We start from the raw sequence: 144179 nt of genomic DNA, 5'->3' as shown, positions 1-144179 counted from the left end.
GATCATCTCTTCTGTGTTACGTCTTGACAGATCAATTAAAAAGCCCTCATTTTAACTGGGGTCCATCAATAAGTCAGTCTGACCTTTTTAAGGTGTTTTCAGTAACTGGTTTGTTTTTCCTCTTTGACTGGAAACGCGACTATCAACATCATTTCTTTCACGTATTTGCTGTGGATGTAGTTTCCAAACCCTCATTTGGTACACTTTGACAGTTTTTGAATTATAAACATTTAGTTTATCTAAATTGGGTCTTTTTTTATACACTTATCCCTCAAGAAGGTCATTTGGCTGTGTTTATATCTGACATAATCACATGTCTTATTTTAATTTCTGTTTGATCAAAATTACTCCAGATGGAGGGAAGTCAGTACTCAAGTATTCAATAGAAAAACTTTGGGTCTCTCATGTAGTGTAGTCACAGAAGTAAGCATCCGTTTTTCTGAAAACTACTCTAAATACCATCTTTCAAGAGTTTTAAAAGTGTTCCCAGAAACATCAAAGTCTGGATGAAAACAATATTCGATCAGCAGCACAGTAAAAGACATTCGTAGCATTTTTTCGGATCCAGGTGGCTAGAAATAATCGCTCCTGCAAATATTACATCATTTTTTGTTTTCTAAAGATCCTCTATTCTGTCTTATGTAGCAGTCAGCAAATTGATTTATTTGTCTTTCTGTGATCTCTTTGACACATTTTTAGTTAATTCTTAGGAAATGTTATACAAACACGACTAGAGGAACATGATAAAATTACAAGATAATAATTTAATTAAATGGGTTTATAGATTTACGGTAGCACTGCGTTGCCACTGCGTTTGTGTGACAGCTGCGCAGAATATCTATCTTTTAGATCTGAGTTAGACAACGCAAATGTTTCCATTCACAATGGATTCACAGAATTTAAGCAGACAATGATGGTGGAAAAGAGAAAAGAGAAATCCAAAATAACAGAAATTAACATTAATATAACTGATAATGAAACTTTAATTTTGTCATACAATTCAGGTAAATGCATGAGTCATTTCCTTCTTTGTTTAGAACAGAGTCGCACGTTGAGAAAAGTTTTTCTTTGTGTTCATCAGATTGAACCTTTAAGGATTCTTGAAATACCACAGTATGTGTTTTTGACAAGTATTTTCTTAGAAAATCTGATGGGACTCCGGTATGTGTTTAAAGGGAAGGTCAACCAAGACACAGGGGCAGCATTACTTAAGTCATCTGGGTTCAGCTGCTTTATAAAACCCCAGAAATTCCCCTTAATGGTGGAAATCCCTTGCATGAACTGAGCTGTTGAGAAGAAAACCCAGCCAGGTTTCAGAATAGACCAGTGTATAAAACCTGTATCTCATATCTCAGCAGCTGCAGTCCCTTGGACCATTTCACAAAACCAAATCCAGACTTGTGACTTACATGAGTGTGGAGAGGAGCTCAGAAGATTCAGTCTGGAAACTTTGAATGAAAAAACATTGAAAAAGGAAATGAAATATTCTATGATAACCTCTTTTTGCATCCATCGAGTGTTTCTGTATTTCTATCTTTGACTTCTATTGTTTCAGCGTTTTCTCCTGGTGGACCTTTCTGTTGATTTAACATGAACATGAATTTCTTTCAAATTTCACATGTACAGTTATGGAAATTCTTCATTATGAAATCTATTTCTGTATTTTTTTCATGTCAAACCATTAGAGTGTGTGCCTGTGTGAGATTAATGATGATAAAAAAAATCCCCCCCTCTCTCCCTCTACGTGTGTGTTGTGTGTTGGCTCCAGAGGAACAGGTCCTCCCTGCCTGATACAGTATCTACTTAAATAAAACATCTCATTAGGCCTGCTGACTAATGAGGTGATTAGCCCCGGCTACCAATAACTAGCGCTAGCCTAGCGTAGCGTTAGTGGCTCTCTCGAAGGGTTTAAGCACAGTGATTCAGATGGAACGGCTAATATGGCTGCTGGTTCGGGCTTTTAATTGCCTGAAAGCTATTAGAACTAATGTGCAGATATGTGAGGGACAAATTACTTTAATTAGCCCCTGTTAATGTGTTTGCTCGCAGAAATATTAGCACATAACGTCAGCGGGTAGAGGCGCAGAGTAGCAAAGAAAGGCTGGGTGCCCTGCTTTGGATTAGGGCTGGAGAGCCTCAGAGGGTGTGAATGTGAGTGTGTGTGTGAGCAGCTCTTTGCGAAGGGCAGGGGGGCCTCAGCAGCAATGAAGTGTGCCACAGCTATTTATAGGCCCAGTTGATTGCAGATTTATTCTCCCGGGAGTAACCCTTTGCAGTGTGCGTGTGTGTGTGTGCGTGTGTGTGTGTGTGTGTGTGTGTGTGTGTGTGTCGTGTGGAGGTGCAGGTTATGAAGAAGACCCACTGTGGGAGGAACAGCTGTCTGTCAGGAGGAATCCGTCGGTTAATTTCCTTTGGGGAAGAAGCAGAATTGACGGCTGAGACTTCTCCGGCTACAAAAGCTGAATGTTTTGTCTCCTTTTTGTTGAATAGAATCAAATATATTTTCCTTTGGGTTTTAAAAATAATTTTGTCATTAGTTACTGCTTAATCCAGCTTTCATCTACAAATTCCAGTGTTACTTTTTTAATTGATGACTGCAATTTCAAAATATTATCAGATCGGAGAATTGTGAATCACCAACAACCGTATAAATCGCCATGTGAACCTCCCATTAAAAAAAACCTCTTTCTTCAACTGATATCCAACTGTACTGTACCAAACTTGACTGTAAAAAATAGAGGCCTTTCATTCTCAAGAAAAGGAGAGATGGTAAAGAGGCTAAAGTGAACTCATTACTGTCGAGAAAGGAAATGAGAGAAATCTTTCAGACAAACATTATTCTAAAAGAGGTTCGCCTCAGTATTTAGAAGGTGGTGTTACTATTTTGTACACAGTGTTCCTACACAGATTTGTGTTTGTTTTCGCTGTGGTCTGGCCTGCATGTGTATGTAGAAGAGGAAGAATAAAGCAGCAGAGTAAACAAGGAGGTGCACGAGGCTGGATACGGCTTCTGACAGGGGGATGGGAAATACTGCGGCTGGTGCTGTGAATTAGATGAATTCCTGACTGCTGGCATTTATGGCTCAGACAGGAGTGGGCAGGGCAGCGAGGGAGGGGAAGTAAAGCTGATGTTGACACGGTAAATAAAAAGCAAAGAATTCACCAACAGGCGCATGAACGTTCCTGTTTGTCAGTGACACGTTCATGGTGATGTGATTATTGCTCGTCTGTTTTTAAGTGTCCTCTCACTTCACAGCTGCATCTCTTTCTGATCCTTAAAAAGTCGATCTAACGGAGACAAAGAGCCGACAGCGGCTTCAGAATTGGTTGGCTGCTTTCAGAGTGGCTGGATGACAGAAATGTTTCTGGCCCAGTCTCTTCCTGAACCCTGCGGACAGAGTGGCAGACAGACGGTGCCAAAAAATGTGAGCAACGCCAGTGAGCTCAGCGCTGGTTGGAGGAAGTTCAAATTAAAAGGTCTTATTCACAGTGTGATGAGACACAATAAAACTCTTGTGTATTGTTTAACAGGAATGATTAGGGTTTTGTTACAGGTTGTAAATATGTTTGAAATATCTGCTAAACTGTAGAAAATTCAGTTACATTTTTGGTTGCGACTGGTTGAGAAATCTCTGAAAACTTATTGAAGAAAACATTTAAAGTTGCAACAGTTTTGAGAACATACTGGCCTCTTAAAACACACACGCTGTGGCTTGTGGGAGAACAAAAAGAGTGCTGTTTACAGTGACAATGAGATGACTAACAAACAGGGTTACAGAGCGCCACACACACACACGCACACACTCTACACCCCCCGATGCAGTCCCAGAGGTCCAGGCCTGTGCCTGGATTCACGATCATGTGTGTGGAGGCCCCGCCTGGCATCGATGCTGGTGATGGATGGTGCGAGTTTGGAGAGGCTGGCAGAGGCTCGTCAGGGTGAAGCTATATGCCAGCCGACCCGCTGCCAACAGAGGCAGCGTTACAAATACCTCACATTAAGGGAATTATGTCTTTATGCACCATCCAGACGGGCGAGACAATGGTGTGAGGGAAGTGTTGTTTCCGTTACAATTAGCTGCATTTTAATCTGTTTGTCCCTATCTCCTTCTTTGTGCCTTACAGGCATTAGTGCACAAAAAACAACAACAGTACGGGACAGTGTAACCACAAAGAACAAGAACTAGGCAATGATCTGAGAAACCAAAAGGCCCTGTACAATAACATAAGTCTGTTTTTACTGAATGACTTCAGGGGAGAGATGAGCAGATACTGAACAGAGTATCTGTGACATCCCCTCAGTATTAGAAATGTCTGGCGATGTTATCTTTTCAAATATCTGAAACTCGCTCTTTCATAAGCTTTAAAAAAAAAAAAAAAAAAACCTAGGTTGTACTGTAATAACATACATGTATACAGACACACAGGATATTCCCAAACAAACAAGTGTAGGTGAAGGTTTTTTTCTGCCCCTCACTTGAGTGCAAAAAAGACCTGCTGCCCTTTAAAACGCAATTTCCTGAAACAAGACACATGGACCAAATTGGGCCGTGTTTTTTCCCCTCCTCTGCTCGCCTATTACTGCTCGTAGAGCTCTGTGAAAGCCCCGGCCAGGCTTTTCCGCAGGCACTTTGGCAAGCATGAGCATCCAGTCTATTTTTCCTCGGATAAGAGGGGAGAGGGGGGAGAGGAGAGGAGGTGTTGGCGGGGAGTTTTTGTCTGCCCATGTGAGAGGGAAGGAGGAGGAGGAGGAGGAGAGAAAGAGGGAGGTATGTTAGGGGGAAAAGAAGACGATGCAGCAATGTGGGAGTTGGGGGGGGGGTTTGAAGGAGAGAGAGAAGTAAACAGCTAATCAATCAGCATAGCAAAGAGATGGAGACGCAGACAGCGGAGCAGAGCTGTGGAGAAGCACAGATTCTGACAGATGGGGACGGAGAGGAAGGGCCTCCTCCTCTTTCTCCTCCCTCTGCACAGCTGGATGTGGCTGGCAAGACGCCTGCTGTCCCGTGAGCACCGCTGTCCTCCCCCTCTGGGCATCTTATCCACCCATCCCAGGGCCTGTCTGGTCCTTGGCGGGGGACCTAGGTGGTGCTGGGACATGAGCTCCAACATACTCTGTGTGGTCAGACTACCACCTATCCCTCCTCCTCCTTATCCTGCAATTTGAACTCCCTCTGGAGTCTAAATGTGGTTATGCTTTTTTTTTTTAGGCTGGGGGTCTCAGAGGAGAGAAAGTAAGGTCAAGGGAGAAGAAATGAACTCAGGTGCTCCACACTGGCAGAAAAAACACTCCTACATTTGCCTTTTTATTATTATTATTATTATTAATTTGGAGATTCTTATAAATAAAACATTATATATATGACCTCTTCCAAATAAATCCTGATCCATGACCTTTAACATGTCTGCATCCTCTCCTGCTGCTCTCAGAGAACTCAGACTGAAAGCCCAGTGGACATTTTTTTTAGCCTGAAGAGTTTCTATTTTTGCAAGTTAAATTAGGAAGCCCAAAATGGCACGAGGGGCTGTATTATTGTCCCACTTTTCCTATGATGATTATTTCTTCTCTGTCCTTTGAAATTGTCCTTTATCCATTCATTGATCTCTAAGTGTAGTCCTGTTTTTCTGGCGTGACATGAGTCAGAATGCACCTGCCATTTCACAACAGGACAATTACTTCACTTGAGGAGAGAAACAATTGTGACCCGGAAGAGGCCAGACACATTCGCTGTGTACACGGTACACAGTGTACCAGTTTAGCCGACACCTCACGTGGTGCCACGTTCCAGTGACTCAGCAGATATTATTGTTGTGCTCCAAGTTTGACTTATTTACATAGATGTGATGGAAATCAGCTCAACCTTGTGAGAGAACACAACTATAAAAAAGTCTGCCACAAGCTGCTGCAGACAAATTCAAGAAATGATAATGAAAGTTATTTGCTGATAACTAGATGATTCTTTATGCCAACAACTTAACACAGTCCAATTTCTTACATCCTAGCCTTCATTCAGAGATACATTTGCTACTGTAATTGGACTCTTAGGTCAAATAAGCAAAGAACTTCGTTAAAGTACTTAAATATATGTAAAAAGTATGCTACCCTGCACATATTTGTGGTTTTCTTTATCACTTGATAAATTGTTACTTTAAAACCCTATAATGAATAAATGTTTGAATTTTTTTTAAGGTGAGGCACCTGTCATTCAAGGTCATTTGATACGGTTTCTCCAAATACTCTAATAAGATATAAATTAATTTCATAGGTGCCATTCATTTCAAATCATCTATAGTTGTAGGACGGCTACAATAAAAATGTTTTACAACAGGCAAATATCTTGGGCAGGTTCAAGTCTCCTTAAATACAACAGAAAAGCAACCTGAACAAAACCAGGAGATCCACGCTTTGGTCCTCTTTAAATATGTTGTCAGAGGAAATTGTAAGGTTTAGATGGAAATTGTAATATAACTGGAAAGGCCACATGGGTGATGTAATTTAATAAGCTTCCTATCTCCTTTAAAGCCTTGAGTGGACTTCAATCTAAAATCAACCTGAACTCTATAAAGCTGGAGGGGCATTAATCCCTTCTGGAAACGTCCTGTGAGAAAAGCTTGAATAGATGTAAAGTCATGGACGAGAACCTTTTCTTTTTTTTGTGAGCACCAAATGAAGTCTGAGGTTGTGGGGAAATGAATAGCAAAAAGCTTCAAGTGCCTGAATCTGTCAGGAGGAAACTATTATTCTGAATATCAAACTGACAAAGATACTGGAAATGAATTCAGTTAATCCATATTGAAGGGTAAAACCACCTTCACCCAGTTTACCCACAGAGATAATCTATTCTCTGGCTGACGTTAGGGGAATGTCTTTGTCATCTAGTGCTTCATAATGTGGGCGCTCTGAAGCCTTTTGAGACCGTAACTGTGAATACAAGCTATTGAAATACAACATGACTTTATTCCAAGTCTCAAGGACCTTGATATACAAAAGCATACAATCTAAATGTAACTGTCTGTTGTGTCTTTAGGCCTTGGTTCAGTCTGCCAAGCTTCCACACTGGAGGTCAGGGTTCACCCACCTCTTTATCTGCCACTGTATTGCTGCATAAATAAGCAGATTTACAACAGGTGGAGCGGCTTGTCTGGGCTTGGCACGGCACCCGGTCAGGTTGACGGCACACGTGACAAAGCCGAGAGCGGCTGACTCTCGGTCACGTTTCCTACACCCACGTTTCAATTTGCACCGATAGGCAAAACAAACTTCTTCATGTCTGCTCATTACTTCTGGGATGGTGTCACCCTGATAATGTGCCTCTACATGAAAATGAGCCATCACGCTGCCCTGTAGCTGTTATAGCCTTTTTCTAATTCAGTAATTTACTTGTATGCTGGTGCAGAGGCCACGCTTATTTCTGTTTATTTTTCACATTTCCCCTCCAGGAGACATTTAATGTGTCTCGTCTCCTAAAAGAGAAAAAAAATAGGATGTGATTGCCGGCTGCATTTTAGGAGCAGCTCTCATCCGTCATGCAGTGAGAGGACAAAGGGAAGCCCTCGCTATCTGTCCCGTCGTGCTTTACACTGCTGCTGTGATGGCATTTACATGTCAGCCAAATAAACAGGCTATTTACATGTGAGCGCTGCCAACATAATATCCTGTGGCATTTCTTTATAGGCACAGTGATTTATTGACTACATCTTAGAGAGGCGGCACATTAGAATCTTTATTTCTTGTAGGATAATTCAAACACTCTTATTTTTTAACAGCTTCAACATCAAAACAAATGCAGCTGAGTTTTTCTATGCAGCTTGTTATAAAGATTGGAGACTTAACCTCAAATCGCTGGTGTTCTCTCAGATAACTTAATTACTGTCACTCTTATTATGAATAAGACATTTAGAAGCTGGAGTATCTTGGATGGACTGCCCAACAGTTTCATTAAGAGCTCCCTTTAATTTAGGCAGAAAACAAACGGACATCCACTGACATACTGCACTTTGAATGCAGAGCCAATATTGAAGCCTGCTAATACATTAAATCCCAAATAATGGATGTATTTCACAATAAACTCTAAATTCATATAGGTTTCTTTGTGTTTCAGATTTAGAGATTTCAAATGTATATTTGAATATTTTTTCCATCTTTGCACCAATTATATTACAGCAGTGGAACTATAGCCACAAAAGAAAGAGCACAGCAACAACAACAAAAAGATGTGAAATATTCAGAGTAATGATATGCTGTGAAAGAACGGGCACACTTTCAAATGGATTAGCTGACAGCTTCAAAGATGACCCTCTCAGTAAATACAGACAGTGTTTTTTCTGTGAGACTGCAGTCCCTTGTGAGTGTGTTTGAATGTGTGTGTTGAGTACATTATGTCTATAGGGGTGGTTGTGGCCAACGTGCTTGTTTGAAAGCGTGGGATGCAAAGTGAACAGAAAAATACATCATACAGAAGGAAAAAAAGGAAAGACGATGAGGGGATCAAGATGGGATGGAGAGAGAAAAGGAGAGGGAGAGATGGTGGCTTTTCTTTTGTCTTGAGCTGCAGCCTGTTTCATTAGCACAGCAGCCAGCAGCCAGCAGCCAGCTCCCCCCCCTCCTCCTCCTCCTCCTCGCTGGATCCCCAGCCCCAGACAGAGAGCCGGTTACTGTCCTAATGGCAGCTCTGTATTCATTATCACCTCCGCATACGCCTCCACCCCCCTACTCTGCCGGGTTGGGGGGGCTGCTGTAATTGATAATTAAAGAGCAATAACACAGCGGTCAATGCAATCTCACCACAGGAGCGCCTGAGACCCCCACCTCTCACACACCCTCACACACCCACACACACACACACACAAGAAAGAGGTTGCACTGATCCTTGCGGTTAACCCACAGAAGTACTGTATCCACTCAAAGAAACAGAAATATGTATATTTCTGTGTATGAAGGAACACAACAAAATGTGTTTGCATGTCAACACGCCCACACACACACACACACACACACACACACACACACACACACACCCCTGGTAGCAATATCCAAACCCATGATCACACACAGAAGAGGAGAAACAAGAAGGGGAGCAGAGCCTTAGGACAAAAAAACAAAAAAAACAAAGAGACACATATGTTAATTTAGCAGCGCAGGCAGATCAATACATAGACGTCGAAGCGAGGCCACAGCCCTATTGATTATGAATGGGGACTATTCTCCTCCATTGGCAGTGCCAGCGCCTGTGAAGAGCTAATTAGCATCTCGTTAGTCAGCATATTTCATGAGCACACAAATACCTCCAACAACTGCAGCTAATTAAAGCGCTGCTCACTTTCATTCAGGACACAACAAAACACTGAAACTGGATTTTTGTCAAAGGTAATAAAAACACACAAGCAACAATGCTGTGATCAAACGCACCGTGTACATTGTGTGTGAGTGTGGTGTGTGTGTTTGTTTGATCAAGCCGTCATATAGGAACCCCATTCTGTCACACAGACAGTGACAGAGAGAAGACGGCGATGAGAGACAGACAGAATTCATTAAAGAGGATGAGGTCCCTCTCTCTCTCCATCTCACCCTCAATCTCTCCTCTTGAAACTCGTTTAGCGCGGCGATGAGGATTCAATCTGCCGCTTGATGCGGTACGTGGGATGTAATTACAGAAGGAGAGAACGAGGCAGAGCTTCGACTGATTAGAGAGAGAGAGAGAGCTAATGATTATGTATGTACTGTATGTGTCTGTGTGGGAGAGAAACAGGTGATTCTTCCTCCACACTATGAACAGTTTCTGGTCTCATGCTAGATGAAACATATTTCACATCACCTTATATTTTTGATTCTGTGCTTCTAAAGGCTTGTTTTAGGAATCTCTTATTATTGTGGATATTTTTTGTTAAGAACCAATATTAAGAAAAACCTCTTGTCAGGAAAATCAACTGGGAGCTTTTATCTGGCACCACAAAAGACAGAAAAAAATGAGATTTTGAGCAAATGGTTATGATCCAAGCTTTTAGATAAGGTGCAGGAAAATGAAATGTTTTGACAAAAAGCTCATCATCATCATCATCATCAGAGTAGGAAGAAGATGGACAGAAGATGCTAATACACAGAATGTTATAAAAAATAAACCATTATTAGACAAAACAAGATGAATTCATATTAAGTCCACATGGTTGAGTTGCGTGCAGCGTATATTTAGTATCCATTCACTTTCCCTGAGACCTTTTTAAGAATATTGCAAAAGGACAAAGGTTCACTTCTATACCTCAGAATATGAGGACGGAGGCAGATCCATGATTTGCATTAATATAATGATGGGCCTTTATATTTTCCAGTTTCCTGGTGTGAACAGCTGTCTAAGAAGTGAGGGGCTAAGTAGTTTATACTGTACACCGTATTCTTATCACACCTCCAGCTGTTAATTCTCTATAATTTCTTACTATTAGCATTTATTGTACTCACACCTGCACTACTACTACTACTACTTATAAATGTACTGCCTACTAGATTGCTGCACATCTTTCATACCGTTCATACTGTATTTTGGTGTATTCATGTCTTTTACTGATGATTCTACATTATATATCTATCCTACTGTTCATTCTGTATAAACTGCACTTTATTGTGCACTTTATTGCTTTTTGCACATTGTTGTCTAAATTCCTGCGATGTTGAATCTAATCTAATGAAGAATATATATGCTGTCCGGATTGTACTGTAAATTGTCGGTAGTTTAAAAAGGTACATTGCGATTTCTTCTACTTGCATGGGTGCATGAAAACTTTAAAAAAATATAAGCTGTTTGTCAAAACATTACAGTACTTAGTGAACCCAATTATTTTTTTTAATTTATAACTGTGAGCTCTAAATGTCGTCCCTCCAGGTCTTATTTTATGAATCCTTCTTTTTTCTGGACTGAAACATCAATAATCCTATTCAGTTGAGAAAAAAGACCACAATTATCCTTTGCCTACACATTTAACCTTAATATATTCAGTAATAACTGAGGCCTGAGACACGTAGTCAGTTTGGGTTGACTGCAGGCACAACTTTTAACTGTCCATGTGATGTTGGATCACATGGACACGTTTCAAATTATAAAATACGCACATCAGCTCCTTTGTGAGCAAACATACATGCAGCTACATGTTACCTTCAGCATGTGTTAGCCCTGACACAATGACCTGCTTCACACACAATGGTTACTCACATTCAAACACGGCCAGTGAAACCAGTGTTTCATAAAACCACTCTGCTGGAACGCGTGAAGGTTGGATGACCAAACAGTAGCAGGGCCCGTATCTGAATGTTCCACGTGTTTGAGACAAAAGTAGGCTGAGAAAGTGGACACATTAAATCAAATCAAATCCTGTGTGGTGACGTGGCTGACGGCCATTTCAGCCAATAGAAAGGTCAGTGTAAACATGGAAATGACAGGGATGAAAATCCTTGTTACCGTTTCATAATGAGCTTATTTAAATGCAGATGACTTGGCTAGGTGCTACTTTAATAAAAGACACATATGGGAGGAAGATGAGCTAATAAATAGGAGAAGAGAGGTGCATGTGAGGGTGTATGAGCAAATGCATATGGCAGTGAATGTGTGAGCACTTGTGTGGGAGAGCCATATGCTGCAAAATGGCAGCCCAGAGGGGGTGAGAGACTGATAAAGATAGAGTGAGAACTGGAAAGAGAGGCAGTGAGACAGCGGAGTGTGATCATGAAAAGAGAAAGAGAGGAAAACAAGGGGAGAGACAAAGTGTGTGTGAGCACAAGAGAGAGAGAGATAGTTTTGAGACTAGATGGAGTGAAGCCGAGCTGTCAGAGCGCTGTGTGTCACACGGGGCAGATGAAACCTGACATACTCCGGCTATCGCCCACTCCTCCCTCCCATCAGTCCATCAGCTCTGCGGCGGTGAGCATCCCTCTCAGCCCTTTTCTGGAGAGTGGTATTGACTGTGTCCGTTCGATGCTGGCTATTTCCATTTTCTCTTGCGGGGAAAGAGGAGACAAAGCAACAGCAATTGGATTTCACTGCAACCAAGGATGAATTTAAAAAAAAAACTCACTGTGACACCTTCTGTCTTTCCACTTTCCCCATTTTCCCTCGCTCTTGCAGAGAGAGAGCCTTTTTTTTTTATACACACTTGAAACAGCTTCCAACACACACAGACACACACACAAACACACCTCAAAAAGAGGCCCAAAGCACTGCAGTGCTCTCTGCAGTTCATTCCCAGGAGGAGCTGAGATTGGAAGAGGGAATAAACAAAGCCAGGTACAGCAGTCCATCCTTACCACACACACTCCAACATACATGCACATACGCACACACATATGCACACACAGATGTACACACTCAACCATGACGCGTGTGCACACATTCAAACACATTTACATATGTACATTTACATGTGACAGATATATACTGACGGATAAACACAAAGGTTTACAGAGGAAGAACACACACACACACACACACACACACACACACACACACACACACACACACACACACACACACACACACACACACACACACACACACACACACACACACACACACACACACACACACACACACACACACACACACACACGCACACACACGCTTCTGAGCTCAGCTGTGTGGAATGAGGCCACTTTGAAGTGCTTAAAAAAACCGTCCTCCCTCCATCTTCACCACTATCTGCTCCCTGCGGGATGTCTGCTATGGCAACAAACAACAAACACACACACACACACACACACACACACACACACATTCACACACAAACAAACATAACACACACACACCTCACTTTAAGTCCTCACACACATATACACATGAATGTAGTCATGCATCAACTCGAAAAAACAGCGTTAGCGTGACCACGGCTCTGACATCACCTCGTTCTGATCCTACATCTGAAGGGAAAACACACTCACAAAAATCAAACCTCATTTTCAGCCTCGACTACATGATATCGAACATGTGCACTGAAATTACTTTGGGCTCTTTTCTACAAATAAAGTGAAGCACATAAAAGAACGGAGGGAGAGAGACAAAGAGAATACACAAAAGTCTAAAGACAGACATTTTGTCCACTCACTGCAATCGAAATTACTAAAGTGTTTTTAAATGGTTCCTTCACTCAAATAACAAAAAGACACTTTCATTTAGCTTCAGTTGAGTGTTGCCATGCTTAGGTTTATTCAATTTGTTTTGAGGTATCCGTCTCCGTCCTCCACATCACTGTTACTACAGAAAATCCCAACAGGCTGTCAACATTGTTCATAGGGACGATGAACCTATACAGATGCAACCTAAACTATCGACAAGGACAGCTACTACTAAAGCTAAATGAAAATAGATGTTTTTGTAATTTGGTTGAGCAGACACTTAAATTCAAAACCCAGTGGCTTATTCTGTAATTCAATTATTATGCTTTAAATACTCTAAACTGCTAATAAACAGCAGTGTTTCCATTCAATTGTCAAGCGACATTTAAGCAAACTTTGTAGTAGAGAGAAGAAGATGTAGAGGTTGGAAAAATGGAAAATGAATTTGTTATAATTGAACATGTTTAAATTTTTCTTTCATGTCCGCTACTATTTGCCATGTCTGAGTCAAGCATTCCTGCATTTTGGGAATATCCAGGAACAGCTGATTAGTCATGTGAGTTAAATTCTTTACTTTTTGATACTTAAATCAGAAGCTCAGCTGTCATCTCTAAAAAAAGTTTTTTCTGTCCATGTTAAGATTATTTTTTATGTTATCTTTCTCTCTATTTAAGCCACCTACTCCTTCTAAATTAGTTAATTTAATAAATGCTGTCTGTTTCCGTTTTATTTTTAGAATGGTGCTTCCTTTCATGGAAATGAATAACACACATCAGGCTTACCGTCATAAAGAAATGTCAGAAATAACCGCCAGAAATAACCGCCTACTTTTTTGCACAGTATGTTTACATATTTGGCTTTTAGCTGATTTGATCCATCAGGACACATGGCCGCCGATGGAAACATTGACTCCAACATGTGACATTCAGAGTACAGGACTTCACTCACCACCTGACAAATCTGCAGCTCTAGTTCAGCTTTCAGGATCTCACTTTTTAAAAGTCTCACAGCACCGCCCTGATTTTGATCTCTGCCATTTGCACTGTGATCAGCCCTCATGCCCTCATACACACATTCCTTCCTAACAAGCACGCAGAGGTCGATACTACATCCTCTTATTCTAGCCCACAGGCACACGCCACGCCCGACCCCAAATCTAATTTTGCCCCAGGCTTATTATTTGGGGGGCCAGGTCTGTCAGAGCAGGCAGCTAGTCGCCTCTATTTCACAGGTAATCTCTTCTCTATTGACTTAATGGGTTCAGGCTCTGTAATAGAGGTCATTTAGTGCCATGGTTTAGTGCTGTGGAAGATTATGGGCGAGAGTGGGGCTTACCTTTTCCTAATGTTACATTTTAGCGGCAATTTGGGGATATTTACCCCTTTCCTTCAATCCCCGAACCCCCGTGGTCACCCCCTCCCAAAAACCCCTGGAGTAGCACTCAAACAGCCCCTCGAGACCACAGATTTACAGGATCATCTTCCTGTGTGTGTGTATGTGTGAGAGTAGAGCGGTTTGTGGGGGGCTGAGGGGTTCAGATTGATTTGGTTTTGTGAGGCAGAGGGGATTTGCACCGCAGCGAAGCTTTAGCTCCCGCTCTCTCTCTCGTGATTTCTCTCTCGCTCTCTCTCTCTCTCTTTTCAGTAGGGACGGGGAAGTAATTAACAGCTGCTTAAATTCCCTTGATGGATTTTGTGGACAGAGGAGAGAGGGGAAGGGGGCAGCGTGGTGAGAGACGCTCTCTATCCTCTTTATGCCGCCATTTGCAGAGAGGAACTCTGTCCTAGAGATTTTTTTTTTTTTAATGGTTAGAAAAAAAAGAAATCTCTTTCCTGATGAAGCATCATTCAGTAATGAAGCAGAATAATACAAGAAGCTGCTAATGCATTATGAAAACCTCTTTGCATTTATGCGTGCTGCCATTGATTGCATCAAAATTTCAAACTCCCTCTTCTATCTGGTTGTGGTTCAGCATATCCCTGCCATGTCTCACATAAGACAATCTCCTCCCAGCATATTCTGTAAGACAAACTCCATTTCCTGTTGTTTACTCTCTAACCTGCTGCCCAAAAAGGCCTAAGTGATGCCTCTCCTCCTGTTACGAAGTCAAATCAATCTCCAACACGCTGATGACTTACACCATAAGCGTAAATCAACTTCCTGTCCCCACCTGTCAACATGACGCCAATTAAGTCTTCATTACTGTCCCCCACTTTTCTAAAGTAAGGTCGATCACAGGCGCACTATACCCTCCTCCGATCAAACACAAGTACCAAGATGGAAACGGCAGCGCAGCTTGTCAACACGGTTCAGCTTCCTCTCCGCTACCCTACCCCCCCTCCCCCCCGCTAACGTCTGAGTCATGTGTGCCAGGCCTGCCAGATCAGATGTCCCGTGTCCTGCGCGGATATCAAACCAGACAATGGACCTCCTGCTGCAGGCAGAGAGAACGCCGTCTACCCAGAAAGCATTCATTTCCCTTCTCGGGCTAATCCTCCATCCCAGGAGAGACGAGCTGTAGGCTAATGAATACAGGAGGAGGAAATGTGAGTCTGCGAGGCGCTGCTTGCTCCACGCCATCTAACGCACACCGTCTTTATACACACATTCACATTGTGTGGATAGATGCATGGATGCATTATCACATACACTCTCCCTCTCTTACTGTCTTTCTCACACAGTATTTTGTTCCGCTCAACTGTTGGTTGGCAGTATAAATATTCAATGCAATGTAAGGGGAAACGCTTGTATGAGCAGAGCCACACACACACACACACACACACACACACACACACACACACACACACACACACACACACACACACACACACACACACACACACACACACACACACACACACACACACACACACACACACACACTTTATCTGCTTTATATAAAACTACCCAAGACAGAATCAGCTGTTAGATAAGTCTCATTATGAAAGAGTGTGATTATGGAACTAACATGGCCTACTTACCACACAGGTATGTGTTTTTGTGTGTGTGTGTGTGTGTGTGTGTGTGTGTGTGTGTGTGTATGTGTGTGTGTGTGTGTGTGTGTGTGTGTGTGTGTGTGTGTGTGTGTGTGTGTGTGTGTGTGTGTGTTGCATAACTGTGCTAATGAAACATTCACTGACCCCCCAACCTCAGCTAACCCTCATGCTGTTATGCAGGCAGGACCTCAAACACATTGATCTTCAGTTTTTTACAAAAGATGTATTCAAAGCTTCTAATTACGTAAATCGTACAAACAAAGCAAACTACCTTAACATTTATACTTTTTTCTTCCAGGACAGACAGGTAGAACATGGGCTTATTGGATAAAAACTGACAATAATATATTTATAAACAAAACACATTTACATATACAGCTAAAACCTAATTTAATTATCATGAGTAAATAACTGCAGACATGTATAAGTCTATAAAAAATCTCCGTGAATGAGACACACACACATATTTTCTTTTAATTAAATAAGTGTTAATAATGTCATTGTTCCCCTTTTGCATGTCTAAGTTTTCACAAATCTTCATCTCCATTCCGTGTAAAAAATTCTCCCTGAGTGTGACACCAATTGTTTCTGTGATTTCCCATCTCTCTGAGCCTGCCTTTAACACAACACACTGTATTGATTTCATTTTATCTCTTACCCTCGCACCTCGCTCGAGATATCATGGTGTTAGCTGTAATGGGAGGTGGCAGAAAAAGGAAAGGGTCTTAAATCTGTAAAAGTGAGGCTGTCACCTCTACGGCTACCTGTCCAGTCGCAAGCCTGTAATCTGCCTCCATCAGGTGTCTGATAGCTCTACTTATAAATACCCACCATTAACTGGAGCCCGGCAGGAGAGCGATCGAACACACTGGAGCTGTGGCCCTCCTTTCAACGCACGCACGCACGCACGCACGCACGCACGCACACACACACACACACACACACACACACACACACACACACACACACACACACACACACACACACACACACACACACACACACCCTCTCAATCACAAGCAAATGTTCTCAAAATAGAAGTGATAACTTCTACTCAAAGCCAATATATAGATCTAGTGACGTGTAAAAGGCCTTGGTAATGCTTTTAGGCCCTAACTGAGGAGGTGTGTGCGTGTTTGTGTGTGTCGGTTGGGGAGGGGGTGGTGCCAGGGCCGCGTCAAGCTGAGGGACAGATGCCTCCCTACTGCCCTTCCTCTGGATCAATAGCCCTCGCTCTAGGTTTTAATTAGCTAATCAGTAGAACATGGGCTTTTAAGCGTGCTGGGAGAACACGGCTAAAACCTGCCGTCAATATCTATTAAAATGGCCACCTCGGCTGAGGCTGCTCGGGCAAGGCCATTGACTCACAGCCGTTGTCTTTTATGGCATTCGAACCAGCTTAATGTTGTAATGAAACACAATGAATGGCTGGAAGGGCAGTGAGTTAAACAGCAGAGAATGGACACAAAACTGTACAGAGGTATCTAATCATCGGTGTGTCATAAACTAAGCATTAGTCTTGTTACCGTCATTACGGTTATGGAGCCGGAATAATTTGATCCTGTTATTCTGCAGGACACACACTGAGAAATAAAATAATTTATGATTTGCATGTAGATAAGATTCTGCTGTTATTAATGATGCCACTAGTCCTCCACTGATTCCTCCATATTTTACACGAGAGTCAATCCGAGCATCATTTTGTAGCCCTTCAGCTTTCTGTTGACATTCATTTCCATCAGGTTGACACAGTTATGTTGACACTTGTGTAGCGACAACTGGTGGACCAACAATAACAGTGTCAATCACAAAAATCAGTAATGCAACCGTACACAAGGGGGATGTCGCTGGCTCAGAAAAACAAAAAGAAAAAGGAGAAACCACGCCCTGTGAATCGTGGCTGAACGGACTGTGACTGGCGGCTGTGTGCACTTGTCACATGCTGGAAATACCAGAGGGATTAAGATAGAGTGACACACCGCCAAGACACAGGCCGAGTATTCAGCAGCGACTATAAACTGTTTTGCTTCTGCGTGTGAGTGTACGTGTCAGAGGTCATGTTTCGGATGAGTTTATGTGTGTGTTGAAACATTTGGATGACATGTTTGCTTTATGGCCATATGCACACGTCTGTGCGTGTCAATGCATGTGAACGCCTGCGTCAGAAGCCTAAATGCATGAGCTTAACGGGCATATCTGCAGACCAACTGTGTGCTATTGTGTGCCAAGTATTTGAACATGCATGCATGGGTTTTTTGTGTTCTGGCCACATCTGTGTTTACCTTGAGCTCAAGCCTGGAGGTGGTGTCTGAATTTAGGTGACAACATAGTGGTGGTTTCTCAGAGCGGTGGCATCACCTGTGGTCACCGGTCAACTTCCTGGAGAGAACAGGGGCCTCTGGATAAAAACACACTGGCTGGAGGGCGAGAGAAAGAGACTGTAAAGCAGGAACTGATACCTGCAAATGATGCATAAAAATGAAACTAAACACAAGCAGAGATCAACAAGTTCCAGGGCTGAACAAACAACCAGGCTTCTTCACCTGAGTGACACTTTCGGTTTCCTCTCCGTTTCCACACTAACCACTGACTACCTCTGGGACAACTCCCTCGTAGCCATCGGTGGCCTGTAATTAGGACTTAAGTTTGATTTAGCTCCACTGTGATGATACGGCGCAGAGTTGGAAAAACACAACTGATGCAACTCAGAGCAACTGTTTAGTCTGTCACAGTTACACAGAGGCACTTTTCTGGTTCCTCTTCTGGAGAGGAAGAGTCCACACGAAGCATAAGATAACTGGCCTTTGACAGCCTTTAGAAAAGATTTGTGAATCGTCATTTAAATAAAAACTACACTGCATAAACATAGTCTCATGTACACTGACTCTTTTTATTAAGTCCACTGATGAGGTGAGTCAAGTTTCAAGCCATTCTTCCTTATTGATTTTCATTTATAACCACCGCAAAAGAAGAGAAGCAGATAAGAAAAGAGGCAGCCAAGTGTAAAATATAGTGTTAAGGCTTTGAGACATTTATATTCAATGCACATCCTTTATTTAATTGCTAAGATTTCACATTTGAGGTTATTCCCAGACACGTACGTAAACAAACTGGTCTTCTGTTAATATTCAAATGTTTCCTCATCGCAGGGTGTTACTATGTGATTACAACATCAGTTTAAGGCCATCAGTCTATCAGCTGCCAAAGAGTTTATCCTGTGTGTCGTCATTGCTGTCAAAAGCACAAAGTACATCATATTCACTATGGAAATCCCAGTTTTATGACAAGCTTCCAAACAAACGGGGCACTTTCCCTGAGACTTGACTAAAAAAATGAAACCTTTGGACTTTGTCAGCTGTCACAAAACATTGCTGTGCTGGCTGGACTTGAGTAATGTTTGACTGCCCACCGAGGTAGAGTCCAGCACTTTGCACATTTGAAGGTTGCTTGGTTAGCAGAAATATTTTCAGATACATTTGAAGGTCTTGTCTTACCAGGCTAATTACAATGTTCTTGTTGGATTAATTCCTTTCCCCCAAAGCAGCAACAGCTTAAGCGATTTAAGGAGGTTTTGCTAATAGACAAAATGTTTCTCATCTGACAAACCCACTTTCCTGTCATAAAGACAACTGACCTTCAAAAGGTTATGATTTTAATCGCTTTCAGATAAGAGCTACTTTTAGATAAGATTCTACTAGTCCATGGGGACAGTTTGCCAAAAGTTCCAACAGCTCTTTGTTAAAGGGAATATTCTATAAACACAGCATGTCATTATCTTAATTATGATTAAATTTAAATTTAAAAGACTTAAACCTTTTGTCTTTGTCATAATACCATACTTGAGACATAAGCATGCACAAATAATGATCACACTAAACAGAAAATAAATTACTTATTATCTTGACTCATTTTCTATGTATTGAAAAACTAGCCCTCACTTACAGTACAGCTTTTTTCGCATTAAGTAAAATAATAAAAACAAATACTATATTTAATACTATACTGTGCAGGCGTAGACACTGTTCGCTCTGCCACATCATCCACCTGCCACAGTGCATGAGATCACCAGAACATTACCGCTTTACAAATCCACAGCTGCTTTTATGAGGTGCGATTCAATATTTTTTCAAAGGTATAATACACACCGGTATCGAGCAATAAAAGAAAGAACAACAAAAGTGTCCATTTTCCCTAGAAAAAGAGCAAAGCAGGAAGAATATGAGGGAATTGGTCAGAGAGGGAGGAGTGTGTGTGGGATCGTTCTGTGCTTTAATATAATGACACCAGACCGACCAGGGCCATTATCAGCCTTGTAGACTGCTCCGAACACAGGCAGAGACAGAAAGAAAGAGCACCCCCACTTTAATAAAAGGGGCCCTTTGCTGTTGTCTGATTAGAAATATCATTTCCTGATGCCCGTCTTTTTCCCTTCCATTAAATTGGTCGGAGCTGAGCAGGAATAGACTGTATATAATAAGCTGCAGGGAAGGAGGACTGTAAAATAACTGAGGTGATGGACAGGGAATGGCTGCAGTGCAACACACACACACATATCACATACACATATGACACGTGCATACACAATAACACACCGCCACGCACTTGCTAAACCTGGCGAGGTGCAGGCGCTTTAATCTAAATCGTCTGCTCCTGCTTTGATTTGCTTCCATGAGTTTAATCTGCTGCCTCTTCAGCCTGTCCCTCAAAGAAAACACAGGCATAAATAAACCAGCAGCTTTCAGCGGGACGACACACACACACACACACACACACACACACACCACACACACACACACACACACACACACACACACACACACACACACACACACACACACACACACACACACACACACACACACACAAACACACAAACACAACAAACACACACCAGGTGACCTACATAACAATCCTGATCACCATCATTAACTGGAGTATCTTCTGATTTTGTGCTTCAGTGTAAATCACATCATTCTTCACACTGTTACTGACACAATCGTCATCTGTTCCAGTGTGACATCAAGCAGTTTTCTTTCATTTCCATTAGTGTGATTAAAACTATCTATTAGGATCATCATTATTATTATTATTATCAAGATTATTCACAAGGCTAATTATCATGTCATTTTTTCACATGTGTATGTGAGCATGACTGCCACAGCAAATAGATAACGATTACTATTATTAAACGGTTCGTCTCCGTATACGTGTGTGTGTGTGTGTGTGTGTGTGTGTGTGTGTGTGTGTGTGTGTGTGTGTGTGTGTGTGTGTGTGTGTGTGTGTCTTTGCCTGATTACATTATCATCACGAGGAGAAACGGTCGTTTTGGAATGAAACAGACACTCCTACCCAGCTGAGTGGGGGAGATGGCCTGGTAAGTGGGGAGGTAATAAATAGCCCGATCCTGCCGAGAACAGCATGCAGACCGCACACACACACACTTTCTCCCTCTCTCTCGCGCTCTCTCTCGCTCGCTCTCGCTCTTGCTCTGTTCGGCCCCTGTGGCCAAAAAGGCATCTGCTGCTCATGCTGATGTCATCTGGAGATAATAACCAGGCCCAGTGTGGCACCGGGCCACAGCCAGCATCTCAGAGCCCCTCCACGCCGCATGGGCTTACTACGATCTGGCAACCTGCATCTGGGGGGGGCCGGAGGACCTGGCAACCCACATCCAGGGAGGGGGTTGTGAGGGTGGGGTTGATGAGCTGCTGGGCTGGAGGGCACTCTGAGTTACTCCGGTTGTGTTTGGAGTCACAACTGGAGCAGGCATGGAGTTTTGTCTCCCGCTATGAGCCCGACAGCCTCGGTGACCGTACAGCTGAGCGAACAGCACCGCCTGCAGCTGAGGGGAGATCCTTTACAAACAACGACTGTAAACCGCCGACAAAGCCAACGTGGAAACAAAGTGCTCCAATGAACATATTGATTGTTGCTTGAGGGAGCAGAGTGTCTGCCATGTAGTGGAAGCATGTTGAGGTGTTGTGTAGGGCGGCACAGCAGAGGTGACTGTGTGTATATTGTGTGTTTTGTTTGGTTTTTCAATTTTCAAATGCTTTATTGGCATGATGCGGTAATTTTATAAACTGCCAACAATAAAAAAAATCAATCACAATCAATGTGGAATATCAAAATATTAACAGGCTAAAAATTAAGTGCTGCAGGAATGATATAACTAAGTTATACAACTAAATGATCTGCACTTCCAGTTTCCTTGTCAATCGTTTTTGGCGCCTGAAATAGGCTCAAGAGATTTTTTCTACGATATAAAATACGTCAGTAGAATATCCCCTGGTGTATTCTGAAGCTTTAATGCGTTTTATATTCATTACTCATTAGATGTAAATTTTCTTTAAGGTGTGACAACTGTATATTTTGTCACTGATAATATTGTACAAATATATTTTTAATACAAGTACATATTGAAAAATGTCTTATCCAGGTAAAAAATCTCACCTATTTAGGGTGCATCGTGCTTTCCTTTTAAAAATGTATCCTAATAACTGATTAGATAAGGAAGATAAGGAAGTCATATTCAGTCATATTCAGATTGTTCCTTATTGACAAAAATATTGTATTTTCATATTGTGTGTTAGAAGGGATTCAAGAAGCTGTAAATAGAAAGGACTCAGTGAATGGTAAATAACACAGTAGGTCGATGTTCATGCAAAAGTCAGGCTATCAAATATAATCACCCTTAAATACTATAAACAATATTATTTAAAAAAGCGTGCCGCATTTAAATTTGATTTGGAATTCCATTGTCCATGTAATAAGAAGCCCCGACCTGTATATTACAGCCCGCTTTTTAACGCCGGATGACGTAACCCAATGGTGATTCAGCCCATGGCCGACTGATGAAAGCCCTTGCATTCGCAGTATTACACACTGTGTAACATGAGCGTTCTGTTTTTGGTCTCAGGTTGGCTGACCTGATCTGTCTTTATCAACACGGCGCCATGGAAAAAGGCATTACACAGACAACCGGATCAGGGCGACATCTCTTCTGACTAACAGAGAGAATCTGTATAACAAAGCCTGGTGCCTTGGAAGGCGGCTCCCAGCTCCTATCAGTAAATCGATGCTCACACTGAAGCTAAGATAAAAGCGGTTAGTGCGTCTTTTATAACTCTTAACCACAACATTACACTGGCATGTGTACACAATGTGGTTTCAAGAATAAATTATCTCACACTAACCAGGTTGTTTTGGTTCAGAAAACCAACCAAACTTTGACCAAAGCAATGTCACAACATGAAACTGATTTATTATTCAGTGATTTCTCTTTGGGAGCAACAAACAATATTATGTAATCCCACAAATAATTTCAGATCAGAAAACTATGTGTCCTTCTTTTACCCCAAGAAAACAAATTCATCCATCTCCAAATGGAAATGTTTTGTAAATGATTTTATAACAATTTTTCCCAAATTCTTCTGAAACATTTGGATTTTCATTAGAATTTAAAAGAAAGTTCTGTGGGTTTAATAATAATAATAATAATTAAGCCTTTATTAGTCCCACAATGGGGAAATTACAATTCTCTGCATTTGACCCATCCCGGAGGAGCAGTGGGCTGCGCCCGGGGAGCAACTTGGGGTTAGGTGTCTTGCTCAAGGACACCTCGGCATGTCCTTTGAATGATGTTTGGCTGCAGAGCACCTGTTTGTCATGATGGCGGTATACTATAAATAAGGCTGCTGGCAGTATGAGTAGCCTCATAAAGATTCCCAACCTTAATACTATACAAGGTTTTTCCTGCATGGAGGATTATTAGTCCCATATTCCAATGTTTCAATATAATTTAATTTATGTGTGTGTCGGATTACACCGTTGAAATGCAAGGAATTTAAATGTATCTTTAAATTTTCAACTTTGTCTCCACTTTATCAAATAGAAAAAGTTAAAACATCTGTAGATCATGATTTTAGTTACAGAACATTACATCTCACAACATGACTGCCACAAATAGGCCTAGTAAAAAAAGTAGCTGACAAAAAGTAAATAGGCCTAATTAAAATTTGTAGATAAAATAATCAAAATAATTTATTAAATGCTTCAAATTTATTTAAAAAACATTTCATTTCAATTTCACAAATTGTTTTACAAGATATTTAGTAAATACATATTTGTGGTCGTATTATATATAGAATCAAATATTACTGGAGCCACTACAGATGAACATTTTATATCCAGGGATTCACATTATAGACACCACTGACTATCCCTGTAACAATTTATCCACATTGCAGCACACTGACCATACAAAGTCCTCAATAGTACACACGTGTGTGTACATAACCACGATGGAACCACCTCCGACTCAGTTAGTTATAGCTCAACCAGCATTTCTCTCCACACTTTATTATTCCCCTGTAGCAAAGCAAAGCACCCACACACACTGATGGACCCACAGCATCATGTGTACACTGTACACACTCACACATGGACCTTCACAAAGGCAGACATGCACAAAGCCACATAAACACACACACACAAACACACAAAAAGACACATCTCCAGTATGTGGTCGTCATGCACATAATGTACGAGACCCACAGACACGCACACAACTCAAACTGGCATTACGCTACTCCAAGGTCGGCCACTCTCGCCATAATTCACCTTGCCGGAGTCCTCTGTGGGTTAGTAAATCTATCTGTGTGTACATGATCACAGCGAGGTGAGAGCACAGGATCCGTTCTCCGCCCCTATGTGCTGAAAGAGGCTGAAACAAGAGAACAGAACCGAGCACCTAAACTGTGGTCCATTATGGGAGCTCTTAAAAGGAGCTAACAGGCGTCAATCTGCCCATTTGGACAGCAGCGAGTGGGAGGACTATTAAGTGGCTGCCTGGATGGCCTCTCCCATTGTCTCCTTCCGTTTCTCTCCCACTGACACACTCAACCTTTCCCCTGCTGAGCTTTTTTTCCCCCTCTCTGGTTCCTTCTTTTCATTGTTATTTATTTTTCCTGTCAATCTTAATTACCTTAATTACCCTTCATTTCTTTAGTTTCAAACTGCCCTCTTTAATTCTCCCTCCGTCTTGCACCTCCGATTCCGTTCTGTCTTTATCACTCTTTACCTTCATCTGCTTCGCTCTCTGTCTGTTTCTATCTATGTCTCCCTCTCCTCTCAGACTTGCTTGTCTGCTATCTGCGAGCATCAAACCCTCTGTGCTGCCTGTGTTCTGTGGACGAGTGGGAAGCCTTGAAGACGAAGAAATCAAATTGTCTGCCAGCGTCTAATTCCCCCCGACATCCACTTCAGCGCGGCTGTCTTTACCCCCATCCTGGAGGAGAGGAAAGGAGAGGAGGAGAAGGGGTGGATGGATGGAGGAAGCAGGAGGAGGCTGTGGATGTTTAGTAAACCAGGGAGCAGGGGTGAATGTGTGTGCGTGTAAAAAAGAAAGTGTGTGTGGGGGGCGGTAAGCTGGAGGCAGATTCTGACCGCCTGTGCTTCTTGTCAGATCGACCGTGGATCAACCTGAGGCTCAGAACTCACCTCAGCATGAATTTACAACACTCTCTCACACTCACACTCACACTCACACACACACACACACACACACACACACACACACACACACACACACACACACACACACACACACACACACACACACACACACACTTCCTCATGACTCGGTCTGGACAGCCTTATAAACAAGCTCTAAAAGTAAAACCTACTGGATCCTTCTCTTACAGCTGCAAATGGATAGGTGGATGTTACATATTGTTATATTTGGACCTAGACCAGGGCTGAGCAATTATTCAATATGTTAATCTATAATCTTTCAATAGAATCATACAGTATATGATGAAATCATATATCAAGATATCATGACACACAATCCCGATGTCTATACTGATATAAACAAGCAAATACTAACTCAAATTTCTCAGAAAATCTTTTGTGAAATAGTTTGAGGGAATATCATTTGAAGATTGCAGTTTTGTTTTTACATCACCCTTCACATTACCAGTCAGATGGAGGGCACAGATTAATTATGTGTATATATTTAGAAATATTTATTAATTATTTCTTTTATAAATTCTCTTGAAATTGTGATGCTCATTCTGCACAAAAAGCCCTTAGCTAGACTGATATATTAGCGGGTAGGGATGCACCGGTACTGGTATCGACCTATACTGTGCTGATGTACTCATACTTATACTCTTAAAAACGAATCACATACAATTGCCCCTAATAGGACTTTATTGCAACATGACGACTTGTCAGTTGAGTCTAATAAGGCTCCCAGTGAATCAGCAAGTGAATCCCCAGTTCCCTTTTCCGGGAGAGTTAGCAGCCACAATGTTGCGTCCACTTTCCTTGTAAGTATCCAGTGCATCAATTAGTTTAACTGCAAGGTTGTGTGTCTGCCTGGCATACTCTGTCAGGGTTTGCACTAATGTTTTGAAGTGTTTTTGGTGCATCCCAATTGATTTCAAAAATATTAGCGTGACTTAGACAAGATTCAAAATGATGGTTGATTTGGTTGAGTTTATAAAAAACAACATATACTAAGATAAATCTCAAAATATTAATCCAAAGCAACAAGTAATATAAATGTCATAAAATAAAAGTCTTAAATCAGTTCAGCTAAAAAGTGTTGATAGACAGTACTTATAAACCGAGAAGAATACAATGTTTAAAAGGAACAAAAGGAAAAACTTTTGCTACATTATTTAAAAGACATGTTTTGAGTGTCCCGGCAGCTCACCTGTTAGAGCAGCACCCCGTGTACAAAGGCTGAGTTCTTACCTCAGCGGACCAGCCGATACCGAGCATAGATCTGATACCGGTGTTTAATTAATAATCTGTATGCCTCACAGTGTGGAAGTGGACGGATCATTCTTTCATGAGTAAGGAAACATCAGGCCTAACATAAACATTGCTTTCCTAACTTTGCAATGGACGGGAAATCTCCGTAGGCCTTTCTACAACTCACTTCTTTAATGATTTAAATCATAACAATAGTGTGTTTCCCCAAAATGTGTACTTGTGTGTAGATATATCAATGATTAATGTGTTTGTTTAAAGGCACCACATCCCCCTTCATTTATTTTTTGTTATTCTTTCAAATTTCTCCCCTTATTTTTATTGAATTTGGCATTTGTTACATATATTTACTTACCACATAATTATTATTAATGTAAAAAAAATCCAGCATTTAATGTATATAGTACAGAAACATAGAATTGAATTGAATAGATAAGCACAGATTTCCAATTCAGCTATTTCAGTCAGCATCGGCCCAATATCGGTGCATCCCTAATCCCAATGAGCTTTACCTTGCTGTTCTTAGATCATTGAATTTATCAACACTCGTCAATTAGATGCTTCCACCTGCTACACACACACACACACACACACACACACACACACACACACACACACACACACACACACACACACACACACACACACACACACACACACACACACACACACACACACACACACACACACACGTCTTTGTCTGAAAGGTTCCTCCTCTCCAGACTCCTCGAGACGTCCATGAGAGGTTTTGTGTAGCGGTTGATCCCAACATCGAGACAAGCCCCGTGAAATGAGGTAATAACAGGAGACCTCCAGTCTCGTCATTATCTGAGGTTTACCGTGAATAAATGACATCATTATCAGAGGGTATTGATTGTCTGCTGGCTGGGCGACAGCGGGTCAGCTAATAGATGGTGGTTATTCCAGCCCAGGTTACGTTTATAGACTGGAAGGAGCTCAACACCAACACATGAGCTCTTCAGTGGAGGTGAGCCGTAAACTACACGATGTGCTTATTGAACGCAACACTGTGTCTCATATTTATGAAAAGAAGAAATTAAAACATCCCTGGCTGCATCACAGAGCTCAATACAACTGAGCTCTTTCTGGAACAGCTACAGCTCGCATGTGCTCACAAACAAAGACACACTTGTCCTCATGCACACGCTGACTCTGCACACACGGACATATTCTACATAGCGTACACACACACACACACACACACACACACACACACACACACACACACACACACACACACACACACACACACACACACACACACACACACACACACACACACACACACACACACACACACACACACACACATATATTTAAACGTGGGCCTTCTCTACCAAACACCAGGCTGCTCTGACACAATTTGCCTTCCTGTGGCTCCGGCTTGGTGTTAAATTGCATGTAAACAAAAAATCTCAAAATAAATGACATAAATTACCAAAAAAATGTAACGTCCTGAAAGTCTCCATGAAACGTGTGTACACATGAAATTTGTTTGGATTTTATTTAATCAAAATCAACATTTTCTAAGCACACAGCCATTTTTATATTCCATGAATTTTGCATGTGTAGCATGACCAGCAGATGCATTTCTTCTCAACTGTCCCTCTATTATAATATTCCACCTACTGCCACCACCTCCTTCTGTCTTTCCCTGAATACTTCTTTTCCCAGACTGTGGTTTATCTGGCTGAGTAGGACAGTGCTGCCAAGTGGTCGTCCCGTCACCGCAGTAACTCTCTGACCCGTCATTGTGTATCTCTGACTCTCTCTGACCTCTGGGCACAATGGCTCCACTCACTGCCTTCCAGCCAGCCTCAACCCTCACTGTCAGCCGGAGAATGGAGGCGGAGAACAGAGCGGGTGATGGAGGGGGGAGGAGGGGGGAGAGGGACGGAGAGTATGTGCGTGTGCGTTGTGGGAACATTTACGATAAGTCAACGAGGTTTCTCCACTGAAGCTGAATCACGATTACTGAAAATCCCAGACAGCACTTTCTATTGATTCACCTTTTAAAACTACTTCATACTTTGAACTTTTGCAACTGTCATTATAAACCTGAAATATTTTCCAGTAATTTGACCACCTTTTTAAAAAGGACATTATTTCAATATATTTATATTCTTGACTTTTGCACAACTTGATTTTATTTTCTCCTACTATGTTTATTGTTCTGCACCGACATACCAAGACAAATTCCTTGTATTTGAAAACCTATTGCAAAAGACAAAAGAAGCTGATTCTGAGTAAGGAAAACAAAAAAAACATGCGTGTGCAGAATGCAGTTTGTGGTGAATCATCTGGCGGTAAACTATACGTGGTGTTGAAACAAGACACCAAACAATCTTCTATCTGCCTGTTCTCATTCATTTTCTCTTTCTATTTTATTGACCTTTGATTCTAAAACACGAATTTGATTTATGAGCATTTTGTTCCTTCCAAACACACCCATACAATAAAAACTTTTTTTTGTAACAAAGATGGCATGTCCGAGGTGAAGGTTCCTATAAATTATTAACCGCAGGAGCAACACCAACCTGCTGTCTTTGCTGTCAACTTCTCAATACAGTTTTAATGTACTCAAATATGTATTCTTGGTTGTTTGATGATATATTATTCCTATAGGTGCTTTACCAGCAGTCTTTGTGTACCAGTTAGTTGAAACACTGTGTATTGGCTCTGTGTTTCAGTTTAAGGTTATAAAAAAAAAAAAAAATCTATTGTGCATATTTCTAGTTGAGGATGCACTTGCCACGCTTTGAATGCTGCCATTGGAGTAAATTCAACCTGAAACACTGGCTATATTTACACAAATGATACAATAAAAACATTACTACACAAAATGAACCGAAGTTTGCAGCACGTTTATGCTTTCATGTGTTTTGACCATAGATGCCACTTTACCAAATAAGTGTGAGATGTATTCATGTTTTACGTACATGTTACTGGTCTCCTTATACAATAACTATATTTATTAGTTTATAAACGATCTGCAGTCCGCTAACTTGTTTCTCTCGCTACCAATATTAGCTGCTCTGTTTCATCAACGCTGGGAAAAATATTAGATTCAGCTTTTTATATCATATGTGACCATTTGTTTAAATTGATGAAAAAGTAGCCATGTGCATTTATATAGAAAATTGAGGATGCGATACATTGAGATGCATCAAGAACAGTTGGGCATTCAAATCATCGACAGGTGAATCTTAATCAAATTTAAATCTCGAGGCCAGTGATGATTTACACTGGAGGCAATCATGTTTTTGGAGTCAGTTATTAGTCACTGTAATATTACATTTTACTTTCTGATCATATATTACAAATTACAAATAACATTTTTCTACTGTGAGGATAGGCTACGTGCATGTCCTCAGGGTAGATAGCTGTTGAATCTGCAGTCGTACCATCAGAACTGTTAAACTGTTGACGTAGCAGAGTTTTAATCCATGCTGGTACCTGGAGAGGCAGGGCTGCCCTAAAGGTGAGCTCTGAGTCTGAGTGTGTGTGTGGGAGACACATGATTGCCTGGACAGACTCACAGATGGGTTTTGCAGCTTCTCCTATGTGGTGTGTTCATAACATGCTGGGTCATCAGAGGGTCATCACTCTGCAAGGGTGGAGACAGAGAGAGAGAGAGAGAGAGAGAGAGAGAGAGAGAAAGACATTTATGTTTACATTTTTAATATCATCTTCAAAACATCAACCCCAAAAATTCAACAAAGAGTTTTATGTATAATTTGCGTTAGTTGCCACTAAATCAGAACATATGAAATCACAGAAACTATCAGTTGTAGTTTGACCTTTTTTTCAGTCAGCAGTGTCACAAATGGCCTTCTGGGTGAAATTGCTTCAACAAAAACTTTAAAGCTGCTTCAATTCATACTTTTCAACAATTGATCAAATTACTTTGTGTAAAGGTGTCTCTCTTAGAGACAAAAAAACCTGTAGTCCCACTCATATCAATTATTTTTTTCCCTCCTTTGAATCATCACTTTGGTTCTCCAGCTTATGACCGTTTCTGCACTCAGCTGTTTTCAATGTAACATCTCAAATAGACCTACTGTACATAACATGCCCAGCATCCAAGACAAATGGACAAAGTAAGTAAATAGCTGTTAAAGAAAGAGACAGATATTTAGCGGAGACCGAAACAGAGCCAATAGGAGAGTGAATAGCCTTCTGATCTTTTGTCAAGTAGACAGAAACATAACATTGTTCTTTGTCGGCTGGGTGTGCAAACAGGCAACCATTTAAAAGGTTATAAAATGACAACAGGTATTCTCATAGCTTTAAAAAATGACCCGGTAGAGGAGAGGGGTTTGGCCATTTTCAACCATGAAATGTCGATTTCTATAAATTTGGTAAGAAATGTTGACTTCTACACCACTAGCATTGATGTGCTTCATTGTGGCTGATAAGACCTCTGCTCAGGTTGATGTTGCATGGGGCTATGTTTGTACAGGGAATTATATCACCTCAATTTACCAATAAGAATGAAAGAAGATGCTTTGGCTGAAATCACTCCGTCTCTAATCACTACTCCGTATACAATAGACACACTATATTTTACTCGATATAAAAGCGGTAAATTGAGATTTCAGGCACTTATAAATCATCATTTTATGTCATCATTCCCCCCGGTGTAGACTTGCACATCTGTAATTTTCGCATTCATAAATTGCACTGCATTGAGAGATTGTCAGAAGAAACAGATGTACATGTTATAGACACTATGTTATTTGTTCCATTGTGGGGATTTTTGAGAACTCGGGAGTGACATGAACGAAGCCAGGGGCACGTCTCTAAAGCTCAGTCTGCACATAATTAGGCTTAATAAGTGAAAATACCTGCGTAGGTTGACTTTGGCTGCAAGTGGATGAAAGCCATTGTGTTCATTGTTTACCAGTGAAAACAGGGAGGGGAAAATAATCATATATACTAATTACGATAAATTAAACCAAAAGATTGCATTTTAGTTTAAATGCTTGATAAGAGCCTACTGAGTGGGTGTGTGTTTGATTAGCCTGCACTTTGTTCATTTAATTGCAGCACATTCACTCACCTGCAGGTTTATTAAGGTTACAAAGTTCCGTTTTTGATTTAAAAGTTTTAGACGGTGTCATTTTTCAGGCTCTAGTAGGAACTGTATTGTTTTATTTTGAGAAGTGTTTCGAATATTCAGTCCACCCTCATTGATATTAATGGGATGTACAACATCTCTTAGTATAGGGAATTATGGCATAAGCATTTTTTAATGATACAGCACATGAACACAAGAAAACTCAATTTCACATAATAAAACCCACAGTTTTTTTCTCAAATGTTCAATACTCCCCCCCCCCCCCCCCCCCAAAAAAAATATGAGCAGTGCACTGTAGAGCAGAGCCCTATTGTTTTTAATTAATGTGACAGTTTTTCTCTCACATCAAGGAGAGAGGAATTTGGCAGCGAAAGGCGTTTCTGACCGTGGTATGAAATCGTTCACACTTACAGCACACAAAGACACGGCTCCCGACTGCAAATCTCACACAGACAGACACGTACCACAAAAGCACACACCCACACACACACACACACACACACACACACACACACACACACACACACACACACACACACACACACACACACACACACACACACACACACACATACAGTGATTTAGGGTAATTGCAAATAACAAGCCTTCTGCTCTGACATCCAACCTCTATCAATTAAACATCAAAATATTCTCCCCAACAGTTTTGCTGCCAAACACATTCTTCATTCCTTTCATCCCAAAAGCTGAAACTCAACCCGGTTAAAATGCCAGTGGAGAGTGAACAAGAGAGAGGGAGAGAGAGAGAGCGAGAGAGAGCGAGAGACAGGGGAATCAAAGCATGTTAATCAAGCCCTAGAGTGCAGTATGCTGTCTGTATGTATGTATGTATGTATGTATGTATGTATGTATGTATGTATGTTTTGAGAGAGACAGTACAAGGAAGCAAAAGAGAGCCGGCGTATTTGTGCATGTGATCATTTTTATTCTTGAACCCCCCCGCCGCCTCTTTATTTCCCCTTTCTCTGGCCAAGGTTTCTCCCTCTCCATGTCAGTGTCTATAATGCACTCTGACAACACACAAATCACTGGAGAGGTTTCCCAGCAACAGGAGGGAGGGGTTTGGGGTTTTGGACCCTGATGGAGCCAAAAACGTCTTCCAGGAGAGGAAATTGATTCAGTCAAAGTCTTAAAAAGATAAAAAAAAATCCTTCAGATCCAGTCAATAATCACCACAAGATAGTAAGGGGGAAACAGGGTGTGGGGGGCGGGAGAGCTTTGATTATCCTTGTTTTCTGCTGGCCAGTGCGCACAGGCAGTAAAATCAAGAGCTGATAAACGGCCAACAAAACAGCACGACAGTCGGATAAAAGACAGTGGTGCTTTGGGTTTGTGGTCAGAAATCAAATTGTCCCCTCTCATCTCCCCCTTCTTCTCCCACTCTCCCAGTAGGAACCATGTTTTCCTCCCCCAACCACTCCCTCCATCCCTCATTCATTTCTCTCTAGCTCCCCCCTGTGGTCGCTAATAGCCATGGCAGCTCATATAGCTATAAAATAATCCTTAAATCAGTAAATGTGAACCATAACAGTCTACAAGGACTATTTATTTCCACCAAGAGGTACCACTCTACAATAAGACATACTTAGAGGGTTAATATATTGAACTAATTACTTGCTGTTAGTTAGTATTCATCATTTGCAGACTTGTAATAATCATTTGATGGTGTAAAAATGCTGTTATGTGTCTCATAAACTGGCATCATAACATCTTTTAATTGATTCAATCTTTACTATACCTCACTGTAAACTGGTTGGCCTCCTCCAAATGGAAATATAGCTTGATTTTACATAGTGTAAAAATAGTGTTGCATATACAAAACTATTCAAATAATAATATGAACAGGGTTTCATATCAAACAGTACTGTTCCAAGACTACATTCAACCCGTCCTGACATTTAACTACACACACATGTAAATACAGTAGGTGGAAATTCAAAAATGCTTCTGCTTGACATTCAATGTTGATATTAAAATCTACATTTTAAGTTTGTTATGAGCAAACTCAGTGTGAGCCTGTAGATACTTACACGTTTACATACATGAGAACCACATGTCTCTCCTGTTGTGAAGCTGAGAGATGTTTGCTGACTAGGCCTGAGGACAAAATGTCAATCACCCGTACAGCTGGAGGCTAAACTAAAGGTGTGGGACCGAAAACAGCATCCATTAATCCATGTCAGTCGACACAATCCATGTAACTCCTTCCACAAATTCACTTGAAACACGTTTGGCCAGCTGACAGAACAAACGCACCTTTGAAGCCAGCAGCAGTGGACATACCTTTGATCTGAAGCTCCCGCCGGGTGAAGTGTCACTGTGTTTGTATTGACTTAATAATATTGTGAATGAACAAACAGACCCCCCGGGTTAGAGATATTGGAGATGGCCTTGTACCTGGTAATGGGACCAGTCACCTAAACTCTCGCGAGACAGGAGCTGCGCCTCAAACGATTGTCGCGCGAGTTTCATCATTAAATGATTCCACCTGAAAACATTCCAGAAAATACGTATCAGTGTAAAATACTAAAACATTTGGACCCTTTTCAGCATACTAAGCAATGACAGGCGTCACATTATTCAGCACAAACATATGAACATGTTTTTCTCATTAGAATTCTACTATAATAATTGCTGCTGTTATTATAAGTAGTCTTCATTTTTTCCTTCATTACTCTGCTTACTACTCTTATTATATGTCATATACATTGAATGTGTTGTAACTCTGTTATGCTGTTCATTCTGTACACATGACATCTATTGCATTCTGTCCATCCTGGGAGAAGGATCCCTCCTCTGTCGTTCTCCCAGAGGTTTCTTCCTTTTTTCTCCCCGTTAAAGGGGTTTTTAGGGGAGTTTTTCCTGTGCAAGGGTTCCGGGACAGAGGATGTCGCATGTGTACAGATTGTAAAGCCCTCTGAGGTAAATTTGTGATTCTGGGCTATACAAAATAAACTGAATTGAATTGAATGTCCTGTTAAGAATCCTTCTTAAATCTTAATTCAAACTCTAAACCCCAACAGGAACATGTGGGAATATACATAATTCACACAAAGCTGGGTATTTCTACAGGCTTGCTTTGAATGCCTCTTGAAGTTTACAACAAGCAAAAAAAAACATGTTTTTCTTCAAATTTTCATATTTGCATTTGTCAGATTTTTCCTTATTCTCCCCTGTACTTATATTGATAATTAATTAATCAAATCTTGTGGTGATGCACCTGATATTACAGAAACTCTTAATTTGTACATGAAGTGTCCTTAAAACTTTATACTTTTGGATTTGTCAAAATTAACCTTTCCAACTTCCACTGCTTTAAAATTCATGCTCTCGTTTTTGAAAGTGCATATTGTACAACATCTTATTTTACATAACATACGTTTTCTTGAATAATTATTTTACATGTATCTCATGAGATTTGGAGACGTAAAATCCATTTTTGGTTCATTGAACTTGTTCATTGAAAGAAAAAAAAAAGTATTATAGACTTATATATTATATATATACATATTTCTTAAGATTAATTTACAATTGATCACTGTTATTTATTACACAGCTTCGTTAAATACCTGTTTCTGATTGGTCAATTACAGCATTCTATGGTACGTTCATTCTATCTAGCAGACCACTGCTATGAATAGCAAACCGTTATTATGGACACAGTTCTGATCTCCATACACAGCGAGAGGACTATTTTTTAAGCAGAAGCCATTAAATCAATACTGTGTGCCAAATCATTGACAACTAAATCTATCCTGTCCTTCTCACCCTGTTGTCGTTCATTCTGCAATAATGATTGGCTTACTGCACATTATCCCTCACAGGTTGAAGCCAGATTTGCTTTACAATCACATTTTCTGTTGAAGAGTTACTTCTTCATTTGACATAAATGCCGTCTGTTAGAATCCCTTTCCTGAACGATATTCAGTAAAAAGACAACATATGAGGCTGCTTCCAATGAATTTGATCAATTACCATATGTATATGGGGCTAGTGATTAAATTTGATAACAACTAAAACTTCATAGTAGTTAGTATTGTTTTCAGTATTAACTCAAAAGACTATGCCAGACAAAGTTATGTTTTTACGTTCCTACATTTTTTAAAATAAAGAAATTGAAATTTCAAGTTGAATCAACGCTAGAATGAAGATAAATTCCTATTTTTTTTATTGTGTACAGTGAGAAACAAAAAAAACCATTACAAAATATAAAAAAAACATTACATAAACTGTCAACAAAACTTGAAAGTTTGGCAGCATCATAAAGAACAAAATGAGGTAAAGATGAACGCAATACAAATCTCTAGATACTTAACTGACTAAAATCAAAAGCCCTGCAGTTGAGTTAAAGTCTCTACTGGTGCAAACTGTTGTGCAAGAAAATATATGGTGAATAATGATTACTGAACAGTGTGTTACAATACAGCTTATTTTCCTCCTCATAAGAATCCAGTCTTATATTAAATAAAATTAAATAAAAGCATTCTGATTAAGCAGAAGAGATGACAGATCTAGAGCATTACAAGAAAGTCTCTCATAGTGGGAAACTACCTACAACAAATTGTAGATATGTAGTACAGACAAGTCATTACAGTTTGTTTGAACAATAAATGCTTGTGTTTTTAGTGGACACCTCACACCAGTGTTTGCTTTAAACAAATGCCTCAAAAAGGGAGGCAACACAGAGAAAAACATGTTTTCATGTCAGGTCACAGTAAATAATGCTACAGCTTCATACACTTTAAAAGTACCTTATATATATATATAGCACTTTATACGAATCCTATCACCCAGTTACTTATAAGTATCATAGATACATACTCATGTTTACAAAAATATGAATTGTAAAGCTAAATTCTTTCTCAAGATCATGTTATCAAATAGCCCTTAATGCAATTCCTATTATTTAAATATTTTATGTGTTTCCTTTCTGTTCTATCCTCTGCTCTACCACAGGTCGGGCTCCACCCAGACGATTTTCTTCTGCTCTTCCCAGATGACGGTGCGTAGGTTGGTCAGCAGGGAGGTCTGGTCGCACCAGGAGTCCGGAGCCACGCTGTGATACAGACAGGGCAGCTTGTCCAGCAGCGGCTCCTCGCTCCTCGAACACGCCAACAGCTGCTCCTCCGACTGGCTGTGGCGCTGCAGCTTTGACCTGGGAGCGTAGGAGGAATGACAGAAATACATAGATAAGATGAAGATCATTTCTCATCTGTTTGTTTGTTGTTGTTGTTGTTGTTTGTTGGTGGTTTGGACGTGGATTTTTTGTTCCTAACTGTCCAAATATAAAAAATGTGACATCATATCAATATATATTTCTTTATGGCTACAGTTGAGTTAAGTTATTCCGTTCTCTAAAACATCAACATTGAACATCAGGTTATGACGTCAGTCACTCAGAGTCAGAGGGAACAGGTTTTACTGTCCACATAGTTTGTGTGTCAACAAAGGTAAATCTTAATTATAGGGGTAGAGCTACCAGTTCTTCCAGAGACAGAACACATTGCAGCCACAGCAGGACACATGAATTTTCTGCTTCAGCGGAAAAACTAAAGGCTGGTCACAAGAAATGTTAAGCCTGTTTGTTCAGGGAGTTAAACATCATCAGGGAAACGTAGGATTGAAGTTAATGACGATACAACTACTGGAAGACCCTGATGATATCTCTAATATAATATAACAGTGCATTCCAAGGCTATGGCAAATGTCAGTGAGGTCATCGAGTTTCACCCAAGTAAACATTTTTGTGCTAACAGTGATTATCTGGATGTGATTAAAGAGTCATGAGCAACGAGGTGAGCTTTGTCAGCATTTGTATGAAGAAGAAGGACGGTTTACCTCAGTTTCCGTGCACTACGTGCAGACTGGCCAATAAAGATGATGATCGGGTAGATCTCGGCCCGGTGCAGCCGACGCACACAGTCCAGCCCCAACGGCAGCACACAGTGAATCCCCTGAAGGATGAGGACAGAAATACCATTTTAAAATGAGATAGATACAGTAGTGTTATTATGGAAATTATGTCAGAATGCATGACCTTTGGAGATGTTTAAGATTGGTCTTTACTTTTTAACTCCTGTGCCTCACTTAAAAAAAAGTTGCTCTAAAGTCCTTACAGGACAAAATGTCTACGTGATATTATACATTAATAATATAATTTTCCACTTTCACTGAGTAAACCAACTTCAGTCCTTATTACAAGCAGCAAATATTTCTTAATTTTCAGACTTTTAACCCTTTAAATTCTAATTTGTTTACATAATACCACTGCTGATTTTTATGGGAAAAATACTAAATGCAAAGGGGATTTTATTCCCAGTCTGGGATATGTCCATGATTAGAAACAACATTGATGATGATGAAATGCATCCACAGATATATAAAAGTGGATGTAGTCAGAGTGATGCCCCCAATTGGTATGTGGACTACCATTTTGATTAACATTGTAATACATCTAAGGTTCATGGGAGCATTATCTAGTGTTTGAACTACACTGTGTTTGAACTCTTTTCCGTCATTAACATGCTTTTCTGTTCAGCTCCTAGTATTTAACATCTGGATGTGCTTTCCTGTGGATACTTTTCTACCGTTTTAAAGCCTCGAGGTTGGCATTTTGGCCGTCGCAATCTTTTTTGGCTGCTATGGGACGTGACACAGGAGGGTGGAGCTAAGTACAACCAGACACTGAATGAGACATTTTTAATTGACCAAAATGTTCCAATTAGTGATGAACTTAAAACACTCTGTTAAAGGGTTAAAATTCCAGATGAGAACACGGACAAAGCTGTAGTGGCAACTGCTTTTTACAAGGTAGCCAGCAATTGTCTATTTTACTCTAAATAGGAGCTTAATTTACTCTAAATTAACAACATGGGGTCTTGCAGAAGATGATCGTGCCTTGCGATGAGTTTGTTGCTGCAGATTTATGAAAGTCATGAATTACAGTCTGGACTAAATTGGTGAAACAATCAACCAGCTGTCATCCCTTGATTCCTAACACCAGTGTGGCAAAACATTTATATATTTTTTCTAATTTAACTTAAAATGACTTGAAAGTAACCTCACCTTCAACCCCATTCTTCACTTTTCATATCAAAATATAAATCAATTGTGTGTGTTGAATGTTCTGACCTTTTTCATGACTTTCTCTACACTCTGCAGGGTGTAGCTGCAGCTTCGTCCCTGCTCACACTCCTCCAGGATCTCGGACCTCTGAAGCCGGGCTGCATGCTCGCTGGAGCTCAGCACCTCTGTAGAGCAGAGAGGGGAGGGAGGGAGGGAGAGGGGGAATCAAAGAGGTAAGGCATGAAGTGATGATATACGTCTTATAATAAAATCATGACAGAATATATTTCATCAATATATATCAAACTTTACATGAAGACATGGCATCTTTACCTTACATTATCTTTAATTCATATGGTACATTATCTGAAACCTTTATCATTTTCTTCTGCATGTCGTGTCTTCTTGTTGTCTTTAATACACTAGTCCTTGTGAATCTTCCTACAAAGATCAATGAACTTTCATCTAACCTTGTCATTTCAGGGAATATTGGCAAACATTTGCCAGACTGTCTTTATAGCCTCTGTCATTTTTATTACTATTTATTCACAGTTTATTTCCTTCCTAGTTTGCAGCAACAGACAAACATGTGATCTGTCAAATCAAACAGAGCTATCTGTCAGCACAGGAAGGTGCTTCCCTCCTCTGTTTATAAAGTCTTTAATGACAACTGCTCCAGCAGGAACAGATTATGAAATATAAATGCAGGTTAAGGCATACAACAACACTGTATTTTATTACCAGGCTCACAGAGCTGGAAGCCCTGCCAGTCTGCTATCTTTTTGTTCAGGATTTGTCCCAGGATGGTGGGTAGCAGCAGGACAGGCCTGCAGACGGGTGGGAAGTGTGGGGTGACCAGGCTGTAGGGCATGAGGGTAAGACAACTTCTGGGTGCAGATGTATCACCTATATAGGAAAGAATATAAAGAAAAAGGTGAAATGTTTTCATTAAAAAAAAAATCTAAAATGTTCAGCAAACAGCAGATTCAAGAAGCAATAAAGCATGATATTGTACTTTTATGTCTTTACTGCTGCTGCAGGCTGTTCTACCTGATTCTGCGCTCTTGGTATTTTGGTCCTCCACACTGACCCACAGGGGGTTCCTGACCTGACGCCCCGTGCCGACAATCCTCACTGCCTTCTTTTTATTCCGGGCCACAAAACGCCAAGCCTGGTGAGGGAGAGGAATATTCTCAGAAGTATTCACACTGAAATTTTTGATGGGACCACTGGTTGTCAGTATTTTAGAGAATTCTTACCTTTTGAGACTTCTTTGTTTGAAAGCTCATCTCTTCAATTGCTCGAATCAGAAGTCGCTGTGCCCTGTGCCATCAAAAAATCATTAAAACTTCTTGTTTAAAGCACTGTGAGTGGTAAGTACTCTGATTACTCTGACTCGCTACCTCCTGTATGTTGACTGACAAAAAACTGATCTGATACCGCACCCCTTATTCCTTTATTCCACATCAAAATACTAACCTGTAATAGTTGGGTACGCTTCCACTCTTAAGGTCCAGTAGCTTAAAGGGGTGAACCTGGCTGGCGTGCCATGAGTCCTCGGTGCCAGCGGGGCGCGTGTTGGTTACATGAATGATGTCGTTGCAGGACACAGCCAGGTTCCAGTTGGGGCCAGCAGGGAGAGACAAGTTGACACGTACGTAGAAGGAGTCCCCAGATGACGTCTCACTGCTCTGCAGCTGCTGCAGCAGCGCCTCATAGTCTGAACAGGCAGAGGAAGACACTTTAACTAAAGCCACTAGATATTTTGAATACATGTTTTACTTATTCTGTACGTATAAAGTCTTCACTTGCTGTACAGCGTGGCTTTGCATGTGGTGATACTAGCTCCACTGTCCAATTCAGGTTTAACAATTTACCATTCTGTAACTACCGGACGAAAAGGTAAAGGAAGATCTGACTTTTTTATTTTCCTGTAATGATTTAATCCAAGCGACAGGAAAGGTCAATGATTAGCAACAATATTGATTTGGATGCATTGCATCAAACAACTAGGAAGGAAGTAGTAACCCTAGTGGAAACCAAGGAACCTATGAAAGAAGGAAGGATCATTATGTCATTGTGACACCGGTGATTAGCGGCATCTCCTGCCAATAATAGGAAACATAATGAAGAGAGCTTGCAAACATTATCCCCCCTCAATATTATGAAATGTCATTAATAGTTTCATAGTTGGTTAGTTTTTGATAATAAAGATGCTGATTACAATCAAATTATTGTAGAATACTTCCTGTTTGGTACCAATGTGAGTTCAGTGACCTAATGACACGTTCTTCCTTTATAGGTTCCTTGATGGAAACCAGGAAAATAGCAAGTATTTACTCCACGGTGCAAACAAGAGAAAATGTTTCAATCTGGTTGAAAATACACTAACTATAATTATGAAGCCAGGGCTCTAGATTAAAAGCCTGATATAATGGAATACATTATTTGACACTGTAATGGCTATGGGATCCATAAATGGTGTTTTAAATGGGTTTCAATGGGGACATTTTTGTCCTTTAGTGTCTTTATTTTGGCTGCACAGTGTATTATAGACTTATTAAAGTAGCTGAAGTTGACCTTTCAAAATTTGAAAAAACAAATCACAGCCTTAACTAAGTTTACGTCCAATGCATTAACAACCAAAATGATTAAGATTTTAATGATCAAGAGATTAAAAGCCAAAAAATATCCTTAATGAGGCACAATGTTTAGTGCTTTATTCACTGGTTTATACTGTGTCTTCATTTGATGCCCTTGGATACATAAAACTGTTTTATGAAGCTATCAAATTGTTCTTTGTATCAGTAACTAGTTTTGTGTACTTCAAAATTTTTGGAATTATTTGAATAATGCAAAACAAAATCACCCTCATAAATACAGCAGGTTGATCAACAATACATGCTGTTGCTATTTCAACAAGTCACAGTTACATGAGCTACCTCATGTGGCAGCTGGCCATCTCTTTAATCCCAAGAGAAACAATCTACTTCCTGAGAGGGCCTCATAACAGCTGAAGCCATAAAATGTAATATCCAGCTGAGTCCCTGTGATTTGTTATAAAACAGTCCTGCCTTATCATTTTTCTCTTATATGTGTGTGTAAGTTTACATATGTTTGTGTGTGTATGTGTGTGAGTGTGTGTTTACATATGTTTGTGTGTGAGTGTGTGTGTATGTGTGTGTGTGTGTGTGTGTGTGTGTGTGTGTGTGTGTGTGTGTGTGTTACATGTGTGTGTGTGTGTGTGTGTGTGTGTGTATGTGTGTGTGTGTTTGTGTGTGTGTGTGTGCAAAAGCTAATTTTCTTATTGAAAATGAAAAGGTTAAAGTGAAGAAATGCATTCTTTTGTTTCTGTTTTTCTTTTCCATCATTATGAAATTCCACAATCCTTGAATCACAGCATGAACACTAATTGTCGCAATGCAAAATGCCAATTTGCCAAGAGGAAAGTCTTGGGTCATGTTATGTCATGGGAAATGTAGTCTGATATGAATTATTTTATGATAAAAAAGTACTATTTTGACTTCAAGAATGGAGATCTTAAGTAAACTATATAGAAATAACTAATGATTATACATACAATTGTGTTTACAAGGGGCTAAAAGTATTTTATGAACATGCTGTGGGACATACCATCTTGCCTAGGCCGGAGGGAGAGGTGACAGAGGCCTGTGACCTGGCCGAGAGCCCACATAGCTTCCTCTAAAGTGGAGTCTTCCAGCACCATTCTCAGAGCCTTCTGGTTCTGCTCGTACTTCACCTGCAGAACAACAATATTATGAGAAAAAACCTTCACAGTAGGCAGAATGATTAGAACTAGTGTTCAGAAACACACTTCAACACACCTCCACTATCTGTGACCCGGGGCTGATGCCGACAGTATGGGCTGCGGTCCCTTCTGTCACCTGGTGCACAAACACTCCGGTCTTATTGCCTCCCACCACTGCCAGCTGTCCGAGCAGTGCCTCCCCCTGAAAGGAGATGCTGAGAACTCGGCCGTTTACACGAATTGCTTTCTGACGAGATCGCATCAGGAACGGAGGGACTGAGGTTCTTGACAGTCTGGTGAGAGAGAGATGAGGAGAGGAGGAAAGGATAGAACGCTTGATTAAACATTTTGATTAAAAGGATCAAAGTTTCCTTTAATGGAACAGAAAGCTTCCTTTAATCGACAGAGGAAATCCTTTCATGAGAAGTGTGTCTATGATAAGTGTGACGCTGTGTGAAATTAAGCACGAGGCTCGGCAGCGTAATGTTATTATCTTAATCATGTATTTACAAAACACACATGTAGGGGAGCTTCATTCACTTATTTTTCATGAGATGTCACTGCATTATATCAGTGACTGCATCCCACTATAGATGAGTTTGAGCGGACACTGCTTATAAATGTGGTGTGTAATACTTTTGTGAATTTGCCCCTGATTGTATAGAAGTTTATGAGAAAATGATTCTACTTCTCACTTGATTTAACCTCAGTAAACTATGTAAACATGAGTTTATGGTCCGGATCGCTAGTTTCAAGTCATCTTCAATACAGCATGGTGTTCATTTAGTAAATCAGGTCCCACTTAAAATAAAATAGACGATAAAGCCGGGTATGCTTTAAGGTGTGGCTACATTGTGATTGACACACCAATGGGTGATGTCACGATGACTACATTTAATTATTTTATACAGTCTATGTTTCAAACCAAGGGTGCTGGATTAGACTAATAAACAAGCGAAAAGTCACTTCCCCCTAAAAATGCACTAGATTAGCTTTTAGAGCATATCTCATATAATAATTGACTATTAAAACTATAAATTAACCAGTGATGATTAATGATTATTTATCTCAAATATCTATCTATCCAATACCCTCTGTTAAATCTGCTACTACCTTAACGGTGTGCAAGGGCTTCAATTTACAGAATATTAATCATATTCAGGTAGACTAACTTCCGTTCTACACAAAAAAGCTTCGTCATATGTAATATTTATAGCTGTGTTGTGGATCATCTCACCCATCAATGCTGGCGTCGTTAGAAGAGGAAAGTCTGGACTTGTGCTTGTCTTCACTCTCCACTGAACAAAAGAGAGGCTGTTTAATGATTTGGCATCAGGGTTGTGTGTGTGTGAGTTAATGTGTCACCTTACAGCCCTGGCAAAGGTTCAACATTGAACAATAGCTAATGAAAGTGCAGCCAAACCACAGTACACCACCAACCCCTCCACCCAAACACACAGACACTGTATCTTTTCTATACACACCACTGGGGATAAACACAAAGTCATCCAATAGAAAATCAGTCTCCACTGCTTCCGTGCTGCAAGAGACAAAAAAAGACAAAAGATGCATGAACACCACTATCAGATTTGTCACATTGTTTCACATACAAACATGAACACTTACACTGATAATGCTGATGTATGTACTGCATTCTGAGCTTATTTTAATGCTAATGTGAGACACTCATCTTCCATGTTTCGACCCAGAGCCTGTGTTGATTGTTTGGTAGGAATAATTAGGAATATTGATGACAAAGCTGAATCTTTTGTCAGCACTTTGAACATGGAAATACCAAAGTTCCCTTGAGCACAAATACAATAATTGAGTCTCTACAAAAAACAAAAATCGATTCACAGTGTGCTCTCACTGTGCTCCCTACACCCTCTGCTCGGAGCTTTCGTAATCTGTAATTTACTCTCGATCACGTTTTTCTTGGTATCATAAGAGCCTAGTTAAGACCCACTTTTTCCTGTAAATTGATAATCCACACGATGCTGGATGCCTTGACGTTAACAGAAAGGAATGCAGAGGTCAATAACACCTGAGAAACATCCTCCCTGGTGGGTGTCCGGCCAACAGCCTCGACAGTTGGAACTAATGGTGTACAAAGCATGAACAGAAACCCATAGTGACATATACTGTGGTGAACGTCGAAATACACACCTGCTGTCTTCATACAGAGTCTCCTCCCTTCTACGGAGAGACTCTGGACTGGGGGGCTCCACGTTTCGGGATCGGACACTACTTGTCAGAGCATCTTCACACTGAACACACACACACCGAGATTGATACACATGGCATAGGGTTAGGGTAAAACAATGTACTGAATAGGCTGGCTTAATTCCATATTTTTCTAATTGTCAACACATCTCACAAATAGACCAAATACAAAGATGTGTTTGTACCCTCAACAGTTTCTAACCTATGTACCCTGCCTTTCGCACTCAGCCCCAAGCCCATTGGTTCCTACTGCAAATGTTAATCTTTAAAAAGAGGTAAAAATATATTAACAGAAAAAGATTAATTAGATTTGGTAAAACAGGATGGCATTGTAACAATTGTCACTCAAACAGGAGAAACTAGTGTACTTGTTGGGGAACTTTTGTAATTTATAATAAATTACATCATAAATGACAGTTCACATGTTCATCATAATGGAGGAACATGTCACACAGTGCAAAAGTGTGGAAAAGATGCCACAGAGGACTAAGATAAATCAGAATTAGGCTGTTTACAATTAGAAAAATATGCACTATTACCAGCCGTATTCTTTAATTAAAGCACCTGTACAAGAACTTTAACTAAGTAGTACATTAAACATTGACCAAAAAGACCTGTTCAATAACCAGCCCTAATAAAATAATTGTGGCTGATCTCATTTACACACACACACACACACACACACACACACACACACACACACACACACACACACACACACACACACACACACACACACACACACACACACACACACACACACACACACACACACACACACACACACACACACCTCAGAATTGCAGGAGATGAGTGACATGGGATTGACTGCATCCATGCGGCAAAGTCTTCGTCTATTGGGGATTTTGGGTGGGGTTGGTGGGGATACTTTAAAGCTGGATCTCATGCTCTCCCAGTCCACCTCCGTCTCCTTTGACAAAACCACAAAATAACATTATTATTTCTGAACGTGTTGTGTTTATGTGTATGCTGATATGTGCTTGTGTGACTCACCACATCAGAACTCTGCCATTGTTGTTCTCTCGGGCTGCGATTTGCCTGCACGCTGCAGATCTGCTCTTGGAGCTCCACCAGCTGACACCTCAGGGTGTCCTTCTCAGCCAAAATACGGGCGATCATAGCCTGGGCCTCGTCTCTTGACAGGTATGCCTAGAAGCATAGGAATGGTTCATATTTACTTTACATAACTATTTGACACAAAAAGAACTTTGCACAGGCACGCCTTGTTTCTCATTCTTGCAGATAAACAAAATCAGGCCGAGATTATGCGTAATTTAGAAATCATAACATCATGATAAACACAATAGCTTAACTCGACACGCGTTGCCTGTAACTCAAAACGTGGATATGCACATGTCTCATAAATAAGTATTGTACTTCGCTGCCACAAAGGCATGTGGTATGCAGGATGTTGTCAACGTGAAGTCTGTGGCCAGTCCCTTTCTATCTTTTCATACATTCTTGTGAAGAATAAAATTGAGTAACAATACATGATAGAAACCATGAAGCAGCAACCATGCATGCCTCTCATTGTCTTGTGTTGTTGGTTACTGAAAAGGGATCAAGTGTGTGCTAAAATACTCAGGTGCAACACAAAAAGTACTTAACTGCAGGGCACAAAGGAGGTCTGATTACTGGTATGCTCTAAAAAAATAAATCGGTGTGTAGCAGAAAAATGTTATTTCTTATATAGAGGCAGTAATTAACTTAAATCACCTGCAGGCCAGCAAACAGCAGGAAAAACATAACCACATAAGATGGCAATCACAGTAAAATATAAAATCATCCATCAGGGAAAAAAAGTATATATATTAAAAAAAAGTACCAAATCTACAGTGATTGGTCAAACCTGATTGCTCATTTATAGTTTAAAAACATAGTAGTCATTAAACTCAATCAATCACAAGAAAGGTTGCAAATCAAACACCAAGTGTCAAGAGTATGAATGTAAAAACCCTCTGTCCTAAAATGAATACTGTCACTGTCACTGACTCATCTAGGTGAAGAAACATGTTGTTGTTGGTTACTGCACAGCTCCAGTGGAGCAGGTGGTAGCTATGTAACCACCTGACAGTTGTCAGGGTGTGGGTGGATTGTTTATTTAATTCCTCTCAGAGGAAAACCATCAACGATGTTTAGAAGAGACAGGTACAAAACCTGCTTTAAGATGACTCATTGCTACCGGTATCACCAACAAGTGAAATGTAGCAAACCACTACATAAATGTCAGTGTAAAAGTTGTTTACCTTTACTTCAATACTGTTCAATGACAGGGAGAATACCAATTTGAGTAAAAGGAGAGCTTAATCAATGTCTCATAAGAGACAGAAAATACCTCCACACCCACACACATGGAGTTACAGACAGTAATAGTCAAGAGAGCTGGTTGATATTTGACAATCTCCACAACAACACTGAACAACTGACTGCTAGACATTTCAACAGGAAAACAAAGAGCATTATGTGATGGAATATCTGTTACAAATAAGCCATTAAATAGAATCTTAAACAGAAAATGCTGCTCTGTATGAATGAATGTTTTATGGAAGACAGGATGGTTTGAGTGGCAAGATTGTTCCTTACTTGATCTCTCTCTGCCTGCAGCTCTTTCATCTGGTTATGGATCACGGTGCTCTTCTGCTGGTGCATGTTACAGTCCAGGGTCAGCTGCTGCACCTGGAGGCCCAGGCACTCCTTCTGATCCAAGAGCTGAACGCAGAATACACACAAGTTACACAAATGTGGCCTCAAGTGTTTTAGGGATATATAATAGATGTACACGGAAACATCTGTGTTGTCGGAAATAGATAATGGTGCCATATAGTATTACAATTTTACAATTTCTCATCATGTTTACTGTATTACTGTTTATTTCCTTTTTTTAAACAATGCGTACTTAATAAGTACTACACAGACTCAGAAAATGTAATTTAAATAGAGGTCCTCCTCTTGCCAAAAGGTTTTGAGCGTCATTTGTAGCAGTGGGGAAAATCAAAATGTCACTTTTCTTCATCAGGTAAATGTTACCTGAATTTGCATGACGTTTCCTGATCCATGATGACACAGAAAAAAAAACCATTCACATGCACAAACACACACACGCACCGCTTGCTTCTCTCTCAGTAGCTTTTCATTATCCTCTCTGTAACACCTGAGCTGCTCTGCAAGCTCCACCTGACTGTCAATGGCCTCAGCCAGGTCCTGGGCCAGGATGTCCTGACGAGCCTGGCAGAGACACAACAGAGACAGCAGATTAGACACAAACAGGAAGACACAAGTGTCTATTGACTCTTTTACTCGTTATGTGTGTTTATGCGTTAAAGCGGTTTCTATCAGAGAATAACACAGAATGATTAAGTGATTATTCTCACTGGGTCCAGTTTTTCCATCTTCACCAGCTGGCAGCGCAGACTCCTGACTTCTTCCTGCAGCTTCGGAGTCTCAGCAGGATACGAACACCTGAGCGAGCGTCGCTTCTGGAACTCATTCTCCGATTGTGCTTTCTGCAGGTCAGTCTGCAGCTGGTACATCTGCCACCACACAAGAGCAACAATGTCGATGGGGCTGCAATTATAATCATTTCAAATATACTCTTGTTTTCTGAATTTATCGGTTGATGAATACAGTTTTGTCCATAAAACGTCAAATAATTGTGACCAGAACCCAAGATAATGGACTAAAATATTGTGTACCTCACACCAACAAACGCCGAAGGTATTAGTTTTACAATTTCATATATGTTTCTCTCTCTCTATACATATATATATATATATATATATATATATATATATAGAGAGAGAGAGAGAGAGAGAGAGAGAGAGAGAGAGAGAGAGAGAAGCAAATCCAAGAACCAAGAAGTTGGAACTAACTAATCTTTGGTATTTTTGTACCCAGCTACCACCCCATTATACTCAACTATAAGTAGATATCTGCCCAATCAGAGATGGGACCTTAGTTCAAACCAGCTGTTTGATCCAGCTGTTTGTTTAGAGATGTATTTCGGTCTTAAAACCAAAGTATGGTAAATAAATCAATTGTCACTTTCTCAGGCAAAGCTCCCCCAGAGACCCGAAACACATCAGACTGTCTTCACAGGCTGTGTTCACAGTAGCTTCAATAAGCTTCTAAATTTACAGCAAGCTTTGATGCTCACATTTCAGTTCTTTAAGGCTGACATTCCCATGAGATCACAGCTTTGTGTTTCAGGAAATCGACACTCATTCTATGTATTTCATTTTTACTGTAGTATTTGAGTGAGAAGGATCACTGACCTGCAGGTTGAGGTCATGGAGGCGCATGTTCACAGCCGATTTCTCCTCGATGGCTGCTGTGTAGCGCATATACAAGTCACACTTCTCATCCTTTAGCTTGGTGACATCATGTTGCAGAGAACTCAAGTGTCTACGTATGCATTCATTTTGAGACTGAAGACATCTGGACTTCTCCGCCAGCTCCATTATCTGCCTGATCTCCAACTCCAGGGAGGCACAGCGGGCACTCTTCCTGCTGGCTTCGCAACGCGCCTCCTGGAGCTCTTTCTGCATTCCTGTTACTGCTCTGACCAGATACTCCGTCAGCTCGGAGTACTTGATCAGGCCTGCAAGGAGAGAAACATAAGTTAGACATAAAGTAAGTAACTTACTACACTTAAAATACATTATTAATGCCACTGACCACTGAATCTTGAAGGCTCAGTGCTGGGTTTGCGTCCAGTGACCTGGGTGTACAGGGTGGGATAGTGGATCATCAGGCTCTCCAGCAAGGCCACCGCACCATTCCTCTCCTGGGTCCTCAGCAGATCCAGCATATAGCCTGTGAATGGAAGATGATAATGTAATGTTGTCATTAACTCCGACCCTAACAGCTGTATCATCCAAAGAATTCATCTTGAAATGTCTTGTTTCAGAAGTGAAATTATTTCATTTCCTCACAGAGAGAAAGCAAGCTGAGAATAGTTCCATACAATAAATACAATATTTACAGTAGTTAAAAATAATAATAATTTGAAAATAATTAATAATATATATATTATTTATTTATTCAAAAAAAGATATATACAAATATATATACATACATATACACATACATATATATATATATATACACATATATATACACCCATATATACATACACATATATATACACCCATACATATATATGTACACATATACACAAATATACACATATATGTGCACACATATATATATATAGCAGGCCAATACACTCTCAAACTTTTTTAATGGTAGCATAACATATTGGTTTTACTAATAAATATTAGTACTGCATTGTGACTGGAATTTTCATCTGTTTCTTGTCAGAGTAAACAAATCAGGTGCAGTAGAAGAGGAGGCAAACTACGTCCTCCACAACATTATGGAAATCCAAGAAGCAACAAGTCAAGTCAGGAATCTCACTAGTTCTCATGCTGCGGTTGGTCAGGTTGTGGCAAGAGAGGATCTCATCCTCGTCCATCTCGGTGAGCACCCTGGCCTGCCTCAGGTACGGGATCAAGATGCATGGCCGCACCCCCAAGGAGATCCTGTGGCGGTTGTCGTTTATCAGCTCCCACAATTCCTCCTCACCCATCTCTCCAAGGTCCCGGCTCTCAGGAACACACTCCCCGGCCATCCCGAGTGGGTTCTGTTGGTTGGGAAGAGAAATTGGTGTCCAGCTAGAGCAAACTGAGGGAGCAAACACGCTTTGCTGCTAAGACACTTGTCACTGACTCATCCCTGGAAGCACACAGAACAGCAGTCTGACTGGAAACGCATTAGAGCACTATTAAAGGGCCAGGCTTTCCCCGCCCATTTGTTGTGTCAAAAATGGTGTGGGTGTGTAGGAAAACCTGCAAGACAAGAGCTCTGTGATGCATCACAACAAGGGACTGACTCTATGAGTGTTGGAACAAACACACGATGGTTCAAACAGAGCTGAAACACAGGCTCTCACACACATTCACAATTCAGACATAAACACTAAAAAAACAATAGTCAAGTGAGCCACATATATGTCTCTTCCATTCACACTCATGGTGGCTTTCTCAGGTTTGTTTGCTTTCAACAGCTTATTCAATATCTAATCACATCATAAACCTCTGCCTCTTTTGATCAATGAGCGAAGCCAGATTTGTTTGTTGAATGCAGTGAAGCCACATCCTATGGCATAAATGAACAAAGCCTCTCGCTTCCACAGAAACATTAGATGACATGCGAGTTTTCCTTAATAATTCCTAATCATAGTAAAGTAAACACACATACCTCACCGCTGACAGGAACAGTGTGCTATGAAGTGCAAAGTCCTCCGTTCAAGAAGGAAATGAGGTTCGAGGCGTAGCTGGCATGGGTTGTCAGCGCAAGGTCAAAGGGTTTTTTTCATACTGTTAGCTAACTTACAGCTAACTGTTTACTGGACTGTAAAGGGTTTGTGCAAACAAATGGAAGCTATTAAGGCAACCTACTATAAAAGATATAACGTTACTGGCACAAAGGATGTTTGTTGGAGGATATAGGTTATCTAATAGCTCCAGGAAATATTGAAATTTACAGAAATTGCTTAAAAGAATATGTTTCAACTATAGAAATGAAAGAAAAGAATACATTCTAAACATTAACACTGTGTAAAGCTTGTGCAATCAAAGGACACAAAGAATGTGTCTCACAGTCACACAGCTATTCCTGTGTTTCCAACTAATAATGTGGTTCAAGATCAAAGGAAGTTATTAAAAGGGATTAAGATGCATGTGCCAGTGAACTGCAATAGTGAAAAGTGTGACTCAGAAAATTATTACGAATAATGTCTGAGCGCACTGAAACTTGACAAATGACGGATTGTCAATGATGAAACTTACAAACAGCATGACTCTACTACTCTTGTTATCAACAACAAAGAGGATTAACAGAATATGATCCTCTAGCCCAAATTACCTTTAGGTGTTCCGAAGAATGGTAAGGAGAGACGTACGTACTGGGGCCGCTCCCTCTAAGTGGAATAGTAAATGGTAGTTTTTTGGTCTTGGTTGAAAATTATTTCTTTAGTGGTTAGTCATTTTTTATGCTTTTTCATGCTAAATGACTTATTTCCAAGAAACTGATGAGCACATCTCTGGACAGTCATATTAGACAGTTGTCAACTCGTTACTCGAACTCGGTGGAGTTCTATTCTAAAAAAAATGTAACACATATTTTGCAATAAGTCAGAATATAAATATAATTACACCGAAAGGTTATGCTTCACAAAAAATAACTATACAGATGCACTTAGCAGAGTACAGATCTTTGCCAGGTGTGTCTGCAACGACCCGTATGATTGAATGAAATGGGGTATTTGGGGTTGGCACATAAGAGGATGCAACATTTATTGTTATATTCTCCATAGACAAGCAGAACTTAAAGGAAGTGCCTGTTATCTATGATCATCTTTGTAACTATTTATGTGAGGCCTATTTCTTGAGTAATTTCGTCTTATGACATCGCACATTTTGTTTCTTTTCACATGTACACTGTAGAGCAAGTGCTCCAGTACGCAGGTGACGCAATATCAAGAGCCAGAAAGTCCCCTTAGGAAAGTGCAATTGATTGATGGATGAGTCACACATGAGTTTTACCCAGAAGATAGCTGTTTGTTCCAAACTCTGACCTATTTACATTGACTACTCCACTTACTTATAGGAAAATTAATTTCTGTGACAAAAGTCCTGACCCAAACAATTATATTTTCCTAAACTTAACCAATTAGCTTTGTTTGAAGCTGTGCAATTAAAGACACTTCCTGCTTTCAACATAAGTCATCTGCCTTATCCCACTGAGTAAGAATGGGATGGGTGTGTCAGAGCTGAGATTTAGGTCAGAAATTCAGGAGAGAGGAGTGTGAAAAAGAGTTTTTAGTAAGCGGAGACTGAGTGCTTTGTATTTGCTTCTTCTTTAGCCATACTTCAAGTCCTGTGCGCCCACAATGCCAGTTCTAGTGACAGTCTGTAGGGAGCCTGCAGGTGCTGCGGAAATTCCTACCAGACAAAAAACAAGATGGCGCTCATGGAGAGCATGCAATCTAAGGAGCCGGTTCCTCAGCATTGCACAGATAAGGCTCGGAGGCAAGCCTTTCAAGCACATTTGTAAGCGTTAAAATCACTTGTTAACGTCACGTAGAGCAGATGTGCTGATTTCAAGCGCGGCCTGCAGCTATTTAGCACGTCACCAGTTATTGTCCGCTGCTACCACAACAACAAGCCGTGGATCAGCAAAGAGTTGAAGGGCCTTCTCAACAGGAAGAAGAGGGCCTTCATGGCTAAGGACAGAGGGGAACTTCGGGCTGTTCAGAAGGAGCTGAAGAGAAAGCTGAGAGAGGCTAAGAACAGCTACAGGGAGAAGATTGAGGCTAAGATGGGACAGAACAACACTAAAGAGGTGTGGAATGGGATGAAAATGATGACAGGCTGCAGTCTGCCTTCATCTGGAGTACAGGGTGACCTAGCACTCGCATCGGAGCTCAACCTATTCTTCAATAGGTTCGACACTACCCCCACCCCGGTGTGCTCCGATAGTGAGGCTAGGTCTCCACCTAACACCTCTCCCCCCATTCACACCTCTGCTGGGGTCTCTGCTCCCCCTTCCATCTACACCTCTGCCACCTCCCCCTCTCCCAGCAGACTGTTAGGACCAGAGGATGCCCCCCCCCTCACCCACTAGCCCTCTTCAGACCAACATCTCCACAGATGTGGACCAGGACAGCCCATCACTCCCCCCATCCCCCCCTACAACTGTTCACCCACGGCCAGGAGCTCACAGCTCCCTTCAAACCCCCTCACCACCCAGCCCCCACCTTCACCACCATCCAGGTACAGCATCAGCTCTCCAGGCTTCAGATGAGTAAAGCCAGTGGACCTGATGACATCAGCCCTAGGTTGCTGAAAGTGTGTGCTGGACAGCTGACAGCTCCTCTCAGGCACCTCTTCAATCTCTCCCTGAGGTTGAAGAAGGTGCCCACAATCTGGAAGACGTCCTGCATTGTCCCGGTGCCGAAGAAGAGTCGTCCCAGCGGTCTTAACGACTACAGACCTGTGGCCCTGACATCACATGTCATGAAGACCCTGGAGAGACTGGTTCTGCGGCACCTGAGGACCCAGCTTACAGCTTTCCTGGACCCACTACAGTTCGCCTATCTGCCACACATCGGGGTGGAGGACTCCATCATCTACCTGACACACAAGGCCCTCTCTCACCTGGAGAAGCTGGGAAGCACTGTGAGAGTCATGTTCTTTGACTTCTCCAGTGCTTTCAACACCATCCAGCCCTCCCTACTGAGAGAGAAGCTGCTGGAGATGAACCTGCACCCCGACACCACTTCCTGGATCACTGACTACCTCACAGGCCGGCCACAGTACGTCAGGGTGGATGGCTGTGTCTCTGAGTCTGTGATCAGCAACACCGGCGCACCCCAAGGAACTGTACTGGCACCGTTCCTCTTCACTCTCTACACCTCGGACTTCCGCTTCAACTCTGGTTCCTGCCACCTCCAAAAGTTTTCCGATGACTCCTCCATTGTTGGATGTATCACCAGGGACAACGAGGAGGAGTACAGAGGACTGATTGAGAGCTTCATCACATGGTGCAGCAACAACCACCTGAAGCTCAACATCAGCAAGACCAAGGAGCTTGTGGTGGACTACCAGAGGAACAGAAGCCCCCCTGTCCCTGTTTTCATTCAGGGAGGGGAAGTGGAGAGGGTTGAGTCCTACAAGTACCTTGGGGTGCAGATAAACAATAAACTGGACTGGACACACAACACTGACGCCCTATACAGGAAAGGACAGAGCAGGCTGTTCTTCCTGAGGAGGCTGAGGTCCTTCAATGTGTGCAATAAACTGCTCAAGGCATTCTACCAGTCTGTGGTAGCCAGCGCCCTCTTCTTCGCTGTAGCGTGCTGGGGTGGTGGCATCAGGACTGGAGATGCCAACAAGCTCAACAAGCTGGTGAGGAAAGCCAGCTCTGTGGTGGGTCTGGAGCTGGACAGTCTGGAGTCAGTGGGTGAGAGGAGGATGAAGGCCAAACTCGGAGCCATCCTGGACAATCCCTCTCACCCTCTCCATGAGGAACTGTGGCAGCTGGGCAGCTCTTTCAGCCATCGGCTGATTCTACCAAAGAGCAGGACGGAGCGCTTCAGGCGCTCATTTGTGCCCACTGCCATCAGACTGTACAACAACAGCGGAGACCACAGTCTGTCATCATGCTGACCAGCCCCCCCCAATCATTGCTTCCCAATCATTAATAATATTGCCCTACCTAGTCAGGCTAAGCTCCCTGTGTGCTCAAAGCTAAATCTTTAGGTGCAGCAAAACTTTGTTTTAGCTCTGGCATAAAATGACACAGAGATAGATACAATTGAGCCTTGACACAATGCAGACAGGCTGCACCCATTTCTTTATGTATGTTACAGTAACAGGATACTGTACCTGTTGCTTCCACAGGAGCACAATCACATTTTTCAATGGGTGTCACTTCAACACTCTGTCAGGTGAGACAACTTGCAGATGGTGTTGGCCCTGGTTTGCAAAATGCTTAATAGTGCACAAAGGAAAGAAAACAATAGCATCAACGTTGTTTAGCTGGGTCCCAATTTTATACAATATATTAACTGTCACCTGCTCTGAATGTTTGACGATATTATAATGATATCTATAGAAAATTAAATTACAAAAGAAAAACAGAAATGATATCAGTCAAATTCATCTACATCTGTCTTTATTGTGAGCTTTGTCTTTGTTTTTGTGTTTTATCGGCAAATTAATTACAGACAAAATCCGAGTGTAGGATATTAACAAATACACAAAATAATGTAATCAAACTTAATAAACTTAACAAGAGAAAGCACAACATATTTCCAAGTATTTTATTTTTTTGTTTGTAAGATCTAGCTGGAGCTGTCACACAACAATGCTCCTTTTATTTTAATGTTTTGCAGCTGTTTCCTTTGTGTTTTACATTTAGGGACATTGGTGTATATCACCACAAATACACTCAAACATTGTTTTTAGCATGGATACTAATCCTTTGAGTAAACGTGCTTAGAATTTGTGTGGTAAGGAATAAGATGCAGCAAATTGTACTTTTTTTAACATAACAAATTGTATATAGTGTTTGTATAATTTATGTTGTAAATTTTATAAAGCAAGAGTGCATTTTCCGTAATTTTGTGTTGAATGTTTGCACATATGAGAAGCTGTAGCTTGAAAAATAACAAAGTAGAAGCAAAGAAAAAAGGTAATTATGTGATAGAGATCACACATTGTTTGGCTAAAATATATTGTAGAGAAAGAGGTTGTTTCAGCAACCATGGCTGTTTAAGAAACTATGAAGGCTACATGCTTTAAGGACTTAAATGGGAGTGTAACTTCCAAAATCACAAAATGAGGCAGTGGTAAGGGACCTGACACAAGATTGAAATAGCTCAAATGTACTGCTGTCTGGCCTTTTTTCAGTAATTGAACAAATAAAAGGTGGAGTTAAATACATCATTATACTGAATGATTAAGAAATTAAGTTTTGTAGTCATTGCTGCCTTAATTGTTGGGACATTTTCACTAGAAACAACCTTTATGTATGTTACTAACCTTTCATCATTCAAATGATTAAGTACCAAAGAACCACAAATCAATTGGTTTTACATACTTGCATTATGGATAGAAAAAAGCCAAACACTATAAAGGATTTAGTAATTTGTATTACTGTTTCATGAGTCTTTATTTTATTACATTGTTCCACACTCCATTATTATTTGTATTTCATTCAAAGCATAAAAGAATGCAATCAGCAAAATAAAAGGACCTCTCATGCTTCTCCAGTTGTCACTTATCTAATCTTTCTCTCTTATCTTTTACTCCCTTCACATCCTCTGCACTTGTTCCTCTTTACTCACTGTCAAGTCTATATCCTCCCCTCGCTCTCAGGACGTCTCCTGATCTGGGGCTTGTGTGTGAGCTTCCAGTGCCAGCGACAGCCTGTGCAGCGCCCCCTGGTGCTGTGGGAGCTCCTCACACACGCGGTGCAGGATGGTGCTGGTGGCGTGCACACGCTCCTTCTGGCTCTGCAGAGCGGTGCCAACGGATTCACTGGTGGACAAGGCTTTGTAGCTGCCCTGACACACGCCCTGCAGCTTCTTGGTGCGGCTCTGTAGAGCAACAAGGTGGGCTAGGTTCTGGAGGGAGGATATATTATAAAAGTGAGTGTGGATTTGCTTTTGTGCTTTCACTTGTTAGAACATTTACAACACTGACCACAGAAGGTGGAAAACCCACGAGCAGTTATTTCAGGTATTCTTGTTGTGTGGGAGTGGCTTCTGTAAGTGGAAACTGTGATGCTCTAATGAGTACTTCCCAGGCCATGTCTATAGGGCCGAGAAAAATGATTCAATGAACATTCTCACCACGCCTCTCTCAGAGCTGTTCAACAATTACTGGCAGACGAGTGATATTTTTGTGCATGTGTCACTTCTGAATCGAGACACGTACCAGCAATTATTTACTACTTAACTAAACTTACTTGGCTTAAACAATGTACTTTAATTAGATTTCAAGACAGTGAAGAGCCAGTCACACACACCATGTAGGTACAGAACACACCAGTGTAATGTGCAAATATTAGGACATTTTTCAAACTTCAAAGCACAATTATAATATATTCACATAGTAGCATGTATTCATGTGTTATAAAGGCAGTACACCGTACAGTATGAGCCCCTTACCCTGTCTTTTGTGTCCTGGAGATTTCCAAAGTCAGGATCAAGGGCGTAACTGGTCCCGCAGAGTTCTATGAGCTGCTGCTTCTGCTGTGCGAGCCTGTCGCTCAGACTCTCCTGGCTCTTCTGTAGCTCCCTGATCACCTGCTCACACTCTACCACATGCTGCAGACGTACATACTTCATATAAGACAATTGTGCAACGTGCTTCAGGTATGTATGCATAAATGGACAAATCCACGTCCCCTACCTTGTGTGTGTCCTGGATCTTGCGGTGCAGGCCCTGTGTGACGCGGTTCACCTCGCCCTTAGTGTTTTGTTTGTGGGAGCTGTGGACAATGGCCTCCCTGCGCAGGACGATGGTCTCCCTTCTCTCCACGGTTGCTTCACTCTCCCTCAACAGTCGCTCCTGCTGCTTCATCAGCTGGTTAAGTCGCACCTGCACAGACACGCACGTTTAATGAATTGAGTCCACAGGTATTAAAACAAGCTGTAAAAACATTAAATACAGGAATACAAATCATTAACGAGGCGGTTTTCAATCTGTAACTATGCTACTTTCTCTGTGTGTGCTGTGTTCCTATTGTTGTTGCAACTAACTAGCAAAGATACATATTTGGGGGGAAAAACCATTAAGATTTTGAGAGAGCTTGAGAGTATTTTTTGTATGAAAGGTGTAGCATGTGTGGTATAATATCCAAATGTCTAACCTCTAGCATAGAGCCTTTTTCTTTCCGTCAAGAAAACCCCCTCTGTAATTTTACTGCCTTTACGTATGTACAGTACGCGTATGTACACACAAAGGCAAACAGCAGATGATAACTCAATATTTCTGTTTACATTTTCTTTGTATAATCATACTGTGTGCAATGTAATTACCTCCATACGGTGTATCTCAGCCTTCATCATCTGAATGTCTCCCTGGCCCACCTCAAAGTCCACAGCTGAACGGGTCTCTTTTATAAGCTGGGTCTTCTTCTCCCATAGCATTATCTGCCGCCTGACACACAAACACACACATAGTTAAGAAAATGCACACAACAAAGGACGGATGTAAAAAACAGTACCCCAAATGTGTGTTATATTCAGTTATAGGGATAGTTCAGATTTTTTTAAGTTGCATGAGGTACTTATCTGTACTCTGTGTATTACCTACAGTACATGGCACTTGGCACGTCTCTAGTTAGAATAAGCAGGAAAGCTAAACAAAGCAATGTACTGCTGTGGACACGGTCAGTAGCAAAGCATATTTTGGACAGTAAGAAGAAAGGCACAACTACAAAGGTTAATAGCAGTTTCAAGTGTATGCTACATTTAGAAAATGTTACTGCTTTCCTTGCAAAGGGACAGCCCTTTCCAACAGTAAACTGAAGCGATTATATCCAACCATGTTCTCCTCAAAGCCACAGGACTCCATTGACAAAAACACTTCTTTTACCTTGCAGAACAAATGAGTTGCTGGTCTACCGCTGCCTCAATCAGTAAGTTTGTTTGTGTTATTGTGTAACTTTAGTGAGGCTGAACTAACCCTTATAAACACCAAACTGAAATAGATTATTGAGGTGGGCCTCTCTTTTAGGTTTCAAAGATACTTTTTGCTGCTGACCCAGGACACAGCAGTACATTCCTTTGCTCCTCTGCCAGTACGTCTGTCTGCTTCTCAAGTACATCATACAACCCTACTTAAAAAAATACGATCCCTTTAATATAGAGTGAAAAAAATTACAAAACCAGACTCATGTGAGCTGTCATCAACTGAGTGATTTCATTCCAATACATTTAGGTATTAAATATTGGAAAACAATTGTCTTGATATTTATGAATATACTCAAATACCCTAGAGGTTACTGTTTTCTAAGCGGTAATTTAAAATTAGCTGCTATATATTTTTGTGAAATAAAACAAAAGGGAATACAATTTTATCATGCTGTTTGCAGTAGGACATAAAAATATAAACACATCTTAAACAAACACAAAATGAATACGTGACTGACTCAGCCTCCACCAGACTGTTGAGGAGTCTCTCTTTTTCCTCCCGGGTCTTCTCGTGTTTCATATGCATCTGGATAGCCTCTCGCTCTGCCTCCTAAACACATGATATCGCATTAAATTATCATTTACTCATAGAAATGTATGAAAAGAACAAAAAAAAAGATAAATGAAACAATCAAAGCCGTGCCTTAAGTCTGTGGAGGAAATCTGTCTCCATCAATGCATGCTCCTGCTCCAGTGCCTGGCTGAGCTGTCCGTTCTTGCTCAGCAGGGTATTGAGCTTCAGCAGGTCTCCTCTCAGTATCTTCACATTCTTGTCCAGCTCCCTCTCCTCACGGTGCTCTACTTCAATCTGACCTGGTGGGTTTGGAGTTGGTTTAATAGCAGCTCATGTACTAGTGCACGGGGAAGGTTACAGCACACACTGTGGATTGTTTTACTATAAAAAAGGTTTAGTTAGAGATGTCAGACTGATGTTGTTAGACACAGACAACTTTACAAATAGTTACATTCTCAGACAAGTTGTTTAGCAGCTCATGATCACTAGTAGCCTACATATTATTTCCTGACAACTGACTTTGACTGACTGATATGGACCTGTGTACCTATTTGTTCATGTAAGTGCTTCTTTATAACTATATTACATACTCTCCAAGCATATTTTCTTCTGCTGCATGCCAGTGTACTCCGTCTGCAGTTTGAGCATGTCCTTGCTGTTGGCCTCTATCTCTTGGGTCAGTCCTACTAGAGTCCCCTGCCGTCTCATCCAGCGCTGCTGGTCACTCTTGATATTCGCTGCCAGCTTGTCAATCTGAGCCATTAGTGCCTCTATCTCGATTTGCAAAGGACTCAGGTCCTCAGTCTGGGAATGGAGACACACAAATCACAAAGGCAGCATGTGATTTTATGTCTGATTGTTGGGATAGAAACTGATGAATTATATCCCACAGAAAAAAACCGACGACAAGAAAACCGACAACCCCCAAAACATCTCACCCCAGTTCTGGCTGCAATTTGCTGGATCTTTCTGTGATAGTTGCCGATGGTAGCCTGCTTCTTCCCAATGAGTGTACCAAAGGAAGAAATCTTAGTCTGCTGGCATGTCAGTAACTTGCTGTTCTTTGCAATCTCCTCATCGAGGGCCTCCTGGGTGAGTGTCAGGCTGTCCAGATGTTGGCTGACCTCGCTGCTTTCCACTCCCACCACCACTACATCATTCTCCAACTGCCACAACTGAGAGATCTAAAAGGAAGGAAAATGTTTGTAAATGAAGATCTAAACTAAGCTTTACATATTCAATTATATGATAATGTTCAGGAAAATATTATTGCCTATGTGTATTTGGAAAGACTCTATTGAAAGAGACTTTGGTGGAAAGATATTTCATGTCAGAGTGTGATGAAAAGCACCTTTGGACTTAACGATGGTCAACCTTCTTACTATGCTTTCCTATGGCCTGAAACAATCTGGGGTCTGCAACATTTTGATATGATGTGCCTTTTTTTATTTTCTTGTTAATCAGTATGCCATATCAACATTAAGGTTAACATTAAGTTTTATTATGACACCGCATCACAGTGCAACGTGCATATCAACATTTTCTACCATTGTTTTTTTTCTCATAATCAGGACATTGTAAATATATATGAGAGCATTTTACAAGAAGGCTGACATCCTTATGAGATCGTCCACATCTGAGTTGAAATCATTGACCCTACCACCTTCCAATCTTTTTCATCAGTAATAAATTTAGCAAATTGTGTAAATCTCATCTTTACCTTCTGCTTCTTGAGACTGGCTATTCTGCTGGTGAGCCGTTGGGAGAACTTGGCAGCCTTGTTGTGGGTGAGCTTCTGCTGGATGTGGGTCATGATCTTCTCCTCCGACTCCAGACGCAAAGCGCTCTCTTTCTCCAACTGTCTCCTCTGATCGTTCACTTCAACACGGTGGGAGCTGATGTCCTAGATGCAGGAAAATAAATGGTGAGCCGAATGGTTTCAGAAGGAAATAAAAGGTAGGAAGACATTGGAACTAGACACATCTCTGGACAAATCAGGTGCAGAGCTGTCAAAACAGAAGACTTTGTCCTCTAGCTACCTTAGAGAGCCTGGCGAGGGTGCGCTCTGTCTCCCTCAGAGTGCGGAGGCAGGTGCTGTAGTGGGCCTGCAGAGCCTCTTGCTGGGCCTGCTTCTGACTGATCAGCTTTTTGGATGTGGCACCGTCCATCTGGGACCAGTTCAGCTGCATAGTTAGTGTCTCATTTTGCTCCTGCTCTTCAGTGATTGATCTCTTGTAACCTTCAATCTGTCTGTCCAGCAAAATCACCTGGTGCTCAACGGTGCTGATGGAAACAAGAGCAGCAGTAAGGAATAAATTGATGCATGCTTTCATTTTATTACTGTCCGTTTTAATCTCAGGTTAATATTCTGTATCCTACAAATATTGAGCCTTATGCAGGAAGTTATACGAGAACTAGTTTCCTCTTATTTTTGTTCGTATCCACGATTTGTCCTTATTTTGTTAGTGCCCATTGATTTATGGGATTCATCAATGTCTTTTATTTTTCTGGTCTTCTCTTAGGTAAGAGAACATTAATGAGGGCATACTTACCGAGATAAGAAAAAAAAACATCTTCTTGTCACAGTCCACAAATTTTTTCTCCAACACAAGGAAAGATGAGTTTGAATTTCAGGGAGAACTTAAAAGAAAAAATTAGGAGGAACACGGATATCATATTATTAAATTCAGAGTAAAGCAATTATAATGATTGGATTATCAAATTCATGGGCTACAGAATACAAAATTATTGGTCCATTGATCTCAATTACGACTATAAAACCCTTGGATAATATTGCATCAGAATAGCTCACAGGCTGTTCATTGATGTTTTTATTTTCCTGTAACACCAGTACTGATGCTCTTTAAAATCATGTTTACTTTAAGTGCTTTTAAGATTTTTTTGTATCTGAATTTAACGATTACTGAGCTTCTTTTTCTTCTTTCAACCATTTTTTGGTGGCATCCTTCCAATACCTGGGCATGTGTCATAGTATTTGCACGCTTGCCTTCTATTGTTTAGGCAGTATTACCTATGCTGATAAAAGACACACGGCACCATTTTATGAAGTAGGATTCATCATTCATCACACCTGGGTTGGAGCAGATTTGGATGGTTAAGAAAGTGTGGGGCATTTGGAGTTGACTTTTTCAATTTTTTCTCTTCACCCAAAAGTGAGAGAAAACATAATGGAAATTTAGGAGATTTTTTGCTGCATGAGGCCCATTGTTTTTTATTTTATACACACATCTGCATATATTTTTGATATAGCGTGAAAAGTAGGAGCTACGGCAAACCAACAATCTATCAGTGCAGACTGACACCATCCCCAAGATGATGCCTATGTAGCATGTCTCCTGCAGGGACAAGTTGTTTCCTACATGTTTGTTCGGAATGCATTAGGACATTTGAAGTGTATCTGTAGCCTTTTCATATTCATCCTTTCCTTGCCCTCATTCTCACCGCACAGCCTCTTGCATCGCGTTGAAGGCCTCATCTCGTCTCCTCATGCCCACGAGGCTGCTGCTCCACTGATGCAGCAGCTGTTTACGCGCCATCACCAGAGACTCCATCTCCATCTCAGCCTGCACACAAACACAAACATGAGTGGAAATGTGTTGTGACTAATATTATATACATATATATCATACATATATATCAGCAACACTCATAGAACACAAGATTTATTTCGACCAAACCAGTTTCTGATTGTTGTAACAGTAGAAAGACTAACCATGATGTGTTTGGTGAGATTTCGTTTGATTTTTGTCGAGTTTGAATGAAGTGTGTTTTACAATGAGTTAAGGTGTAAGAGAGAAACTTTAACTCAGATGGTGTACAAATGAAGCAGGAGAGATCAGCTTTCTCTGTCAATATAACACTTACTGTTTTCTATTTATTCATTGGACTTAATTTGCTATCAGCTTTGACATCCACATAAAGGGTGGCAATATTTTACCTTTTATTCTTTATCTACAGATTATTTTCAGAGTGTAGGAAAGTGCATTGCTATTGCTAGATAATCATTAAGTCAAGTCATTAACTCTGATTGTAATGTGATGTAATGTTCTGATAGCTTAGTTTTTAAAGTCAATAGAAAGGAGAGAACAGGCTTAATGTGCTGTGATTGTAATGGTATACAGAGGTTACAGAAAAAAAAACAATAGACGCTGTGGGATAGAGGCGAGGAGGGGATTAGAGGGCATTAACATTCCTTTATTTCATGACGTAGATTAGTCCTAAACCAGGGGTCTCAAACTCAATTTGGCTTGGGGCCACTGCTGGTATTGTCGTCTCATAGGAGGGCCACTTCAACGTTCAAGCACTACAAGAAAGCGCAATATTTTTGAAAATTTACTTTTTTATTTCCATGTTTTTAATAACTTATTGAAACATTGCACTGAACCAACACATACAATCCCTGAATACATTTGTGCTTTATTCTATTTCTTGCCAGAGACCTGGCAGCGCTTCTGCTCACACAGCTGAGCAACATTTGCCCTGATCAAGGTTACAGTAGAAACTCTGAGTACAGCTTCAACATGGGCATCACTAAGTACTTGCATTTATTAAAGTTCATAGTCAAGAAAAGTTTTTCACACAGATACGTGCTTCCAAAAAGGCACATTACCCGACTGAACATTTTTGACAGCTCAGGGAAGGATGGAAGTAATTCTCTCATGAATTGTCCAGTCATGTCTGCTTTTCCCTGTGCCTCTCTGAATTTAGCTTTTAGATCACTGTTGCACTGCAAGTCAATAAGTTCCATTTGCAACATACTTGGGACACTCTCCACATCAGCTGAGAAGGGGTCAGCAAACAGCTGGAAAGTGTCACAGCGTGCCTTGAAGTCAGCAAAACGCTGATCAAACTCCTGCAGAAGGTTTTCACTAGCACAGGCATATTCACCACCACTGAAGGCTGTGCCCTCCTCCACGAGAGACCTGCATGTTGTGAAATGGCTGAGATATTTTACAGAAAGCTGAGTTTTCCACAATTTCAGTTTAGCGGAGAAGGCTTTCACATTTTCATAAGCTGCAGTGATAAGCTGACCAGGGCCCTGGAGCTTCAGGTTAAGGATGTTCAGCTCCTGTGTTAAGTACACTAGGAATGCAAGGTCCATAACCCACCCTGGATCATCAGGTTCAGGAACATCCATTCTGTCATCTTCCATGAATTTCTTCACTTCTGCTCTTAAGTCAAAAAATCTCTTCAGGACACTACTAAATGATGTGCTTTTACTAAAGTAAAGTACATCACCATATGTTGTAAAAAGGCCCTGAACTGGCGGTGCTGTAAACTCCTGGACCTGATGTAACTGATACATCTCAGGACAACAGACATGACATGCTGCACAGTGCCTGTTGGTGTACGATGCAGTGCAGAACGACTGCTGGATCTGCATTTTCCTCTAACTTTCTTTGAACCAGCGCTACCAGTCGGTCATAGACGGGGCTCCATCCGTGGTAATGCCCACCAGTCTGTTCGCACAGCTCCTGAAATATATCCTTGGCTGTGGTTCGGCCGTGCATTGGACACAAACTCAGCAGCTCTTCTGCTTTATCGGGGGCTGTTATTGCCGACGGACAGGTGTCGGTATGTGACTGCAGACCACATTAGGCTACATTATTTTCTTACTTTTCTTTTATCTCGCCGCGTACGCATCACTTTGATTTATTTTGTCAGAGAGAGACATATATACGTATAATGTCCCGCTGGGCAGCAACTTAAAAAACTTTTTTTTGGAGGTGTTGTGAACGCAGCGCGCTGGGACGAATGTCCGCGTTTGCCTCATAGAAACGAGGCAGCCAGCCAGACACGGAAGAAAACTCTCCATGGCAACGCTGCTGTAACTGTCACTCATTGAGAAACGTTTCTCTGCTTGCATCAAGCCCGGTCGATGTCCCGCCCCCGAGAGCCATATACCCCACCGTGATTGGTAGGTTCGTTCAGCTCCGCACACAACACTGTAAAGTGCCATTCATATAAAACTCGCGGGCCGCACTAACATTAAACTTTCATATTAAGGTGGGGGCCACAAAATATCGTCTAGCGGGCCGCAATTGGCCCGCGGGCCGCGAGTTTGAGACCCCTGTCCTAAACGGTCAACTCTATCTCAGAATTGGCCTTGCAAGATTCAAACTGATTGAAAACAGTAGATGGCTTTTTTTAGTAATTTTAAACCATGAAAAAGCATTTATCTTATCAATTTTGTAAGAAATGTCAATATTAACCCCAGTGTTGATGTGTTTAATCACAGTCCAGTCATATCATTTAGTGTATACCTTATGTCATAATATAGTTACCTCAGAGTGCGCCTCTTTGGCTGCCTGTGTCTCCTCTGCTTGAGCATTGGCCTGGGCTTCATACATGGCTATCTGCTGTGTCAGCTTCTCCATGTCCTTTGTTAGACACTCCACATATAAATCCTGATGACACGGGAGTATTTTCAATCAATAACAGTTAATTAATCGATGATAATAACTAATACAATCAAGACTCTGAAAGATCTGCAAGTGTCTGCCCACCTGCTTTAATTTCTGATCTTCAGCCTGGTTCTTCTCAGCTCCCGCTTTGTGTCTGGTATTCTTCATGGCTTTGACATTTGAGCGCAGATCTTCACTGACTTCTTGTGTGAAGGTAAGATGCAGCATCAGGTCGTCTGTCTCCGCCTGTAACTGGGACACTATGGAGAAGATACACAGGAGTCTACAATAACACAATGGAAACATGGACTGAGACTGATGCCGTCTTGCTGTTGCTGAAATAAAAATGTATATCAAATGGACCAAACTACTGTCTGCTTTCAATACAAACTGTACAGCTCAACCACCTTACCTATGTTTCTGAAATTTTTACTGTGTTATAACAAGGATGAAGCTTCAATTCAAATAACATTAGCTTAACTGCTGAATCCTTTGCAAAAAAAAATGTAAACCTGAAATGTAGACCTAATTTGATTTAAGATATTTTATAGTTTAAGAATTTAATCAAGCTTTATATTGCAATTTAAACTGAAGCAAAGTCTAATTATGATAGATCCAAATCTAGACCCATGTGTTTCAATCAACATGGATTCTACAAAGACAATCAATTTCTGCAGCTGTATCACTTTTCATAGATTGAGGTACCATCATAAGCAAAGAAAGTGAAGTTACAATAGACTCAAACTCTATACTCTTGGGTGTGTGTATACTTCTTTGTCTGAACATGGCTGCACAGACAAATGCCTGTTGTTGACTAGGATGCGTTAGAGGATAAACACAAAGGCAAGGCCACCAAATGGCAAATCAGTCTCACCATTGGCTTGGGCTTTGCTGTTTTGGCTAGTTATCCTGGAATACTGGCTCTTCATAGCCTCCAGCTGATCTTGTGCCTGTTGATGTTTGGCTTCAGCCTGTGCCTTAGTATGATGACGGTCATCCAGTCTGGTCTGGAGTCTGGCCAACTGCTCCTGGACCCTGAACATCTCAACACCTATCTCCAGTATGAGGTTGTCATCTGCCCTCTCCATTGCCAGCTGGAGCAGTCAGAGAGAGAGAGCACAGACAGGAATCAGATAACCAATCATCATGTCTATCATTCTATCAGACACTATGTCACCCTGATTCCTTTAGTCATGGAAACACTCTTGGTTGAAGACAATTCGCTCCAGTTATCGATATTTGGAACCACATGTTCAATACCAGCTGCGACAGCAATGTTGGTATTGTCTTTTTTTAAGCGTGTCATCATGGCAAAAAAGTCCTTAAAACACCTACTGTAGTGGGAACTGCCACAGAAGAGGTTTTGAGTACTTTGCCAGATGTATGATCTATATTTCTGTGGACAGATTTTGTCACAGCAATAGTGTAACAACGGTGGAAGATGCAGTCACAACCTTTAAAAATCTGTAATTGAGATCCAAATAAAGACTGACTTCGAAGAGATGGATGTGGTCCAAGCAAGGGGGCCGGATGTATTGGGTGGTAGGAAGTATATACTGACAGAAAATAAGAAAAGAAGCCAACCTTTTCCTTCATTCCCAGGTTGATCCTTTCCAGCTGCTTGCTGAGCTGGCTGCTCAGAGCAGCTTGTTGCCTTCTGACCAGGGGCTGCCAAAAGATTAAACATGGCATCAAGGACATGACAGTGGGGTAGATATCTAGTATAATGTTTAGGTTTTTACTCACTGTACTACAGATGTATAAAAACTATGAGCAGATTCAACTCAGGGCAACATTAACATAGCTTTAGAGAGCTGTGCTGCTGATACATGAGCACACTGTTTAATTATTGGAAAGCACAAACTAGCTTTTAAGTGGTACCAATGGACCGAATACACCAATATACTAGACCCACAGGTGAGACACCATTATTCTCTTTAAGGGGCAGTAGGGCAAAATCTATTCAACTAATAATTAGTGATTGAATTAATATTGAAGGAGAAGTTAACAGACATGTTCAGAGTCCAGAACAATGAATTCGTCGGCCTCTTCCTCCTCTTCCTCCTCTTCCTCGACCTCCGGCAGTGTCCCTTGATCTTCCATGTCTTCTGATATGTTAAGGTTTGAGAGGTGAAGCGTTAACGGCACTTGAGCTGCATTTTCTTGCACTAAAATACACAAAAATAAAACAAATTCTTTAAAGTTGAATCTTGAAGATCTCTGTTTGGTTCCCTTTGGCGGTACCTCTGCTTATGAAAGGCAATTGGACATAGTATCTAAAGGATTATTTTATATTTTCTTATGTTGAGGCTTAAAGTTAAACATAATTGAGGGAGTGGCAACTTTGAGTGAAAGGTGGGTGCCAGCTCAGGTCGCTAGCTACTAGCTGTCTGCTCTGCTGCATCATCTGGGCCTACCTCAGCTCCTACAAAGATCCACCTCTGCCTATTCTTGGATTACCCAGGGTTAGGCTGTGTTGTCACTGCCGAGATGGCTGGAGCCACCAACATTGATTTTTACAACAGCTCCTCACAAACCTGTTAGTGACGTTGCGGAGACTGCAGTCATATTTTACATGGAAGTGTAAATAAATGGAATACCGACCCAGAATTATCGACTTCCGATAATTCTTCCTGCTGCGGCATGCAATTTTTCCAGGTAATGTCAACAGAGACAACCAGTTGGTAATGCTGTACTGCAAATGCAAGTCCTGTCATCAGTGGGCCATAGGCTTAAACACCACTGTGTTACCTCATTTAGTAATAGATTGTGACGTAATAGACATTCATTGAAATTAAAATCTTTGATATTATTACTTTAACCAATGGGCAAATTCAAATGTGAAAATATATAAATATTGCTCAGTAATACAAAACTTGTAATTATGTTCTTGGAAGTATTTTTGTATCTGTCTTCTAAGTATATTTTCTGTTTCTCTCCATGTACTGACCCATGTCCTTGTTGTTTTTCTTTTTTTTTTAATGCAAATGTCTTTAGGAACAAGGAAATTAATAAAGGTGCTGTAATCTTACGACACAGTATATTTTCCTTGGACAATAAAGTTTCCTGTATCATATTTACATTTATTAAAAGATAGACATGGTTCTTTGAAGTCATGAATCCTAAGCAAACCAGCTTAAATGAGCAGTCTTACCCTACTTAACGTATGTAAATGGACCTGATTTAAGTGCTTCACTTGGCAATTTAATTCCCCTCAGGATTATATATATATATTGTATTTAACAGTGCTATGCTGTGTAATACTGTGATGCTTTGTACTTAACAGTAAATTACAAACAGGTAAAGTGACTGACCTGAATTTGTGGCTGCAGGTGAGTAGTCATCTGCACCACTGTGGTCAGGGTGAAGCTGGAGGGACGGGTCATCGGGCTCTGGTCCTGACGGATTCTGTGATCCACACTGGAACGCAGAGAGAAAGCACATGTAAAGGTCCTTGACACTGATGAACTAGACAGCGTGTGGTGTTAGACACACATTACATGGACACATTTTAGACTTTTACAGGAACTGGCAATTGCTATTCCATAGGATTAACATATTATGCAACAGTATAATAGGCTTGAGCTCATTGTTAAGGTATATAATGTGCACCCAATAAAAAAGACTACAAGTGCAACATCACACCTGGACAAACTATGAAATAAAAATCCCCATCTCTTCACAAGAAGTTGATAAAGGAGAAACAGGTGAACATTGAAACACTAAAGCAAAACGTAGCTCGACTCCGACATATATCCTACCTCTTGAGCAGGTGGGACGGTCGCCTCACAGTCCTCTGATGCTTTGTCACTTCCATCCTCAGTCTGGTTGGAGCTTTCTCCCCTCACCTCCTCCTCCCCTCCCTCCTCACCGCCCTCTCCTCCAGCGCTCTGCATTGGACCTGTGATGAAGAACAAGGGGTCAGAACATGGCCAACAAAAATATAGTAAATATAACATTAGTTTTTAATAAAACAATATAATAAAATATGGTAAATATAACATTAGTTTTTAATACAATATGGTAAATATAACATTATTTTTTAATAAAACAATATAATAAAATATGGTAAATATAACATTAGTTTTTAATAAAACAATATAATAAAATATGGTAAATATAACATTAGTTTTTAATAAAACAATATAATAAAATATGGTAAATATAACATTAGTTTTTAATAAAACAATATAATAAAATATGGTAAATATAACATTATTTTTTAATAAAACAATATAATAAAATATGGTAAATATAACATTATTTTTTAATAAAACAATATAATAAAATATGGTAAATATAACATTATTTTTTAATAAAACAATATAATAAAATATGGTAAATATAACATTATTTTATAATAAAATATGGTAAATATAACATTATTTTTTAATAAAACAATATAATAAAATATGGTAAATATAACATTAGTTTTTAATAAAACAATATAATAAAATATGGTAAATATAACATTAGTTTTTAATAAAACAATATAATAAAATATGGTAAATATAACATTAGTTTTTAATAAAACAATATAATAAAATATGGTAAATATAACATTAGTTTTTAATAAAACAATATAATAAAATATGGTAAATATAACATTAGTTTTTAATAAAATATGGTAAATATAACATTAGTTTTTAATAAAACAATATAATAAAATATGGTAAATATAACATTAGTTTTTAATAAAACATGGTAAATATAACATTAGTTTTTAATAAAACAATATAATAAAATATGGTAAATATAACATTAGTTTTTAATAAAACAATATAATAAAATATGGTAAATATAACATTAGTTTTTTAATAAAACAATATAATAAAATATGGTAAATATAACATTAGTTTTTAATAAAACAATATAATAAAATATGGTAAATATAACATTAGTTTTTAATAAAACAATATAATAAAATATGGTAAATATAACATTAAATAAAACAATATAATAAAATATGGTAAATATAACATTAGTTTTTAATAAAACAATATAATAAAATATGGTAAATATAACATTATTTTTTAATAAAACAATATAATAAAATATGGTAAATATAACATTAGTTTTTAATAAAACAATATAATAAAATATGGTAAATATAACATTAGTTTTTAATAAAACAATATAATAAAATATGGTAAATATAACATTAGTTTTTAATAAAACAATATAATAAAATATGGTAAATATAACATTAGTTTTTAATAAAACAATATAATAAAATATGGTAAATATAACATTAGTTTTTAATAAAACAATATAATAAAATATGGTAAATATAACATTAGTTTTTAATAAAACAATATAATAAAATATGGTAAATATAACATTAGTTGTTAATAAAACAAGCTACGTTTGGCAGGTTTGACTCCTTATTTTTTTTATCTTTTCTAGCTGTCTATTTTCACTTGAACACAGTAGAAAACTCACCTTCCATGTCTACGTGGTACAGGAAACCCTCGAGAGCGAATGACCCACACTAGTCAACCACCGCTACCTTAACGGTAACCTGTAGTTAACGCTAGTAAGTAACTTAGTAACTAACTCACATTCACAACAGTTTTCCTCTGATGTTCACAATACCTTACACCGTAGAACTGTCACTGATAACCCAGCGCACTAGGCAACCGTTGCTTGGCAACCGTAAACATCCGGAGGAGGAGGAATAGAATGCATTAACGTTACCTCTATTGTAATTGTATGTTAAATTGTGTGGTTTTTCATACTAAACTGTCCGATTTAATCTATTTTGACGTAACCATGTAATTTTGGGTTGATAATGTTTGTTAAACTCACAAAGCATTTAAGAATTAACTGAAAGGCAGAGTTCATAGCCTACATAGTTAGTATTTTACCCCACTTAGTACATTATAGTGTAATACACTACATTGTTACAAGGAACTCTAGATACAGTTTTTAATAGAGAAAACCCACGATGAGTTATCTATATTTGATGTGTCGGTATAACTTAAGCTACCAAACACTGTATCAATGCATTATTAATCAAAATAAAATAATGCATAATAATGTAACGATGACAGGGGCCCATTTTGCTGCCTAATACATTATTTCCTTTGAACAAAAAGCTTTGACTCTGGAATTATACAAAGTGAGGTTCGCATCGCAGAATACACCCTTGGAAATAAATAAAACAAAAAGGCTTTCATCGACTTTTGCTTTTATTTTGCTCTATAAATAAGGCAGATACACATTGGCTAATCACTGAATTTGGCCTTAAAATTACAGAATCTGAAAAAGTAATTAATAATTCACAAATCCTGACATTTTCTTCATATATCCTCAAAAATCTTATTTCATTTTGTTTATTCCAAAGATGCAGACAAAAAAAAAAATACAACCATAACCCACCTTGTGTAGTCATTCAAAAACAAATACTTCTACAAAAAGTAGACAAAGGATAGAGTGAAAGACAGTCATACAGAAAAAAATCCATCTTGTGTTACAGTGCTTTAGTATCCTTAGAGAGCAAAAGATGAAATCAAGGTAAGAATTTCTGTAAACATTGTTAATGCAGGTATTGTAGCGCATTTGCAAATATTACCTCACAATGCTCTATCACCACAGGATGTGTACCTTTGAGCAGAGAGCGATGTGGCACTTTAGGCCTAATCAAAGGACTTTGGTTTAATTAGAACTATGACACTGTTAAAAAGGTATTTTCAGAAAGGGAACCTGCAGATAAGGCTACATTCTTGGCAATAGATGCTCTACTATACAGTACGTACCTTAACTTTATCAAATCGTTGTACATACAGTATAGCTGGTAGAGGCTTTTTAAAGCACTGTTTCATATCAAAGTTGCTCATTTAAATGAACTTCCAACAATATCATCATCGTCATTAACATTAACAAAATTAAGCAGAAATGATGTATAAATAAAATACACCACTTGGTACTTTATACGATTGAATGACACATCTGGAAAAAGATATGCAAGATGATATAGTGTTTATCATAAGAGAACAAAAAAGATTTTGTGCAATAATTTGCATACCACAGTCAAAACGTGACTGGGTAAGACTATTGTCATACAATAACAATAGGAACGAAAACTATCCACACATACATTCAATAGACATGTTAGAGGTCTCGAACTTCTCATCAGACATATGCTTTTATATTATATTTACAGTATACAAGATCCTACTATAGCGATTTAATCATTGCACTTATTGTCTATGTGTATTTGTAATTAGTATGGAATTTACACAGTGCATGACACTTTTCCAGGTAATGTATGTTTGCTGTTCTTGAGCATTATTTCCATAAAGACATGGATAAGGGCATCATTGGCATCAAAAACGGCATCTTTGCAAAAGAAGGAAGATGTTCGGGGTATCGTCACAGCACGAATTAATACTGTTAACTGCTAACACCTGATGGAATAACTGCTAACATAAAGCCACCTAAAGGTTTAATGTTTTTATGGTAAATAAATCCAACATCAAGTATTTGAGCTTTTTGAGCCAATATACTTTTCTTATCCTGCTTACACTTTGTTCATTCTCATCAATGGAATTGACAACTCCATCACACACTAATCATTAAAATGATTAGTGTCTAATTATATTTAATTAATTTCTCTAATTTCAACATACTATCATATTGTAAAACTCGAGTTTCTGTATTTCTAATTAATAAAGGGGCTACCGTGCTCTATCTCCCTCCCTAGCTTTAGCAGAAACGTGTCATCTGCTAGCTGTGTGTCATCTGGTAAATGCTTCCACATCATCATGTTCATAGGACATTATATGCTTATGTGTCCCTATATATATTCCCCTTATTAACTTTTACCAACCTAAATTCTGAGCCAAACGTGACTCTCTTCACATTTCAGTCCCTATTCCATAGAGTTACTTAAAGTTATATCAATCCTTCAAAGTCAAGTCACCTTTTCCTCTGGCAGCAAGAAACAGTTGTCTTTAGTGTTTCCTCGGTCGACTCTACCTTGTTCCTCTGAATTTCATAAAGTATCCTCTACGGGAATGGATTTGCATTAGCGTTAGATCTTTTGACTTTGGCTCCAGTCCCAGACTTAACAAAATCTAGGAAATACTGTAAACAATCTTCATGGTTGGCTGGTGCTGTCCATCTCTGGAGGGGCCGGTTCTGGGTCCACTGTGTGGCCAACTAAGGGTCCGCCGGCTGTGCGTGGGTCCATAGCAGAATGCATGACAGTCAGCCATACATCGTCCATGTTTGGCATTACAAAGATTTTCTAAAAGAGGAGAGTGAACAATGGAAGGACAGTGGGTGATCTTTCAATTTTTACTTTCCATGACACGTGATGTCTTAAAATGTGTTACCCTAACCCATATTGTTAGCTTGTGAGATTGGTGATTTAGGAGCTGAATATCACTTTAATTTCAATTTATAACAGGAATTGAATTGAAAAGTGAACTTTCAAATTAAACTAACCAACTTCGTCTGAGTTCGAGTGTCTGAAAAGAGCCTAAACAAATCAAAATGTAGCGTTTATCAATACCTGGAATTCCTGGTCCAGTTTCTTCTCTATCCAGTCAGTAACGTGAGCTAGAGTCACTTCTCTTTCCCCCAGTTTAGGTCGCGCCTTCAGTTCCAGGTGAGGCGGCTTCCTGAAGCCATACCTACAACAGAAAACGTCAAAACAATTGAGGATTACCTTATAAACACTAGTAGGAGTTGAAGAATGAATAAATGGACATTTTTCACAGCTGTCCTTGCAGGGAAAGAACAGGTGTAATTGATAACATTTAAACAACTGCATTCTATCAGGTGGGCCAGTTCCAGGTGTCCTGGTCAAGGCCCAACCTCTGAAAAGTGAAGCCGATGCGGAAGTGCAGTAAACCTGCAATATTTCTAATGAACAGCAGGGTGCGACTCCTTTGGTGGGAGTCAGATTGTATAGAAGTCTATGAGAAAATGATCCTACCTTCACTTAATTTGTTACCTCAGTAAATATCATGTTCATTTAGTAAATTGTGGTCCCATTAAGAGTAAAGTAGACAATAAGACAGGGTTATGCTTTAGGATGTGGCTACCTTATGATTGACAAGTGGCTACCACGGCGTCGCTACCATGGCATTGTTACCTCTGGCGTCGCTACTACGCCAATTTCTTTAAGTTACACATTTTGTTTTAAGCATGTTTTTCACAAGCCAAAATTAGCATACCGATTGGTGACATCACGATGGCTACGTTAATATCTTGTATACAGTCTTTGGTCTTGGTAATGTGCATGCCGGCTCATTGTCATTGCTTACTAAGACACTGGATGGAAATGGGTAATTGTTAATGAAACTTGTTTCACCTTTGCTTTTCCTGTTATGACATGTCAAAATGTCTGTTTTGAAAAAGTCTATTGATGCAATTGTATGGTCACCACCAGCAGAGGGCATTGATGTTTAAAAAAAAAGTGCTACATTGAATTTTTTTTCAATAAAACATGCAGCCGTGGGGTAGAATTAATTTCAGTTGTTCTGAGAACAGATATTCATACTGTGTATGTTTGACATGAATAACTATTACTACATTATACTACACACTATTTAGAGGTACAAGTCTGTAAATGTCGACACATGGGAGGATATTGGCTTATAAAGAGTCATCTGAAAGCCCTCTTATTCAGCAGGAGTGGGCTGAGTTTTCCCTTCTGTGTGGGGGAAGTGCCATCTTTGACCAAGATGTGATTATTTGTCAGTCTGACAGAGATTTAAATACACTTTGCAAAGCATTCAACAAGTTACTTTGTACAAAAACATCACTTCCTTCACGTACCATATCCTGTCAGTGGGTGGAGGCGGTATGTTGACAGCCAGCATTCCTCTGAGTTCCTGCACCTCCACTGTAAGCAGGAGGGGTGTGTTAGACACTTCCTCCATCTTCTTCTTGATGAACTCTGTTTCTGTGGCCTTCTGGAAGTATTTGGACTTGGTGATCTTGTCCACAAAGCGCATGATCTTGCTGTGTTTGTGGCCTCCAACCAAACTGTATTTAATAAAAGGTTAGGGTTAATGATGTGATTATGGAATTGGATTAAGTGAGCACAGAGAATGTATACAAATTCATTCTCACCCCTCTGCTCCAGCTGAGTCATTTGAGAGATCTGAGGAATCTTCCTCATCAGAGGAGCCTGCGCTAGACGACTCTTCGTCACTATCAGCCAGGCAGTAAGTCCGTGGCCTGTATCTGGAAATGCATAAACAAACAAAAATGGTTTAGGGTGGGCACACAAGCACAGACATCTGCATGCATGCAGTAAAACATGCACATCTTCTGTGTCTCATTGTGCTTCTAGTGTACATTACCAACAAAACAAAGAACAAATGAGGTATGGAAACATTTGATTGATGCATCTTGTAAATTTACCCTGACATATATTTTATTTCTGAAAATGGATTTGGTGGTTGTACACAGTGAGAAACACAGATGAAGGCACTGAACACACTAAGAAATGAATACTTAATGAGATGAACCACTGGGTGGTAACAGGAAATGAAACGACCCCAAAACTAGAGACATACAAAACTAGAGAATGAGAGTTGAACGGAAGAGATGGTTGTTGAAAGTCAAGCAGCACTCACCAAGAGCAGAAACACATCCGATTAACAGCCGCATTACAGGTGGGATCCAAAAGTAGAGAGAGAATATCAGAGAAAAGAAAGGAGTAGATATAAAAGACAGCAAAGATTTAGAAAACTGAGTGAAAGCCAGACAGAATGCAGCAGACACCTGACAGAGACACATATAACTTTTAGCGTTAAGTGTCTTGAGTGTTTTCTCAAATCTGTGTGTTTAACCGTCTCACCCGTCTTTGCCAAATTCCCCAAAGCGGACACTTTCTCCCTCTTTGCCCAGACGAATGAGGTTCATCTTGGTTTCCAGGGTCATCAGAAAGGAGCCACTGTAGGAAATCTCCAGGTCAAACCACAGGCCTAAAGAGAAACAGTGCTTATTAGAAATGTTGATCTGAGAGAAATTTGAGGAAGTGAAACTGTAAAGTGAAAGATTTGGTGATATATATATGCAGTAAAATAGATTACTCTACTGTCATGTAACTGCGCGCAAGCATTGTCATGATACATTAGTAAAAAAGTACATCATCTTAAATATCACCGTATTGTCCAACCCTGTTAACGAGGAATACTTGAACAAAGCAGAGTTAAATCAAGGTGGTTTTAAGGCCAGTCTGCTAAGACACAGAGAGCACCTAAGGCCACAGTCCTCCTCCCTGCCTATTAAATCTCTCCATATTTCCCTTACTCCTTTGTTACCATAACTCTAAGATTCTTCTAAACTAAGGAGAAACAGTTGGACAGCTGCTCTACCAAACCTGCTATAATCTGGATAACACAAACTCCTAAAAAGCCTAAAATCAAAAGCCTGGTTTGCATGGGGCAAGCTAAATTTACCCTGTTTTCTGAATGAGGTGAGGAGTGAGTGAGTGAGTCAGAGGTTGACAGCCAGTCTAAATGAAAACATGTTGCACTTTGCTGCAACTAAGACATTTAGTGCACAACTACAACAGTCTTTTTGAATCAGATTTCAAAAGCTTTTCTGACAATCGCACCAATGTCCCAGAAGTCGTCAGATAGGATCAATAAATGTAATACTGGAAGGCAAAGAGAAGAAAAACAGCAGAAGCTGGGTGCCCTCTCCTCTCTGCTCTGGTGACGCCTGAACACCAGCTGGTTGTGCCAAATGATGTGATAGTGCAAAGAGTCTGTTGTGTCAGAAGAAAAACATTCAGAGTGAGAGTGAGTCAAACAGAAACTAAGTGAAGGAGAAATAAAGGCAGAAAAAAAAAAGACCTCAAAGCAGAAAAAAGAAAAGCAGGTTAGACAGTCAGAAAAGGTTTGAGGAAGCACTGAGTGAAAATAGAGTCAGGCATTCAGACACAGGGTGCACAGGCTGGGTCTGCTGAACACAGTAGGCCTTACCTGCCTGTCCTGGGGGGCGTGGCAGACAATAAGACCATGTCTGGATGGTTCTGTATTCACTGAGGGGCACTGAGGTTTGTTACTTTGGCGAGAGGAGAGGAGAGCCTCAGTGCAAGCTGTCTGACACAGGGAAGTGCTCCCTTAATTGGCTTAAAGCTATATGGCGAAGAGTTAGGAGTGTGTGTTATTCGTAGTGCCAAGAAAGGCCTTCAAACAGGCAGGGTGACTGCCTGTTTGAAGGCTGCATTCATGAGCTGATGAGCATGAAGCAGAGTAAGTGCAAACACAAATAAGCATTGAACACAACTGCACAGGCGTGCAGAGACAATTTCTTGTGGAGATCTGAGCACACACACACACACACAGCTGGAAAGGTTCATCGATCCATTGCACTCAGCAAGGAAGGAGCTGGGTCAGACAAGGTAAAGGCAGAACTTGAGACAAAAGAGGATACATGCACTGTAACACCCATTGACATCTCAAAAAGGGAAACTAAACTGACTGGTTCCACTCAAAGTTTTCGAACCACCACTTCAAGGTAAAAGGCTATTGATCATAGAAACATGCAGGATAAATGAGGAATGAAATATTGATTTTCTCTGCAGAGGTATGGGCTGTAGAAAAATGCACAAGGCTCAGAGAAGCAAATCACTTCATTTATCTTTTGTTTGGAGCATGTACCTCTTTCCTGCTCCCTTTACTTCTTCTTTACTACCAAGAAATAGGTCTAAAATTAACCTTTTTTTATGATAAGATAAGAGAATTCACTTGAAATCTTTTGGAAATACATCAAAACATTTGGCAACATATTGCACTTTTGAATGAAAGTGCAATTAAAGCCGACGACCCATCCTCAACATCAACAAAATGGTGGCCTATATACACTGACTGTATTTGGAGTGGCTGTCGAGGTGTAATTTGCCTGGAAGGCTTCAATACCATTGCCTTCTCAGTTGGAGATGCAATCATTTGCTGCTCTCATGATCCTGTTATTATTGGAGTGCTGCAGTGATAAAAAAAATGAGGCAGTGACTCATGGCAGGAGGGAGGAAGAGAGAAACTGACACTATAGTGTGAGGAAGGACACAAAGAGGAATGAAAGGGAATGCAAGAGGAAGAGGAGTATTTGGAGACTGTACATGTGAAACAGTTGAAGAGACGGATCTGTTACTGAATATAAAGGAGATGAGAGAGGCAATGTGGGACAAAATGATGGAAAGCTCAATGACATGGAAGGCTCCTTCTGATCAAAACCAGCTGTAAACTTATGGGCTAATTGAGCCAACATAGTTGCGCCATTGCAACAGGCAAATAATGTATAGTCCTTCACAAAGCTAAGCCTCCATTTATCCGATCCACAGATGGACTTGACCAGAAGACCTGCTAAAGTGCTAAACTGCTTTAAGGCCTCACTCTATTGCACTCAGCTAAGACGTCACTGACCAATCAAATTCTAATCTGTAAGCAAAGCCTTCAATTATGAAGTGTTTCCCAGAATCCATAGTACATAACACCAGAGTTCTTCATATTTAACAAGCCCACGTTTTTTTATAACACTTGCAACTTTCCAGTATACAACAACACCCTGTTGAACTCTGAGCAGTGTTATTGGTGGTCAGACCGTCTGGCAGCAGCTGTAGAGCAGAGGACAGGTTTGTTTTTCACTCCCCCGCTTTGGAGCAAGTGCTAACTCCTCTCATAGGAAAAGAGCAACACTGCACAGGACACGATGAATTTTGTTTTCTATAGATCCTGAGGTTGTTACACAGTCCGCCATTTCCGCTACCTGGGGATATTAACTGCAACGAACTTACATTGATACTCTTGGGATGACAACTGGGGATAGCTACCATGAATGTATAAAGAGAACTAGATACAGCGTCAGAAGCAGCTCTCCTGTTCATTCCTATGAAAGTTGCTCAGTGGCACAGTTTGACTTCCGAGTGTAGAATTCAGATGAAAATACCCAGATCTTCCGACGTATTTCCAAATCCATGGGGCCCATAGAGCAAGCGTGCTAGTGTTCCTTTAAATCCTCCTCCCAGCCCTCGGCCTACCCTCTGGCTCATTCACATGAACAGTGCAAAAAAAGACAGCTTTAGATTCAGCTAGTAATGCATTTAACAACTTTTGGGACCTAGGATTAGAATATGTTCATACCTGGAAGCGGATTTCCTTAAAAAAATATTATCCGCTGAGTTACAGACGACTTTTTCCCCAATGTTAGTCAATGGAAAAAAGTATGTAACCGGAAATTGTAACTCCATCGTTTGGCCACTATGTAAAATTTGCATCAAAGCCTGCCACTATTCTTGAGGGTTTGATAGCTCCAGTAGCTTCCGTGTAATGTGTTGGTTGCGCAATAATTGATGCATTTCCTTTGTGCCGTAAATGGGGCCTTCATTTCCCCAGGAGATCTCCCCCGGTGGCCGTTAGAATTGAATAATGAAAGTGAGGCTTATAGGGAACAAATCTAAATGCAGATGAAGTCACTATTCATCATTATAGGCTTTACATTGTGGAATCAACATTCACTTCATGATATGTTTAAACAAAAAAAAATTGTGGATTGCCACTTTAAGAGTTGAGAGCCTACAAGTAACGAGCTTGTCTCTCCAACCTAGAGGGTGCCACTATCTGACAAGCTAAGTGGGTGTAAGTGCTTGTTACGCAGCAGTGAAATGCACAGTAAACCTAATTTTGCCTGTGCTTACTGTCATTGTTGTTATTGACTATGGTTTTACTATTGCTCATTATTTGGGGCTGTTAGAGAACATCTTCTTGGCTTTACCATTGCTGTAATCAAACATTTATTGAGTGGCTATTTTTTCCCCCCCCCAGAGGATTTTCATTTTTTGTATTTCAAAAATGTATTGAAAGTTATTTTAAATAGATGCTGATTCAAATGCACATGATTTTCTTATCACAAGCAATGAATCAGAACAAGATGGTGGTGTGAGCGTTATGTTATTGTCAGCATTGCATTCTTATTGGCTGTTAACGATGTTGCATGGTCAATATTGTAAGCATCCCAGTCTTGTTTTTAAATGGAGATTTAGGAAAGAGAACATGTCATCCAGAAACAGCCTCAGCATTGTGATCTCACTAGTCACATCAGGAGGACTTGAGAAAGAAAGGGAGCAGTGGCCTGTCATGAGACAAAATGTCACTTCTGTCTATGCATGGGTGTATACATGCAGCTGATTGCAAAAAGTATTCACCTCATTTGACATTTCACACTACTTCTTGTACTGCAAGATTTTGAAAATGAAATTATTTGGATTTTGGAAAGATTGTGACAAAGCTCTAATTTTTGTTATAATTTTGAGTACTATGATTACTACGATTACTATGAGTACTATGAGTAGGTGATAATAAACTTTTGGTTTGGATAAGAGACAGAGGCAAGTTTAAAACACATAAGGTCTTATAGATACTGAAATAACACACTAAGAACGTAATAATCACAGAAGCATTATATATAATCATTCATTATAACCCATTGGAGCTGTGCCAAGATAGTTCAAATTAATTCAACTATCTATTTTACTTTTGTTTAAACATAAGAGCATGGCATTGAAGCACTTTGTGCACTGACTGATGCAAATTGCGAAATCAGGCATGAGGCATGATTCTTCTTCTTGTCTACTCCACATATACAGAATTCCAGGCAAGCTGCCGTTAGCCACTTTCTCCTGTGTGTGCAACATTTGTGTTTAGCTTCCAAAATGCCATAGAGAGATGAGTGGAGATGGACTGATATGACAACATAAGGTGTAAAGAGAACCAGTAGAGATTTAAGCCTGCAGAGAATGACCTGTGATCAGAAGAACTTGCATACAATTACCAAGTATTAATACTGTGAATATTGCCTTCTATTATTAAGGTAATAAATAAGCCTTTCATGGGCCTTCATTGTCCTCTTCCTGCATAATATATTCTTTGTTATTTTGATGTCCTTTGTTTGATCTTTGGAAATTAAACTCAAAATCCTTGGATTGTTTCCTTCATTTTGGTATTTTTTTGATAGCCGATCAGTTTTGAATATTGCAGGATTAATGGAACAAGAAGGAGCCCTCACAGTAAGCTTTCAAATGAAGAGCTGCAGGCGACAGGCTCCACACGACTCTTTACAGAAACCACTTAATGTGAGTGTTTGTGTGTGTGTTTGACATGGATTTTTCTCTCTTGCCTCTGTAGTCAATGGAGGGTTTGGATGCCCCAAGGATTCTGGGAGTGGCCGAGCCCATGTCCAGTTCTGTCAGTGTTAGCTCATTCATGAAGTAAGGCAACTGAAAAAGACAAAAGCATGCAACTGAGCCAAGCACACTGTACATGAATTATTCATATTCATTTCATTCATTTTGTATTTCATAATCATATATCTTATAGAGTATATAGGATGCTAGCTTGCCAAAAAATTAATACATGAACAATGAAATGAGTACACTCATGCAAGTACAAACTTAGGCTGCATTCACACCAAACCAGGAGGTCGGGCAAAATCTAAATACTACTTTTCATGTGAATAAAATGTGTTTGGGGGGAGAAGAACACAGCGGCTGCTGAAAAAATATTGCAATGGCCTAAGGCGATAAGTGGAAAGAGAATACATTTTGGGGAGAAACGGAACTGGACGTCACGCTGTGATCCAGAGCTTCACACCCCAGCCATAAGGGAATAAAAGACGCTAATAGTCAAGCAGGCATACTGTGGTAATGGGCCATTAACTGACACACACTGCTGCACAACCCTGCGCCAAACGCTGCAACGCCTGATTTGGTGTGAATGCAGCCGTATGCCTGGATGACACACACTGCCCTATGCCACACCTTATGATGAAATTTCTCTATGTGTCAGTCCCTTGTAGACTGATCTGTGCTCAGTTTCTTTTCACCATTTTTACCAAAACTACACTGCCACAGGACATTGTGGATAGTCATACAGACCAAAACACATATAGGAGTTAGCAAAATAGCGAAATAGTTTTTTTTCTGGGGGGCAGGATCAGAACAACACATTAGGATAAAGGGTTAGAGATGAAGGATGGGGTGTTTTGTCTCTCTCCCTCGGCTTCCAAACCTAGCATGGAGCTGCTGGGGGACTTAAAGAGCTGCACAGGGATACAAAATGACATTCTGAGAACTTATCTTATATGTGCATCCTCTGTGGGCCTGATGTTGTTTTCATCAAGACGGTGAGCATAACTCTAACTTTTTCTTTACATCATCGCTACTTTTTGCTTAAACTTTTTCTGTTGACCGTCTGTTTAAGTTTCAAGGTTTTAGGTTGCTAGGGCTGGCATTGCTCCACTCACCCGTATCTTGCTGAGCTTCATCTGAATCTTCTTGGAGACCAGATCAGCCCAGTAGGGCTCGCCCAAGAAGTCCCATAAGACCCGGCCAAGAGCAGCATTAACCCAGGCAACATCCTCCTCCTCCTCCTCCTCCTCCTCATCATCCTCATCCTCCTTGGGTTGTACCTGAGCTGAAGGTGTGCTCTGAAGCTTAAGACACAGCAGGCAGGTTGACAGGGAGGAGAAAAGAAAATGAATCTCTTATCTCTGTATAGGACTTTAAAACATGTAACCCCCTACTATACCACTTATTCTACTCATGTGAGGATAAGCCATTAAAATAGCTAATTGCTGTTGTTTTTAATAACACATCTTGTAAAACTGTAAGGTTAAATTACAATTGTCATGGCATGTTTGTCCCCTAAGAAAGGAAGTTAGAAAGCAAAAGGTGTTAATAGCATTGATGGAAGATAAATATGTGTGTTACCTTCTTATCAGCCCCGGGGCTGCTCTGAGGACTCTGAAGAGCAGGGCTGGCAGCTGCAGGGGTGACTACCGCCTGTTTTGGCAGTAAGGAGGCCATGTATACATTGTAGTCTAATAGCGGTTTGGTTTTGGCACTGCCTGCTGGCACTGAGGTGTCCTTCGACCTGGGCTGAGATGCCAGTGCCTCATCCAGACTGCCACGGCTGCTGCTGCGACTGTGAGAGCTCAGAGCTGTGGGCCACGGCAAATATAAGAAAATGGTGAGGATTTAGAAGACAAGGTTTTCTTTCAAAACAACAAAAACTTAAGATCAGAAGTGCCATTTCTATATCTGTATAGTGCACAAATATACTAATATACTCAAAAAGAGAACAAACAAAGAAAAATCTCTTAAAATGACTTCTACAGTTGCGGAAGAAGACAAATGTCTTGCGGTAACAGAACATCAGTTTTGCTCACCACTCTTAGTCCCAGCAAAACTTGAAGATTTCTTTAAGTCCGCCTTTAGTTTGGAAGCTGATAGAAACCGCTGGTACCATTCCTCCTTCTCCCTCCCAGTCCTTCCAAAAAGATAGAGGGTCAGGTCTCTACTGGACGAAGACGACCACCCTCGCTCCTGTCCTCCTCCTGTCCCCTCTGCTCTGTCCCTCGTGTTAAAGCTTTCACTGGCCTCGGATCTGTCCCCCTCGGCCTTTGACATGAAGTCATCCTGTTCGCCAAGTTCAATGCATATGGGGTATTTTTTATTCCATATACGTTTCCTGGCCAGGCTCTGAGGCGCTAGATATACCTGGGGGAGGGTTACGGAAGACAGACCTTAGTCAAACAAGGTGGGCTTTCAACTCATCTCTAGCAACATTTCATAGCTTTTTAAAGACTCTTAGAGGGACAATTTCCATTGTAGTATTTGTCATTATCTATCTAAAACATTAACAGTAAGCACATCTAAAACATTGTTTAGTGAATAGCATATTCTAATGAACCAGCCTGGGACTAAACATATTTTAAAACTGACTTGTGTTATCCTTTTATAGAACTAGATCAACAGGTAATGACAGTTGACCTTTAACTCAATTACAGGGAGAGAAACAAAAAATTTTTTAAACTATATTTGCAACATACTCTGCTGTTGGTGATGTCATAGATCTTCTGACTGATGTAGGTGACATCGGGTTTTGGTTCATTGTGTGTGGCACGGCGGGCGACATTATGGTTGGGTTTACTCAAACGAATGATGGAGCCCTCCAACCGGACATACACAGAGTGTGTCAGTGTGGCATGGTATGTCTCCGGGTCATAGTATGATATCTCATTCATCCAGCCCTGGAGGGAAGAAATAATCATTATACATATACTTTTCAAGGATTGAGTTCCAAAACAGTCATACTAGAAAACAATTTCAATCTGAAATTCAAAAAAATGTTTATGTTTTTCTGCATTTATAAAAAGGGAGAAATGCAAAAATAGAAGAGAGATAACAATTGAAAACTGTGCGTGGAAAATGAGGACACTGTAAATATCTGCACCCATGTCTCTATGAACTTCACACGGATGAGAGTGAATCTTGTTAGTGCTGTCTTTTAACAGACATGATGTCATTTGCTTTCTGTCATTCACTTTGAAGTTCCTCTGGCTAAATTCAGCACAGGATCCACATTTAGTTTATTTGTTACTTGACACTTCAATGCAAAAACAGAAATATGCATCTTGAATTGCATGTTTACCTATATTCACAGCATCCCATAGATAAACAATGAAAACCAATTCTCTTTCATTAAAAAGATTATGTAATGCTATTTTATGGACTCAAGGTTTAACTGATTTTTGCAATCAAAAGTCAATGTGACCTCCCAAAACACACTTTTGGCAATAACTTTAGAATACATGATTCTCTCAGAAGAATTCATATGCTATTTAAGACATTTAGGTAAACTGCAACATGAAACTGGAAAGCAGTGAGTCTAGTTTTTTTTAACAGTTTTTTACAATTTTGTGATATGTGGCTTAATCTATAAATTTGGCGTGGTACAGTAGTGCAGAATGGAGGACGCAACATGTCAACTTGTACTGACGTGATAACAATTAGCAGTCGATTAATTGTCAGATTTTGTTTCCAAAAGCTGATCAAAATTTTGGCCCACATAAGTACTAAAAAAGGATTTATTTGATAGCATCAAACCATACAACCTCTGAACCAATTTAGCTATCGGTTGATGGATGATTTAGCCGCGTTGTTTTACGGCGTTTGCAGCATGACAAAACGAATTCAAGGAACTTTGAAATGTTCACTGACCTTATATATTTGTGGTTCCTTAATGTCCAACCTGGTCAGATTCCACAGCTTTCCATGGTATCTGGACTGTCTAAAAGCACTGCCAGAAGGTTTTGGTCCTGTCAGCCAAACAACACCAAGGGCAAAAAAAAATCCCAATCCAATCCCAAGCAGCATTCCTCCTACATAATTCGGTAGTGGTAATACAAAATACCCATAGACCAGAATAGTAAAGATGATGAGAGTATAGTGTGGAACACTAGGCGCCGGCTCTATACTTTCTGAATCGTCTTCACTGAATGGTTCAGTACTACCACTCAGTGGCATTTTAGTTGGACTCCCAGTTCCAGTTTCATCAGTTCTATTTCCACCATCGCCGTCTGTGTCAGTCTCAAAGTCCTCACTGTACAGGATGCAAAAGTCATCATTCTCTTGCTTAGCAAGAGCGGACATAGAGCATTTGTCTAATGACATGGAAAGTAAAGATTTGTTGGGGCTCTTAGTGTCAACAGAGGGGATAACAGGTGACTCAGCTGTACCAGAAGCACTGCTGTTGGGGCTCTCAGCCTCTAGGTCACCTCCTTCTTCCTCCTTGATGCAGTAATTGTTGTTGCTCTCCAGGTGACCATTGATAGAAGTAATGCTGGAGAGCTCTGAGGCACTTGCAGAGACGGCCTTGGGCCGGTAAATACTGCTGCTTACTAAGCTGCCACTCTTTTCATCCATCATCTTACTCAGCAGTTGGAGCGGCTCGGAGAAAGCCTCAGAGAAACGCCGCTTAGTGTCTTCAATCTTTGCCTCAACTTCTGAGACATTGAAGAAGCTGCGGTTATCTTGTGAAGTTAACGGAGAGGAAGGGGCCGTTTTAGAATCAGTGGATGACGACGTGGAAGCAGATGGCATCCTGGACTGTGTGAATTGCTTGAAGAGTTGCAGGTTAAGGCGGGATTCAGGAAGACGGTAGGGTGTGGAGGAAGAGGACGAGTCCTGGGATGTATCTGAAGATAGAGATTTAACAAGACTCTTCATCAGGTGCCTATGCCTTACTGTCGGAGCAGCAACAGGAGGAATCCCATCACGGGACTTAACGTCAGAGGAGAGAGACTTCACCAAGCTGAAGAAGGGTTTGTCACTGGAGGGAAAGCTCAAAGATTTGGTGGGAGAGGAGTTAGAGGTTGAGCCTTTTTTCCCAGCATTATGAGATGGCGAAGTTTGGGTAGGAGAACAAGTAGTGTGACGGCTAGAAAGTGGAGAAAGTCTGGATGGTTCAGCCATGACTGTAACCTCGGCTGCAGATGTCAATGACACGTCTTCAAACATCTCCTCACTTGCTTCTAAGGCTGTCACAATGTTTGAGTCATCCAGATCAGCTGAGGTAGCTGAGACACTTGTCCTGTAAAGCTCTTCTTCCTCCTCCTCTTCCTCCTTCCCAAGAGCTGAGAAGTGGATGGTGATGGTGTCCTTTGATGACGATCGCTGGACATGGAGCTTGGGGGACAAGGCAGGTGGCGGTTTTTCTTTGGAGTGAGCGCTCTCTGCATGGCTAGGATGCTTGCTTGTCATTGCAGTACTCCCACTGAGTCAAAGTCTGCAAAAAGGAAAAGGGATGACACTTCATTAGTTAATTGACAAAAAGAATATGCTATAAACTATTTTGATATTCAAATAAACATTTCAGTCAATTTTTAAACAAAAAGGCCCAAACATTCTCTGGTTTCAGCATCTCCAATATGTGGATTTGCTGCTGTTCTTCATCTTGTTTATAAAAACTGAATATTTGGGCATTTTGGAACTTAGTATGATGGTCTTCTTTCACTATTTCTGACATTTTTTAATCAAAGCGATACATCGATTACTGGGGACAATATTTGGCAGATTAATTACAGCCCAATGCTAAATTCAGTATACTATTGACTTTAATCTCCTACAATTCCAAGCTTTCAGGTCTACGACGCGATTTACTATTCATGAAAAACATGATTTAATGAAAGTACTAAAAATGCTTTTGTAGTACATTTTCAAAATGTAAGGAAGAATCTCATTACTAAAATTAAAAAAAAATCTTAAACTTTAAACATTCAGAGAGTTCAATTGTTTGGAGGTTTGCTACATTTTAGCAAGTAATGTAGGCAGAATCAGCTTATTTGTTTTATGCGTTACAGGCTTATTACAAGGCAACTAGCCAGCATTCAACAGTTGTGGATTCTGTTTTAGTCAGTGAGATGCTGTTGAAAATAGAGATTTGAACCAAGATTGTTTCATTAGTCCTCTGATAAGTCCTTCTCATAAAAATTATTGATAGTAGATTGGAGGCTAGCAGATGCACATCAACTATCAAAGCAACATATTTGTCTGTTGGTTAAGAAAGTCATCCCTTCACATCGCTCGAATGGTTTCTCATATTCAAAAATATACTTTGTGAAAGCTGTTACTTTATTCGGGGTGACTTGGACATTTGTGTACACTGTAACTTATAGACTCAAAATGTGCACATCCCAGATGGGCTTAAATTCCCTGAGCAGCAAGTCCCCAGTTAGATTCCAGCCTTCAATCTCCCTACTCCCTTTATAAAGGCATAAAAAAAAAAGAATGTGGGAGACACTGCTGTTCATAGTATTTGAGCTGACTATAAACAACATTTCCCTATCTCTACATCATGAAAAACAGGAACAAGTCAAAAGGACACACAAATAGTTCAAAAAGGTCTAAAAAAAGTAACTGGAAACACTGTGTATCTTATCGTACGCAAATTGCTGTCGGCATCCTCCCCAGGCAGTGACAAAAGGACTGCAAGCACAATTAATGAATGAATGAAAATCAAAAAAGGAGATGATACATCATATTCTTAAAAGACAACCTTTGATGACAACACATTACTGTTGTCACTAACCAACCATCTAGGAAGGCCAGCAACGGTAGTGTATGTTTATGACGCAATTTCCAGACAAAATGTGTATTTGCCTATGTACCTGTGTGGGTGCTACGAAACGCAGTGTTGTATCTCTATAACAGTTTGGTTGTGTTGGACTTCAGTTCGCCGACAATGAGGAATATTAAATCACCAGAAACACACAGACACACATACCCAATCCCACTCACCACCTGCTGGCACTTTTGCAATTATCTACCACATACTGCTCAAATATTCAGCAAAATCAAGGAGTCCAATGAGGAGCAATCAAAAGCAAAGATAGCTTTGCTAAAACAAGAATTGAGACTTGCTTGGCATATGAATGCTGCAGCAAGTAGTTGTAAGCTTTAGTAGCTTCTACATATTACATTGTGAACATGAAACCACATAAAAAACAGATTTTAAATCCCATTTCAAACCGTTGCTGACAAACATTCAACAATTGCCACAAAGCTTCCAAAGTCTTGAAAGGTGTTTATAATTTAGCACTGTCCAGATAAGAAATTTGAGGCTGAAGTGAAGTACCATGGCAAAATCATGCAGATTGTTTGGTGCCACAACGAGATGCCCGAAGAGCATTGTGAGGATCAAACTGGAGTTTTTGATAGGAACAAAGAAAAGGATCCAACTTTATTGAGGGTACATTATTAAACAAGCAAGGTGATTAGGCAGATGGACAGATATTCAGAATCAACATAAAAACATTCAGAGAGCCTGTTCAGATATGTTTTTGAATATATTACCAACCCTACCATTAAGAAAAAACTAACCAAAATAATCAAAAGGGAAACTCCTCCAATTGTACAGGGTACATAGGGAGTGTGGGGTTATTAAAAGGTGAGCTTACCAGATCTCTGTAGCTCACTCCTGCTCTCTGTTTGAGGCTAGCAGCTCAAGGCTACATTAGACTCTATTAGCAAAGCACCAGAATCTCTGAGCATTTTTGGTTTAGTTGCACTGTGGGTAATGTAGACACAAGGCTTTGACAAGGAACAACACTGTGTGGAATACAAAAGACGCTACTGTGTTGATTGTATTGATTTTGACAACAATGTTTTGGGAGTCAATGCTAACTTGGTGGAGTACTCTTTAGAGTGATTACTCTTACAGTTTATTCTACAAGCTTTCGGCTGTCAATAGTTTAACAGTTTTATTTTTGCTGAGCAAGTTTACAACCAAACCATTGGAAACATTATAAAATAGCTTCACATTATTGTCTTTAAGTAACAAACACTTTTTAGTGGAAGGCATAGCGTCTGTTAGAGTATTTTCAAAAGATCAGTTCAGACCAAGTAAAGGGAGTTTACCAAAGTTGATACTGTAAATTAAAAGAAAATCCATGGATTAAATACACAAAGACGTAAATGCACTATTCGTAGTCTGGCATTGTTATGCAAAAGTAATAATTTGTGGATGAGTGTTTAGAATTTAGAATTCCAGCTCTACAATCTTAGATGCATATAGCTATAGCCTGTTTCTAAGCTGCCCGGTGTAATGCAGAGTAATGAGCTTATTGAAAGGAATTCATTCTTAAGCTGTTCTTTTCCTTAGCTAAAATACTTCCCACTCAAAACTTGGTATTTGACATTTTGTAAAAGCCAAACATAAACAACTCACACATCAAAACTAACTGTTGGTGTGTTTAATGTTTGGAAGGACATAGCTGCAGTCTTTGTACTGTAAGGAAAATCCAGCCAGGATATACAGTATATGACAACGCAATAAAATCCAACTGCTGCCTCATTCGCATCTTTATGATTTGGTTGTGAAAACAGAAAATTGGCATTGTTGACATTTGGCAATAGCTTTATTGTGTCTTGTCCGGACGACAGAGGTGGTATGAGGTCATGCTGGCTCACTCATAAAACAGACTCAACTTAGTCACTCATTGTCCAATTGGTCACGAGTGAGCTTGTTACCCAGCCAGGCAGTCTGCGAGCCACCTCCGTCACTAGCTAGCCAGTCGTCAGTCAGCAGCCAAACAATGAGGCCATTCTAATGGATCCCCAGTTGGACATGGATTTCATTTCAACATGTAAGACTCAAAAAGGACCCAGCAGTATTTGCTAACAGCATATTAGGATTAGTGATTAAGTGGGGAAGTATGTACACGATCATGTATGTGTGTGTGTGTGTGTGTGTGTGTGTGTGTGTGTGTGTGTGTGTGTGTGTGTGTGTGTGTGTGTGTGTGTGTGTGTGTGTGTGTGTGTGTGTGTGTGTGTGTGTGTGTGTGGTCCATAAGCTGATTCTATCTCCCAATTTAACATTATGGGAACGGAACATAGAAACAGAGCAAAAGACTGGGCATGTACAGTACGTCTGCATGTATTTGGCTGTCCATCAAAGTGTGTATGTGCACACTGACAATGAAGTTCTCATTGGTTTTCTGTTCTTGGGGCCCTTCTCTGAGGCCTTAGAGGACAGTGAAGAACGAAATCTTGTCATTGATGGTGATGAAGCCAATTACAGAAGGAGACCAGCCTCATTAACCCTCTTGCTTTTGCACTCATTAGAGACATGTTCACACACAGGTCACTTCTTCTGTAACAAGCAGCACACATTGCTAATGAGAAGAGACTCACAGAGCTATTTAACATACTGAAGGTATCCATGCAAATTACGAGGTAGTTGTACATGGCTCTGTGTGATTAGCTACTGAATGTATTGTTCAAATGAACCTAAGAATGACATGCTGGTGAGGTGAGAAGATAGTAGTTTCAAAAAAGAAAAACTGTCATTTACTATCTTAACACCGGGATGTCTTATAATGTGGATAAGCCTAAACAAGATTCCTCCACCGTCTGAAGGGGTCAAATCAATCTCTAGATGTAATCTTTCATGCATTTATTAATAAAATATGTGGATTTTAAAGTATTGTCATAGAAGAAAAACAAGATGATTTTTTATAAAAATATGCATGAAAAGGCCCTCCCAGAATAATCTCTGTACATTCACACCTATATAACATTATTACCTTAGCATAGCTTGTATGAAGGTGCCCTGTGGAGTTTTCTTGTGAAGCAAACTAATGTTATTCAATGGAAACCCAAATCCACTGTGTGTGTGTGTGTGTGTGTGTGTGTGTGTGTGTGTGTGTGTGTGTGTGTGTGTGTGTGTGTGTGTGTGTGTGTGTGTGTGTGTGTGTGTGTGTGTGTGTGTGTGTGTATCTTGAGGTCTAACTAACGTGTTGAATGCATTTCCTTCTACATAGAACATTTGCAGAGCATTGTTTTTCTCCAAATACCGTATCTTAAATCCAGCATTGTTTATGTCCATGTTTACTTGCTAGCAGTCTTCAAAATTAAAATAAGCAATAAAGAGCAGACAATAAAAGTAAGATGGATGTTGCAACCTTATTAGTTAACATGTTTATACAGCATTGTAAATAAAAAATGATAAAAATTGTGAAGTGGGAAGAGTACAGATTATGGATTATAACCTTTATAAATCAAAGACAGGATCTGAACCAATAGTCCCAATTGTCTTCACAACTGTCATGCTGCAACTAATGAGATGCTGTGAGAGCAGAGCAGACTGGCTTAATCTGATGACCCCTTGTTCTCTCAGTATTGTTTCAAGAGAGCATGACCCCTGACCTCTGTTGTCCAGACAACAAAACACATCAGAATGCACACAGAAGCCTTCTCCTCATTAGTCTTTGACTGCATTGTCAACTGTATTCTTTTTTTCAAAGGACCAGAATGCTTACTAAAGTTAAGATATTACACAATTACTTAGCACAGTGTTTACGGCAATTGGATAGTTGTTAACTTACATTCTGTGTTCTGTAGTTAAATAAAATTCCATGCTAAAATATCGTTTTACCAGCAAGCATTTATGCTCCTGCAAATTTGTTATTTAGAGGTTTAATTATGCTATTCCTCCTAATATCTGCCCCAAAATGAATAGTTAAAGCACAGAGAAATGTAAAATTGAGCAAGGTTTCATCTACATCCTCAATAATCATAAAGGTGTGATAAACTAGGTCCTGGTCTCATATTTTGTACAATCCATTGCAAAAAATGCTTTCATTTAAGAGTAGTAAAAAAAAAAAAAGAAAAAAAAAAAAAAGAGTATAATAAAAAGAGTAGTTGGAGGAAAATGTTAGTGTTCTGCTATTTGTGATTTAATGCGGATTAATCCTTGATGGTAAATGTATCTAAATTCTTTGTGGAGGACATCTTTGGACAGTGCCATATTTGTAAATGATCAACGTAGCCACGAGACAAGTTGCCTCATCAGTGAGCAGTGCCAGCGTCATTGGTTTTAACAAGACAAACTCATGTATCTGCTTCTCGGCTTTTTTCTCCATCAATGATCACTGAGTTCAATACAGGTTCACAACCATTTTCTAAGGATTTCACAATGGAGGAAGTCCCTTACTGAAGCAAAAACAGCTAAATGTAGTCAGCTGAGGAAAAGTGGATCCACCAAAAGAAGGAACAGGAATTTACAACATAGATAAATGGAATAATTTTACCATCATTGACTGATGACCTCTTTTCTTTCAGTAAGGTTGCATGTTGAAACTTTTGGTTCCCTAAAATAACCACAGATTTATGGGTTGCATGAATCATTGTCTAACATGGGACCAACTACTGCATGACCTCTTCAGAAGTTTAAAAATCACACTAACGATGACTGTCAGAAAGAAAAAGACAAACTCCCTCATACCTTGTCATGTGTCATTCAGACAATTCCCCTTTTCCTTGCAACATATTGGCAAAGAGAGTAGCTTGGTTAGACAACAACTCATGTTATTATACAGGAGAATCCTAAGCAAAAGAGGTCACACTAAAAAGGAGGGGTTCTAACATTGTACCTACATAGAACCTCTGCTGCATGAATATCCTGTGTGGAGACCCCTTGGAGCAGATGCCCCAGTAAAGCCCATGTACTCTCCACTAATTTTAGGCTACATTATGAAAATCCCAATTTACAACTAGGTCGCATCGGCGAGAGCATTGGTCGCCACCAGAGCAGCGCCATCAGAAACCCCGGATATGAAAAACATTTTATGTGGAATACAACTGAGCTTCACAGTCTACAACAATAGACAGTGTTGTATCTGTTTTCCAACAGCTACAAACTGTGTCTCCAGACTGATTACTATTCTTTTTCAACCTCCCGAAATTAATGTCCCCATCTCCTAAATGCACGTCGGCCTAAAAATCTGTATAAATGGCTGACAGTGTTTCCTGTGTGTGAAGCTCCGTAACCACACCGCAAGGCTATTTTTGCAAGTCATCCTGCCTGTTGCTTTCTGCCAATACAACACCACATGCCAGCCCCCTCGGAGCATCTCAAATGTCATACACCACTGTTTCAGATGACATCAAGAGCGTTAAGAGGAGGCCAAGGGACAGAGATTAAACTTCAAGAGAAAAATACCTTGTAAAAGACTTGAAAACATGCTCACACATTCCCCTGTGGAAGACTTAATGAAATCCCAGATCACTATACTTTATCCAGGTTGCCTAGGAAGGGATTAGAAGAAGTCCCACTTCAAATCCTGCTGTTTATTTGCAGTAGTAATGGTTTTCCCTGTGCTTACACTGGCAGTTTAGCTAATGACTTGCACAGTGTCTCACAGCCCAGTGCTCCCATTAATGCTACTGCCAACATTGTAGCTAACAGTTAACTGCCCTGTAGGCAATGACAATTTTCAAATAGCAGAAGAAGGATTACATGCCCCATTGTTTGGGATTTTTATTAAAAAGCAAATGTTGAGGTGGGAGAAAGCTTAACCTGACTTAAGACTCATTATGTGAACATATCAAGACTGCTAATGTGCTTTAACTGGATGATAAATATAAAACAGGGGGAATTAACTTTCAGCAGTTATGTGGATGCAAGTCTGGCATTTAATGAGCCTTAATGTTTCTCATTCCTGGATCTCTTTGTTTCTGTACCTGTAGAAATATACACAGTCTGGACAGGTGAGTAGGCGGAGCAGTATGTTGGCACTCAATATGGCTAACCACATTAGTTGAGACAAAGGTGTGTGTCCTGGTATGTTCGAATAACTGAGTGACTAAGGGGCAGAGGTAAACTGGTTAATCCATTTCAGTTTCCTTTTCAGATTCCAGATTCTGGAGACAAATAAACAATAGCAGCCCAACAGAACCGAAACTGTTCTCAAGAATGCCGACAAACTGGTGAGACAGGAAGGGATTGAAATGTAAGGCATTGAGAACACGTCTCTCAGCCTTCCCCTGCCAACTGAGGCACATTTTTAGACCAACATAAGTGTATTGACAAAATTTGATCATGTTATTGCTTTTAGAAAGTCAATGCACCGCTGTTATCCTGCGAAAGCCACAGTTAAAACACAAATTAGCAGCATTTTGTTATGGTCAGGCATCACTCACTTCACAAATATACCAGTTGAATAAGTCTTATGACACCCATTAAAAACTAAGAAATAGATGTGCAGTGAATCATTGCACTAGTTCCTATGTCCATAAAAAGTAACCAGCCTCTCCTAAATTCCTGAGAAATTACTTTTATAAGCATGTTAAAGACCTAAGAAACCTTAACCCTGCCCCTGTTTTGCTATTATGCTTGTCCTCTGCATTAAAAGTTAATGTACAGAGGGGGCGGGACAGACGAGCTAAGTGTGCCGTTAGTCCATAATTGTTGTAAAAATAAGATGATCAAACCAATAATCTACTTGTTGGATTCGAGTTTTATCCTCTTTTTGCTAATGTTGAAACATCCTGATGACAAAGCCGTTATGACAGATTTGGCAGAGTTTTAACACTTGTTCTCAAATGGCCATCAGAATAGTTGTATTTCTCAATTGCTGCCAACAATGGCTCAGCTGTTGTGGATCCCAACAAAAAGAACACACTGGCTCAAGGAAAGCATGTGACAGAGAGTCCACCGAGGCAAGGAAGTAAAAAAATATCCTGTATTAAGAAACGCATTGGGAGAATTAGAAAGACAGCGACTGTAACAGTAGGCGTTCATAGCACAGTGTATGCTTTACACAATCACACCTACCCAGACCAAACAGCACTGCTTTCTTATACAGGTTATACAAAAGCATTGTGTTTCTAAATGCAGTTAATACCCAGATTCAGCCATGTCAGGTCACTGACCCAGGTGTTGTTCATGTTAAATAATTCACTCCTCACTTAACTGCGTAACCTCGTCAACAAGCCCTCATTACTTTTAGATGAACTCCTTGGCTGCAGCGGTGACAAAACTGTGACATGGTTCAAGCACAGAGATCTGTCCCTCTGCTCCGGTTACAGATACGGCCTCAGTCAGCCATGACATTAGCGTCCACAAGAGATGCATCTCTTTTAATAATAACTAAAGATTTGTGTTAATTCTTTTTACGGGACTTTAACTAGTTTTCAAAGCAGACCAGTTTAGCTTTTGTGGGGTTTTCTTTTTACACTCTTTTAATTAGAAAGTTGTTGCATTGCTATTTAAACTAACAGCGTCTTACTTCAATAACTATTCACTACCAGTCAGCTAGTCACATGTTTCATTTAAAAACAAGCCACTCATTAAAGACAATAAACTGGTTAAATTGAACAAAGAAGAGCTAAGATCACTGTTTTAATTGAGTGCAACCATGTAATCATGTATTGCAGGCAGGCTATCAAGAACCAGTGCTCCTTTCCTAAGGCCTTAGATTACTGCTTGTTTTTAGTCATGGTTTCCCTTTCTGAGAAAACAGATGGAGAAATGATGGGATAAATCACTTAGTTACACACAGCTACAGCACAAGTTGAAATCAACAAGAAAGAAATGTCTGTCAGACTAACAGGTTTATCGGTACCAACCACTATTCATCCAAAAACAAGTCACAGTTAAACTAAGCCTTCCAGCAAACACAAGAACATGGCAATGGTGCAGTAAGCCAAGCCACAGTCTGCATCCAGGCCTCTGGGGCAGCCATCTACCCAGCTGGCAACATCTGGTTGAACTCAGGAGAGGACTGGACCAACTTCCTGCTTTGTCTCCACAAAGATTCTTCTGTTTCCCTAAACAATTCCCAGTAAATGCTGAATGTCAGACAATGACAACAACCCCTCCAGTTTATGTGACTGTCTCCATGAAATATGAAGCTTTCTCTGTTTAGTTTAGTCTGTTTTTTTTTTTGTTTTTTTTGCTCGTGTCTGATGGCATTCACCACACCTGTTAGTGGCTGCCTGGATCAGTCTAGAGTAATTACATTTTCCTGCAACCCAATACAGTTTCCCACAGCAGGCTTTGAGGCACATAGGACATCAAACACTGATAAGAACAACATATTTTGTGCTGCACATTTAATCAATCGAATGATTAAATTATTTTACTAAAAGATTCATTTACATGATCTGATGTAATTTAAATAAAAATGCTGCTTGAAAATGATTCCTCTTACCATTAGAATTTCTCATATGTATCTCTTAAAAGAACAATGGATGTTCTCATTTAGCAATAATTATGTCCTCCTAACCAACAAACAAACAAACCAGAAACTTAACTAAGAGTGTAGAATGCAGTAATCATACATTTATTGTTATCAGTGTTGGACAAAGTGAAAGGAACTGGGGAAAGCATTTGTCAGCCAAACTGTAATGACAATAGACTACATTGTCATGGAGTGTGAGAGCAGCTCATGGGAGAGTGAAATGGTCTGTGCGATGTCAATGTATTCCAGAATAATCTGTAGATCATGTTGAATGACTGCTTCGAATTCTTAAGGAGTGGCTTTTAATCTCATAAAAAAAGTTAGATGTACTATTCCTCAGGGCTCAAAGTAAAATAACAAATGAATTCACTGATGCTCACACGTCTCAGTTTTCTTCCTAGCCTTTTGATCTCATACAAAATACTTCCTGTGAACGTGCTGCAGCTTTGTGAATAATGCCTCAGTTTCAAGTGAGAAAAAACTGAAGCAATATTTATAGACAGGCTATATTTATACATCTTCCCAGCTCGCCTCTCTCTCTCTCTCTCTCTCTCTCTTCTTTCCTCTGGTAATAAGTGATTATAATGATGGTAGCGAGATGAATGGTGCTGTCAGCGTACAATGGAGGCAGCACCTGAAACCAGCCTGAAAACGTTGCTGGCTGGCAGGTTGACACATTCCCCTGATGTCTCAGTAATGGTCATTATTTCACTGGTTGGGTAGGTAAGGGAGAAGCACCTGCAGGAATGATGAGGAAAGTCAAGAGAAGCAGCGCCTAGCTACATAACCAAAGGCTTAAATCATCTTCAACTGGAATGGCAGATTGTATTTTCCCTTATCAAACACAAGGAAAACTAATAATGTCAACACAAATTTGAATGTAATATGTAATATATATAATATATATTATATATATTACATTCAAATTGTATATGGTCGGCTGTGGCGTAGTGGAGAGCTTAGTGGAGAGCAAGGTAGTTCTCCAATCAGAGGTTCAATACCCGGCTTCGGCAGTCGATGTGTCCTTGGCCAAGACACTTAACCCCAAGTTGCTCCCGAAGGCTTGCCATCGGTGTGGACTGGATGTTGTATGAATGTTAGTTAGAGTCTGATGGTGGCACCTTGCATGGTAGCCTGTCATCAGTGTGTGAATGGGTGAATGATATGTAATATACTACTGATTGTAAGTCGCTTTGGATAAAAGCGTCTGCTAAATGACTGTAATGTAATGTTATATATACACATATACACTACAGTATATTACTGATAGACATCACAGTTGTCAATAGAGATCTGCAAAGAAATCAACAAAGACACAGGTTTATGTCTGAATTCTGCAAATATCACATGACCAACAAAGCCCTGGACATTGCGCCAAAAAAACTGACTCACACACACACACACGACACACACGCACACGCACACGCACACGCACACGCACACGCACACGCACGGCCTTTGCACTGTTGTTAAGATTGATAACAGTGGAAAATGAGGCGAGTGGAAAAAGGCATTCCCCTTTCATCACTTCAATAAAAAAATACTGAAGGATGCATTATCTTAATCAAACTACTTTCTGTAGACTAGGAAAGTTGTCTATTGCAGCATGACAAGATGGTTGAAAAAAAAAAAAAAAGCAGGGCAAACAAACCCTGAAGCAAGGCACTAACCACCCCTTATTAATGAAATCAGAATGTTAAAGAGGCTTGTTTTGTATTTTTTAACCAAATAAGACTTGGGTCAGGAGCCTGAAAAATGGGACATGTTTAAGAGTCAAAAGTCAAATGAGAGAAAGCAAAGTGAGCTAGAGTTGCCTTAAAGTTTCTTATCTTGTAGGTTTGGATCATTGGTAAAAGCAGATCCCATCAAAACATTATTGTACAATGCTTGAGCAATACTTACAAGTCTTTTTTTTCTACCACGTAGACAAATGGTCTCATGTGGTGAATTGAAACCAAACTCTATTGTATGATGCCAATAAACCGTGTTGTAATGGGCTATTGTGAAGGGAGGTGATCAATTTCAGCAAAGGTGTGAACATACTCTAAGCACAAGGGAGTCCAATTTCCATTAGCACTTGACAGGTATGAGACCTCCTATTAGTTTGTTTTACATTTATACTTAATAAAATAAACGTCTATATCTCAGCAGGTCAACCATTTCACTGAATCTTGACCAAAAAGAGAAAATTTCAGTTTTACAAAAATAGGTCAGACCTGGTGAGAACTTGGACGGCCACAACGTGAGTCAAAGCTATGAGCAGGTGCACAGTCAACAGGGGTGTAGCCGGGTTCCTACGCAGGGCACGATAAGCAGCACATGTTCCTTTTCTCAGCGTGAAAGATGAATATGGCATACTCCATTTGAGGAAAATAAGACTGTTGAAAGGTCACCACACCTGCTGCTCAAACCCTAAACTCCTCCTGTTTCTCACAGGTGTGAAAATCCTCTTGTTGTTGTTTTTCCTTTCTCTGACAAACTGACACCTTGCTCTCTAACTCACCCTTTCTAACATGACAGCTAAGCACACACAGTGTCCTATCTGTGACAGATGTCAGGAACCGGATAACCTTGGCATTATTTTATGTTCTCATTATCAACACATATCCCACCAACAAGTCATGTGTGATGCAGTGTATGCTTCCCTGCCATATAAATCTATATTTGTGCAAAACCCATTATAAAAAACCAAAAACATTAAATAGCTGTACAACTGAATTTGGAAGCATATTTTGAGCAATTCTAGTTGTTTCCTCTCAACTCATTACTGTTGTTTTTCTTCCGTCTCACATGGTACTGTGCATGTGGGTTCACCACATCCAACCCTTTCTCAAGACACTGATGAAAGTATCACCCTCTTTTCCGCAAAAATAGTAAGTCCAAAGCAGCTAATGGTCAAAAACTTGCAAACCAGTGTAAACATGGAAGGATGTCTCAGAGCATGGGTAATGATGCCAGTCCAACTTGGAGCTACAGTACTGCACTGTCCAGAGATTTAACAAAAAAATGCACTCACGCTGTTATTTGGTGTTGAAAGTAAAGAATATGTGACCGATTGCTGTTTTTCATACGTTTGTAGGAATACGCTGGATCATGTTTTGGGTACACAGACAATTCTTATAGGCTAGTTCTTGGGTTTTGTCCTAAAATGGGATTTGTTGGTAGAGAAAAAAAAAGGTCTTATCCTTTGACATGGATTTAAATGACCCAATGCACTCAATCATCCCCTCCTGTTGTGTTCACATCCAGTTCTTACCATGGACGCTTTTTTTTAACCAACTGTTTTTTCTGTCATACACACATTAGACATCTTAATTTTTCAGATGCAGACAGTCATTGTCAGCTGAACATATTCTCAAAGCACTGCTGTGTTTCTGAGAACTAATTTAATTTTGTTAGCATTTAATCAAATCTTGGATTGAATCAGGTTTTTGGACAGATATTTGTGGAAAGATCATACAATAAATTTCAGCATACGTGGTATAAATTAAACAACCTTGTTGTTGGACTTTTATGTCAGCCTTAATATCTACAATTCATTGCAGACCTAAATGCTTCACTCCAGCAAAATGCTGTAGTATCTAAAGTCTCTTCTCCTTGATATTCCTATCCACCCTTAAAACCCTGTATAAATGCTTGTAAAATAGTGACTCAGACAAAAGTAATGAAGGTATTGTTTTGAAGAAAAGTTTTCAGGATGGACAGAAGTGTATTCAAACTATCCAAGATCTAGTAACTTCATGCAAATCTTAAAAGTCAAACCACCATTTACTGTGAATTATTGACAACACAACTGTTTTCTGAACTAAGCAAGACTTTACAATCTACCATAAACCTAAGCAAAGAAATTAAGGAATATTGCAAGACAATTACAAAGAGAACACTGAAGGAGTACAAGGGTCAGTATCATAAAAGTGGAACAATATACTGGAGACCTCAAACGTATCATGGGATAAATTACAAAGAGGATAAGGAAAGAATTAAAAAAGGAATTTCAGAAACCAATTATTACCCAAAAGGCAAGTGTAAGGCTGGGCCATGGCCTGAAGGTATGTTTGTGCCAATCCTGTCAGCAGGTTTTGTGATGGATAAATCATCATAACATGACTTCTTGTATAGCAAGTCACATTTCAAGAGTTCCCAAACTGCTAAGAAACCTGTAAAACACCTTGCTGCTATTGACTTTAACCAACCATATTTTAGGGCCTTTAGTTGTAGGCCCTGAAAGTCTGTGTTGATTCTAAAACTGCCAGGTTTGCTGAGAGATAGTTGGCACAATACATTTTCAAATGTTTGTTTTTTTACCAGCATCACTACATGTGTTCGACAAAGATTGCAAACCTGCTTTTTACCGTTATTATTACCACAACAAACACAATATTTTGTAACCTCAGCGTCTCTGTGTTCCTTCAGGTTAGGATTATCACTTGATAAGGACTTTTTATTTCACCAGTTACCTTTGATCTAGCGATGCACCATTCCAACTCTTTCAGTCCTGATACCAACACCTGGGCTCTGGGTGTCGGCTGATACCCAGTACCGATCTGATACCAGTGTTTAATTTAAAAAAAATTGTATCTCTAACTGCGAGTAATGAACTGGGATTATTCTTTTAAGAGTAAGGCAACATCAAGCTTGACTTAAACATTGCTTTCCTAACTTTGTAAAAATAAAATGTAAAAAATAAACACCATTTCAGTAAATGTACTAAATTGTTGTTTATTAAAACAATTGTATCCAATACCAGATCAGCCCATTGTTACCAATACCAAATCCGGCTATTTGAGTCAGTATAAAAGGAATATCTAATGGACCGATATCCAGTATCAGTGCACATCTACTTTGATCCCTGAATGCAGCGTTAATTACGATTTGTGTGTATTCCTACTCCACTCTCGATTCTCCCAACCACATGTTTGTTCTTCTCTCTCTTCTCTCCCTGTCTACCTAGACTTTGCCCTCACTGAGGTCATTTGTAGCTCAAAAAAAATCAATAATGAGTTCAAATTTACTGGCAGAGTGCTTACCTTGTATCCTCAGAGCCATTCAATCCAGCCTGGGACTTGCATCTGCCTGCTGCAGAGTCAAGTTTCACATGTCTGTGATGCTCAGGGGGCTTCTGAGAAACACAGCAAGAGACATGCTAAATCATTACAGATTAAAAACACAAACAGAAAGAATGACAGTGTAAAAGTGGCTGGTTATGGTTCTTGGTGAGAAATTAGTCACTTTGGTAGCCTTTGTGTACAATGTTTGTACACTGTGACATAATCATTTGTCAAACAATACATATCATTCCCAGTGGCATTTGACATATGGGTGTTGCTGTGAGAAGCTGATTCGCCTGATACGAGCTTTAATAGCAAACCTAACGACGACTGGACCAAGCAGCCTGTCTTGTGATACAAGACAATGTAGACTGACAGGCTGGTTCTGCCTTTAGTCGCTTAAATATGACTTCATGTTCAAGACAGAGTTTTAAAGTCCCTGTGGCCCGAGGTCACCTCACCAAACTCGCACAATGTCGCAAACAAATAAAAGAGAAGTCAAAAGATAGCTTACCGTGGCAAAGGGGACTTCATTTGTATCTGGATACAGCGAACAAAATGAACTCTCGAAATGAGTTTTGTTCTCAAGGCGGTAACGTTGACGTGCAGTCCCGTCTCAGCTCCACGTACCAGGCTGCATCCACGGCTCGTTTCCTCGCTCAGCCTGTTGACAACTGGCTAACTGTCTGGACTCAGTTCTTTAAAGGAAAAAAACAAAACAACGCAGCAGTCTAACTAAGGCCAGAGTAATCGAGACCGAGCGACGAGATCCGATCACTGGCTCGGTGTGCGGCTCGGTGTGCCGACCGATTGGTCGACAGAGCGTCTCGTCAGGCCTAGAGCAGATGAGGCAGATGTGAGGAGGTAAACTATGGAGGACGAAAAATGAAATAGTATAAATAAATAAATAATTGTATAAATAAATACAGGAATAAATAAATAAATGCTTAAATAAATGTATGAATACAGAAATGAATAAATAAATCAATAAATAAATGCTGAAATAAATACATACATATTTAAATGCATTAATAAATGCAGAAATAAATAAATAAAATAATATATAAATAAATGCTGAAATGAATTTAAAAAGTTGATTCCTAAATGGGACATAAATAAATAAATCTATTACTACGTTTACGTTCACCTTCATTTATTTATTTCTGTATTTACTTAAGCATTTGTTTATTACTGTATTTATTTCAGCATTTAATTATTATTTTACTTATTTATTTCTGTATTCAAACATTTATTTAAGCATTTATTTATTTATTCCTGTATTTATTTATACAATTATTTATGCATTTATTTATTTATTTATTTATTTCAGTCTCACTGAAGGTAGGTGCAGATGACCACAATAAAAAACATATGCAAACAAGGTTATCTCCCTCCCACTCTCGTGAAATGCAGTTCCCTTTTTCTGACATAATAAACTACTCTGTGCACAGGTTCTCCTGACTCAATAGGCAAGACTTTGCCACCACTTTGACCTCAATGTTGGAGGCCTAACAATAGGTCACAGGTAGCTCTCTGAACAGTTGTTTCCATGACTTTTGAAGCCGCCTGTGGGGCATTTGAATTAAGGCAAGATGAGTTGATTTGTTGAGTGCTGTGGCTCATTTGAGTGAAGTGTTGCTCAGAGGATCTGGATGTGTGTGTGTGGATCTGCTCTATCCTCAGGGGAGAAGAAGCTGATAGTGTGAAGAGCATATTGTCTGTCTTTTAATTCCACAACACTTGGAAATATGTTTGAGTTGCTTGGATGCTACAGCTGGCAATTATTTTAGTGTCTCAATGTATGCATACATGGCAATGCCCTTGTCTTGAATAGGCTACATATGGGCATAGATGAGCATTTGTTTATTACTGTATTTATTTCAGCATTTAATTATTATTTTACTTATTTATTTCTGTATTCAAACATTTATTTAAGCATTTATTTATTTATTCCTGTATTTATTTATACAATTATTTATGCATTTATTTATTTATACTTATGTCATTTTTTGTCCTCCATTGTAAACTGTGTGAAATGTAAACAAGTTATTAAAATGTTGCACGGTGGCCTTCTGGCTTATCAATGCAGGACACAAATTCAATAAACAGTAGGCAATTACTTAATTAACAGGATCTCATAATTGAACGGGATTGCTCGCCCTTTTTAAATGAATAGTTTCATTTTTCTACGTGTATAGCCTACAGGCAAATCAATGTAACGCTGATTAAGAAGCCTCACGATGAAACATTGTAGAGACCAATGTATTTCTGCCGTAGCAAAACGTTTCCTCCTCTTTAAGTTCAGCCCTGTGATTTCATTTGGCTTACATGCTAATAGAGTGTTGCCACCCAGTGTTAGTGAATTGCAACTGTTCTCATTAAATTGAGGCTAATGTCTAAGCTTGATTTGTGGGCTTTAACACTTTTAACTGCGCATTTTGGTGTCACTTTTCAGTTTCGAAGAAAAACAACTCTTAAATGTCCACAGTCAACATCTTTTATTTGAAGCTTTATCTGTGTTGTTCAGCTGCCACTATATACCAGGTTAGTATCAAGTCAAGTCAAGTCAATTTATTGTGTCTCCCAGGGGAGAAATTTGTTTGGATCTGGGCAATAGCTGCATCACATCATAACAATGAAGTATGCTGTGTGCTCATTGAGTTAGTGTACCTGTCACTTAACCCAGGTTTAGTGGATGTATGTTTATTGTCGGTCAGTGAACTGCATCATAAATGTCACAAAAATCTTTCACGTCAGTAAAATTATATTAAGGGATCAGTTTCATACATTTGATTAGCATGAGTACACAGCAATGATTAACAGTAAGAACATCCACTCAGTTTGACTTTTACATACACTTGCCAAAGACACAATTTTCTCCTAAACATCTCAGGACTATATATGATGAACTTCACATGCAATTAATTTAATGTGTTAGTTCATGTGTGACTCCTGTCACACAACTGTTTGATGGAGAAGGCAAAGTCCACTGTATAAGCCAACAGTGTGATATTGGCAACCACTGTTTCGAGGATAATCAGTTCTTCACTTTTGTTGGGGAATTGTTTTTCAAGGTTTCTCAGCTGCAATATCTTGACAAAACAAATCACTGTGGCCACCATGTAGAGAAGCGACCCAATCAAACTGAAGCCGGCTAATAATTTATCAAAAGGTAGAAAACATCGCCCAGCAAAGTCTCCTAATATTACCACAAGTGTGACTAGAGACATGAGAAAACAGACACCGTATGACACACCGGAGACCCACAGCTGCCAAGTGTGTACAAAAGAAGTGAGTCCACAGACCACCTCCACAAGCAGGGGTAGCAAATGACAACCTCCCCAGACTTGGAGTATCTTGAGGAGGCCAGGCATGCTGCCCATGTAGCCTCTTTGTTCATGGGCTTGGGTGCGAAGAATGTAGGACTCTGACATGTAGCCGAGGCAGGTGATACAGGAGGCCACAACAGCCGCCACCAGGTGCGGATTTATCCGATGATGATCAATGAAGATCCAAGGGAAAACCACGGAGGAACTGAAACACATCAGTGCCCCTAAGGCTGCCACTGTCATAGTCAGGTTCTTCCAGGATATTGGGATAAGGCTGTGGAACTGGATGATGCTGAGAATGTGGATAAGGAGTGTAAGTGTGAAGAAGAAGCACCAGGAAAACATGCACAAAATCCTCAATGAGTTAAAGTGTAGGTGGTTGGATGAATTTTTGTTAAAATCTGAAGGTTCCAGTGAGGCCACGAGGCTGAAGGTGGTGCAGCCGGATAAGACTTCCAATGTCCGCACCAGGAAAAGGGAACTGGTGAAGTCTTTGGCTTCAAGTACAATCACAGGCATTGTCACAATGTTGAATCTGAGTGATCCAGTATCCAAGGGACAAGATATCCAAGAGGCGTGTCAAATAATAATTCAGTCTCAGTTCCACTTGATTGATTTTCAAAATTAATGTTGTAATCTCAAAGCTTCATCAACCAACTAATTACATTCCCAAGATATCGGCCTAATGTTGAGTTTTAAAAAATAGTCCAGTACAGTCCATGGAAATAGTCACCTCCAACAAATCTTCACTTGAGCCGTCAGGTATCATACAAAAAAACAAATGTATGCCTGTTCCTTTCACCAGTAGTTCATCCTTTACACATACCAAGTAAAACTTCAAAACGGTATCTCTTCGAACATGTTCTGCAGTATTGTCTCTGTAAAAATATGCCTCGCCTACTTCCTTTTTGAGGTTGCAGCAGTACTTTCAGTCTCACTGAAGGTAGGTGCAGATGACCACAATAAAAAACATATGCAAACAAGGTTATCTCCCTCCCACTCTTGATTCTCGTGAAATGCAGTTCCCTTTTTCTGACATAATAAACTACTCTGTGCACAGGTTCTCCTGACTCAATAGGCAAGACTTTGCCACCACTTTGACCTCAATGTTGGAGGCCTAACAATAGGTCACAGGTAGCTCTCTGAACAGTTGTTTCCATGACTTTTGAAGCCGCCTGTGGGGCATTTGAATTAAGGCAAGATGAGTTGATTTGTTGAGTGCTGTGGCTCATTTGAGTGAAGTGTTGCTCAGAGGATCTGGATGTGTGTGTGTGGATCTGCTCTATCCTCAGGGGAGAAGAAGCTGATAGTGTGAAGAGCATATTGTCTGTCTTTTAATTCCACAACACTTGGAAATATGTTTGAGTTGCTTGGATGCTACAGCTGGCAATTATTTTAGTGTCTCAATGTATGCATACATGGCAATGCATAGATGAATGCACCTACGCTCTAAAAAGGTTTCAAATAGATCAATGTAGGTGTATATTTTTTCATGTTTGCACATGTTCCTAGTGTGAGTGTGCGTATTTACACAAGCACAAAGAGTCCTCTGAAGATCCCAACCAATCACTTTGCCTCTGCGTACCGTCACACCTGCGCTCTGTGTTATAAATAGACGGAGGATACATCAATTCCCTCGTGTCACACAGCTCAAGTTCAGAAACTTGTGTTTAGACAGAAGGGAGAAGACAAACTCCACAAAGACAGACGATAGCTGATAAACAGTGCTAACCTGCCACCACAGAATCCTGGCTGTGTGTGTTAGTGTTCATTTGTAGACTGCTTTATAAAATGTCCTCTCGTCAGTTTATAGTTTAGGCTCAGTTGTGCAGTTTATTTTAAAAAGAAAATCACATTTGAATACAACTATTTAATTTGTATGCATTCCATTGGACAGAAATATATTGTATTGTACTGTACCAAAAATTCCAAATACAAATTTCACCAAATCTAAAACACCATTATGGTATCAGTTTCCTCATGATGGCTAGATGGCATCTCTCTGAGCTTCAGAGCATTTGAGATGTGTCCTGTTTATCCTTTTCCTTTGTTGCTTATAGTTTGGTCAAAATTAATTCAATGACATGGATTTTATAATTATTTCACAGCGAAACACAGAAGGTTTTTGATATTCATCATAAGCTTGAAGATTTGCTGGAACGTAAAGCTGTTGTAAACATGTCACATTTCTAACTAGTGCCTCTATTTGTAGAACTAGTGCCCCTCTGTGGTAATAATATAGATGCCAGATTATAATAGCAGAGATGGGAGGCTGCCTGTAGTACTGGACGAGCAGCAGCAGAGGGTGAACATCTTCATGTTATAAACAAAGATGCAGTGGGAGGAAACCCACTCTGTACTAACTGTACCTCTTGCAGAAAACAATGAAGCCACTTTCCTGTCGTGACAAAAATCCTCATCATAATGTAGATGAATATGTATACTTAGTGTGTGTGTGTGTGTGTGTGTGTGTGTGTGTGTGTGTGTGTGTGTGTGTGTGTGTGTGTGTGTGTGTGTGTGTGTGTGTGTGTGTGTGTGTGTGTGTGTGCGTGTGCGTGTGCGTGTGCGTGTGCGTGTGTGTGTGTGTGTGTGCGTGTGTGTGTACGTTATATACAGTATTGGAAAGTCCAAAGTATTTTAACTTAAGTACTGTACCTAAATATTATTCTGAGGTACTTGTTCTTTACTTGAGTATCTCCATTGTATGCTACTTACTGATCACTATACCCCACTACAGTTCAGAGGGGAATATTGTAATCTTTACTTTACTATATTTATTTGATAAGTATAAATTGCAGATACATATTATTAACACAATATGTAATCAAATAATTAATTATGATTTTTTTTATCATAGGTTAAGATAAGACTTTATTGATTCATAGGCCACCCAGCAGTATATAAAGTGATTACATTTAGCTCCACCTTTGTCAGCTGTAGCATTAAAGAAATTAACACATTAATGCAGCCTTTGTCATAATAAAAATATATAATATATATATCATTCTAAAAGGGAGGGGTTCTGCATAATGAGTACTTTTACTTTTGGTACTTTAAATATATTTTGATGCTAATACTTCTGTGCTTTTACTTGAGTAACATTTTGAGTGCAAGAATATTACTTAACTTGCAGTACTTTTAAACTGGTATTTTACTTTCCTTAAGTAAATGATCTGAGTACTTCTTCAGACCCTAGTTATATATATATCATTGCTGACTGTTGAAAATCACATCCTTATAAGCTTTAATTTTGGAATACCTGAAAGATTTGAACCCAGTGCACTAATGTTGGGATTTTAAAGGCTGTTTTAAATAGCGAAATTAGATATTTGTTTATCACGGATGTTTTTGTCATGATCACTCACTTACACTAGAACTTATATGAGCTGATCATGTGTTTCATCTCTGACAGCGGTAAAGTAATTGATGACAATTACACGTATCCATTTTAACACGCAGTAAAACTGTTCATGTAATTTCAGCTCACAGACGTATAAAACAATGTCGGCCTGTGATGACTTCTAACAGAGTGATTCAGTTTTTTGATATAAAATACACCTTTTCATGATGTTGCCAATGTAGCTTAGATTCATCTGTCAGAATTTGTTGTTGAAGGTAAAGATGTGCTTTCAAACCCAAAAGATGTCATCAAAAACTGGAGGTGCAATCCTCCCAAATAAACTAAAAGTGTGTTAAAAGAGCTACAGTACATGTGCTTAGGATTTTTAATGACCACATTTACTTACTGTACTTTAAATACCTAATGTTCTCTGCATCATAATGTCTATGTTTGAATTTTTATCTAAAATGGCCTACTACTACAAAAAGTATTAAAAATGAGAACAGATTAAGCACCCTTCAAAAACATGGGACAAATAGGTTCAAAAAACCCAGAACCAACAGATGCACCGAGCAGTAAAACACAAACAATTAAGATTAAAATCTTGAGATATTTAATAAAAAAACAAAACAATTTGCAGTAAATCTTTTTCTAAGGCTGCTGTTGTTTAGTTTTTAAACCTGTCATTGCTGAGATATTCAAGGTCCAATAATTATCAAGTGTAATTTAATAAATTAGTGTGTTGTGTGCTACTTACCCCCCCCCCCCAAAAAAAAGAAAACACTTAAAAACTAGGCTTCCTCATTCCAGTTAAATACTGCAACCACACGAGATAAAGTGTGAAACACGTCAGATGGGCAAAAAACAAAAAAACAAGCGTGTGACAGTTTTGTTCCGTGTGGTATAGTAGAGCAGCTATGATTGAGTTCATTAAATTTATATAGTAAATGGAGAAATTGTCATTTAAGTGAGGCTATAATGCTTTGATTAATCGTACACAAAGCGGATTCAACAAACTTTTAAAAAATGGTTTGCGATCAATTCACACATCAGCCAATAAGGTGGGATGCATCTGCAAACTTGCAGCACTGACATAGATCACAGTTCCATTGTGTGACACAGGAAGTGTTGATGCGTCTCTTGAGATGACTGTCACTGTTTTAAAGTTACAGCTTAGATTTTCACTCTAAATGCTAAATGCTAAATGCACTATTTAGTGACATTTATTCAACCACCATTTATTAACAGTGAAAAACACTCTCTGCACTTGGGATTTTAAATGTTTACAGGTTCTCTTTAAGATATTCAGAGTATTAATATAGATGTATGTAAAGATAGATATATATAAAGATATAGTGGACTAATGTCTACCCCGATCAGAGAAAGAAGTCATTCTTCCTCTGTGTGTGTTGTAATCCGAGCATCTCTCTGCTTTGTTTACATAGCCGGGCTGGCAACATGGACCTATTAGTGCATTTTAGCGCATGTTAGTGCATGTGAGCGTGCTCCACTGGATAGCTCATGGCCGCTGCTCAACACAGCACTCAGCAGCTGATAAAGCCGTAGCGCAAACATAGCAACCACCGTCCTGTTAGCTCTGTCAGCACTGTTGCCGTTGGTTGCACCTTTAGCACTGTCGCAAACATCGCCATGTTAAAAGCCGTGTGGAGGCAAAAAATATGCTCTGAATTTTGGAAAGTAGCACCTTTAATTGTTTTACACTCAATCACAGCGGATATAATGAGGATGAACAGAAACAGACTGCCCAAAGGAAAACAAATCTCATCAAATTGATCAAAAAAGGACAAACATCCACTGATAGATGTAAAATAGCATACATATTGACCACACAATCATCACTGGTGGAGCACTTTTTAAGGATGTCACATATCATAATAAAGATGTTGAAAATCAAACATGGTTGCCCGACAGTAAATAGGTTGAAGTATATATAGTTTGTAGTTAAAGAGTTAAACCTGCAAAGATGGTATGTTTCTTTACAGTAACTGTATGGCCTATCCAATATGGTGCCACTTTTATTCTTATTTCAAGCTTCATATACGATAAAGCTGCTTTTACCACAGCTTCCATATTCTAGTAATTGAGCTCACTCGAGCCACAGTGATGATGCGTCAGATAAACAAAACTGAACCAACACCAAATGTGTGACATTGTGGTTAATGTAGTATGGGAACAGGACACACACTGCTGCTGTGATGGTGAACCATTCACACGGTTTGTATGCATGTCTGGAGATATCAATGTTTTTTAGTTATAACCAGTATCTCTACTGCATGTTCAAGAGTTTACACGCTAACATCTAATATGATATTTGTTCAATCACCGGGTATTTATTGTGTCTATAAAAATAAATCACCCCTCATGGATTCCATGTTGTGCACTAAATCACAGTGGATAAAACTTTGAACTTTTTTAATCAGAAAAAAAAAAAAATCCTGAAAATGCAGAATCAAAATCACAGACATAACTTCTTGGCACACATGAGAGAGAAGAGTGTTCGGCATTGTGCCATCACAATTGCACACTATCTGCTTATTGCAAGTCTTTTGGCTTCACTGGACCTGACCTCCAGCATGCCCTGGGGCCGCTTACAGCCAAGAGTCCGGGATAAGAGTCAGCCTCTCAAAGTCTGAGGCCTTGGTACTGTGTTTTGCACTGTGAATTTCTCCCTTTTGGGTTGGAGTGAGTCAGATGCAGGATTTCAAGTACTTTGGTGTCATGTTCACAAGCAGATTGATGAGACATTGGTAGTGATGCATGCTTTGTACCAGACTGCTGTGATGAAGAGGAAGACAATGTTTTTAAGTTGCCAATCGATATATACTCTAGCTACATGCAGTAAGTTTAAGGGGGAGTCTTTTTAAAAGTGCAATGTGTAATATCTGAACAGAAGATAGAAGATAATACCGCTCCACAATTCCTTGTGGCGGCAATATTTAAGGTGACGCACCACTCGGCCGTCCATGAAAACAAACTATATGCTTATCTTATCTCTAATAAGGAAAAAAAACTAAACAAGAATACATCATAAAATCAACATTAAATATAGCAAACTGTCAATGAACTAATTTCCATTCTCAATAACAAGAAGCATCAGTTAAAAAAACAAGCTAGGCCTATGATAGATTATTAAACTGAAAAAAAAGCAAAATATAACCAAATGTTGAATCTACATAATTGCACAAATGAAATATTGATATTCAACAGTTTCATTGATATTGGACATGAGAGAGTTGTGAGTTCCTACTGTAGTGGCCTTCACCCACCACGTGTGAGCCTGTCACTGAAGGAGCTCTTCATATAGCCTGCATGCAGTTCTCTAATAGTTTTCATGGGTTCATGTTTTAGTTGCGCTTGTTGTAGTCCTCCTCCGTTATAGTTTTGCCAAAGTGACATCTGCCGTGACATCATCATTTTAGTGAAAGTGGAGTTGGGTTGAGCTCCGCGGTTGTCTTTTCCTAATTCCTTATGAATTCTCCTTCACATCTTCCCTTTACCTCATGACGCTATCAATCAAGGTCAAGAAAAAGTGGTTAGGAATCGACAAAAGGAGGATATTTTTCTAATCTGTGTAAAGGCAGCGATAGAAAGTTTGCCGATCCAGCAGGTACTCGGTGCAGTCCCCTTGGAATCGCACCCCCCCAGCGTGTGGTTTACGATAGCTGAACTTGAGTAGCCTCAGCTCTGCTAAATGAGAGTCCGTATCCTGGAGCTGCTGCATGCTCTCCTCCTGGCAATGTGGTCTCCTGGTGGCAGGGAGGACAAAACAAGAATACCAGTCTTTTTCTTGTGTCTGCCACATTGGTTTCAATCAAATAGACAAACTATCAAGACATACATGGAGCATAAAGTCCCCAATTGCAGTCACAGTAAACACAAAGGTGGTTAACGTTAACTAAAGGCTGATGCCACACATGAAGATTATGCTGTAGCATTGTTACTTTAACCAGGTGTCAGAGTTTTAGGAAATTGGTTGAATTTTGCTTGTTCTTGTTAGTAGTTTTGTTTCTTGATAACAGCTGACTGTTAATGTAGAAGCATGTGGCTGGATCTTACACATTGCATCTTTAAGGACAAGTATTTGACACAATTAACAACTCTTGCCTGTATGCGTAGAAAGTGATACATTTCAAGTTCATTAAAGATTAATGTCAGACTTATTTCTCTCTATTACAAAATGCAGTTAAGAGTCTATGTACTATGGAGGCCTACAGTATACGTTATCAAGAAGGTTTTTTTTAGGTTATAGTGTATTTCATCACAACTGAATGTGCCTTAAAGTGCAGACAACAACAAGTTGGATGGAAATGTATGAAAAAGAGAACAAACAACACTTCCAACCACCCACAGTCCAAAAAAACCAAAGAAAAACCACACTCACATGCAGATGGTTAAAAAATATATGTGAGAATTATTTACATAGGCAATGAAGACTCCACCTCTACATCGATACTATAACAAGGGTTGGATATTGTAAGTTACTGAACAGAGCTTGCTGTCAGCAGTCCCGGTAAGACCTCAGAGTTTTGAGTTCAGTTATCTGGCACATTAAAATGTACATTGATTGACTTATTCTGTGTCCATGCCTTTTACCTTCTGTCACTTTTTATTTCCCCCACACAGATGGCAAGGCTGTGGCATCTCATGCTCCTTTGCTGGGCCTGGAGCCCTCTGTGTCTGTCCGCCGATGTGGGCTTCTTGGGTTCACCACAGGAGTGCGAAAAGGCTCACTTTGTCCCTGGTTACAACCTGGGTGGAGAAGGCTTCAACATCGTCACAATGGAGCGGAAAGGTGCCTATGTCATCGACACGGAAACATGGAACCTCGGCAACAACACTTGCAGGATGTTCAGCAACGGCTACATGAACCGGGAGAGACAGAAGGTCCCAGCTGCCATGGTGGACTGGAGAACCCTCCCAAAGTGCAGTTTAAAGGTCTCCAGTGTAGTCTACGATTCTGTTGAAACTCTTGTCAATGACTCCACCTCGTCTGTGTCCAATGATTGGAAAATTGGCCTTGAATTCCCTGTAGACCCGTCTGTTACTCTTGGTGTTGGCTTTGGAGGTTCCCATTCGAAAGAATCTAGCTATGCCATGCAAAAGTCAAAACAAGACCACTTCACCTTCTTTCGCCATTCTGTCGACTGTAGCTTCTATCGGTGAGTATGTGGACGGATATTTGTCTTCTTGGCATAACTCTTAGTTTATTTGGTGAGTTCAATAAGAAATGCGTTGTTGCACAGTGTCCTGGATAGACAGCAATTTTGAAAACAACATTAACATGGGGCGGCTGTGGCACATGAGGTAGAGCGCTTGTCCCGTAACCACAAGGTTGGTGGTTCAAGCCCCTCTACCGGCAACATGCCGAGGTGTCCTTGAGCGAGACACCTAACCCCAAGTTGCTCCCCGGGCGCTTCATTGCAGCCCACTGCTCCTCCGGGATGGGTTAAATGCAGAGAAATAATTTCCCCATTGTGGGACTAATAAAGGATTGATAAAATAAAAACATTGAATAAAATGGGACCTTGATAGACTGTAACTGATTTATGTACTTCTTGTGTTCAACAGCTACAGATTGGCAACAAATCCACCACGGAGTCGTAGCTTTGAATCAGCCGTGAGCTCCCTTCCATCCTATTCATATCAAACATCGTCACTATATCGCAGTCTGATTGACGCATATGGTACACATTACATAACACAAGTGTCTCTAGGTGGGCAAATAAAAGCAATCACTTCTGTCAAGACCTGCCAAGCAACCATGAGTGGGCTGTCGGCAACAGAAGTCAATGACTGTTTGTCAGTCGAGGCCTCTGCTACGTTTGCTAGCACTGCCAGCATTAGGGCGATGTACAAACGCTGTCAGGGACTGAAGAAGAAGTTAGGCTCCAGCCAAAGTTTCAGCAGCGCTTTTAATGACCGCAGCACAGAAGTCATTGGTGGAGACATTGACAACAACGTCCTCTTTGAAAGCCAATTGAACCCCTCTGCCTATAACAACTGGCTTAAGTCACTGAAGACCACACCTGATGTGGTCCAATACAGCCTGAGCCCCCTGCACACCATACTGCCAAGCAGCCATTCTGCCAGGGCTGGACTGAAGCAAGAGGTGGAGAAGTACATCAAGGACAACGCAGTGTTGAAAAGGTGCTCAGAAACCTGTAAGATTGGTCACAGATCTAACAAAAGGGATCCTTGTGCTTGTGTTTGCAACAGTAGTAGGAATGTCAAGTCAAACTGCTGTCCTGCTGGGAAAGGTCTTGCAACATTGAAGGTCTTCAAGCTCTATGCACAAGGGTTGTATGGTGATAAGTGGACTCAGACAGATGGTTCAGTGAAGGTGAAATATGGAGATCAGCTTAAACGCACTCAAATCATTAGTAACAATGACAATCCTAGATGGTCGGAGAGCTTTATGTTTGGACCCATCGTGATTAGCATGCAAAACAAACTCACGTTCAGTGTTTATGATGAGGACAGTTACTGGGATAGTGATCTGTTAGGCCAGTGCTTTATTGATCTGCGTCAAGGGACAGTAAGTGACTCTTGCATGTTGAATCATGGCACCTTATTCTTCTCCTACATAGTAGAGTGTGCACCAAGTCTCAGCGGAGACCAATGTCAAGAATACATACCATCCCCCATGAGTACCTCTCTGGCCAAGGTCTTCTACACCAGAAACGGGGTCCTTCTCGGGACCGAGGAGAGTAATGCCATACCAGACGTTCAGTCAGGGTTGAGGTCAGCAGTAGACGATGAGAGTGATGATAGAGCAACTGTTTGATTTTCTGATGATCTTGAATGTAGTTAGTAGCATCTTTCACTCCGTTGCTCTTTCTTTGTTTGACTCGTGTTTGCAAAAAAACACAAATTTAATCCAAAAATGTATGTGTTTTATTATCATTCTTTTCTTCTGCTTCTTCCTTGTTAGTTACAAGATCTGCCAATAAAGCATCAACAAAGACAACACCGTGTGTCCGTCTGATTTTATGTCCAAAAAAGTATGTTGATTTTGTGGTTTACATGTAAGATTGAAATGCATACTCATAAATGCAGAAGCTACTTTAGACTATCCAAAGTTTTCAGGCGAGCGTGCTCAGAACCTCAAGGTCTGAGGCCTTGGTACTGTGTTTTGCACTGTGAATTTCCCCCTTTTTGGTTGAAGTGAGTCAGATGCAGGATTTCAAGTACTTTGGTGTCATGTTCACCAAGCAGATTTATGAGACATTGATCGTGATGCATGCTTTGTACCAGTCTGCTGTGATGAAGAGGTAGACAAAGTTTTTAAGTTGCCAATCGATATATACTCTAGCTCAGTGTTTTTTAACCTTTTCTGAGCCGTGGTACATTTTTTACATTAAAAAGATCCCGCGGCACACCAACAACCAAAAAAGTTACAAAATGACACATTATAGCCTAATACAGCATTTATGCTGACAATTTAATGACAAGTCTCTCAATTTGATGATCCTTACTCAGTGTGAAACCTGGGCCTGTTTAGATGACCACAAAGCAGATATCCTGGCAGGAACTGAAGAAAGGCACACACGAAGCTCTTCCTCAACAGCTCTCAGTCACTTTCTTTTGACCACCACTCATACTAGGCTTTTCATCTGGGTTAGAATTTAGTCTCGGGCCCAGTTTAGAGTCTGCATTTTTCCTTTTCAAATATTTCTCCATCGCTGTTCGTCTTGTCATCACAACCTCGCCCACGCATCATTTAATTCTACTGTCTTAAATTATCAAGGTCAATATTGCGCTACCTACTGCCACCCACTGGCATGGAAGAGTATTTAATTACTTAGCCAGCCACTACATTTCAGGCTCAGACACTCAACAATGGAAAACTATTTGCAGCAACTAAATAATATTTTTTGGGACAGATTAAACTGAAATTGGACATTTTCCCACGTCACACCTGACGATCTCTCATGGCACACTGGTTGCAACATGCAGTAAGTTTAAGGGGGAACTTGCTCCCTGAGCTGTCTTTTTAAAAGTGCAATGTGTAAGATCTGAACAGAAATATTCAAAAATGAACTAACATTATCAACAGAATGTGAATAATTAGCAGTTTTGACGCTATGCAAAAGACGTCTTTATGTTGTGTTGCAGAGATATGTACTGGAATGAGCATACCAAACAGCTAGCCCCAACCTGTCCTGTCTTGTGATACCACTTGTACCTGGAGAGGTGATAGTGAGTTACTGTAGCGTCCAGCCTGCGTGCAGTCAAACACATGAGGACAAAGAAGTAGTTTTGCTTAGCAAGGTTCCTAACTGAGTGAAATGACCCGGAAGCATCTTAATGGCCGCCATGATAAGAGCTTTTCGAATTCTCTAACTGCTAAGGAAAGATGCTTCAATGCTTCCTTTCTTAGCTCCTTTAGCATATAATACAATGGACCTTTCTTTACCAAAGGAAAGAAGAGAATGCCACCCACACAATTCCTTGCGGCGGCAATATTTAAGGTGATGCACCACTCGGCTGTCCATGAAAACAAACCATATGCCTATCTTGTCTCTAATAAGGAAAAAAAAATAAACAAGAATACATCATTAAATCAAAATGAAATATAGCTAACTGTCAATGAACTAATTTCCATTCTCAATTACAAGAAGCATCAGTTAAAAAAACAAGCTAGGCCTATGATAGATTATTAAACAGTTAATAAAGCAAAATATAACCTAACTGTTGAATCTACATTATTGCACAAATGAAATATTGATATTCAATAGTTTCATTGATATTGGACATGAGAGAATTGTGAGTTTCTACTGTAGTGTGAGTCACTCCTTCACCCGCCACGTGTGAGCCTGTCACTGAAGGAGCTCTTCATATAGCCTGCATGCACTTTTTATGAGTTCATGTTTTAGTTGCACTTTTTGAAGTCCTCCTCCGTTGTAGTTTCGCCAAAGTGACATCTGCTGTCACATCATAATTACGCAGTTTAGTGAAAGTGGAGTTGGGTTCTCTGAGCTCCGTGGTTATCTTTTCCTAATTCCTTATGAATTCTCCTTCACATCTTCCCTTTACCTCATGACGTTATCAATCTAGGTCAAGAAAAAGTGGTTAGGAATCGACAAAAGGAGGATATTTTTCTAATCTGTGTAAAGGCAGCGATAGAAAGTTTGCCGATTCAGCAGGTAAATCGGTAAAAAAATCGGTAAAACCCCCCCCAGCGTGTGGTTTACGATAGCTGAACTTGAGTAGCCTCAGCTCTGCTAAATGAGAGTCCGTATCCTGGAGCTGCTGCATGCTCTCCTCCTGGCAATGTGGTCTCCTGGTGGCAGGGAGGACAAAACAAGAATACCAGTCTTTTTCTTGTGTCTGCCACATTGGTTTTAATCGAATAGACAAACTATCAAGACATACATGGAGCATAAAGTCCCCAATTGCAGTCACAGTAAACACAAAGGTGGTTAACGTTAACTAAAGGCTGATGCCACACATGAAGATTATGCTGTAGCATTGTTACTTCAACCGGGTGTCAGAGTTTTAGCAAATTGGTTGAATTTTGCTTGTTCTTGTTAGTAGTTTTGTTTTTTGATAACAGCTGACTGTTATTGTAGGAGCATGTGGCTGGATCTTACACATTGCACCTTTAAGGACAAGTATTTGACACAATTAACAACTCTTGCATGTATGCGTAGAAAGCGATACATTTCAAGTTCGCTAAAGATTAATGTCAGACTTATTTCTCTCTATTAGAAAATGCAGGTAAGAGTCTATGTACTATGGAGGCCTACAGTATACGTTATCAAGAAGTTTACTCCACTACCTTTAATGGTATTGTATTATCTTCTTGGGTGAATCTTTTTCTTTTTTTAAAGGGCAGTGTCTTTGGCTTGAACTTTAATTTTAGGTGTATAGTGTATTTCATCGCAACTGAATGTGCCTTAAAGTGCAGACAACAACAAGTTGGATGGAAATGTATTAAAAAAAGAACAAACAACACTTCCAACCACCCACAGTCCAAAAAAAAAAATGACAAACCACACACACATGCAGATGGTTAAAAAAAATATATGTGAGAATTATTTACATAGGCAATGAAGACTCCACCTCTACATCGATACTATAACAAGGGTTGGATATTGTAAGTTACTGAACAGAGCTTGCTGTCAGCAGTCCCGGTAAGACCTCAGAGTTTTGAGTTCAGTTATCTGGCACATTAAAATGTACATTGATTGACTTATTCTGTGTCCATGCCTTTTACCTTCTGTCACTTTTTATTTCCCCACACAGATGGCAAGGCTGTGGCATCTCATGCTCCTTTGCTGGGCCTGGAGCCCTCTGTGTCTGTCCGCCGATGTGGGCTTCTTGGGTTCACCACAGGAGTGCGAAAAGGCTCACTTTGTCCCTGGTTACAACCTGGGTGGAGAAGGCTTCAACATCGTCACGATGGAGCGGAAAGGTGCCTATGTCATCGACACGGAAACATGGAACCTCGGCAACAACACTTGCAGGATGTTCAGCAACGGCTACATGAACCGGGAGAGACAGAAGGTCCCAGCTGCCATGGTGGACTGGAGAACCCTCCCAAAGTGCAGTTTAAAGGTCTCCAGTGTAGTCTACGATTCTGTTGAAACTCTTGTCAATGACTCCACCTCGTCTGTGTCCAATGATTGGAAAATTGGCCTTGAAATCCCTGTAGACCCGTCTGTTACTCTTGGTGTTGGCTTTGGAGGTTCCCATTCGAAAGAATCTAGCTATGCCATGCAAAAGTCAAAACAAGACCACTTCACCTTCTTTCGCCATTCTGTCGACTGTAGCTTCTATCGGTGAGTATGTGGATGGATATTTGTCTTCTTGGCATAACTCTTAGTTTATTTGGTGAGTTCAATAAGAAATGCGTTGTTGCACAATGTCATGGATCGACAGCAATTTTGAAAACAACATTAACATTGAATAAAATGGGACCTTGATAGACTGTAACTGATTTACGTACTTCTTGTGTTCAACAGCTACAGATTGGCAACAAATCCACCACGGAGTCGTAGCTTTGAATCAGCCATGAGCTCTCTTCCATCCTATTCATATCAAACATCGTCACTATATCGCAGTCTGATTGACACATATGGTACACATTACATAACACAAGTGTCTCTAGGTGGGCAAATAAAAGCAATCACTTCTGTCAAGATCTGCCAAGCAACCATGAGTGGGCTGTCGGCAACAGAAGTCGATGACTGTTTGTCAGTCGAGGCCTCTGCTACCTTTGCTAGCACTGCCAGCATTAAGGCGATGAACAAACACTGTCAGGGACAGAAGAAGAAGTTAGGCTCCAGCCAAAGTTTCAGCAGCGCTTTTAATGACCGCAGCACAGAAGTCATTGGTGGAGACGTTGACGGCAACATCCTCTTTGAAAGCCAATCGAACCCCTCTGCCTATAACAACTGGCTTAAGTCACTGAAGACCACACCTGATGTGGTCCAATACAGCCTGAGCCCCCTGCACACCATACTGCCAAGCAGCCATTCTGCCAGGGCCGGACTGAAGCAAGAGGTGGAGAAGTACATCAAGGACAACGCAGTGTTGAAAAAGTGCTCAGAAACCTGTAAGATTGGTCACAGATCTAACAAAAGGGATCCTTGTGCTTGTGTTTGCAACAGTAGTAGGAATGTCAAGTCAAACTGCTGTCCTGCTGGGAAAGGTCTTGCAACATTGAAGGTCTTCAAGCTCTATGCACAAGGGTTGTATGGTGATTTGTGGGATCAGACAGATGGTTCAGTGGAGGTGAAATATGGAGATCAGCATAAACGCACTCAAATCATTAGTAACAATGACAATCCTAGATGGTCGGAGAGCTTTATGTTTGGACCCATCGTGATTAGCATGCAAAACAAACTCACGTTCAGTGTTTATGATGAGGACAGTTACTGGGATAGTGATCTGTTAGGCCAGTGCTTTATTGATCTGCGTCAAGGGAGAGTGAGTGACTCTTGCATGTTGAATCATGGCACCTTATTCTTCTCCTACATAGTAGAGTGTGCACCAAGTCTCAGCGGGGACCAATGTCAAGAATACACACCATCCCCCATGAGTACCTCTCTGGCCAAGGTCTTCTACACCAGAAACGGGGTCCTTCTCGGGACCGAGGAGAGTAATGCCATACCAGACGTTCAGTCAGGGTTGAGGTCAGCAGTAGACGATGAGAGTGATGATAGAGCAACTGTTTGATTTTCTGATGATCTTGAATGTAGTTAATAGCATCTTTCACTCTGTTACTCTTTCTTTGTTTTACTCGTGTTTGCAAAAAAACACAAATTTAATCCAAAAATGTGTGTGTTTTATAATCATTCTTTTCTTCTGCTTCTTCCTTGTAAATTACAAGATCTGCCAATAAAGCATCAACAAAGACAACACCAGTGTCCATCTGATTTGATGTCCTAAAAAGTATGTTGATTCTGTGGTTTACATGTAAGAGTAGTACTGGATGAGCAGCAGCAGAGGGTGAACATCTTCACGTTAAGAACACAAGCAAGTGTAAAGTAACCCTATCTTTTTTCTATAGACATTTACATTACATTACATTACAGTCATTTAGCAGACGCTTTTATCCAAAGCGACTTACAGGAAGTGTATTCAACATAGGTATTCAAGAGAACTACTAGTCACCAGAAGTCATAAGTGCATCTCCTTTCTTAAACAAGCATCTCAAAGCATATAGCACACTTACAGTAGCACTTACGTGTATCATTAAATGTACTAGTTTGTGTAATACTTTCTGTTGTTTTATTGCCTTGCTTTGGCTGTTTTTCTGTCAAAGCACTTTGTAAACTCTGTTTTTAAAGGTGCTATATAAATAGTTATTATTATTATTATTATTATTATTATTATTATTATTATTATTATATATGCAGTGATGGAAGAAGTATTCAGCATTACAGTGTAAAGAAGTAAGTACAGTGTCACCAGGAAAATGTACTTAACAAGTAGTCATTATGCAGAAGCCTCTCAAATAAATCAATCAATTAATGTATAACACTTATTGCTGAATCATTAACATGTCAGCAGCAATTTAACATTATAACTTTATAAGATTTAGTGTATAATACAAACCTTATATGTTGGGTAGTTTTAACTATAAAACCCTAATCATATGTTTTTTCTAATCTGCAGAGTAATTGGATGCAACTACAGCTGGAAAATTAATGTAGTGGATTAAAAAGTACAATATCTTACTCTGACATGCAGTGAAGTACAAGTCGCATATAATGGAAATATAAAGTACGAGTACCTCATATTTTTACTTAAATACAGTACTTCCTCAGTATTTGCTTTTCACCACCAAATACAATGTAGTTTGTACCAATACTATGTTGGATAGAACAAATCTAATAAAATATATTAACAAAGCTTCACTGTCACTGGAATATCTGCTAATCCTAGTTTTGATGATTTTCAGGTTAGAGCCTCGGTATAAGAAAGAATTATATAACTATGGGGATCAACCTAAAATTAGCTTGACTGTCAAGCTAAAGACAAGGCAACACAGTTTACTTCCTGATAACTAGTTACTTCAGAAAGGACAGCGATGCTATGATTGCGAAGGCTGTTTTTAGTGGGAGAAATGAAGATGAGTAGTTACTTATTATCTATTATATTTGCAATTCATCCCTGTAAAACCACTATAAAACCAAATACTACTAAAGAGACAATGTAAGCAAGTCCTACAAACAACTTAATCATATTGTATCATTATACACTGAATCCCAGTGGATGTAGTTAGAGGTTATGAATGCACAAAAACACTAAACAACTCAACAAGGCTGAATCAAAACACAAAAGTCAGTCATTTATGTGACGAGTGCTCTGGAGACAACCCAGATGCTGGTTCATGTACTTTACTATTTTAACCTACAACAGAACAGCCGATGATTAAAGTTTAAGTTAAATTAAGTTGGCCGTTGAAATTAGGAATGAGGAAATCACTGGTTTTGGCTGGCTGGTTGGTCACAGAGAAGGAGCGTCCCATAAAACCTACAGCAAGATTATTGAAAAGGACCTGGGGAAAGAAAGTGCATAGAAAAACTGAAGTAACATAGCTGTAAACTGAAATGTCAATCATTTTGCAAAGCTGTGAATCTGTAAAGAGAAGTCTGTGTGAGTGGGACACAAATGAGGAACACCACTAAGAACTGTGGCAACTTTAATGAGATACTGTACATACAACATGCATGTTATTTGTCTGGGTACCTCATTGCAGGCTGAGAAACAGAAGATTGCTCTTGAAGGAAACAAAAGTCAGTGACGAACTAGTAGAAGCTTGTATACATATACTATACTAAGGACTGTGCATGGATAGTGTGGATCATCTCAAGTCTGCAGCAGGCCCTGCAGTGCTTCTGAGCTTTACATGAATACAGCAAAACATTAAAACAACTCTGGAGAAATACCCTTGCAGAATGTATGATAGAGACCCAAACATCCATGTTAAGTTACACAGGAATGGCTCCATTGTTGCTGATCAATTACTCAGAGTTTAAGCAGCTTTGCTGAGGAGAATGAGTCAAATTAGCTGTGACCAGATACACTCATAGCTGTAACTTCTTCAAAGGCTACATATACTCAATGTTTAGGTGAAAGAAGGAAACTCTTAATTACATTTACAAGAATTCAATGGAAATAAAAATCCTGGTGGCTAGAAATCTTTATACGCACACAGATCAGGAACACTTGTGAAAAAAGGGTCATGGTCAGGGATCTTCAGTTGAGCTAACTTACTCTCTTCAACCCTTCGGTACTTTAATGCAGGACCAGCACCCTTACACACAGACATACGTATATACTTTATAAACATTATAAACATTCTCGTTATTCTATCAGCAGATGAGCAGCTGTGCAACACCTTTGTGGAGCCACAGTATCACATTGCTGTCTGCAGCCTGTGATCACTAACAGGGTGGTGGTGAACTTGTGAGGGTGAGACAACTGTTGTATCGTTTGCTCATAAAGTAACTTCCAAGCTATTAATATTTACACAGAAATATTAAACTGTTGTTTGTATTCAATCATGATAGAGCACATCACGACTGCTATAAATTGTGAGAAACTCACTATTAAGCTGCAGCTTCTCAATAGACAGAGTTCATCCATCCATTTTATGTATTAACTGTTGCTGCAGTGGGGTGCCGGGCCTAACCCAGCATGCACTGGGATGGAGATTGTGTTGGGGGTATACACACTGGTGGACCCGGGGGTGTGTGTGACCCAATGTGCAAGAAAATGTTCCAGGGGAGAAAACACATGACGACTGACAGAGGAGCATCCAAGACCCTTAGTGCGAACATACTGAGTTTATTATTAGAATTTCAATAATAATTGGAGCGGTCTGTAGCTGTCTGTAAATGTAGGAGCATGTGGCTGGATCTTACACATTGCACCTTTAAGGGAAAGTATTTGACACAATTAACAACTCTTGCCCGTATACGTAGAAAGCGATACTGTAGCCGACTCTCGACTACCGTAGGTTCTCCCCAACACAGATACGGCTTCAGCAGGTAAGTTCAACAATGGTATATTTATTTCCTTCAAAATACAACACAAAATGCGGACCGTCGTGCGCTCCGCTTCGCTGCCCGGCTTCTCGGGCGCACTCGGTCCACCGTTCCCGGAACGCCACCACCGCGTGTGTGACTGTCCCACCAGAACTCCAGTCTGCTACTGCTTAAATAGATTTGGCATAATTAGCACCAGAGAATGTCTAATATGAGGAGAACTGGCACTCGCGGGTTAGTTCCGGGTTTCCGGACTGGTTGCAGTAATAATCTTTGACCATGCGGGGCGCTCGTAGGCGAGTCCAGAATGAATGGGAGCCAACGGGGTTTTATCCTCAGAATCCACTTTTCTCACGATGTAATTTTTTGTCAAGTAATTTGAAAGTTGCTATCAAAGGGTGGGGCTAAAATAATAAACTCAGCTGAATATTGCATTTTTTAAGGTCACGTATCTGTTCTAAAAAGGTGTTCAAAAAATGCGATGACGTCACACTGTCAGAGGTACTGCTTTACGGCAGTTTCTGAATCACTTCGGCACTTCCTTTTATTAACATATAATAGTATAATATATATATATATATAATATAAATACAGTACGCAAAAATAACTTCGACGGAAAGTCCTCCTTAAGATAATGTTTCCGATGCGCTTCAGCTTCAGATGCCGTCAAGAGGGGTCTCTGGTCGTAATCAGTCGCAAGTCCGTCCCTGACCAATCAGCATTCATTAGCAGAATGCTAGCGTATACGGCCAACAACGGCCCAAACTGTAAGAAATCGAAAGGACATAAGTACTCACTCATTTGACTTTTGAACCATAATCTATATTGAACTTGCGGAATCTACAATAAAATTTGCGATATTTCAACGACAAGCAGGTGAAAGAGGCATAATTAGCCGTTTAGCCCGATAGACTCCCATTCAATCTGGACTCGCCCGCGATCACCCCCAGTGGATGTCTCATGGAACTACAACCAAAATCGGTACAATGGGGCGTATAGGGAGTGCCCAGGCTCTTCGTAGACGGGCTCTGTTAGCACCACATTACAGGTGTGTTGATTGAACTCACAACGGCACTGTTCCCATGAACCACTCCCACACCTCTCTCCCCTGCAGCTGAGCGCAGACCACGCCCACTGCCACAGATACATTTCAAGTTCACTAAAAATTAATGTCAGACTTATTTCTCTCTATTAGAAAATGCAGTTAAGGGTCTATGTACTATGGAGGCCTACAATATATGTTATCAGGAAGCTTACTCCACTACCTTTAATAGTATTGTATTATCTTCTTGGGTGAATCTTTTTTTTTTTTTTTTTACAGGGCAGTCTCCTTGGCTTGAACTTTAATTTTAGGTGTATAGTGTATTTCATCACAACTGAATGTGCCTTAAAGTGCAGACAACAACAAGTTGGATGGAAATGTATTTAAAAAAAGATCAAACAACACTTCCAACCACCCACAGTCGAATGAACAAAAATGACAAACCACACACACATGCAGATGGTTAAAAAAAATATACACGTGAGAATTATTTACATAGGCAATGAAGACTCCACCTCTACATCGATACTATAACAAGGGTTGGATATTGTAAGTTACTGAACAGAGCTTGCGGTCAGCAGTCCCGGTAAGACCTCAGAGTTTTGAGTTCAGTTATCTGGCACATTAAAATGTACATTGATTGACTTATTCTGTGTCCATGCCTTTTACCTTCTGTCACTTTTTATTTCCCCCACACAGATGGCAAGGCTGTGGCATCTCATGCTCCTTTGCTGGGCCTGGAGCCCTCTGTGTCTGTCCGCCGATGTGGGCTTCTTGGGTTCACCACAGGAGTGCGAAAAGGCTCACTTTGTCCCTGGTTACAACCTGGGTGGAGAAGGCTTCAACATCGTCACGATGGAGCGGAAAGGTGCCTATGTCATCGACACGGAAACATGGAACCTCGGCAACAACACTTGCAGGATGTTCAGCAACGGCTACATGAACCGGGAGAGACAGAAGGTCCCAGCTGCCATGGTGGACTGGAGAACCCTCCCAAAGTGCAGTTTAAAGGTCTCCAGTGTAGTCTACGATTCTGTTGAAACTCTTGTCAATGACTCCACCTCGTCTGTGTCCAATGATTGGAAAATTGGCCTTGAAATCCCTGTAGACCCGTCTGTTACTCTTGGTGTTGGCTTTGGAGGTTCCCATTCGAAAGAATCTAGCTATGCCATGCAAAAGTCAAAACAAGACCACTTCACCTTCTTTCGCCATTCTGTCGACTGTAGCTTCTATCGGTGAGTATGTGGACGGATATTTGTCTTCTTGGCATAACTCTTAGTTTATTTGGTGAGTTCAATAAGAAATGCGTTGTTGCACAATGTCATGGATAGACAGCAATTTTGAAAACAACATTAACATTGAATAAAATGGGACCTTGATAGACTGTAACTGATTTACGTACTTCTTGTGTTCAACAGCTACAGATTGGCAACAAATCCACCACGGAGTCGTAGCTTTGAATCAGCCATGAGCTCTCTTCCATCCTATTCATATCAAACATCGTCACTATATCGCAGTCTGATTGACACATATGGTACACATTACATAACACAAGTGTCTCTAGGTGGGCAAATAAAAGCAATCACTTCTGTCAAGATCTGCCAAGCAACCATGAGTGGGCTGTCGGCAACAGAAGTCAATGACTGTTTGTCAGTCGAGGCCTCTGCTACCTTTGCTAGCACTGCCAGCATTAAGGCGATGTACAAACACTGTCAGGGACAGAAGAAGAAGTTAGGCTCCAGCCAAAGTTTCAGCAGCGCTTTTAATGACCGCAGCACAGAAGTCATTGGTGGAGACGTTGACGGCAACATCCTCTTTGAAAGCCAATCGAACCCCTCTGCCTATAACAACTGGCTTAAGTCACTGAAGACCACACCTGATGTGGTCCAATACAGCCTGAGCCCCCTGCACACCATACTGCCAAGCAGCCATTCTGCCAGGGCCGGACTGAAGCAAGAGGTGGAGAAGTACATCAAGGACAACGCAGTGTTGAAAAAGTGCTCAGAAACCTGTAAGATTGGTCACAGATCTAACAAAAGGGATCCTTGTGCTTGTGTTTGCAACAGTAGTAGGAATGTCAAGTCAAACTGCTGTCCTGCTGGGAAAGGTCTTGCAACGTTGAAGGTCTTCAAGCTCTATGCACAAGGGTTGTATGGTGATAAGTGGACTCAGACAGATGGTTCAGTGGAGGTGAAATATGGAGATCAGCTTAAACGCACTCAAATCATTAGTAACAATGACAATCCTATGTGGTCGGAGAGCTTTATGTTTGGACCCATCGTGATTAGCATGCAAAACAAACTCACGTTCAGTGTTTATGATGAGGACAGTTACTGGGATAGTGATCTGTTAGGCCAGTGCTTTATTGATCTGCGTCAAGGGAGAGTGAGTGACTCTTGCATGTTGAATCATGGCACCTTATTCTTCTCCTACATAGTAGAGTGTGCACCAAGTCTCAGCGGGGACCAATGTCAAGAATACACACCATCCCCCATGAGTACCTCTCTGGCCAAGGTCTTCTACACCAGAAACGGGGTCCTTCTCGGGACCGAGGAGAGTAATGCCATACCAGACGTTCAGTCAGGGTCAGGGTTGAGGTCAGCAGTAGACGATGAGAGTGATGATAGAGCAACTACTTGATTTTCTGATGATCTTGAATGTAGAGTTAATAGCATCTTTCACTCTGTTACTCTTTCTTTGTTTTACTCGTGTTTGCAAAAAACACAAATTTAATCCAAATATGTATGTGTTTTATAATCCACTTTTTCTTCTGCTTCTTCCTTGTTAGTTACAAGATCTGCCAATAAAGCATCAACAAAGACAACACCGTGTGTCCGTCTGATTTGATGTCCTAAAAAGTATGTTGATTCTGTGGTTTACATGTAAGATTGAAATGCATACTCATAAATGCAGAAGCTACTTTAGACTATGCAAACTTTTCAGGCGAGCGTGTTCAAGTTTATCAAATATATGAACCAGTAAAGTAATTCAGTTGAATAATAACTTGTAGCCATGTAGCTCCAAATGAGGTGTGTTTAGTTGGATTTTTATTAATAGTTAAAAGATCTTTCATCCCCGGAAACATTTGTCACTATTATTTACGACTACTATTTAATCTGAGAGTCTTTCCTGTTGAAGGCTGAGAGAACGTAAAACAAATATAAATGTAAATTGCTCACTTTAACTGTATGTTCACTGATAGCTATTACTCCATTCCTTTAAGGCCATTTTCATCATATCACAACTGTTTTAATTAAATAAGCTTTAAGTAAATCAAATCACTTGATCATTTATCACTTTGTTTCACAGGTCACATCCATTTGAATGGATCCATTTTTCAATTCACGTTATATCATTATCTCTATTTTTCATCAATTCATTTTTGTGCACATACACTAAAAGACTGTTATAAATAAACGGAGGATACATCAATTCCTTCCAGTCATAACCTGCCACCACAGAATCATGGCTGTGTGTGTTTGTATTCATTTGTAGACTGCTTTATAAAAGTTAAGATGTCCCCTCATCATTTTACCCTTCAGGCTCAGCTTTGCTGTCAACATTTTTAGTAATCTTATTTTGAGATATAATAATTTCACCTCTTGAAAATGTTATATCAAAATTGTATCTGTAAAATATAACCATTAACTGTTTATAAATCATATGTCAGTAGATTTAGCTTTGTGGCATTTCAGAGATATGCTCATTCTGACAGCAGTTGTCACAGGTATAGTCCAGTCTGTGTGGAAATAGTGCCCCTCTGCGGTAACTATGTGAATTGCAACTACTCAGAGGTCCAAGATGATCAGAGTAGAGACGGGAGACTACCTGTAGTACTGGATGAGCAGCAGCAGAGGGTGAACATCTTCACGTTAAGAACACAAGCAAGTGTAAAGTAACCCTATCTTTTTTCTATAGCACACTTACAGTAGCACTTACGTGTATCATTAAATGTACTAGTTTGTGTAATACTTTCTGTTGTTTTATTGCCTTGCTTTGGCTGTTTTTCTGTCAAAGCACTTTGTAAACTCTGTTTTTAAAGGTGCAATATAAATAGTTATTATTATTATTATTATTATTATTATTATTATTATTATGCAATGATGGAAGAAGTATTCAGCATTACAGTGTAAAGAAGTAAGTACAGTGTCACCAGGAAAATGTACTTAATAAGTAGTCATTATGCAGAAGCCTCTCAAATAAATCAATCAATTAATGTATAACACTTATTGTTGAATCATTAACATGTCAGCAGCAATTTAACATTATAACTTTATAAGATTTAGTGTATAATACAAACCTTATATGTTGGGTAGTTTTAACTATAAAACCCTAATCATATGTCTTTTCTAATCTGCAGAGTAATTGGATGCAACTACAACTGGAAAATGAATGTAGTGGATTAAAAAGTACAATATCTTACTCTGACATGCAGTGAAGTACACGTCGCATATAATGGAAATATAAAGTACGAGTACCTCATATTTTTACTTAAATACAGTACTTCCTCAGTATTTGCTTTTCACCACCAAATACAATGTAGTTTGTACCAATACTATGTTGGATAGAACAAATCTAATATAAAATATATTAACAAAGCTTCACTGTCACTGGAATATCTGCTAATCCTAGTTTTGATGATTTTCAGGTTAGAGCCTCGGTATAAGAAAGAATTATATAACTATGGGGATCAACCTAAAATTAGCTTGACTGTCAAGCTAAAGACAAGGCAACACAGTTTACTTCCTGATAACTAGTTACTTCACTTCCAAGACCCTTTTACTGCGAACGTATTTAGTTCATTATTAGAATTTCAATAATAATTGGAGCCTACATTTACCATAATGCTTAACCCAATAGTGCCATCCAATTCACAATAGATGTAATATAATAATAAAAATGCATATAATAGATTACATTACAGTCATTTAGCAGATGCTTTTATCCAAAGCGACTTACAATCAGTAGTATATTACATATCATTCACACACTGATGACAGGCTACCATGCAAGGTGCCACCATGAGACTCTAACTAACATTCATGCAACATCCAGTCCACACCGATGGCAAGCCTTCGGGAGCAACTTGGGGTTAAGTGTCTTGCCCAAGGACACATCGACTGCCGAAACCAGGTATTGAACCACCAACCCTCTGATTGGAGAACTACCTGGCTCTCCACTACGCCACAGCCGCCCCTAAAGTCATAGTATAGTATGTTGGGGGAAAGTTTTTTTCCAAACATTTTTGATGCATGTGGGATTTGAACTGGGATCAAACCAATTTTAGTTCAGGAGACCTGTTCACTACCCGTTGAGCTATATCTTTTTTTTAGATATCTATAAGAGCTACTTATAAAGAGATAGAAGGTCCCTGATGCCTAGTGGTCTGGTGAACCCTCCTGAAGTCCAGTTTAATGGTCTCTAGTGTACTCTACTGATGATGGAGGATGATGAATGGAGGATGATTAGAACGCTGCTTATCTTTATGACAGTATATTGTTCCCAGATTGATACTGCGATACAGTGATGCACTCCAAAGTGTCCCGAAAAAAAAAAAAATGACCCGGCAGAGAAAGTGCAGAGTTTACAGTATAGATAGATAGATACAGTGAACAGATGGACAAATCTTTATACTACTTTAATCTACTGTGATGAATTATAACATAAAAGCAGAAGGAGCCACATCAAAGTCCTGAGATCCACCCCTTTATCCTCGCTTTCCTCTCGCTATCAAACAATGACCCCCTTTACCAGCACCCATTATTCAGTCTCACCCGCTCATCCAAAACAGGTCATCATAGTTCTTCAACTTGACAATCTCCTGCTGGCCCGGCTTATCCACACCCCATTCCTTTCTCCTTCCCTTGCTCCTAGAAGAAAAGAGACAGAGGCGAGGGGATTTGCCTCACGGTAGGTAGCTGTTTTATGTGAAGCATATGAGAGAGAAGAGAAGAAAGGAGAGAGGTTTTTTTGGCGAGGCTTGGTAAAGGGAGCCAGGAGCCCACTTGAGGAGCAGTGGGTCTTAGGGCTGGATGATTTGTTTGGAGAAGCCCTCTCCAGCCAAAAGGAGGATTAGCTGCACACAGGTTCCCATGAAACCGAGGCGAGGTGGGGAGGGCTTTTAGAGGTTACCACACCCCTGCATGACTGCACATGCATGCATGCATGTAGACACACACACATGCACACCAACATGTAAGTATGAAGCGAGAAACCTCTGTCTGTGTGTACTTTGCATATCTGGAGAGCCGCTGTTCTGATCTGCTTCACACTTGGCCTGTGTATCGGTGGGGACCCAAGCGAGTGCTTTATCAAATTTGGTGCAATTTGGACACACGACACGTTCAAGCTTCAGAGCTTTGCAGTCCAGCATGTCGTCTGCAGCGGGCATATCGTGAGTCATTGACTGCACGTTCACTTTTGCTGCCGGATGCTGGATACTGCCTGCTAATGCTACATGAATGCTCGATAATGCTACAACCAAACTTTTTTCTGATTCCCTGGAGTCAACAAGTAGCACAGGAAACAGCGCCACTTTTTCCATTGTTTCCAAATTGAAGTCTTGAATGCCAGTTTTTGCCTCCCTGATAATGTTGGAATGGTAGCCTTTTGTAAGTTATTTTGGACATTCATCACATTTCCATATTTGTCATATCTTAACATCATATTAAATCTATAGCTGTTCAGGGCTCTTCTAGTTTGGGTCCCAGGCACAAGTTGCCTGACTGTAAAGTCTGCCCCTGTTTTTTCCCGCGAACCAGTGTATTTCTTGATATTTCTGACTGTGTTTAACTGTGACCCCAGTCAAATGAGGTCTTGCTTTACTTTTCACCCTTGGAGTTGGCTGGGGTAGAAAAAGTCCACAAAACTTTCTACTGAAAGTAAAACTATAACCTATCAATATTAAAACTATTAATACTGCACAGCAAAAGTCTTGCATTCACATTTTTTCACCTTAAGAGTGAAAGAAAGGTATCACTGGCCCAATGTACATACATTTAATGTCTGTTGACCTTAAATTCTAATATGAAGCTGGATAGTTTAATAAATAATAATGCATCCTAATTACATTGTTATATTTTGTGAGTAAAATCTGAATCTGTAACATGATGTTCTCTGTCCAGGGACCTTCGATTCACGTCATACCCTTCTCTCTCTCTCTCTCTCTCTCTCTCTCTCTCTCCATGTGTCCTGTTTGTATCTCCACTGTACCTTCACCAGTTGCCAGTTTATTAGGTACACATAGCTTAAGCTCAATTACTGCAGTCTATGACAACATCCCGCAATAAATCCTCCTTTCATCCTTTCAGTTTTTAGTTAATTTTCAAGGTTCTCTGTTTCTGAATTGTATTGCATGTCAGATGTTTCTATTATTTTGTCCACCTCATATATATATCAATGAGGGCAGGCTAAACAACAGAAACAACTCTCTGTATGATGCAACACAGTTAAAGGCATGATGGGGATGTCACATCTACAAGCTCAGCTGAAGGGGCCATGCCTACATGCTTCATTGGTCCTGTCTAACATGTCACAGCTCTACGTTTTAAGAACATGTCTTTAGTGCGATGATGAAGAAGACACTGATGGTCCATGAAGTGTGTCTGCTGCCATCTGTTGGACCTGCCAAAGAATTACCGAACCAGCCAAAGTTAGAGCAATTCACCGTCTCATTAGGAAGACTTCTTATGTTAACAAATTAAAGACAAAACATTTGCTGCAATGTGCAATATAGGTAAAGATTTCTCAATATATACATTTTTTTTGCCTTGATCAGAACTTTTATTGGTTGGACACGTTTTAACATAATTTTCTAATTTTCAAATTTTTAATGATGTTTATTGGGTTTGAGGTTCGAATGTAAAAATTATAATAATAAATTACGCTCTCCTTTCTTTTTCTTGAGCCTCAATCAGTCCTGCTGTAGTTTGGAGCATCTTTTAGGGTGATTGTCCTGCTGAAAATGTATTCTCTTCCGCACAACAAAGAAGGAATGTCATTCCTGTGCGGGACAGAGTTGTGCCACTCTTTGGTCCATGATCGAGTGCAAGTCACATTTCCCCATTCATGTTTGACCGTAGGATGTAATTGCTGTCTTTTAACCATAATGTGTGTCAGTCACCCTGCATAAGATCTATAAGAGTAAATACCAAGTTTCCAATGTTTCAGTTTTTGGTGTTGTTTGGTCTGAGGAAACTCTAATATCTGTGAACAGGATATTAGATGTATGAATGTTTCACAGGCCTGTCTCAATACCTAGGTTTATATCAGCAAGTACAAGAGCAATGTCAGAATTCATGCTTTCTATTATCTGTGGTTTACTGATTAATTCACTTCTTATTGAGTGTTGACAAGGATGAGACTGGTGTCACACACTCAGCCAACCGGAAACATGTGGGTAAGTGACCGTGTTGCTCGCATGCCCTATGCTGCTGGACCCCCGTGGTGATACCGCCATCGAAACACCTGCCATGACTACTGCCCCTCCCGCCAATGACTCCCCCAGTTGCTGTTGCTGTCCACGGCAACCTGGGAAATCTCTGGTTCCTTTCATCTCCCAGTACCACCCCAGTGGAGGATTGAACAACTGGTAGCACTACTGTCAACACCTCCCCGTACATGCCGCGGACGGCTCGGCTTAGCCTTGTGGCAAACATAGCGCAGATTAGCATGCCAGCAGTTCTCTTCCCAAACATGTCTGACAGCATTAGCACATGCTAACTCAAGGGCGTACGTGAGAGCCAGCTGTCAAGTGGAGGGAATTCCTGGTGCTTCGCTCAAGGTCGCTCCCACCATTCAAAGCAACGGCGCTCTATCGTGGCTCCCACGCTAGGTGTTAACTCAGTATCGCTAACAGTTTAGCTTGGATGTCCTGGCATGTTTGGAAGAGGGTCTTAACTGGTGCTTTACTGTCACACAGCAGGGCTAGAGTGTGTTAGCATCAGCTGTCACACAGCACTGTGTGCATTCTGATGAGGGGGTCACAGGGAAGGCAACTGAATGACCAAACTATACAGCACTTATTATTTTAATCTGATTAAAGAACACAGATGTCGTAAACTTTAAACATTACCTCAAGATAGTGCTCATATCGGCGCAAAATCACCTGATGGGATGAACAAAAAGATAAGTAGAGTTTTAAGGTATGTATCAGAGAAATATAAACTTCTAAGGAAAACAATTGCATTTTAAAACTTTGTTTGGAGGGCTTTTAATCCTTATTGAATGATGCTGGCTATATTCTATATTATGTAAATATTATAAAAAAAACTATTTAAAAAATCCTCCAGTCACATCATTGTGTTTGCCAGGAAATTACTGAGCCTGTTTTTTAAAGTGGCATTTGTGTTGTGCTTTTAAAGATTAACAGCATCAGTAGGAACAAATGTGCTTGTGGTCACCAACAGGATAGACAAGGTGAAAAGTATTGATAGCTGGACTGAGACATTGTCATTTTTTGAGAATATTTTAATAAGTAACTGCATTTAGTTTTTTTGTTCATTTTATTTTATTCTTATTTAAATATGCTCTATCTGTGTGTAGCGTGATGGGGCTAACTTATATTTTAATCCTTCATTGAGTTGTAAAATGACATGTAAAACGGACATGTAGCATGTCAAAAGAAATATTTCATAAAAAATATTAAATATCTCGAGCCTTATCCTTTGAATAATTTATTTTGTGGAGATCACAAAATTCCCAAAGATATCAAATATGTCAGATGTTTAAAATAAGGAGAAATATGTATAAAATGATGCAGCCATTTTGATTTTGAATATTTATCTATTTGACACTGTTATGTGCTTACAGTACAGATGCACTCGTATATTCATGCTTTCACATGAGCATTTACCCACAGAGTCACACATGAAGAAATACTGTCTCGGTCCTCTTAAATTCTTTTTTAAAGGAGGTTCATATCTGGATTCGATCTCCTCTCTGTCTCTCTTTTTCCCCCTCCACATCTGTATTAGCTTCCAATACGTGGATGAGCACAATCTTACCACCATAAACTGAATCATAACTGAAAATATTTCAACGGTCAAGTTCTGAATTCCCAAAGGTGACATTTCTCACTCGGCATGCAGGTGGAAACATAAAGCTTGAGCAGTAAGTCGGGCCTGAATAGAGTGGGCTGGCTTTAGACAAATTCAACAATTCATGCTGATTTTAATTACAGCCAACAGGGCCGTGCATGCAACAATAAAGGCACAAAACACACAGGGCTACGTTTCAGACAAGTCGTCCTCTCTCTATTTTCCTCCTTTGTCACTCTTTCTAGTCCTCCCACCCTCGGTTGCCCCCTCCTTCACTTTAATCCAGTGGCGGAATTTCACTCGACAAGTGATCAAAGACCAGTCGCGCGATGCCAGGTGCGGCTGCAGCTTCAACTGCTGACAACCACCTAGCAATTTTTCCTCCTTTCCTTTTCTCTTCTCTGGAAAAAAAAGGAGAAACCTAAACAAAGCTGGACGAACTGCTGTGTGTGTTTGAGTCTGTGAAAAACAGTTTCTTTCCCCACCTCTATTATTTTTAAGACTTTATTCTTTTTTTTCCCCCAGAAGGAGGAAGTAGGGATGTTTTTTCCTTCTTTTTGACACTGATATGTGTTACCTAGTCTCCCATCCCCCTCAGCGCTCGGTGTGGTGGCCGGTTTGAGGAGTTCTGTGACAGTAAATTACGGCACTCTTGAGACAGGCGACCAGCAGGAGTTGTGGAACAGAGAGAGGATGCACAACAGGGATTAGGCTTTATTAAGACTCAGTCACCGCGGATGGGCACAACAACACAGCGTGCGGGTGTGTGTCAGTGGATAAGTGAAGGATACAGCACAAAGTATCTTTCTCAACCTATGGGTGGTCCCCCACTAAAGTAAGATACACATCAACTCTAATAGGTATCTTATGTCTAAAAGTGTCGCTTCACTTGTTGAGAGAACGTCACCACACTATACTGCCGCTGTGTCTACTGCAGACATGTAAGGGAGCAGGGATCAATCAGGTTGGGATGATGGATTTGTATTATTTGTGAGTATTTTCTACACCTATTGTTTTTTTTCTTGATGTCACACATAATGTTCTGAAATTTGATGCAATATCTCTTGTATGCTTTGGTTCCTAAACCTAAAACTGACACCTCAGTGCCCATCATAACATTCACTTCTAAACAGGCTGACAACACAAAAGGAGCAGAACCATAGACTGTATATAAGAAGTGGAAGTAGTCACCGTGACATAAGCCATTAGTTTTGGTTTTGAAGCCTCCAGTACGGCATTCGTCCGTCACCATCTCGTTTTTTTGGCAACAAGAGGGTGAAGCTAAGTACAACCAATGCTGAATAACAACATTTTAGGCGACCAAATCTGTTATCAATGCATATGTGAGTGAGTGAGTCAACTTTGCAAATATCTGATGTGAAATTTTGTATGTTTTTATGATGTTTTTAACTTTTTGCTTGTGTGAAACTTTTTTTTCGCTTGGCCAGGAACCCCTTTAAAAGAGATTCAGAATAACAATTGAATTATCCTGAATATGATGAAGGAAAAAAAAAAGAAATTGGTGTTGGTGTGGGAGTGGGGGGTGGGTTCACAGGTGGAAAAGCAAGTGAAGTGCGGTTAGCCCCAAGCTGTTGTGAACCCCCTCCCAAACACAGGTCACCTCATCTAACCAGTGCTGTGTTTAAATGGAACAAACACATATTCACACAATTCCCTGTGCTGTAGTGGGCTCACTAACGATGGGTCATGAGAGTAACTAAGAGGAAATATGTGTATTTTTAATTAGCAAGTTCACAGTCACTATTTTAACTCTACATTAACTAAGAGTGCCATAAGTGACTGCATTTATTCTAGCAGATGATGAAACATCCATGTGGCCCCACGCCATCCAGAAGACAGTCTGTCTTTTTGTGTAAAATAGGCGCCGACTAGGAAGACTTTTCTGAGGTTTTACAGTGACATTTTTACGCCCAGTGGCACACAACAAGGGCTGTCACCTGCTTCATGGCATGTGGTAGTTACTGTAATTACCGGTTTCATAAATAATGTACACTAAAGGGGGCCTCAGATGCCATGTGCCATGTCTGACATAAATCATGAGGTGCAGCGTCATATGAACCTACGTAAGTAAATCCTACAGACACTGGGCTGATGTAGGTTTACCACAACACAGACATTGATCCTCACATTGACCCTAACCTTGCCTGAGACTGACAATTTAATGGAGACCATCTATGCCGTTGATTGACCCAGTAAAACACTAATCTGGAGCTGCAAGAGGGTTAAAAGAAACACCTATAATTGTTTTCAAATGCTGGAATTCCGAGAGGTTAAAGGGGACATGTGCCAGAACTGAAAGGAAAGGTTAAAACAGCCAGTTTAAAGTGAGAGCGGAGGCTATACACAAGGACTGCACAAGTTGTTGTCCTTTTTGAGAAATTGCTTGTTTCCCTTCCTTTGAAGAATTGATTATGAGAGTAAATCTGACAGAAAATTACCTTACTAAAAGAATATAACTCCAACACGTTGAGCGACTGAAACAGTGATGATCACATTAAAGAAAATCAAGCAAAAATATTCAGCCAGTTCCTTTCAAGCTCATATGAAAACGGATTGTTGCAAAAAAAAGAGAAAAGGGGGCCAAAGAAGTCTTTTCTGGCTGTTAAATTGGATGTGCATATGACAAATTTCAAAGGCTGTCAAAATAAAAAAAAATGGGGGGGGGAGAAGAAGAAAGGGTTGGAAAAAAATACATTTACATCATAAATGCACAGGTTCCCTTTCAATAGGCCTCTTCAAAACTCTGTCAGGCTTTTAATGGTAGGCAAGTTCAAAGTGGCACTAGACTCCCACTGCTTCCAGAGATAGAAGTGTGTGTGTGTGTGTGTGTGTGTGTGTGTGTGTGTGTGTGTGTGTGTGTGTGTGTGTGTGTGTGTGTGTGTGTGTGTGTGTGTGTGTGTGTGTGTGTGTGTGTGTGTGTGTGTGTGTGTGTGACTGCGGTCACACACACCATAGCATGTGAACTAATACCGTCCTCCGTCTGTCCCGGATCCTCAACCCCCCTGTGCTACTCGTGCTATTGTGTCTGTGTTTATACATGTATCTGATTGAAGGGTGTATACGGAGAAGTGATAGCAGCCACTTCTTTGTCACCCTCATTGTTCTCCTCCTCTACCTCCATGATCACTCTTCTTTCAACTCCCCCATCTCTCCCTCCCTTACTTCCTTATCCACTCCGTACCGATTTCTCCACTTTCTGCTTCCCCATCCGCTTCTCTCCCTCCTTCATCCCAGTTTTTTGTCGTGGACTGTTGGCGAGGGATTGCTGGAAATGGTGTCTTGGGGAACGTTGCAAACATCGTGAAAGCGCTCCGGATCCCAGAACCAGCCAGCACCAGCACAACCAGCCATGCCCCACGGTGATATCCCTGCATCAAAGCCACAAAATCTTCCCCTTTTTTTCTTTGCCTCCCTCCCCTTTCTCTTTCTGTCTCTTTTTCCACGGTGGCACTTCCAGCGGCTCCGAATGTTTAAACTTCGTATATCAGCCTCATTACGGAGCCTCAAAGCCTTCCATCGATTCTAAAGGCGCTCATTTGAATTTTTAATCACACGTATGTACGAGTGCTGCGCTCAGCAACTATCCGACACTAGCGTGCGCGCACACACACACACACACACACACACACCCCTTGTGCTCTCATCTCCGCTCCTTCAGGTCTTTCAAAGTGCTCTTCTCAAGTTTGCGAGTTCAAACTTCCACTTAAAAAAAAAGTCTCAGCTAATATTGCTGCGATGAGTTTGAATTTGGAGTGATAAGCGCCGCCACGCGGTTCAGGCTCCATTGTGAGCTCAGTGGCTTTGCTTGTGGGCGACGGGGTGCCCGACTCGAGTTAACAGTAGCATTTGATTGCCTAGCCGAGGTGTTACTTTAGCTTCAGTGTTCTCTTTGATCTCAAATATGTAGTTTGAGTGTAGAAAATATTTTATATAAAATATACACTTAAACATCACTCAATCCCCTCGGTGGATATACTGTAGCTATGCAGGGCCTACTCACGCTCAGTTACCGTGTGCATACAAAGTCTTGGCTAAGCTACAGAGAGACTTTGTCACTCAAGCAATAACAGGGAGAGGGAGAAAGAATCCTTTAGATCTTCCTGCAAGAAGTACACCTTTGAATCTGAATTTCCTTGCAGAAAAAAGTGCTTTGAAAATCTAATGCATAAACATTATCTTCTTTTCCCCCCACCCTTCTACGTCTTGCTCCCTCCATTCCCTCCCTTCACCTATAAAGCGCACCAGCTTCTGAGCGACTTTGGAAGAACTTCCCTTTTTTAGAGTCCTCAGTAACTTAAATAAGAGGCGGTCGGGGATTTGGATATTGTTATGTCTCATCAAAGGCAGAGATCCTCAGCTATCCTCCCTCGCCTGTTCTCCTGCTGTCTGTCAACGCCCAGTCTTCAAGAAAGATGCCTCTGCTCAAGACTGATGTACTGTAATTTGATATATTCCCCGCTCCATCTCCCCTACTCTGGGGTTTTTTGAGAAATCTTTGTCAGGGTACAAGCTAGCTCAGGGGAGTGCAGGCGCAGATGTTAGCACTGGTTCAGTCAGTTAGTTATCCCATTTTACGCCGTAATACGACACAGTCACCAATGAAAAAAGGTTGCACTTGCTGCACGTGAAAATACACCCACTTGTCATGGAAACACAAGAACACCACTGTTAAAAGTTTGAAAGTAGAGCTTTTTTTCAAACATGATTTCCAAATTTTCCAATTTTACCAAATTTTCTCAGGAACCATTGAGTTTGTTGCTTGCAGATCTGGGTGTGACCCTAATCCTGCAGAAAGGAGCAAGCAGGCAGAAGGTGGACTGTTGTGGCCACATGGATCACATATTTCCAATAGCATGAAATAAATACAGCATGCTATTTTAAAAATGCTGCACTCACAATCTTCAACCTGGTCAAAAGGTATTTCTTGATGCGTCTTTGCAATCGACAGCCACTCGCTGCTGTCTCCGCTTTTCTACCTCCACCCAGCGGGCAGCAGAAATGAAGTGCGTGCCTTCCTGCTGTTGTCGGTGTTGGCTTTGCTGCCTCTCACAGCCCAGAGCGTCATCAGAGCGCCTAAGTTCAATGGATCACAATGAAAAGCCTCGTGGTAGCGAGAAAAAAACAAACAGGGATTTCATTTATTGGAACCCATGCAGGGACGTCATCTCATTGGCTTATAGGCACTGGGTTTGATTCAGTGAATGCTACCCATATGTTACCCCGACCTCCCCCCTCACATGCTCTTTTTCTCCTTTCCACCCCCCCTCCCCCCCTCCCTTCCCTTTGCACCTGCTGCTGTGAACAGCAGGATCCCAGTGTGTGTTTCTGTTCATCTCTTGCTTTTCTCCCTGCTCTCACCACTCCATCCCTCCATCCCTTTCTTTCATGTGTGCTCCGCTGTCAAGCCCAGCTGGATCAGGCCTGCCAGTCTGGTCACATGCGGTCTTTGTTGGTGTGGATGCGAGCAGTTCAAGTGCAGTGTAAAACATTAGCATTTATTTTAAAATTATGTTGAAAGAGTGCATAGTGACAAACAAAGTTAAGATTTCTATGTCATTGTGCTGCAGCTACAGCAATAGTCTCAATTGTTTTTGCATGTATAACCTTTTTAAAGAGAATAAATGTTTTTCTTATTTAGTTTTTCCCTTCCTCGAATGAATCACACAATTCAGAAATCTGTGCATCCTGATCTTCATCTGATCAACATCATTAACATAACAAGACTGCCTTTTCATTTTAAAAAGGTTGACATTGTTGCCATATTTCAAGCTAATATATATTTTTGCCTTTGGAAACCCTAAGTTGCTCTTACCATGATTTTAAGAAGTTTTGTATCAACTGTATCACTTGAGACCTAATCTGACTAGACCTAAAAGGCATTATTTGCAACAATCGTAGTTGCATTCAGTTCATTTAGTTTACTTCAATTATTAATATCCCATCCCCTCTTTGATATGTATGTATATATATATATATATATATATATATATACACACATGTCAAAGAGGGGATGGGATATTAATATACTGAGGAAGGATGTGGACTTTTGTTGTGAAAGTATGTCTTAGTCATTGTGCTGCAGCTACAGCAATAGTCTCGAATGTTTATGCATGTACAAACTTCATGGCCCATGGTTTTTATAGAGAAAGTACCACAAAGGTCAGAAATCTGTGCGTTTTGATCTTAATTTCTAGAGCTACATTATTAACGTCACAAAACTGCTGTCCTAAAAGTCTGTAGTTGAGTCATGTCATTGTTTTTATTCACTGATCCAAGCAATAGCTTTTTACAAAGCGGACAGTTTGAAAAACACAGGTGAAATCAATTGTTTTAATGATGACTTACTTCCATTCAGTTTTAAGTGATAGTGAGCCACCATGGACGATAACAGGACCGAGGAACTCGCTCACTTAAATGGAAAGCCCCTAAATGTTATGAATTACACCTGTACTTTTCCTTCCTATGACAAGCCCAAATGTCTACTATGAAAAGGTGAATTATTTTGGTGAATTTAATAATGTCATAACCGATAGAACTACTGGCCAAGTAAGCATTTCTTATTTGTATTTGAATATTTTTACTTGAATGTATTGGTACTAATCTGTATACTATTGCTGTAAACCAAGCTAGGAGCTATTGCCTCCTTTAATACACAGAGGTATTTTTTGTGCATCCACGTCATACAGGAGCAGCATGCCCACTGGTTCACACACAACCATGGAGAAACACACACACACACACACACACACACACACACACACACACACACACACACACACACACACACACACACACACACACACACACACACACACACACACGCAAACTGTCCTCCTTCAAACTCCAACTTCATCCTAATTCCTCGCAAAACATCCACCACTTTCTTGATGTTTCATTTACATGCCCAGAAAAAAAAAAAAAAGAGAAAACATCAAAGATGAACACTTCAACAATCAGCTATCACTCAATTAGTGCTCGACAATTTCTCTCTCATGCACTCCAGAAGGAACGCGTGGAGGGTGTAGAAGAGGAGCGGCAAAGTCTTTGAAAAATCATACTTTTCCCTTTATCACTTCATCTCATAGCAAAACAATTTCTTCCTATTATCCTCCCAGCAGGGGGTCCACTGTCCTGTAAAGGTGTACCGTAACGCTTGATAGGCAGAGAGGAGAAGACTCTTTCATTCTTTGCACCTTGTACCCCGGATACATTAAACAGAATCAAAGACGACATTTACATACCATTTGCGTTTCATGTTTGAGGAGTTGAGACAGAAACAGCGTTCATCCTGTGTGCAAGTAGGGATGCTTTGACTTTCTGAACTTTTGCAGAGAGGGAGACAGGAGGGAGGGATGTTTGGATGATGGAGAGGGAGAGAGGGAGGGAGACGAGGAGTGAAATTACTCTCAAAGTTTTTCCACGCGGTTTTCTTTTGTCATCTTGTCACCACTTCTCCTCCTTCTTATCCAACTTTACCGTGAACATGTCGTCAATTAGTGACAAAAGCCTTTGAATGAGTTTTCCATTTTTCCTGTAATCATTGTCTGTAATTCTCCGGCGCTACAGTACTTCATCATATACTTGAGTTGCTACAAGACGTGTTAGCTCACTAATGCATGAGATGACCTTAAAGAAAAACTGATCAGTAACCATGCCTATCACCTCTGTATGTCTGGGTGCAAGACATGATCACTGTCATTACCATTTCCTATCAATAACCCTGAACAGGGTCTAGCTGCTCATGAAGCCTTTCCCTCAACATCAAATCCAGCTACACATTCGGAGGGCGACGTTATGTTTACTTCCCTTAAGCTGATTTTGAATGGACGTTCAACATCAGGAGGTTGCACAGGAGTTCAGGCCTTCATTTACCTTGATTATTATTGTTGGTGCTGTAATGTCTCTTAAAAGCTTCACTCGACAGATGAGGTGGTGGGATGTGTTACATGTGACCTAAATGAGGGTGAAATGCAGCTTAAACTGTGGACACACAGTTCAAGGAAGAAGGAGATTATAGAGATTGTTCTTCTGGATAAGCAGCAGTCTGCTTTTAAGTCTCATCCCATACAGTTATAGTTTCAGTTTTAAAATTACACTCAATTATATCAACTTTAAATATAATGTAATTTTTTAATTACCTATTACCTAATACGTGGACACATTCTTTCTTTACAAAGCCTATAATGGTCACTTTTTGTTAAAACTTTCAGAAAAAAGCATAGATTTATGCAAAATT

General features: G+C 40.2%; 6 protein-coding genes across 8 annotated transcripts; 3 read left to right on the top strand and 3 right to left on the bottom strand.

Moving 5' to 3' along the window:
- Positions 1-36192: 36192 nt before the first annotated feature.
- card14 (caspase recruitment domain family, member 14) lies at positions 36193-50807 on the bottom strand. Its single transcript, XM_054604907.1, has 20 exons — positions 50484-50807; positions 49743-49880; positions 49340-49665; positions 48440-48598; positions 48174-48293; positions 47652-47777; positions 46062-46217; positions 45841-45978; positions 44991-45091; positions 44309-44364; positions 44062-44122; positions 42901-43117; positions 42689-42815; positions 40535-40775; positions 40315-40378; positions 40106-40226; positions 39797-39961; positions 39122-39240; positions 37829-37944; positions 36193-37145 (listed from the first exon to the last, which is right to left on the bottom strand). Exons 1-20 carry the CDS (start codon positions 50695-50697, stop codon positions 36938-36940), a joined length of 2973 nt encoding a protein of 990 aa, XP_054460882.1. The 5' UTR covers positions 50698-50807; the 3' UTR covers positions 36193-36937.
- A 6199-nt stretch (positions 50808-57006) lies between these two features.
- Positions 57007-70169, bottom strand: ccdc40 (coiled-coil domain containing 40). Its single transcript, XM_054603830.1, has 18 exons — positions 70035-70169; positions 69588-69693; positions 68287-68441; positions 67858-67941; positions 67148-67367; positions 66376-66533; positions 66154-66276; positions 63311-63432; positions 61888-62131; positions 61569-61751; positions 60787-61032; positions 60439-60652; positions 59978-60147; positions 59793-59884; positions 58678-58798; positions 58049-58237; positions 57805-57963; positions 57007-57258 (listed from the first exon to the last, which is right to left on the bottom strand). Exons 1-18 carry the CDS (start codon positions 70167-70169, stop codon positions 57007-57009), a joined length of 2973 nt encoding a protein of 990 aa, XP_054459805.1.
- Positions 70170-72455: 2286 nt separating this feature from the next.
- On the bottom strand, positions 72456-103350 carry LOC129096100 (testis-expressed protein 2-like). Of its 3 annotated transcripts, none has more exons than XM_054604761.1 (13): positions 103165-103350; positions 102630-102721; positions 86300-87866; positions 85129-85329; positions 84466-84796; positions 84008-84237; positions 83542-83730; positions 82417-82516; positions 77093-77219; positions 76360-76473; positions 76063-76272; positions 74792-74912; positions 72456-74524 (listed from the first exon to the last, which is right to left on the bottom strand). In XM_054604761.1, exons 3-13 carry the CDS (start codon positions 87839-87841, stop codon positions 74375-74377), a joined length of 3315 nt encoding a protein of 1104 aa, XP_054460736.1. In that variant the 5' UTR covers positions 87842-87866; positions 102630-102721; positions 103165-103350; the 3' UTR covers positions 72456-74374. The 3 variants fall into 3 exon arrangements, with proteins under 3 accessions (XP_054460736.1, XP_054460738.1, XP_054460737.1); XM_054604763.1 differs by having other exon boundaries at positions 76360-76467; XM_054604762.1 differs by having other exon boundaries at positions 102630-102718.
- A 10487-nt stretch (positions 103351-113837) lies between these two features.
- LOC129096232 (perforin-1-like) lies at positions 113838-116299 on the top strand. The gene is made up of 3 exons (XM_054604951.1): positions 113838-113850; positions 113964-114499; positions 114909-116299. Exons 2-3 carry the CDS (start codon positions 113964-113966, stop codon positions 116122-116124), a joined length of 1752 nt encoding a protein of 583 aa, XP_054460926.1. The 5' UTR covers positions 113838-113850; the 3' UTR covers positions 116125-116299.
- A 3156-nt stretch (positions 116300-119455) lies between these two features.
- Positions 119456-121695, top strand: LOC129096211 (perforin-1-like). Its single transcript, XM_054604921.1, has 3 exons — positions 119456-119476; positions 119589-120124; positions 120308-121695. Exons 2-3 carry the CDS (start codon positions 119589-119591, stop codon positions 121521-121523), a joined length of 1752 nt encoding a protein of 583 aa, XP_054460896.1. The 5' UTR covers positions 119456-119476; the 3' UTR covers positions 121524-121695.
- A 4752-nt stretch (positions 121696-126447) lies between these two features.
- Positions 126448-128682, top strand: LOC129096254 (perforin-1-like). The gene is made up of 3 exons (XM_054604986.1): positions 126448-126471; positions 126585-127120; positions 127304-128682. The coding sequence occupies exons 2-3, from the start codon at positions 126585-126587 to the stop codon at positions 128523-128525; spliced, it is 1758 nt and encodes a 585-aa protein (XP_054460961.1). The 5' UTR covers positions 126448-126471; the 3' UTR covers positions 128526-128682.
- Positions 128683-144179: the final 15497 nt, after the last annotated feature.

The sequence above is a fragment of the Anoplopoma fimbria genome, chromosome 9 (assembly GCF_027596085.1).
Source record: "Anoplopoma fimbria isolate UVic2021 breed Golden Eagle Sablefish chromosome 9, Afim_UVic_2022, whole genome shotgun sequence".
NCBI lineage: Eukaryota > Metazoa > Chordata > Actinopteri > Perciformes > Anoplopomatidae > Anoplopoma > Anoplopoma fimbria.
This window is presented reverse-complemented; position numbering and strand designations above follow the sequence as displayed.

Excerpts from the sequence above, each read along its gene's own strand:
- ccdc40 (XM_054603830.1), bottom strand. The coding sequence starts at position 70,169 with ATGCAGAGCGCTGGAGGAGAGGGCGGTGAGGAGGGAGGGGAGGAGGAG. Across the intron at positions 62,132-63,310 it reads GCGATGCAAGAGGCTGTGCG|CACCGTTGAGCACCAGGTGA; the intron begins GTGAGAATGAGG and ends TGTTTCCATCAG. Across the intron at positions 57,259-57,804 it reads TCCAGGACACAAAAGACAGG|AACCTAGCCCACCTTGTTGC; the intron begins GTAAGGGGCTCA and ends TCCTCCCTCCAG.
- LOC129096100 (XM_054604761.1), bottom strand. The coding sequence starts at position 87,841 with ATGACAAGCAAGCATCCTAGCCATGCAGAGAGCGCTCACTCCAAAGAA. Across the intron at positions 85,330-86,299 it reads AGGAACCACAAATATATAAG|GGCTGGATGAATGAGATATC; the intron begins GTCAGTGAACAT and ends TCTTCCCTCCAG. Across the intron at positions 84,797-85,128 it reads ATGACATCACCAACAGCAGA|GTATATCTAGCGCCTCAGAG; the intron begins GTATGTTGCAAA and ends ACCCTCCCCCAG.
- LOC129096211 (XM_054604921.1), top strand. The coding sequence starts at position 119,589 with ATGGCAAGGCTGTGGCATCTCATGCTCCTTTGCTGGGCCTGGAGCCCT. Across the intron at positions 120,125-120,307 it reads GTCGACTGTAGCTTCTATCG|CTACAGATTGGCAACAAATC; the intron begins GTGAGTATGTGG and ends TGTGTTCAACAG.
- LOC129096232 (XM_054604951.1), top strand. The coding sequence starts at position 113,964 with ATGGCAAGGCTGTGGCATCTCATGCTCCTTTGCTGGGCCTGGAGCCCT. Across the intron at positions 114,500-114,908 it reads GTCGACTGTAGCTTCTATCG|CTACAGATTGGCAACAAATC; the intron begins GTGAGTATGTGG and ends TGTGTTCAACAG.
- LOC129096254 (XM_054604986.1), top strand. The coding sequence starts at position 126,585 with ATGGCAAGGCTGTGGCATCTCATGCTCCTTTGCTGGGCCTGGAGCCCT. Across the intron at positions 127,121-127,303 it reads GTCGACTGTAGCTTCTATCG|CTACAGATTGGCAACAAATC; the intron begins GTGAGTATGTGG and ends TGTGTTCAACAG.
- card14 (XM_054604907.1), bottom strand. The coding sequence starts at position 50,697 with ATGGCCGGGGAGTGTGTTCCTGAGAGCCGGGACCTTGGAGAGATGGGT. Across the intron at positions 49,666-49,742 it reads TGAGCCTTCAAGATTCAGTG|GCCTGATCAAGTACTCCGAG; the intron begins GTCAGTGGCATT and ends CTCTCCTTGCAG. Across the intron at positions 43,118-44,061 it reads AACGACGCCAGCATTGATGG|ACTGTCAAGAACCTCAGTCC; the intron begins GTGAGATGATCC and ends CTCTCTCACCAG.